A 144,179-nucleotide genomic window follows, 5' to 3' on the forward strand; every position below is an offset into this window, starting at 1 on the left:
TTGTATTCTGTTGGGTGCTAGTTTCCATGGGAACTTGAGTATTATCGTTATCAGGCATTTTGAAAATTGTATTTTGACTTACGTTACGGAGACTATAAGCAATGAATGACGATTCTCAGGGGTTGGGCGGGAGGGCGAAGTTTCCGTTGAAATTGATGTTCTGCGATGCAAGCTTCTACGATGCGAAGGTCTGCGATGAAAAGATCTACGGTGCCACGTTCAATGTTGCGAAGTTCTCCGGTGCTACGTTCTGCGATGCACAATTCTTCGACATCGTCTGGTAATATGTTGTTGATGACAGTTGTTGTAGATGTTTAATCAACAGTGTATGTTGATAACAGTTTGAAGAAGTTTAGTTCGATGATGATTTGGTCACAATCATTTATCAGTTATATCGTCGATGTGTATTCCCAATGTTGAAAAAAAAATTTTTCGAGTTTTCGAAGGTTTCAGTAGCGTTGATTGTTTGATGATTATTTAATTATTTCTAGTTGGCTCTCGCACACGCTGCCACCATTTTATTTATATTGTAGAGCTGTTACGTTCCGAGAGGAACGTTTCGAGTCGATTCTGATTCGTCGACAATTCTAAGAGTTGTTAGGTTAAAGGCTCGTGCCAACCATCACTATGCGTGATTGAAATAATTATTTATGACAACACTTGGGTTAATTACACATTTATTAACGGTCTCCTTCCAGTTCTCGATGGTAGGTTTACAATCGTGGTACAGATTGGTGTTAATCACTATCACAGTGACAGACTGTTACAAGTCTCGAAGGTTCTGAATGACTTATAATGATTTTATTCTAGGATTTTGGTAGAGATCTGATTTGTTCTTTATGATGTCTGAAGTTCTTCTGATCTATTCTATTTTCTGGAGAGGTTGAATTAGAGGAAAAGTAGGAGGAGTTCAAAAGGAGTCGCGGTTTCTCGCGGGTCTCGGATGATTGGTTAAGGATGATGAAATAATTGAGGGTAAGATTTCTGATTCGTGCATGAGATCTCGGTGGTGGATTAGCGCGAGGTAGTTGGTTTAGAGAAGCAAGCGGCGAATCGCTGATTGGTCTTGTTATCGTTAAAATAAGGGCGCTATACTGGATTCTGGGAATAGGGGTTTCTTTATTTGTGAATTATCCGTGATTTCTCTTCCCATGTTTCCGGTGTTTAGTCTACTCGATTATCTTAATTACTGCAGGTGTTTATTACTTTGGGTTATTACGGTTGAGATCGTAAATCAAAGGTTTTATGTGAAAGCTAATGTTGAAAGGTATAACGGTTAAATGGGAAAAAATATATACCATGTATGTTATGAATATGACTGATAAAATAACGGTTAATCTAGCGTATGAGGACTATCGATATAAGAATTTGGACGTTATGATGGTGACTATCTGTGTTAGTATTAATCTACGACTATCGGTAAGAGCACGTAAGGCTCTCTTATGGTAACTGCACGCTGGTCAGGTAGGGCGCAGGGAGGGCGCCGCCGTGGATACCGGCTGGCACGTAACAACGTCAAGCCACACGGTGGAAACGTGCTCAGCGTGGGCGGTGGATAGGGCGGCCCTGCGGGAGGCCGTTGGGAGGAACCTGACTCTGGCCGGGTTGGTACGGGCAATGACGAGCTCAAGAGAGGGATGGGCGGCGGTGGCCCGCTTCGCGGAACGGGTGATCGCCGCGAAAGAACTGGAGGAGAGAGCGCGGCAGCAAGCCCCGCAGCGCAAAGCAAATGGGACCCGGTAGCGCAGGCTACACGGGCCGAACGGATAGTTCGGACATGTGGGGACCCGAACGGGTTGGCGGGGTGGGGTGCCGGCCGAGCTCCGCTCCGTCCCTCGGGGCGGGCCGGGGGAGGCGCGGAGAGGCATAGGTGGTGCCAGAGTAGGGCAGAGTAGGACGCAGTAGGCTCTCGGTTAGGGCTAGGGCCTCTCCGCTCAATACCTCCTCTTCGTCATCGGCCCTAACCCCCTGGGACGGCGACTGGAGTGCGACGCCGCGCAGTCTTGCCCCGACCTCCGCGAGGGTAGCCCTGGTCCTAGAGGACGCAGAGTGGGAATCGCCCTCGGCACTGGGCGGCTTCGCCTCACGAAGCGCCAGCCACAGCGCGGTTAGGGGGAGGTTACCCACGAGGAAGAGAGCCATAATAGCTAGTGGGAGGGGGGAAGGGGAAGCGCAAGCCCCAACAGGCAGGGCTCGCAACCGCGTATTAGTACCGGGGGGCTCCCTGACGATATGCCTCGAGCGGTGCCGGGGAGTCCCCTACCCGCACCAGGGTGGCCGCTGGTTTTTTTGTTGGTGCGAGTCCCACACTACCCCGAGGGTCCTTGCGTGGAGCCTCGGGGTGTGCATAAGGCATTTTTCCAGCGACAACAAAAAAAAAAAAAAAAGGTTAGGTTAGGTCGGTAACACACTGACTACATGTCCCGTCATCTCGTCCGCCATCTTGCATGCTAGTCAGCCATCTTGCATGTCAGTCCACCATCTTTACGGTTGATCCGCAATCTTGCAGTCGGTAACACACCGACGCTCGGTCGGTAACAAACTGTCTACAGGCGAGGCGCGTCCTGCAGCACTCAATCCGATCGGTAACGCAGTTTTGAGCCAGAACCCCCCCTTATATAACTACTTACGGACAACTACGATCAGCGGTATTAGCGAAGAAAATAATGAAAAAGGTGTTATTCAATACCGCGCAGTACTCCAATGTCAAAAGAACGACGAGCGATGCTGCGCAGCGATATAAGATCGCGCACGCGGTCCACTTACTAAAATTAATTACTCAGAGAGAATTGGTAAAAAAGCTGTTATTAGTTAACCGGAAACCGTGTAAAGAAATAGTCATGCTCAGTAGCTGATGTGAGAATTAATAAATTAGCAGGTATCGGTTGTTTCAGAGAATAAGAAATAATTACATTCAAAATAAGGCAATTGACATCAAGCAGTCAAATGTCTTTTCTTCCAATCAAATATAAGCGAAACAATATTACAGTACTGTTATACAGCGATATTAGATTTTTAGGGTATTTGAAAAGATAGGGATAACTAAATAAAGCAATAATCACTACCAACGGCGTAAGTAAGAGCCAACCAGTCGCGAAGTTACTTGCGATAAGAACTAGGAAAGAATAAGATACGAGCCCAAGCGGCTCACGCAGAGCAACTGCGAGAGCGAAAGAGAGAAAAGATTGTTTGCAAGTAATTTCGTGGCTTCACAAAATAGAAAAGGAACCTCACTTACGTGAAAGGAAGATATAAACTGGTACAGAATACTGGAAGATGCGACAATGATAACCGAAACTTAGCTAGCGAAAGAACGTCCGTATATCGTGAAACCTGAACGTAGAGTGTCGAGACGAGCGGTGATCCTGGCGATTTTCGTCGTGCTGCTGTCACGTGATTCTTCCTTAAATTTGCGTTATTCTAATTGGCTAGCGGGTCGCGTAGGTCGGGTCTAGAGAAGGGCGGCGACAATCCCTCGTCGCTTGGTTTCTTCTCCTTCGCTGATAGGTATCGAGGTATAGGTAGATACGTCGAGCAGTCGTCGGAGGGGTTTCCATCAGCTGTGCTGTATTGTTGGCGAGAGGGGAAGTCGTACTCCACATGTGTTGCGCTACCGAGGTGTGCGAGAAAATTGGTTTACTGATGTTTTGGACTTATGGCAGGTTATCCTTTACTCCTTTCTTTTCTGGTACTCTCCGTTGTGACTATCTCGTTGGCGCTGCATCACGGCACTCGCTCATCGGAGCCCTCATGCCGGAACGGTCTGGTGGTGATGGTCCTCATCCCGGATCTCCACAATGCATCCACCAGATCAACGTGGTCCGCGTAGTCGAGCGTGACCCATGCCACAGCCCTTCGATAAGACGGTTCTTTAAGATACAACCGTCCTTGTTTCATAGACAACGGATAAGTAGGTGTCGTGGTCGGTTCAGCTCCGGGCTGATAAGAATCGTCGACGGGAGGCTTCTTTGTGTTGTCGACGCACAGCCCTGTACGCCGTCGGCGATGCATCCGAGCGGTAGTAGCGTTATTACATGGTTCGGGTCTTGGTCGATAAGTCTACGTAGTTGGAGGTCTGGTTGTGCATCACGCACGACCCTTTTCGGAAAATAGGTAGGCATCCATCTGGAGTTATTTCAGCGATATTCGGTAGTCCGTAGTTGGTGGTGGCCGGCTGTTGACCCCGTAAGTGACCCTGGTCATGCGGTGTCCAGGTATCTTGAAGCGAAAGTTTCGTAGTCGGTTCTTGTAGAGCGTTACAAAGTTAGAAAATACACCAGAATCAGCTTAGTAAGTAAATTTCACTTAAATCCAACTAGTCGTTCTTTTTGGAGTATTTCCCTCAGACGTGTTTTCCTTGTTTTTAGCAATATTCTATGAGCAATAATGTTATGATTTACACGCAATGTTACCTCACAATCAATCTCATCCTTGCAATATTGACAATCAGATGTTTGAAATGTGTTGGGTAGATATTCAAAAAATTTTCAACAAACACCTGCTGGACTATCCGTGGCATTATAGGAAATCACAAAATCAAAATTGCCACAACTGCTGATAGTGCATTGGCTCTCATATAAAGGTTTCAATAGATTTAACGTTCTTCGTATAACTCAAATGTTACTCCAATCTCCACGAATTTCATGATAAATTGACAAAGTTCATTTTCGGATTCCTTCATAAAATAATAATAATTGGAATCGTCCAAGGCAGCGGTTACCAGAATACTGGCGATGGAATCAAATGCACATGTATTCCTTATAAAATATACACTACCATCAGTTTTGTATGTCCCGCATGGAGTCCATTTTGCAACAAAAAATTTCGACGCTTGTTCAATGTCTTTGAACGTTGTTTGTGCTCAATCTCTTCTCCTTCTCACCTACCTGGTCATAAATATCACATAACAATATTGGTCATGATTCTCGAATATACGGTTGTAACTTATGGTATAACTGAAAAAGTTTGGAACGCTGTGTCTGCTAATTCGTATCAGCCTTGAGTTTATGTTTGTCCAATGATGTCGTCATAACCCTAACTTTGCAATTTTATAATTTTAATAAAGAAGGGAAGGGGAATCAGAAGAAGGGGGTTACTATCAATCATTTGCTATAATCAACTATTGCCCTACAAACGATTTTCTAATGATACGTAACGGAATTTATTGAAAATATTGAACTTTATACATGATTGTCGGCTAGATACGTGTAGAATTTTTTAATATTTTATTTGAAAAAATTGGTTCACTATTAAACAATTCTAAATGTACTAGAATCATGTAGCTGGGTCACTAATTACCGACAAAGTAGTGAAATACACCGGACAAGGGTTATTCTATCTCTCTAATCAAACAAACCGAAGGAAAGAGTAATTGTTAGATAAAAGATTTAAATTGGCTTACCTTTGGAAAGTAATCTGAATATGATAAATTGCAGCGCAGATTGGTGAGAGGGTTTAACGGAATGACTGATTTAGATATATTTGTATACTATGATCAATTTGGATTTATTTTGTAGTTTCAAATTTCAAGTAACAAACAACGGAGCTACTATAGTGCTGATTTTAAATTAATATAACAAAATGTAACGGGAAGATCGCTGGAGCTTAGACAGAGTAACTTCGCAGGAAAAATTTGAATGCAGAAGGCAAAAGGATTTTACCGCCAGATTGTAGCGAGGGCAAGACAACGAATCTTGTAGTAGAAACCAAAAGGACGATCCGATGATCGGTCGCCGTTTTTATGGAGATCAGTAGCTGCGCAAACCGATCCCCCTCTTCAATTCTTTGTCAAACTACTGCGCGCCTTCCCCCTTATTCTAGGAATTAACACTAGGGTACGATATGCTCGTCGCATGTTCGCCCATGATCTTTGCTCTTACCTATTACTATGTTGAGAGCTTTCTATGTTTGGTATAACACCGTGGTGGTGTGGTAGTGTCGAGTTGCGCGCCATTAGCTTCCTATCCATGCGAGCTTTGGTGCCGGGCGCAGCAAGCCCCCCTGGCTACCACGCTTCCACTCCCTTTTTTCAGGCGTTAGGACATGGTTCGGTTTTAGCTGCTACTCCCTAATATACCGATTATAGTGCAGGTGTGCTTCAGGTGACTCGTGTTTCGTGGTGGTATCATATATCGTGAAAGTTAGTACCGTGTGCACTCTCGAGGTCACGTTGCGCTGAGTTCTAGTCGTAATTCACTTCTTAAATGTTCTTACTATCCTGTTCGTTACAAAGTCAATATATTAAGATTACCATAGCGGTTACTTGTTACTTGGTTAGCTTTACAGCGTGTAAATATATAGAATTGCATATATGTTATAATCAATCACTGTCATTATCCATCTGGAGTGCAATAGTGATTATTTATGGGACATAGTTGTTATTTATTGAATAGCAAAGCTAATACTAGGATTGCAGCGCTGTGGATATTCTTAGGTGCTCGTATTGTAACTACCCACACAGCACAATATGTTTCAGAAATGTTTCAGAAATGTCTCATCAGAAACATGTTATATTCCATTGCAACATTTCAGAAATATGTCAGAAATATGTCCATGTCCGCATATATAACTAACGTTTTATAGCTGACATATGTCAGAAATATGTCAGGAACATTTCGGTAATATGTCAGAAATATTTCCGCGATATATTTCAGAAATGTTTCAGAAATGTCTCATCAGAAACATTTTATAGTCCATTGCAACATTTCAGAAATATGTCAGAAATATGTCCATGTCCGCATATATAACTAACGTTTCATAGCTGACATATGTCAAAAATATGTCAGAAACATTTCGGTCATATGTCAGAAATATTTCCGCGATATATTTCAGAAATTTTTCAGCGATATATCTGAAAATGGTGACTGATATATTGCTGAAACATTTCCGAAAGATGTAGTGAAAATATTTCTGATATATTCCACAATACGTTACAAAAATCTTTCAGGTAATAAAGAAAGTCCTGAATCTGCGTAAAATGATTAATTATATAGGTATCTTACAAAGTTATTTATTTTCAAATACATTATAAAATCGTACAGACTCATGTCCATATTAAGTCGTGAATCGAAGGCTTCTTTTAAAATATACATGAAAGTAAGTATAGTCTTTTTCTCAATATAAACTTATCGTTATATTATTATAATTATATTATTTTGGGAACAATAATGCATATGAAAATATAGGTTTCAATAATTAAGCTGATATAGGGCAGTTTTTTGCTTTACACAATATTTACAAAGAAATGTTACGTAACACACGTAGTAAATGTTACTACACATACTATACTAGTGCGTAGTACGAAATGTAAAGTCGTGAACCAAAGGCTTCTTTCGAAATATACGTGAAAGTAAGTATAGTCTTTTTCTCAATATAAACTTATTTTTATATTATTATGTTTATATTATTTTGGAAACAATAATGCATATGAAAATATAGGCTATAATAATTAAGCTGATATAGGACAGTCTTTTGCTCTGCACAATATTTACGAAGAAATGTTACGTAATACACGTAGTAAATGTTACTACGTATAGTTACTACTATACTAGTAAATATGGTGTATAGCAAAAGACTGCCCTGTATCAGCTTAATTATCATAACCTATATTTTCATATGCATTATTGATTTAAAAATAATTTATTTATTATAATATTATAATAATAAGTTTAAATCGAGAAAAAACTATACTTATTTTCATGTATATTTTAAAAAAAGCGTTTGGATCACGACTTTACATTTCGTACTATATGTGCTTAACGTGCTTCATTCTAATAATACTTAACTTAGTTTGTTGTTCAACGAGTCGACGTTTATGTCTATCTGAATAGCAGTCGTTACTTTTCCTTTTACGTGTCATTTTCTGAAATCAAATATCATAAATAATACAAGTATAATAAAGTATAATATTCAATGTTGCAAACATAAAACTTTGAATAACAAAAGGTCAGTCAATAATTTCTCATTTGATGTGCAGGAAAATAAAAGTTTATTCTGAAAACAGTCTGAGAACTAAAGTTTGTCAGGGTGTACTATACAGTTGACTGCAAAGTTAAGTTGTTTAACATAAAATATACACTGAAAATATGGACGTCATGCCACTATTGATATTAGATTAGTGTGATTGCCAATCGAATGGTAGCTGGTTACCCAATCATTTGATCAAACATAAACTAAATGATTGGTTAATAATAGTCTTACCTAAAACGTATGTTGTATATTTTGAATACACAGTTGACTGTCAGCTGCTCAACCTCTTCCTGCAATTATTACAGATGTTTCAAGATTTAGTTGTAAATACATGAGTGTGATTCAAAGTAAATAACATGTAATTACTGATCGGCGGTCTCCACCTAGTCTGATACCTTTCTAACTAAAGCTAGATTACACGAGGCTCAAGGTGGTATATGCCAGATTGAAATAACGTACAAGCAGAATGTTTTGTGAGAGTATATTCTGCTATTTTATAATCAACAATGATAGGAATGTGCATAAAACTGAAGCTGACATAGGACGTATATACAGAGCTCTGTACATGCCTTATACAGCTTTTTATGAATTAGCCTTGTTCTATTTGGGCCAGCGAGATACACTAAGTGTTTCATTAGGGCCCGTCTATATGTATAGCGTGAAAAATAATTATAATGCATAATAATATCCTATAATAATTATAGTTAAAATGTTAAAAACGTACAGTTTTGAATATACAGGCCTCAATCAGTAATTAACTAGTGAAAAGTGAACCGAAGTTTGATAACGTTCGGCGTATCTTCAAGTTTCAATTGATCAACAATTTAGTATAAATTAAAATTAGCCTTTATTAATAAATCGCGACACTATACGAATATCGGAATATGCATAATTTAATACTGCATAAGGCAATTATGCCGTATCGTGTGATTTTCCATCAAGGGGGAAAATCATTATGCAATTTGAAGGATAATTATTAGGACGAATTTTTCTTTGGTGAATCATTCTGATTTGGATAAACGAAGATCTGTTAACCAAAAAATATGAGAAAAAAACCAGAAATTTCCACACACAATTTCCACTATTTCTGACTTTTTCTAAATATTTGGTCAAACACTCTTAGTTCATCAAGATCACAATGATTCTCCAAAGGAAAAGTTATTCTGACAAAAAGTTATCCTTCAAATACGTAGCATGATTTTTTCAATTCTGTGGAAAAGCAAACGAGTACTCACTCGTGAGAGGTCAACTGCGGTTAGGAAATAACCTTGTTGAGTAAACTATAAAAAGATTTAATATTATAGATGTTTCATAGTTGGGAAGTCAACGATCGTAATTATTTTATTTAATTCACAGATTGCCAAAAAATTATAAGCAGTATAGTACTTTCTGTTCACACATAAGCCGGTATTTCAATTGCATACCATTCAACACGTGGTGGCCAAGGATAGCCGATTTAGCAAGCAAACTGCAGAACCGCGTACATAGCAAATATGCACGTAAATATGTAATTATGCCAAGTAGCTAAGGATATTTTTTGGTCTAATTCTCTACACATTTATTGGAAATTAAACATTTACTTACCAAATATCCACTTTTCTTGCCACGTGGGTTTCTGTAATTTTCTCAAGAGATCCGTGGTATCTAACGACCTGTAAAACGCGGTGCGAAAAAACAAGAAAGCTCGAGAATGAAGGATGGAAGAGTGCACGACGCTGCGCGACGGTGATGCGCGAAAAATTGGCGCGCGACGCTCGAGCACTCGCGCTCGAGTATGCGACGTGATGCCATATTTTTAGGGTTTTTCAGCGCTTCCTCGCGGATAAAACGCGAATAAATAAGGCGCGTTAATTTGAATTAATATAAGTACGACGGTAATTTTCATAAACATATACGTAGAATAAGAATGTGAATAAATATTATAATATTACAATTAGTGTAAACCGGTCACCCAGGAATCAAAAAGGAATGTTAATTGTTGATGAATTGTTTAGTTAAAATATAAACACTGCTTGTTTATTCTTATATAGTTCAGACGTAAATAACGAATATTTATATGTATCCGTTTAAGGCGTTCGAAACCACCACCTCCAATACTTGAATATTCTAAACATTGGAATTTGGAAGTATCTGGTCAATGTTATACTAGTTTTAAAGTAAACACGCATTCGGTGTGGACCACACTTTCGGACCCGTTGCCACGAGTCCCTTTGGCATCTCCCATATCTCCTATATCTCCCAAAATAATTATTTTTTCGACCTGGGACCAACGGCATTCTATTCTTAAATGTATTCTAGATTTTTCTAGATGGTTTTCAAAAAATCGATTTTTTGAAGCCGTCACAGTGGTGTTGTCCCTTAAGGTGCCGCTGACCTGGATCTAAAAGTTGTAATTGATCGAAGCGCCCTCTGCGTAAGTTTCCTCGGTTCTAAACCATTCGAAGGTGGTACTCTCCACCGGGGAGTAGCGCAACACAATATTAGACAAAACGCGGTCGGTAAGAGGCCTGAATCTGAGACGGTAACCATACCAACAGGATTGACCCGAATTTTGCATGCAAATAATGACGTCATGTGTGTAGCGATTGCATCACGACCGAACTGATTATTTTGATGGTTTTACGGTGAATATAGCAAATTCAATTTATTGTTCCGTGAAACACCCTTGAATATGGGACATTCTTTGACGAATCGGAGAGATTTAGATAAAAATCGACCAACACAATTTTGATGTAGCTTAAAATTTTTTCACGGGTTCTATATAGAAAAAATACGGATACGTATTCGAGGATTTTTTTATTTTACATATTTCGTAACATAGAGGGGATCGAAAATTTGATAATTTGGTGTTTTCTGGCACGGAGAACTCATTTTCAAAAATTCATAACGCCGGTTCTGTTTGAGCTGAAAAGTTCGTTTTTTCAACCCAAAGCTAATAAAATGAATTTTAATGCAACAATTGTTTCATTTACGATTAACCGAAATTTATATTGTTATAAATAATTAATATGTTTAAATCGATTTTTAGCAATTGCCTTCACCTCGTAGCGAGTTCTCAGCACGACCATCGTATTCTCCATCAATTCAAAATACGTTATGGATAAAAAATTTGACGTAGAATACGATGGTTGTGCTGAGAACTCGCTACGAGGTGAAGGCAATTGCTAAAAATCGATTTAAACATATTAATTATTTATAACAATATAAATTTCGGTTAATCGTAAATGAAACAATTGTTGCATTAAAATTCATTTTATTAGCTTTGGGTTGAAAAAACGAACTTTTCAGCTCAAACAGAACCGGCGTTATGAATTTTTGAAAATGAGTTCTCCGTGCCAGAAAACACCAAATTATCAAATTTTCGATCCCCTCTATGTTACGAAATATGTGAAATAAAAAATCCTCGAATACGTATCCCTATTTTCTCGGTATAGAACTCGTCAAAAAAAATTTCAGCTGAATCAAAAATGTGTCGGTCACAAAGGTGTTTGGTTGTAAAAGAATGTCCCATATACACTAAAACATATCGCGCAATATGAATTTTATACAGCACGAAGTATTGTCAAAATGATTTCTTAAATATCACCATTCACCATTTGTAAATATTTGGAAACATGTTCGAAAAATACGATTGAAACAAAACGGGTACGAATCGTTGTGGTCTCGTTTTATGAAGTTACGCCATCGGTCATCCCCCCCCCCCCCCCCCCCCGCTGTCCAACTCCGCTTCTCCTTGTCGCAAACTTGAATGGTCATGTTTATTTTCCGTCCGTGCATTACATTGTATTCGATTATTCGCTCAGTCTACGGATAGTGACTGTGCGCGAGAAAAAAAACTTTGTGTCGGCAGACGACTGTGCTCGAACATTTTATATTTCCGAAATAAAGAGTATTTCTCATTCTTCTTCAGAGGTTTTCTATGAGGTACATACATGATTATCTCTGGTTGGTATTTATACATATATATATATATATATATATATATATATGTACGTTATACAGTTGTATAAAACGTGCACCCCGACTTAAAATTTTTTCGACTTACGCCGTCAATGCCGGAACGACCCATAGCGTAACTTCGGGGTATTACTGTATCGGAATCATTCTGAAATTGTACATCGCTTGTTACACACAACTTTACTGACAATAATGAAATAATTTTATGTTCGAAGCTATTTTACTAGTGAAAAGGGTTTCAAAAAATGATTATATATAATATTGTAACACTTTATTCATGTTACTATGGATATATGAAACAATTGTTGACATCGACGTTGAGGATTATTTTTATACCCTCTGAAATATTAAATGCAAGGAATTAGTATCTGAGATTCGAGGTAACTATGAAGCTGCGGGTTGTGCGAAACAGTTTCCTTCTCCCGGTTGATGGGAGTTTCTAACATCCATTGCGAAGTAATGTCATTTGAACATAGTTCACCATTCCATGAAGATATCCTCGCGGCATGTGACATTGCGTCCGTCCAACGGTTACGACGGATTATCCTGTAAAATATAAGCGTGTTCATTTGGTTGTTTCGCTTTTTCAATGCAGAATCCATAACATGATTAGTACTTGTCGATAAAAATATACTTTGGCAGAGAATTCGTGCCCTCCCCTCCTTATCTTATAAGGACACATACAAATACATGGGTCCTCTTCTGTTCTCTTACAGCCATGTGTCGGCGCCATCTCACTATACCCAAAAATGTTAAAAGTGAATGGTCGAATCTGACGAAATGGAATAGTGTGATTAAAAATTTTGATCATCTTGAATAATCCGAAAAGTTGAGATAATTCTTTTGATATTAAGATATTTATTTTTTACGAATCACTCTAAATTTCACCGTATTCAATATTTTACTACCGATAGCAGATATCTAATGTATGGTCATTTGGAATGAATATGAATGGGAAATTCCTCGTCAAACCCGACGGATTATTTGTAATCGGAAAGATTTTTTACAGAATGTATAAAATGGTAGAAGCCTCGCCAAAAAATGGTACCATTAAACAATTCGTTCGTTAATAACAATTACAATGTTCAATGTTTCCGGATAAACCAAAGTTTTCTACGAAAGCTTATCCTCTCTGCTCGCGAATGTGCTGTGAATAATTTTTCTACGTCAAGTAGAACCGGAGATAAGATATTTATTTTTCAAGTTTGCTGCGCGCTCATTTTGCAACAAAATTGAATGACTCGGTGCTTTCGGAAAAAAAAATCGTAGATATAGGTTTTGACTTTTTATGCTCACATATCACTTCGAAAAAGCTTTCATTGTTTTGGAAAATACGCGGTCACATTTTGTCAGAATGATATTTCTGACTCAAGAACCTAAATTTCGTCCCAACTGACTTTTTATGGTTTACATGATGAAATAATAACAGTCGTAATATTTATTTTCCTTAAGATTTGAAATTTCTCGCATATTTGCATCGTACTTAGGGTATATGTCAACACGTGTAAATTTCTCCAATTATCGGAAAAGAAAATTACGGTACGATTATAATAATTGAACTCTCCGAGCATTCGAATCTAGGCTCCGATAAAATTGTGGTATTCACAACGAAGCATTCAGCAATTCTTATGTTCTGCACACTCCTAACGAAAAATCAAAATGATTATATATGAAGAGAACAGAGAAAAGAAAATTTGAAACACGTATACAATTTGGTTACTCAATATTTTGAAAAATGTATAACAGAACGATGATCGAAACAAATGTCAACAAAACGACGATCTTTCGAACGCCACGCTTTCGAAGACAAGACGATTTGTTTTCTACATTTTTTTTTCTCACCACTCCTCAACGGTATACATTTTCGTAGAAATACAATGAGCATCATGGGTACAGTGAGAACAATCTGGGGCGAGTGTTTCCATACTTATGAACGGTAGTGTATATTCATTTGAAAAAAAACCGGCAATTTCTCAAATAATGAATTGAAAAATCTGAAAAAATTCACGCAGAGTACCTTCTAGTAGTACTTTGATGTAACCAATTATGGGGCAGATCTGAGATGGTCGAAAAAAAAGTGGCCGAGTTGACGGAGAATCCTTCCTTTTCGGGTTGAATTCCTAAAATATCGATTTTTGGAAAAAAAGGTGGGAACCGAAGTTGTTCAGAATTTGATTCTCAACAAGTTTGTTGCTATTAATTTATGCCATTAAGTTGAAAATAAACGAGATAATGGAAATATATCGAATTTGTCGCCATTTTCAGGTTTAATTCCAAAAATCTTGATCCTAGCAGAAAAACTGTAGGAACTAAACTTGTAGGAAAACAAAATTTATACAACTTTTGTTTCCACGGTTTTTCTGTAAAATCAAAACCGGCCGAGTTATTCAAGAAAAGCCATTTTAACCTAAAAAACAATTTTTCGAATATACGCATAAGCATGATTTACATGCATGACGTACAAAATTATTTACAAATTAACCGGGGAATTTCGATATCAATTCTGACGATGACCCAAGAAATTAAAAGGTTGATCGAAACAGAAATCCGAAAAAATTAAATTTCCATTTCTTTGAATGAAAAAAGGCATTTTCCCGAAAAATTTCTTAGGAACTGTCGACTCCAATTTTGACAAGGATTCGCCCTGTCAAGTATTTGCTGTGAATTACGAATCACCCTGCATAGCAAGTGCAGATTTGGCAGGATTCTTGTAAATGATATGTATAATTGCATAACAGAAATTTGCAGTATAAAACACTTACCATTGCAACGAACGATTCGTTCGTCGGCGCGTCAAATTTAACCTTTTTTCGGTTCAGCCGTGCGACGTAACTCATCCATTGTTGCACTCACAAGATTATTGTTGTTTGTAACAAATATATGTATACACACTGGCCGCGTGAAAATTTGCACGTGATTAGAACTTGTGACACGGCAAATTACCAAAACACTTGCGTTTGCTTCGTTCGCCGCGAAAAGTGAATGTGGACGGTACGCGAGGAAACGCAGAAGTGACGGCCGCTCGGATAGTGGGGACAGTGGGGTGTGAGGGATAGTACTCGGAATCCGAAGAAGTTGATTCCTTCGAGAGTTCCAAATTTCTGTGAAATCTTATAGGATTGTGCCGGATTTGATGTACAACAGTAACACATACCCCGACTTTTCGTAGGTCGTATACGATGCAGAAACCAACCCAAAACTCGCTAGCGTATCCGTAGCGTATACCATCTACGAGAAGTCACGGTATGTAGTTTTATAACGATTTCCACCAAATGAGTAACATTCAGGTAGTTCGTCTAATGTAAAAAAAAATTTTTGTAGCATCATTCAGAACTAGGCGTAATTGACAAATGAAACGAAGCAAATAAAGTATGAAATCCTTATTTGTTGAGAATTAAAAACAGAAAAGGCAAGCAAATTCTTCATCAGAATTTTAACAAGGATCGGCCCTGTAAAATATTTGCCACGAATCTTGAACCGTTGTATGCAGTAATTGTATGTATGTACAATGACATAGATTTTTTGCGGGATATATTTCTAGTATTGTTAAACACATCCGGTTCAGAAACAATTTCGCGTATGTATTAGGGTAATCTTTAAAACAGGCTCGGACGATTATCAACCGGCTCCCCCCCCCAAATTTGCTATAAATAAATAAATAATGGTCTGTTCAAGAGTATAATTTTTTATCTCAACCCTAAACCCTCACGCCTATACTTGCGTGTTTCCTGCAATTTCGGTATTTATTTTACTGCCGCATCTAATCTTTCGGTCAATAATCAGTAAGTAAGACAATTTTGCGGACATTGATGCTACTATTAGATGAGGATATCCGGAGCGTATATGGGGCATTCTATGTCAATTATTCGCCATTTACATCTGCCTTTTCGACGAACAGGAATTAAAGGATAGGTATTTTCGTTTTTGTTAATGATTTTCTATCAAATCGATGAAAAAAGGTAGATTTAAGTGGTGCGTACTCGATGTAGAATGGCCCAAAACCCTTCAATAAAATAAAAAAGAATAATTTTCTTTGCGGAACTACGACTCAAAACGAGAAAAAAAACAGTATGTTATTTTAATATCGGGTTTTGGAAAAGCCATGAGCATTTAAAAAAAAATTGTGCGATATTTTGATAAATTTATGGTGTTTGGATGGGTTGAGACAAACATCTAAAATATTTCAGAAAGACTGCTTTTGGCAGGTACAAGAAAGTGTAAAATTTTCAGTAGAATCAAAATTGGTCGGGGTCACGGGTTGGTCGGTTTCGCATGGAATGCCTCGTTCACATACAGTCGGGTACGTGCGATTACGAATAGTTACCGCGATTGTGAACTGATGTTACAATTTCCAAACGATGCCTTATGATATGCACGAATTTCAAAATCTAGCGGTTATTCTGAGTGAGTTGTACATTTTTTCGTATCCACCTAAAAGCCTATGCTCTCGTCGGCACTGCAGATTGTTGCTTTAGCAGAAACATAGGACGTGTGCGTATTACCATGTCGTTTTACCATCTGGTACCGCTTCGGTCGACTACAACGCTTCTGGAGGTTCAACGTTGAACTAAATTACAGACTTCTCGTGCATCAGAACGGGCTCCTGTCACCTGAAAATCGCCCGCACAAATCGTGACATATTTACAGAAAACTGACTGGTGCTATAGGTTTTCCCGGATTACGTGTGTGTTTTTGTACGTCTGTATCTCCCTGGCAAAAGTGAAAGAAATTCTGATATCGTACAAACGGTGAATATTCAACAAGTCGCTAGCCCGATCGGCCATCTTTGACGCGACGTGATTTTATTGAGTTCATCATTATTTTTATTAGACGTTATCAGTGATCTGCGATAGTAGTGACTGAGATACAGACGTACAATTTTATTCAAGCTATCTTTTAAAAATTTTCCCAGTCAGATTCATACCCCCGTTTTATCAGGATTTGTGCGGGCGATTTCCCCGCTTCTGACGTCACGAAATATATATAGGACATGCCAGGTCAGCGGGACCTTAAGAGATATTGTTCGAGAAAATTGGTAGATTCAACAAGACAAATGAGAATTATGACGCCCAATTCGTATTCCGTCAAAAAATCTTCACTTCGGTCTTCTTGACTGGACGTAGCTCAGTATGCATAATCATTAAAGATCCATAACTTTATGAAAGGTATAAATATTGAAAAACTTTATGCACGTGTCCATTATGGAAAATTTGAAAAATGACAAATTTTATGAAAAATACTTATGTATACACACATAAACGGAAATATTACTGAAACGTTTCGAAAGTTCGGGTGATGTTACATTGCGCTTGAAATATTTCTGAAATATATTTATAATATCAAAAATGTTATATTGCATTTGAAATATTTCTGAAATATATTTGTAATATCGAAAATGTTATATTGCATTTAAAATATTTCTGAAACGTTTCAAAGGTACCAGTGATGTTATATTGCATTCGAAATATTTCTGAAATATATTTATAATATCGAAAATGTTATATTACATTTGAAATATTTCTGAAATATATTTATAATATCGAAAATGTTATATTGCATTTGAAATATTTCTGAAACGTTTCGAATGTACCAGTGATGTTATATTGCATTTGAAATATTTCTGAAAGGTTTCCGAAATATTGGGAATGTTATATTGCAATTGACATATTTCAGAAACATTTCAGAAATATTCCTGAAATGATGTAATGAATCTGAAATGTTGTAACATTTCGGAAATATTTCTGACATATTTCGTGCCGTGTGGGTATCTTAACAGAGTTAGGATATTTAAAGATTTGATAGTTCATAGTTTTGGAATAGGTTTACGTATGTGCTTTCGTATAATTCCCTTCGGTAATTGTTAACTCTTATATGGATATAGATCGGCTTGAGAGGTATTGGAGCGTTGTTCTTATGTTTGTTGGTTGCCTGTTACTGGGCTTTGCCACGTATACATCTTTGAGTTTATTCTTTGGTGGTCGTGCAATACTTGTAAAGAGCTAGGGATATGTTTTCTTACGTTTTACCTCAAAACTGGTATAAGCTTTGTTCATTTTAAAGGGTTGATTGTTATTGTATTCATACATTAATTGTAATTCTGTTTGGAATAATGTTTGTCAGGTTGTTTCGCCTTACAGAATCATCCCGTGAGTTGATTTACCTACAATCCTTTTGTCATTAAGCTTCCTAATATGTGCTCCAGGTGAGGTTTTGTATGGCTCCACATTGGAGATCTGCATTACCTCCAAAATATTTGTGCACGTTGCCTACCATACAGCGTTACGAAAAAAGTCTACAATTCATGCTAGATAATTAGTATTTACGGTTTTGAAGGTTCCGCAGTCACTGGTTTTATGGATCATTGCAGCAGTGCATCTAGCTTTAGATTATGTCGGTTATACATGCATCAGTGGTTTTACCACGGTCTTACATACAGGTCTGGAAACTCTGGTGGTGGGGGTGACTCACTTCTTTAGTCCACTTTCGATAATTCTTAGATTGGTCGCAAGGGTCGCTGTAACCTAGTAGGTGTCAATCCAAGAAATCATTATTCCCGTGGTATTCTAAGGTTAAATTCGACGGTCATGGGTTATGTTACGTTTATTGAGATTTAGTTTGTTTCGCGCTCGGCCGACTATGATGCTGTAGCACGGTCTTACATACAGGTCTTGCGACTCAATAGAATTCCAATGGTAGAGAGTGGCTCCTCTGTTGAAGAAAAATCCAGATGGAGCTGCAATCGAGGGATGCATCAACATAACCTACAATGTTTGAATAAGCCACGGTCTTAGGATTCCACGCCTATGTGACGCGCGAGCGCGACTATCGTCATCCTTGTCGCACCGGGCATCCCTCGATCGCAGTGACGCTAGCGGCTTGACACGTTAAGAGGCCCACGTCGAAACTCAGAGTCGCAAGACCTGCATGTAAGACGGTGTGCTGTAGGTTTCTCTGTGCTGCCAACATAACAAGTCTAGTGTAAAAAATTAGCCGTCTCAGATTCATTGTCCCCAAGTGTACGTTCCAGTCGGATGCCTAGAGCATATACATATATACAGTATGGAGGCAGCCTGGTGGCAGAAAAAGTTTCCCCGAGCCGGTGAAAGAGAGAGACATAGTAAGACGAGTATTCCTCTCTTTCTACGGCAAGAGCGTACCTACCGTAATTGAGTGTTCGAAGCACTGCGGCGATATTGTAATCCGAATGACATGTGATACATGCATATGCCTTAGTAGTGGATCAGGTTATTGAAACATGACAATAATATCAATTTAGCGTATTTTTAAACAAAGTGATCTAACTTATAAATGTGTAACGGATATATCCGTTGCAAAGATAAGTAAAATATTGAATCGTAAATATCGTAATACTTACAAGTAATTAAAATGTATATAAAAATACATATATGTAGCAGTATATATTTTAACATATACCGTAAAAACTAATATGACCTTCTTTGACATCTTACTCAAGCTTGCACATGGAAACACAACATTTCCCTGTAATGATTTCATTAATTAGGTATCGAAATCTGCTATAACGCGAAAATCTAGCCCAATACTTAAATAAGCTTAGAAGGTATGTTGATATGTTCAAGTGTTCGGAGCGCTGACGTCAGACTGTTACGTTCCGAGAGGAACGTTCCGAGTCGATTCTGATTCGCCGCGTGATTTAAATCGTTCTCTTGACTTACGTAGTTGGTGTATGTAGATCTCGGGAATCCGCTGATCAGCTCCTCAGATCTTCTCGTTCAACTCGCCTACAATTCTGAAAGTTCGTTAGGTAGGGCTCGTGCCAACCATCACTATGCGTGATTGAAATAATTAATTATGACAACACTTGGGTTAATTACACATTTATTAACGGTCTTCTTCCAGTTCTCGATGGTAGGTTTACAATCGTGGTACAGATTGGTGTTAATCACTATCACTGTGATTAACTGTTACAAGTCTCGAAGGTTCTGAATGACTTATATTGATTTTATTCTAGGATTTAGGTAGAGATCTGATCTGTTCTCTATGGTGTCTGAAGTTCTTCTGGTCTATTCTATTTTCTGGGGAGGTTGAATTAGAGGAAAAGTAGGAGGAGTTCAAAAGGAGTCGCGATTTCTCGCGGGTCTCGGATGATTGGTCAAAGATGATGAAATAATTGAGGGTAGGATTTCTGATTCGTGCATGAGATCTCGGTGGTGGATTAGTGCGAGGTAATTGGTTTAGAGAAGCAAGCGGCGGAGCGTTAATTGGTCTTATCGTTATTAAAATGAAGGCGCTATCCTGAATTCTGAGAATAAGGGTTTCTTTGTCCGTGAACTATCCGTGATTTCTCTTCCCATGTTTCCGGTGTTTAGTCTACTTGATTATCTTAATTACTGCAGGTGTTTATTACTTTGAGTTATTACGATTGAGATCGTAAATCAAAGGTTTTATGTGAAAGCGAATGTTGAAAGGTATAACGGTTAAATGGGAAAAAATGTGCATACCATGTATGTTATGAATATGACTGATAAAATAACGGTTAATCTAGCGTGTGAGAACTATCGATATAAGGATTTGGACGTTATGATGGTAGCTATGTGTGTTAGTATTAATCTACGACTATCGGTAAGAGCACGTGAGGCTCTCTTATGATAACTGCACGCTGGTCAGGTAGAGCGCAGAGAGGGCGCCGCCGTGGATACCGGCTGGCACGTAACAAGACAACCAATCGCGAGCGTGCGCAACAGAGAAAGGTACTTGTCTTGCTATTCCACTCTCTGTACCGTTTTCCACTTACACGAAGGGCCAGGCTGCCTCCATACTGTATATGCTCTGAGGTCGGATGTTACAGTTGCACTGCGCTAAGTGGCGGAAATGAGCACTACGCTTTGCCACACTATTTGAGTAACCCTCCGCCCGACCAGTTCCCAAACCTGAATGTAAAAACCGTGCCCTGATGAAATATCTAGAGATTTCCAGATATTCTTGATCTTCGGTTAACGTTCGCTCTGACGTTGACTGAAGAATATATTCAGTCAACGCCAGAGATTTAGCGGATTTGGCGCGAGCATATTATGTATAAGACATTAAATATCTACTAGTCTACTTGAATCATCCATTTAATTACCCTTCTTTTAGTAATAATTTTATAATTCGTGAAAAAGCATTCCCTACTCTAATTTCGAATTTCCCCGTACCAATTCCCCATTACCTCTTGGTACTGGTTGCAGCTACGGCAAGGTAAGTGGCGCTGACTGCAGGAAAACTTTTCCTCACCACGTAGGTGTAATATCCGACCGGAACGTCCGTATATTTTATCGACCATTATTACTGCATGTTACTTTTATCAACTAACCAAACTCGAAGTACGAGAATCTTGTAACCATAAGAAATTAAAACAACTGTCTAACTATTTGGAATATCCCTAGATGGAAATAACTATGAAATTTACTAACCAAGGCTTAAAAACCATGTTACGAGATCTTCGTACTACAGAGAGCTATAATATTATTATACGTTACTATATATCACTATCATATTAACACCATAATTAACTAACACGATTATATCCAATCATTGTATAGCACTCGACAATGCCATTTGTGCATTCGGAGCTGAGAGCTATACTATAAGCAACTTACGCTTTACCATATAGCCTGGAGTATAGAAGACTGTAAAACCATAGATAAATGTATAACCAATATAATGTAAAGATAGCACTGCTGCAATAACCCATAAAACCAGAGACTGCAAAACCATCAAAACCGTGAATACTAATTATCCCGCATGAACTATACTTTCCTCCGTAACGCCGTATTGTAGGCAACACGTGCAACGTTTTGAAGGCAATGCAGATCTCCAATGTGGAGCCATACAGAGCTTCACCTAGAGAATACATTAGGAAACTTACCGACGAAACGATCAAAGGTAAATCAAGTCGCACTAAACTCAAAGATGCATACGTGGCAACGCCCAATGACAGGCAACCAACAAGTATAAAGAAAACGTTCTAGAAGCTTCCAAGCCGATTTATATCAATATAAGAATTAATAATTGCAGAAGAGAATTATATACGAAAGCACACATGTAAACCTGCTCTAAAACTATGAATTATCAAATTGTTAAATACCCTAAATCTGTCAAGATAGTTATAACACAAACACCTAAGAATATTCGCAGCAGCGCGATTCTAATAATGTTAAGCAAATAGCAACCATGTCTCATAAACAATCGCTATTGTACTCCAGGTGAATAACGACAGTAATCAATTATAATACATACGCAATTTTATACAGTTACACGCTATAAAACTAACAAACGACGAGTAACCAATATGACAATCTTAATATATAGACTTTGTAACCAACAGGATAGTAGTAATATTTAAGAAGTAAACAGGAACTAGAATTCAGCGCATCGTGACCCCGAAAATGCACACGGCACTAACATACACCACGAAACATGGGTCACCACTAGCGCATACGCACTGCGATTACCATATTAGGAAATAGCTGCTGAAAGCACGCCACAGGGGGGAAGAAGCACGGTAGCCGAGGGGCCAAGAGGGGCTTGCGCCTCAACAAAGAAGCTCACGCAGGTTGGAAAATTACAGAACAAAGTCCCCGCACCTAGACCACCGCACCAGTGCAGCGTTATACCATACGTAAAAACTTACAATATAGTAATAGCTAATGAACTAAGATAACAGGCGTGCATGCAGTGAGGATGTCGTGTCCTAATTAGAATTCCTAGAAAAGGGGGAGGTGCGCAAAGGTGACCAAAAATCTAAAGAGGGGGATCGTTCTGCGCAACGATCGACCCCTATAAAAACGGCGACCGATCACCCGATCGTCCTCTTGGTTTCTACCTCCAGATTCGTCATCTTGTTCCGGTACAGTCTCGCGGTAAAATCCTTTGGCCTTTTGCATTTAAATTTTTCATACAACGTTACTCTGCCCAAAAGTCCAGCGAGCTTTCAGCTCCATTGTGTCATATTAAGTTTAAGATCTTACACTGTGTAACTCCGTTTTTGTGACTTTAAATATTGAACTTATAAAATAAATCAAAGTTAATCAAAGTATCCAAATATATTAGAGTCAGTTATTCCGCTAAATCCTCTCACCAATCTATGCTGCAAGTCATCACATCCAGAATATTCTCAAAAAGGTAAGCCAATTAATTAAATCTTTTATCCAACAATTACTCCTCCTTCGGTTCGCTCGATTAGAGCGACAGAATGCCCGTTGTCCGGTGTATTTCAATAATTAATCGGTAATTGGTGACCCAAACTACTGATGTGAGCTGTAGCTGTGTGTGAATGTTTCCGGTATCTAACATCTGGAGATTTCCACTAGGTACCGTTCCGACGTCACACCACCGCGATATCCTAGTCCTACTAAACCATACTGAACTCTAATATGTAATTGTGAACAACCAAGGATTTTATTTTATTGTTAAGTTTGAAAAATTATTATGTTAAAAACTGGTGCGAGGCTGCTGTGTGACTAAATGTAATCAATTCTTTATACCTGGTGGTAATGTTACATTCTTTGTGCAAGTATTTCGACTTCAGGAAGTCTGTAAGTATTTTGAAAGAAACCCTGCTTTAATTTTTTCTAATTTAATTATTACGAAATCTCTATCTAATATATCAATATCTTATGTAAAAAAAATTGGTAAACTTTTACCAAACATAAGATAATGCAAGAATTCGTAAAGAGATTCAAATAGAATGTGTATGTAGGGTGTGAAAATAAGAGGACAAGCTTTTTTTTGGAATACTGTACACGGAGCGAGTGAGAGAGTGGTCTAATTTGATACCTCTCACTCGGCTGAAAGCCAGTCCTATCCCTTACCATTGCAGCGAGCCTTCCAGTTATATTAGAGTTCAGTGGTCAATGACGCTTCTATTTGCATCTCTTCTAGGTCTGGAGGGTAGAAGTAAGGAGAACCGACTTATGTGGGAGACAAGTTGAAAAAGTGTCCAGCTGTAAGCTGCAAGTAACAGTTCAAGAACCCACCAAAATAGCGCTAGCGCAGCTAAAGGATATGATATGAATTTAGCAGTTGTAGTCGGAGTGAAGTGAGCTGAGTTGAACAATTCAATATTTTTGGTGACTAATGTAATTAATATAACCTATAAAACTGCTGTGAGATAACGTGGAGAGTGATTTAATTTTTGTGAATTGTTGATAATACTTTTTAGTGATTTTGTAGTGTGTACTGTTATAAAATTTTTTAAAGTTTGGTCAATAATAGGTAAAGTTTGCATAGTGAAAAGTTGTCCAAGTGCACGAAAAATGAAAAATAAAAAGAATGATGCGCCTCAGTCTCTGTCTTTTTTCCGACCAATAGTATGTAAAATTTGCACATGTAGTTCTCTCAAGTTTTGCACATGAACTTCTTTTATTTTTGGAAATTAGTTTATCAAAAAAAAAAATTTATGTCAACGTTTCTCCATTTCAATATCATCTTCCATTTAATATTTATCGAATCATTGAGCGCTTAAAAATGTTGCTTTCTTTATTAATGCTTATTTTGAAAAATGCGCCATAACAAAGCGAAAATCTTTCTTTCCTTGTTTACTTCTCTATCCAACTCAAATATCTTTTGTTGCTTTCTTCAAAATATACCCTTCTGCTACCGTAACGCCATCTTCAGTTGACATCTTTCGACGCAAGCTTTTTCGTACACAGAGACGGTTCTCCTTATCTCTACCCTCCATACACTTCTGGGGCCAGGCGGCCGGGTAATGAACGGTTGTCGTTAGTATGGCCAAAGCGTGGTCCTCAGTAGATTGTGTCGAATGTTCGGTTGCGCTTTGGTTTGCGATGTCTTTATATTAACACGTAAAATTATAACGATAGAACAGCGACAAAATGGGTGAAATGAAATCGAATGATTTCAACAGTCTCAAAAGAGCTGAAAAATTCAGAAAAGTAGCCAAACATATCGAGGTAAAGTACCATCTCAAATATTTGTAGGTTATAACTTGACTTGATGTAATCCTACCTCGCCTAATAATGCAAAACTACAAATGTACTACGACATACTGGGCGGGTATAAATAAAAGATTTTAATCGGGATATTTTCAAGATTTTATTACTCAACAATCTACGAATTCCAGGCAGAGGCAACTTACGGTCAAACACTGTTATCAATGACTCGATTATGTATATTTTGATCTGAAATTTCAACAAATTTACCATATTTCTAGAACTTTATATTAAACATTTTCAAATATGTGCCACCAAAATTGAAAGTTTTTATAAATCTTGAATATATCTGCTTGGGAAAATATGGGGTGAAATTCGCACTAGTCGCAAGAAATGAAAATCCTTAACCAAGAAATCAGTTATTCATCACTTAGAAGTCTAGTGCAATCCTTAAAAAGCCAGACTTTGCCTGTTACTTATTATGTCAATGTAACTTGTTTGATGTTGTAGGATAAGTGGAAGCTCGTCCCTGCATTCCTCAAAGGCAAAGGCCTCGTTAAGCAACACATTGATTCGTTCAATTATTTCATTAATGTTGAGATAAAAAAAATCGTCAAGGCAAATGAGAAAGTATTAAGTGATGCTGATTCCTTGTTCTACGTCAAGTAAGTAGTATGACTTATCAAAATCTTGTATAATACAGGATGTCTAGCGACACCGACTTCCTCGAAAACTGGGAATTTGAAAATGCCCTTGAAAATGTGGGAAATATATGGAAATTTCAATTAGCAATATGGAATTTTTTCATCAAATTGAACATGCATAAAATTTTGACTTAGGTCTAATAATGAAAGTGCTTACTCGAGTCATTTCACATGAAAATCATATATTCGAAATATTATACTAGGTGTATAAATTAATTCTCGGCCCCTAGATTAAATTGATTTTACACCTATTTGAATCGAAAAATTTTTCCATTATTTAGGGCGTTTTGAGGCGCCATCTGTGAGCTATCAAACCACTTAGTCCGATTGTGGTCCGATTAATCTAACCTCAAAAAACATAGTAAACAAAGATGTCGTTCGACAAGCAGCACTTGAGGCACTGCCTTCTTTTCATCTTCCAACTTAAAAAAAAGTGCCGCAGAAGCACAAGAAATGATTTGTTCGGCCTTGGGAGAGAGTGCTGTATCTTATAGCACATGTAAAACATGGTTTCAAAGTTTCGGGATGGAAATTTTAATCTCCAGGATGAAGATCATCCTGGAAAGCCAAAAAAGGTTGAAGACGAGGAGTTGGAGAACCTACTCAACGAAAATCCCTGCCAAACGCAAAAGGAGCTTGCTGATACTCTCGGAGTGACTCAACCAGCTATTTAGGTACGTTTAAAAAAACTCGGGAGGATACAAAAGGAAGGGCGTTGGGTGCCCCATGATCTTACCCCAGAAAAAAAGAGTCGACGCTGTGAAATTGCAATGAGCCTACTGATCAGATTCAAACAAAAAGACGTTTTACATAAAATTGTGACTGGGGATGAAAAGTGGGTATTGCATGATAATCCTAAGAGACGAAAGTCGTGGGTTTATTCGGGGAAGCCGAAAACGAGCACTGCAAAACCAAACATCCGCAGGCAGAAATTGTTGTTGTGTAATTGGTGGCATTTCAAAGGTGTAATTTATTATGAGACAATCAAACCGGGGGAAACCATTACTGCTAACCGTTATCAGGAGCAACTGATGAAATTGAGCGATGCTATCGAGGAAAAAAGACCCTTCAGCGGTAGTGGAACAAGGCAAGTGATTTTGCTGCAGGACATCGTGCGGCCATACACAGCAAAAGAAACCCTGAAAGTTACCTTCACGTTGGGCTGGGAAATTCTCCCTCATGCGGCGTATTCTCCAGACCTTGCACCTTCTGACTATCACCTTTTTCGGGCGCTGCAACATCACCTGGTGGATACCCAGTTTCAATCTCCTGAGGAAGTCCGTCAGAGCATTGACGACTTCATCCAGCCAAAACCACCATCTTTCTTACGAGCCGGGATCCAACAATTGCCCGATAAATGGAAGAAATGCGTGCAAAGTGACGGCGATTATTTTGAAGATTAGATCTGTATTCATTTTTTTATAAATAAATGTCAAAATTGTTGAAAAAAGGCCGAGAATTAATTTATACACCTAATATATTAACTCAATGGCAATCTACATGCAGTGTTCGGAATGAACATAAATATGAGAAAAAGTATTTATGCGAAGATATATTAGAATTTTATCAAGCGAATATTTTTGGTCAAGAAATATTATATCTTGGTACATTTCATACATTGTATGATTGTCAATCGACAACACTCGAGCGAGAATGAACATGCATAAACTCACTCGGCATACGGCACGGTGCGACATCGCAGTTTGCTTTGAGAGCATTACTTAATTTCAGTCTAGACCTATACAGTGAATCGAAGAGTATCAAACAACAGAGTGTCAACAAAAGAAATTGTATGACAAAAAAAAAAGCAAAGAAACAAATCGCAAATTACAAGGTAAGTGTTGATTAGCTTTAATCATAGAATTTTGTGACCGTACATTGGCATAACAATATTTAGCCAATTTTGATTGTTCCGTCCTTTCCGAGTCGCTTCTAGGTCGCATAGGCCTCAGATTTTACTCCTCAATGCTAATATCCAAGTGCCAGCAGTTAAAAATACTGATTTGTTTTTTTTTTTTGCTAATATAAAAAAAAAAACACCTTTTTTACGCCTAGATTTCTGGTTATATGTATTACATGTGCCATAAATTTATATGACTGTTTAATTTCAAATGCATTTCTCTCGTTGTAATTGTTATTTCATTATAATTGTTATTTTTTTAATGCCGATAAGATGGAAATCTTTATGTACTTATATAAAAACGTCAACATCAAAATTTAACAAATGCGGAATTCAAGGAGGATAGGATACACGTTCGGATTTTTCACAATAATAAAAACCAGTCGTGAATTAATTTACCATGTCTTTATTCAATTAATGAAAATGAGAATATGATACTCATTTTATATTTTGAATGTGCAATTAATTCCATATTGTTCACTTTTTGAATTTTAGTTATTTCCACGTGGAAATGTTATATTTTTAAACTTTCAGCTCATGATTAGAAATGTATAAACTTTAAACACATACAAAAATATGTTTAAACAGGGTGGCCACTCTTCTGGAAATCCTGGAATTGTCAGGGAATTCATTCCAGGTTAGGGACTTTATAGAAATACTTTTCTTAGGGGAGCACATATGCCCAGAATAGAAAAAATAAAAACTTGCCTGACATATTTCGATAACCCTATGATGGAAGTAATCAAATATTTTCACCCTCGATCTTCTTTACCGCGAACTCTGTTAATACTTCGCTGGGTCGTACAGAAGAACTCAATTCTTAAAATTGTAATGGATAGTTGTCATTTATGCTGTGCCTGATTTGGTAGTTGTACGAACATTTATGAAAAATATTGGCAGCGAAGTTCGGTGAGTGCCAAAAAATGAATGAAAATCAATATTTCTAGTATATTTGGCGAGAAAACTCGTCCGGGAAAAATTTGAAATTGGGTCAGGGAAACAGGTAAAAGTCAGGGATTTTTCAATTCAATATTGAGTGGACACCCTGTTATATAACTTTCCACGATATTGAATAATCTTTTGAACATTAAATTTTTTCATAGATCACTTTTCATTCGTTTAAAGCTTAAAGAAATGAATAATGCATTTGATTAAACCACATGTAACTCTGATTTTAGCAACAATATAATTGCACATTGATTAAAAAAATTAACTGTAGTTAAGTTGGAAAATTTAAAAAAAAATTTCTTTCGTTAAACTCCTATATCGGACTTTATTATATCATTCATCGTCATATGTGATTTATGCAACTCATATATTATATATTTATACTTAATCGGATTACCCATATGTAATGATATGACATTCTCATATTCTCATTAAAATTCTTGATAGAAATTTGATGCACGGCATTCAACATTCGCGCTGTGTAACAATAAATTAACGCTTGGTCGAGCAGCATAACAATGAATAGTGTTTTCATAACCAAATTTAATATTATTGTGTAAGGACATATTGTCCGATAACATTTGCAAAAAATAAAATTTAAAATCAACGTTATTTTGCAAATGAGTGAGAGTTGCCTACATCCGATGTATCTAACCCTACCACACCTTCCTGAGCATTTCTTTTTATACTCTAAATCTCCGGCGTTTCAGATCTGTCTCTAACTACGTGGTTTTGATTTAATTCTGAATTTGCGTTTTTCCATTAAATAGTCAGTAATCACAGTTTTTAATGCAATCTTACTTTCAATAATAATACTTCGTTTTTCTAGGGTATTGCAGTCATGCCAAAGAGACAAAGTTCCAGCCTGCATGGAATAGTGAACTTTCGTGGGTACACCCCGTAGATAAAAACCTGTAACAGGCACGCTGTGAATTGTGCAAGAACTGTTTTTCCATTGACAGTATGGGTAGACAAACTGTAGTTCGCCATTCTATATCCAAGAAGTACGAAGAGGCTTTATACAATACATCCGCTAAGGCGATACCTCTGGAGACTTTTTTCACACCGGTTTTATTTAAATACATGTTCTTCGAAATTGACGTCCAAAAATTAGAACTCAGTAAATCTAAAATTCCATATGTAATTACTAGACTGGGCCAAAAAAAAATGAAGAATTTTTTTTTTTAATGGTACTGTAAAAACATTGTTCATGACGACAAATAAAAATTATCCTGACTGTTTGAGCCCTTAATATTAATATTAAGGGGTGTATCGTTACAGCTATTGATTTTTTAACAGTTACCGCATTTTTTTACCCAAAATCCGTCAATTATCAATCTGAAAAATTTTATCAATCCATATTTTTAAAGGAAATTAAATTTCCTACAAAAAAGCTCTCTTACTAAATTGACGTAGATCGAGCCGTTTCCTTGTAATCGTGCCTTAAACATTGATTTGTTTTTTCAAATTTATGTTTGAATTTTTGATTTTTGTAATTACCAGAAAAATCAATATTTTCATAGATCAAACCATTATTTTTGTGGGAAATTTGATGCTCTACAAAAAAGGTCTCGTAACATTTTTCATGAAATTCACTCCTGTAAAAGTTATTCGACATTGAAATTGTATTCAAAAGTAATTAACCGTTGATTTTGCGTTTGATATAATTCTTTTCACTTGTTTGACAAATTTAAGACTTAAATATTAAAAATATATTTTTTTTTCATCAGATGGTTAAATTTTTTTCAAAAAATCGATATTTATTACGATATTATCCAGCTAAAACCTTTCTTTAGCTACATATTTTTATTTTTACCGTATTTTACTAACTTAAATAGTAAAAAAAAAATCACAAGAAGTTGGAATTGGTTCATGTGGTATTCATACGTTACATTGTGCATTCAAAGCTGAGATGCGCTGTACTGGTTGAGAAATCTTCGATTTTTTGAGAGCCTTGTATAACGTTTTTAAAGATGTTTCTTCTCGACGAGGTGATTTTATAGAAATTATTAATAGCGCTCAATTTCCATTGAAATTCTGTGCAGTTGGATGGTTGGAAAATAACAAAGTAGCTGCACGTGCTCAAGTGATCTTGCCTCACATGAAAATATACTTTGAAGGTATCAAGAACAAGAAGAAAGCACCAAAATGCAAAAGCTTTGGAATCATTGACAGAATTGTAAACGATAAACTTCTACCAGCAAAATTAGTCTTCTTCCGTTCCATTGCTTAAGAAATTGAACCGTTCCTTCGCAAGTATCAAACCGATTCTCCGATGGCGCCGTTCCTCTTTAATTCCTTGACTCTCGTGGTCAATGGTAATTATTGAAAGGTTAGTAAAAAGTGAAATTTTCAAAACTAATCCCGTTACGAAAATTGACTTATCTAAAAAAGAAAATCTGCTAAAAATCGCAGGACTTCCACTTAGGGTATGCTGCGAGAGATGCTCTTCGACAGTGCAAGAATGTTGGAGACATAGATATTTTAAAATTTCGCAAAGAATGCATGACCTGCCTGCACCTCTTTACTGAGAAAATTTTGGAACAATCGCCCTTGAATTACCGACTTACGTAGGCACTGTCATGGCTCGATCCTACAGTTATTTCATCTGCTAGTAGTGCTATAACACCTCTAAAATCGGCTTTCGAACTTCTCTTCTGAAGTAATCGTCTCTCTGGATACGTGGCAAATAAAGTAGAAAAAGAGTTTAGAACATTAACCGAGACCGAAGTATTGAAAGATATAGTGAAGAATTATAACTAGGACCGATGAAAGACTTGATCATTTTTGGATGAGAACATTAAGAAACACTGACGGTAAAGATCATTTCAAAAGCTTCATTAAAACACTGCTCATTATATCATATGGTACTGCCAACCTAGAAAGAGGCTTATCGATCAACAAGGAGTGTCTTGTAGAAAATCTTCATAAACAATCTCTGGTAGCACAACGGCAGGTTTATGATGCTGTTATCACGGCTGGTGGAATGCGCAATGCCCCAATCACTAAAGCACTTATCTAAGCTGCAAAAAATGCTCACTCGAGGTATAAGGAAACTTTGGTGCAAATAGCAGCAGAGGACAAGGCCCAAAAACATAAGAATCAAAAAAAGAAGAGGATCGCTCGGGAGCAAGGAGAACTATCAGCAAAAAAGTTGAAAGTGCTCAAAGAAATAGACGAGAAACGAGCTAAATTGGAAGAAATTAACAACCAGGCAGTCACTTTGTCAAGCACAACGACGAGGAGAAGCAGCTACGGAAATATTTCCGTCCTTAAAAATGTACAATCTCTACCCACCATGTTTTACTATTCTATAATTATATCGAGAAAATGATGCCTTTGTACTAGTCACTAAATTATATTTGTTTTTCATACACCCACCTACACGCTCACAATGTGTGTTTTTGTGTTAATATTTAATTATATTATTAATAAATATAAGCTATATAAGAGGTTTTCCATTTTTCACCTCAATTTCCTCACCACATCTCATATACTTACATATCTTAAGCAGGGCATATGGATCATCAACCCTTCTTTTGGAAAATTCAACTGATTCGGAGATTTATGTTCATCGACGAGCATATTATTTACTATTAGTATCATGCGTATTTACAGATTACCATTTGAAACAACTAATATTTAGTAGTTATGCAGCTCAAAATAATGTTATGAATGTCCGGGAATTTTTATACAATGACTGGGAAAATACGGGAATTTTGAAGTCCCATGTCGCTGGACACCCTGTAATAGTATCGAAGCATGTGGAAATTACAATTTTTTGGTTTACAGGTACCTGAATGTTTACATTGGCACACCAGATGTTGAGGAAAGTTTCAATGTTAATCGCATAACAACGCCACATGAATGTCGACTCAGGGATCTAAACTATTCTGCACCTATATCAGTGGACATTGAATATACCAGAGGCAATCAACGCATCATTAGAAATAACTTATTGATTGGAAGGTAATTGCTGTGATTCAAAGTCAAATTATACAATCTATATTTTGCTTTATGAAGCTGAAGCTAGCGGCTTCTTCTAATTAGAGTAAATTCTCATTAAAATAATGCAGTCCAGTTGAGTGTTTACGATTTTTTGAAAGTGTTCGATTTTTGTGCACTGTAACGTTTTTCGTTTTCGACCTTTACTGCTCATTTTCACCAATCTTAAGGGTTCTGGCCATCCAGACTACTTGGTTTACATCACCGTTGCATTTTTTATACTTTACAACTTCACTAATTGCCAAAAAAATTGTTATGAAGTTTAGAATCCAATACCTAAATTTCGTACTAACCGGTACATCGATGATGTGGACAGTATTCAGTTTCTTTGCTATATGATTAGTACTCGCTTTCTGCTCCATTTCAAATTGATTGAGCGGGAAATTTCATTTTTTTCCCATTTACGCGAAATTATAATGTATAACTAGTGATACATCCTTGTACGGTGCTTGCCGAATACTAACTGATGCTCTCAAAAGTCGAAATAACGTTGTCTGTCTTGAGGATAATCACATCACGTAGCTCAAAGTATAGAATGGATGCATACAAAAGTAAACAATGGGATAGCTGCATGTTCTAACCTGTGCAGGTCGAGGACAGTGGTTGAACTGTGTGATTCACTGCTTGCAGCGGCTTGACCCTTCTACCGAAAAATAGCTGTAATTTTGGCAATTTTGCGAATTTCAATATAAGTAATGGTTCAAATTATTTGTCATCCTTCGAGGTTAATTATAATTAAAAAAAAAAATAGTAAAGAAGTTTAAAATTTTTGGGTGGCCAGACTCTTTAATGCTTGTGGCTGAGCGTTGCTAGCCTTAATAATATTTTTTTTCAAATTTGGAATAACTGGAGTCTCATAGAAGTTCCTCAAAGTTTTCAAAAAGTTGGAATATTGATATTTATATTATAGTACTGTGACGTGCATATTGATAGGCATGGAATAGTATATTATGCCTCTAGGGAAGGAAGCAGGTTTCTTGTCGAGCGTGGATGTTTGCAAAACTTATCTTCAATCTAAATGTGCGTCACGACATACTGCTTCCATCTCCAGAGTTTCTTTGATTTCTATCATCATATCTTGACCTTTCACATAATATAATTTTCGATATTTAGAATTAATGTTCAGTTTTGATTCTGACCTTGTATTTAAGTATATCATACACATAAATTTTAGTAAAAACATTTATTCAACTGACAGGGTTACCTTATGATTTATTACTCACCGATTTCAATGAAACTTATGTCGCGTGTAGGTCATGACTCGAATTTCAATTGCCCAAAGCTGAAACTTCAAATGGACACACATTTCCGAGAAAATCAAGTTCAAGTCTCGTTGGGGCAACTATTTTTTTTTTTTCCAAATTTTCAGTCCATTTTTAACTCCAACATTACTTACATTATAGATTTACGAGAATTATATGATTAATTAAGCATTTAATTAGAATTTTCTTCCCAAAAGCACGCCGTTCATAATTTTTTTCCGACTTTTTGTGTGAAATTAAACAATAATTATCTTCGATATCTTTCATTTAATTTGTAATGGAGCATAGAGTAAAACTTAATCATCCAAAGCATCACTGTCAGAAGCAATCGAATAAGAGTCAAGGTGATACGTGACGTAAAAACACGAGAAACAGTGACGAAAATTAAATAGGGGTCATTCCGTGTCAAATCGACCAATGGTTCTCCTCGACCACTTTTGTTTTGGATGAAATTTGGTCAGAAGTTCTCATTCATCGTATAAAGAAGAATGCGTATTTTTTTTTTTTTGGAAGGTTATGCTAATTAATTGCTTACTCATTCATATAATTTTCATAAATCTATAACGTAAGTAATGTAGGTGTTTTGGCGAATGTCTCATATATAATAGCGATATCCGTACCTGTAATGTGTGTCTCACATGTTCGAAAATTTAACGTATCTTTATGACTCTTGTTGCTATACTGTCTTTCTCTATGCATTCTCTGTTTATATCGTTTCTATGTTTACTTTTCTTATGTTCTTGTAACGCGGAATAAAGGGAACCAGTTGAAGGAAATCTTTCTCTTTATTTCGATCTCCATACATCTTCAAACCCTTTCCCTTTCACGAATGTTCTAGGATTAAAATTAATCAACTTTCTCTATCTCTAAACAGTAGGAATCGAAAATGGACTGATAAATTGAAAAATATATACATAAAAATAATAGCCCCAGCGAGACTTGAACTTTATTTTCTCGGAAACGGCTGTCCATTGGGAGTTTTTGTTTTGGGTGATAGAAGATCGAGTCATGGTCTACACACAACATAAGGTTCATTGAAATCGATGAGTGACAAATCGTAAGATCTCCTTGTGAGCATAGTCAAAATTTAATACTCAAGCAAGAAAAATGCCTCTATTTATTGTTTCTATAAAGCAACTAAAAATTATGTTCTTCCACTTCGATGGTTCAGAACGAAACTCTGGTGTAACAAAGTATAGAAATGTACAGAAAATTTACAATTACTCACCCCAGAGCCATTTGTCAGTCTAACGTACATGCAGTTAATATAAAGTAAAAAATAGAAACTCGTAAATGAAAAACTGAAGTTACTTTTTCTTTTAGAATGCCCATAATGTTGCGGAGTTCCAATTGTGTTCTGAATAACAAGTCTCACTTCGAGTTGGCAAAAATGAATGAGTGCCCTCATGATCCGGGTGGTTATTTTGTCATAAATGGGCAGGAAAAGGTGATTCTGATCCAAGAACAGAAATTGAGAAACAGAATTATTCTGGAGGAAGATAACAAAGGTTGTATTGTCAGTTCATGCAACAGTTCCACCCATGAACGAAAGACTAAAACAAACGTTGTTGGGAAAGGCGGAAAATATTACATGAGACATAATATTTTTCAAGATGTACGTATTCTTTGTTCTGACGCCTGCAGGTTCTAGTATTGCTACTCTTATAGCTTGTATTGTACCCACGTCCGTTGACTGAAGATTGCTAATGATAGATATGCTTGCTTCAGAATAATATGCTTCGTTGGCTGTGTTTAGTGATCTTCAGTTAATGTCATGTCTTACCACACATAATGTTTCAAACATTCCAATAGATACGCTGGAGCTATCTGCATTCTGAATAATGCTTAAACAACTTTTCCAGGATATTCCTATTGTAGCAGTATTTAAGGCTATGGGCATTGTATCTGATCAAGAAATAATGCAACTAATAGGAACTGAAGAAGAATACATGAGAAGGTTTTCGGCTTCGTTAGAAGAATGTCACACAGCAAATGTTTTCACTCAAGACCAAGCAATCAGGTACTGTGTAAAAGATCTTTCCTCTTTAGTGTTTCCCTTCGTTCTCAAGTTTCATGCATTGTGTAAGCAGTAATGTTATTATTTGTATATTTGAAATGACAGTACTAGTTTTTTTATGCAAAAATCAATTTTAAGCGAGTTACCTGACAAACGTAAGTTCAAATTGTCTTCTATCTTTTTGCTTTACCCTTAATTTACAAATACTCAAATTCATTGTGACCCTTTCGAAATCCCTGGTAAATTTAAGACCCACAGTCTTGAATGAGCCCCGTTGGCGCTGCCGGCAGCATGCCTCAGGCGTTTTTCTGCTCATTGCTCAGCCTGAGGCGCATAGCTGGCATTCTCCTTCGGAACTGTGGGTTGCAAAATTAATAGGGATATCGAAGGAATCAGAATCAATCTAAGAGTTTGTACCTGTATTAACGAATAAGGTGAAAAATAGTACATCACGTAACGAGAGGATAAAGTCGACTTTTATTCCTGTGTTACATATAGGACTTTATTTCCCACTCAACTTTGGCCGCATTATTGACGTGAAAATAGGGACTCAATGTATCTTTTGCCATATTGGGTGTAAATTTGAGATAGAAATGGGTACTTTGTGTACGAAAAATACTCATGGAAAAACGCGTAAATCATGCTCATGTTATATGAATTAAATGAAAATTATATACATAAAAAATAATTGTCTCGAACTTACAGAAAGAATGGTTGACAGCTGTGTCTGCTTTCTCTGTTTCCCTTTTTCTCGCTCTTACTCTTTTCAAACGCTATGAAAATATTTGTTTGTCGTGCTTGTAATATGCTGCAGCACAAGTGTCAACTGTAGGCCGCACCGAAGAACCATATTACAGTAAATTGAATAGCATGCGCTTTCCTCTACTTCCTGTTACACATTTTGAAAAAATGTTTTGGAAAAAAGTTGAGAGTCAAAAATATGCCACATTTGTTCAGCTTTTCAAGTCAAAAAATTTAACATAAGGTTGAGTCAGTATTAAATATAATTGATTTTACAGATATTTAAGTAATAGAAGAAAACAGAAGCGATTTCCCACTAGTAAAATGGGCGTTGTTGATGAAATAAAGGATATCTTGGCAATAAACATCCTATCACATGTTCCGGTGAGTATAAACTGCAATAGAGATAAGAGGTGCCCTTTGTTGCGAAATATGAACTATTTTTCTGTAAGGTTGTGCATTCTGATGGTACTGGTAGTCACAGGCAGCGTCTAGAGTTTACCGTAGAGCACTATACCTAGTACCAGGAGGAAGTCTACTATGTCTTCACATAAGTGGGAAGTGTCTGATAAGATGATATCATAGTAAGATGTCGTTTAGTCTCTTTCATGGATGATCTGATTGGACGAAATCACTTTAGTTAAGTAACCAGTTGGATACGTGACATGTTAGACTGAAGGAGAGAGATATCATCCTACTGTTTTTTACTGGTTTTCACTGTAGTGTCTAAATTCTCAGCAGCTACACTTACTGCGTAAGCAATATCAGGGCGAGTTGAAGTTACAAGATACATTAAACCCTCTCATTCCAAACTTTTCCAAGACCCTTTTAGTATAAGTATTTTGATTAAAAAAAAGAGACTCATGATCTAAACGTGTTATCTGCACTCAAAGATGATAGTCTAAAGCTCCAATTTTAATTTGAAAAATCTTTTTACGTTTTTCAACAACAGGAGTTGGTTCATCTAAACTTGTTCCTCCCAGTAACCCATCATCAGCGTAGATTGCGATTAATAGCTTTTTACCAACTTTCTTCTTTATGAATAAACAAGAATCAGCAGTGCTACAGACCATATCTTCTTTCTTCATGAAGTCTATAAAAAAATTATTCTAGGATTGTGGAGCTTTTTCTAACTAACATAAACTTATATACAGTCTGCATACTCTTCCGGTTCCATCATCAAAACCCTCTGATTGTCTTATGTACATTTTTGCTTGAAGTTTCTTGTATAAGAAAGCAGTTTTGACTTCAAATTGTTGGAATTCCAGATTTTCAAATGCAGCAACACTAAGAACTGTACGAATTGTGTCAAATCTTGCCACTGGACTAAAAATTTCTATGTAGTCAATTCATGTCTCTGAGAATAACCTGCCTATAGTTTTATTGATATATCTAGTATGAATCATAGAGCGTGCAGTTTCTACTATTGTGCGATATTCTCATTCTTCAGCTCCGTTTGGTTCAGGTGTGTACGGCATAGACTTTCTGAAACATATACCCTTTGCTTCAAAAACTTTATATGCTTCTTGATTATGAAATTCCTCACCACCATCGCATAGGAATTCCTTTATTGTATGTTCTGCAGTATGAAATTCATTCAAAAACGTGTTCAAATACGTTACGACCTCAAACTTTGCTTTCAAGAAGAAAACTCGATAAAATTTAGAAAAATCATCCTTGAAAAATATGCAGCCCTCAGAGATTCTTCTTGCATTGGTCCACAAATCAGCATCAGCATGTATGAACTCACCAGCATTGTCCGGTCTCTTTGTCCTAGTTTAAAAAGTTCTTCGGTGCTGCATTCCAAAAATACAGTCCTCATAGAATTCTTCACCGCTGCTTACAACTTTAATTCCTTGCTGCTTGAGAACCTGCATTCAAAGCTTTGCTAGTTAATTCTTTCAGGCATTTACTCGCATAATGACCTAATTTATAACAATTAAAGTTTGCTCTAAACAACCAACAGGAGTAGCTAATTGTAAGTCTTCAGTCACTCTCTTTTCAAGTGTAAAGAATTATTCTAACAGTCTATCTACTCTCTGCTCTGAATTCTGTTAGTAGATTGAATTCAATTTCTCGCACGTTTCTTTTGCCGTATCACACGTTGCAGTTTCTTCTATGTGTACATCATTGACGCTACTAATTAGAATTAGTTGAGCAAGAGTATTCATCTTTTTGAGAATCCACGTCATATTTCGACCTCACAATTTCTGTAGAATCAGCTGCTTAAGGTTCAGGTTTGCAACTAGTACCTAATGCTATCTCCTGGACTTTATGGTGTTGCAAGAACAGCATAATCACATAATATACTATGAGCATCCTTGAGCATAAGCGCACGTATACCATGCCTTGTTATCTATGTCCTCTCATTAACAATATCGTTAGTCATTTCGTTAATATTTTATGTTTTTGAAGTCACAAAATGTCTGTGTAACGTCGATGTATAATGAAAAAGTACAATTGAAACAGATTTTGGGAACAAAAAAATCATTAGGAACTCATCTCTGGTCACAATTTTGAAGATTAGAAGTTTCCGTTTCTTCACATGTTCAGAAGACGATTTCAAACAATCAATCGTTTTGGGTTGCCAATGTCTTCATTTCTTCAAAAACAAACATCTCGCAAACAGTCTAAAAATTATTAAAATAATTTCCTGTTCCAGCTGGTTATTGTTATCAAGAAACGTAGGCGGAAAATAAATCAATAGCTCTCTATGTCAGTTATTAAGTAGGGTCAACTTTAGAGTGCAGCCCCCCCCCCCCCCCCCCCCACAGCCTTAAATAAGAAAGCACTCCAAGGAATATTTAAAATTAAGCTTTGAATTGGCAGCGTCCATTCTTATGCATGTTGCAAATAATCAACATAAATTTTATGCAAAGTATTTTTTGAAACACTTCAGAAAGTTTGGTAGATGTTCAGAACTTTGTTGGTTGGGAGTCGAAATGTTAGAAGCTCAAAATGTAGAAGTGTCACAATATCAAGTTTTCAAAGACTTAAAAGTCTGTTATATAGAATTTTGAAAATGCTGAAAGTTGATGTATAAAAAAGTTTAAATCTAGATAAGAGTATAGAAAACAAAAAAAAAATCATGAAAATTATGCTATATTCTTGTTCATTCTGATGAATTGATAGTCTCGCTTTTTATATTTATTTTGGCTTTCTAAACTTCAACAATCCTCTAAAACAAATTCTCGCATCTGTGAAAATTTAATATTGTGATCCTTCTATTATCGAATCTTTCTACATTTTCACTCTTACTCACAGCCACTTTTAACTTGTTTTTTTTTTTCCACCCATTTCAATAATTTTTAGTACAAGGTTTTGACTTTTGGAGCGGATCAGTTATTCAGAAATTGTTCAAACTTCAATGATTAGTTTAAAAAAAATTTCCCCAGAACTGCATCAACATATTTTTACATAGGTAGTAGACTTCAACTTCAAAGTCAAAGCAACTTACATTGCATTGATGATACGTAAGGTTATGCAAGGCCAGATTGATAAAACGCTAATCGACGACAGAGATTATTACGGTAACAAGAGGCTGGAATTAGCTGGTTCCCTACTGTCTCTCATGTTTGAAGATTTATTCAAAAGATTTAACTGGGAGGTAAGTGAAAATAATGTTGAAACAATATATTACAACAATGAAAAACTTTTGTTGTTCATGCTTTTCTTAATGCAAATCAACTGTGTACAAAGTTTTTTTGTTTAAATACAGCTCAAACAAATTGCAGACAAAAATATTCCCAAGATCAAAGCAGCCCAGTTTGACATCGTTAAACACATGAGGCAAGACCAAATTACAAATGGTTTAGCATTTGCTATTTCTTCGGTGAGTTAGATATTTTGTAATTTTGTGAAATTGTCTTCAAGCTGCAACTTTCATTCATGGATATCTGATAACATTTGTTCTAAAGGGTAATTGGACCATAAAACGGTTCAAAATGGAACGTCAAGGTGTAACGCAAGTCCTTTCAAGATTGTCGTATATATCTGCCCTAGGAATGATGACCAGAGTAAATTCACAATTTGAAAAAACAAGGAAAGTTTCTGGCCCCCGCTCCCTACAGCCTTCCCAATGGGGAATGATGTGTCCTAGCGATACGCCAGAAGGAGAGGTAGACTAATACACTAAATATTATTTGTTACTCGCAATTATCCAATCAAAAAATGTAAAAAATATAACGTGTTATAAGTGCGGAAGGTGGGTGATTTCCGGGTACTGTGAAGTTTGCAGCAGGAACCAAAAAAGTCAGTACTGCGTGAACACAAATACGAGTGCTGCAATTGTACTAGTATCAGTGCGAACGTAGCACAAGCTAAGGTGAGCGCTGTAATCACACGAGTCAGGTGTCGCCCGTTCGCTCGTGTGACGCCCGCTTTTTTTTCTAACACCTGTGAAGGAAAGTTTGATTTTAAAACCATCGGAAGTGCCACTGACAGCGTTTAAAATTAGAGTGAGGTAACTTACACTCAATGATGCAGTTCGTAAAATTGAGTTATTAGCAAGTGGACTTATTCCAAAGAAAGCTTTAGTGTATGAAATCGAGTACTACAGTTCTACGTATGCGGCAACGTTATTTTACCGTACTACTTGGAAATAGGGCATTCAACGCAATTTTCTTTATGTAACTTTCACTCCACAGACTTTAAAAATGGGATTTTTTAAGCAAGTGTTAGAAAAAGCTTTTTTCACGTTATTGCAGTCAAGTAAATTCAGAACCGTAACTGAAGTTTCGATAAAGAAGTTTGTGAAACTAACGTGTTGTATATCGAAATTGCGTGTTGCATATTTCAGGGCTGCGGTCTAGTCAAAAATCTAGCATTAATGACTCACATCACAACAGAGGTGGAAGAGGAGCCAATTATCAGACTAGCCTACAATCTTGGAGTAGAAAACGTCAATATTTTGGGAGGTGAAGAAATAAACAACAAAAATGTGTACATGGTTTTCTTGAACGGCAATATTCTAGGAATTACTAAAAATTACATCCGACTTGTCAATGTATTCAGATTGTTACGCAGAAAGGCCATGATCAATGGCTTCATTTCAATATATCCTCAGCATCATCATAGGTAGGTCTCTAACGAATATATCCATGCAAAACTTTCTGTTTAATGAATTGACACTGTTTGTCACAAAAAAAGCAAATGTCTTTGCATGACAAATATTGTTTAAATTGAAAAGTTTTGTGTCATCATTTATTTGTAGATGAACAGGGTGTTTTACAATTGGTGCTTGGACTTGAACAATTTTCCAAAATACACATGTTTCAAACGATATCCAATTTAAGATGGTGAAACCCCCCAAAAGTGTTTTTTTTTTTTTCTATCATTAATTGTATTGAAATCCTTAGAAGTCTTAATACTGCAATAATTTTCTCCAGATGTGTGCAGATATGTTCGGATGGTGGCAGACTGTGCAGACCTTATATTATAGTCAAAGATGGAGAATCTCTTGTTCAGCAAAAACACATCGAAGCACTAAAACATGGCTTCAAAACGTTTGACGACTTCTTGCACGAAGGTTTCTAAAACTAGAAAATTATACAGAGCTCATTACAAACGAAATGCTATACTATACACGTTTTAGTGGCATACAGCGCAATGGTAAAATGAGCGTTGACACACAAATATTTGGTGCAGAGAAAATATGACACCCAAATAAAAACCTAAACTTGCGGCTTAATGGAGTTTTAGTGCACGGGTCTATGGCACACAGTAGTTTGGCAAGCAATAAATATAACATATGGGTTTATGGTATACGAGCAATGCCCACAGCCTTTTGGTGCACAAGATTTATGGCTCACTAGCGTAATCATGACTACAATTTCTAGGCTGATGAAAGAAACGTCTGACATAAGATAGTTTTGCTAATTTAATTCATTGTACAATTGAAAAAGATTGCAATCAAAGCATTTACGCGCACTTATATATACTAAACATATTATGGAGTGAATCCTGAATGGTTGAATGTTTCGTTTCCACTAGTCAATTTCTAAGTAACTTTGAGGAACTTTGATGCCAACCCACCAACGTTTGACCGTCACCATTTTGTGAAATTCCTTGCGATAAGTTGGTGCATCATAATTCCTGTGTGCCGTGTGAAGAATTTTGTATTCCATTATGCCACAAGGATAAATTTTTATGTTGTGTGACATATTTCCCATGTGCCACTGCTCTGTGTGTGACCAGAACGTGTACTCTTGGTTTTACCTCATTACAAACAAGGACATTTAACTGTTGACTTATTTATACTATATTACCCAAATTCACAATTTTCTGTTTCCCAGGTCTCATAGAATTCTTAGATGTGAACGAGGAAAATGATAGCTCAATTGCTTTCAATGAGTCCCAAATTGAAGCAGGAACGACTCACTTGGAAGTAGAGCCATTTACTTTGCTCGGCGTTTGTGCTGGCTTAGTGCCGTATCCTCATCACAATCAGAGTCCTAGAAATACATATCAGTGTGCTATGGGTAAACAAGCTATGGGAACTATAGGATATAACCAGCGTAATCGCATAGATACACTAATGTACAATCTGGTTTACCCGCAAGCTCCAATGGTCAAATCTAGGACCATAGAACTGATCAATTTCGATAAACTCCCCGCTGGACAAAATGCAACAGTTGCGGTGATGTCCTACAGTGGATACGACATAGAGGATGCGCTAATTTTAAATAAAGCAGCGATTGACAGAGGTTATGGAAGATGTTTAGTCTACAGAAATGCTAAATGTACTTTAAAAAGATATGCAAATCAAACTTACGATAGAATAATGGGCCCTATGATAGATTCAAATTCTAAAAAACCCATTTGGAAACATGAGATAATAGACAATGATGGTATAGCTGCCCCTGGAGAAATGGTAGAAAATAAAAAAGTAAGAATAGCTTTCTACAGTTTCTCAACCATGCTATTTTATAACAGGTTTCAACAATTGAGCCTTTGGTTTCATTTATTCTGTGTCTAGGTCATGGTGAACAAATCTATGCCTGCGGCAACAATGAACCCTGTAAATCCTGCTAATGTTCAGACTCAACCTGATTATTGTGACGTACCAGTTCTCTTCAAAGGATCAGTTCCAGCCTACATTGAAAAAGTTATGGTATCCAGTAATGCGGATGATGCATTTTTAATAAAGTTGTTGCTACGACAAACTAGACGGCCTGAAATTGGTGATAAATTTAGTAGTCGACATGGACAGAAAGGTGTAACAGGTAATGGTCATAATAAAGTAATAAATACTTAGTTTGAATAATTGACAAATTTGGAAAATCAATTTCCTAGTCGATTTTGTTATGACCATCTGCATTTGCAGGTCTGATTGTGGAACAAGAAGACATGCCATTCAATGACCTAGGTATCACACCAGACATGATCATGAATCCACATGGATTTCCCTCAAGAATGACAGTAGGTAAACTCATCGAATTACTTGCTGGCAAGGCTGGTGTAGCTGAAGGGAAATTCCACTATGGAACAGGTATTTGCTTCACTCATCTTGTCGCAATTCAATAAGTCATATAATAGAAAGTAATACCTTGGTTTATTTTATTCGTTTCAGCGTTTGGTGGTTCAAAAGTAGAAGATGTTTGCGAGGAATTGGTAAAACATGGCTATAATTATATGGGTAAAGATTTTTTCTACTCTGGTATTACCGGGGAACCACTCCAGGCATATATATACTCTGGTCCGGTAAGTTTCGATTACCATAAAATCAGTATTGCTCCATTCCTTCTCTGGCTGATCATTCATACCTGTTCTTTCCAGTTTAAGATTGAAATATTTTCATCTAAACATTTAACTGCCCAAGGCAAAGAACATGAACCAATATAAAATAAAACCTCGCCATTGTTTTGGAGAATTCCATGGGATGATCAATATTTAAGGATATTACGCAACCCCTAAAAATTATATTGTATTCCTAAAATTATATTATATATATATATATATATATTAGGGTGCTTTTTTTTGGACTATATTTTTTTTTTTTTCGGTCCCATCGTGAAATTTTGTTGGAAATGCAACAAAAAAAATTCCCTGAAAGTTTGAGCCCTTAATATTAATATTAAGTGCTCGCCCAAGGCATGTAAAGATTTCCCGCTTAAAATACACGTAAACTTCAATTTTTTTCTTTAAAACATCTACAGTTCAGAGGCATTCTATGGTGTAGTCTAGGACGTCAGTAGGTTTTCTTCGGAATGAAATGCTCTACAAAAGTGCTCATTGCGGTGAAGTCGTAACTCACACCGGCGAAGTCGTACGGGCCACCCAAACCCAATTTTTTCATGAAATTCTTGTCTTTTTGCCCGTATCTCGTAAATAACAAGAGCTACAAAAAAAAAATGAACAAATTTGTAGGAAATTTAATTTCCTACAAAAAAGTCTCAGAAAACCAAATCGCTAACATCGATATTTATTGAGATATTGGGCTTTTAAGGTGAGGAAGTATGGAATTTTCATGAATTATTTAGTATTGTCGAATTATTGATTGTCGAATATTTTTTTGTTTTGTAGCTCTTGTAATTGTAATGACAAGAATTGTAATTGTAATGACAAGAATTGTAATTGTTAAAGCTCCAAAACAAAAAATATTCGACAATCAATAATTCGACAATTTAACTCAATAATTCATGAAAATTTCATACTTCCTCACCTTAAAAGCCCAATATCTCAATAAATATCGATGTTAGCAATTTGGTTTTCTGGAACTTTTTTGTAGGAAATTAAATTTCCTACAAATTTGTTCAAAATTTTTTTTTTGTAGCTCTTGTTATTTACGAGATACGGGCAAAAAGACAAGAATTTCATGAAAAAATTGGGTTTGGGTGGCCCGTACGACTTCGCCGGTGTGAGTTACGACTTCACCGCAATGAGCACTTTTGTAGAGCATTTCATTCCGAAGAAAACCTACTGACGTCTTTGACTACACCATAGAATGCCTCTGAACTGTAGATGTTTTAAAGAAAAAAATTGAAGTTTACGTGTATTTTAAGCGGGAAATCTTTACATGCCTTGGGCGAGCACTTAATATTAATATTAAGGGCTCAAACTTTCAGGGAATTTTTTTTGTTGTATTTCCAACAAAATTTCACGATGGGACCGAAAAAAAAAAAATATAGTCCAAAAAAAAAGCACCCTAATATATATATATATGACTACTATATATATATATATTATATTGTATATAATGATCACTATATTTAACACGAATACAATATAATTTTGAGGGGTTGCGTAATATCCTTAAATATTGATCATCCCAAGGAATCCTCCAAAACAATGGCGATGTTTTATTTTATATTTATATATATATATATATATATAGTCAAATCTTATAGGTGTTGCGATGTATATGTAGGGTAAAGGGTTAAATATTCAGAACTTTAAGGGCATATTCGTAGGATACAGGGTTGAATCTTCATAGCTACAAGGGCATACAGGTAGAGTGAAGGGTTCAGTCTTCACAGGTATAATGGTATATGCGTAGGGTAAAGGCTTAAATCGTCATAGCCATAAGGGCATTAACGTTGCAAAGGTCGGAGGTCGATCAAAGATAGAAAATCAAAGGTCGAAGATCGAAGATCAAAGGGTGAAGGGTTAAATAGGGGAAGGGTGAGTGGCGGATGGAATGGTTGGGGTGCGGCAGGGAAGGAGGGCGGGACGTTGAAGGGAAGTGGAAGGGGGTTCTTGACATGGCGGTGGCGGTGATATTTTTTTATAATATAGGACGACGATACGATATATACAGTTATTTAACTCTATAGGTATAGAGGTATATACTTAGAGTAAATGGTTCAATCTGCGTAGGTATAAGGGTACATTTTGGGTGAAGGGTTCAATCCCTGATCCTCAGATGGATGTATATTGTATATATGTGGGGTAAGAGGTTATATCTGCTTAGGTACAAGGGTATATTTAACGTGAAGGGTTCAATCCCTGATCCTAAGATGGATGTATATTGTATATATGTGGGGTAAAGGGTTAAATCTGTAAGGGTGTGAGAGCATATATGTGGGTTCGAGGTCAAGTCTGTCAACATCTGAGGGCACATACGTGTGTTCTAGGTTAAATTTGTCAAGGTATAAGGGCATATATGCAGGTTCGAGGTTGTTTGTCAAGATCTAAGGGCATATACGTGAGTTCGAGGTTAAATTTGTCAAGATATAAGGGCATATATGTGGGTTCGAGGTTAACTTTGTCAAGGTATAGAAGGAAGGGCGGCCTTTCTGGTGAAGGGCCGTGACGGGAAAGGGAGGAGCTGAGGTAGTGACGGGTAGGGCGGGTGATGGAAGGAAGATCTGTATTCCTGACACGGCAGCGGCGAAATATCTTTATAACAGAGAGATGTGTATATATATATGTGTATATATATACATAATGATATTTATGCATAATTTATATAAGTATACATATCATCATGTACATGTATAATTCAGCACAAATTAATTTCGAGAGGCTTATAGTATGCTTAAGGAGGTTGTCTAGTGTCAAGGCTATTTTTTTTTTTATTTTAAGGTTTTTCACTTATTTTTTTTACGACAAACCATGGAAATAAAATTTATCATAATTCTTGCTTCATATTTATTGGCATTTAAACAAACGTTGTGATTTTTTCGGATACAAAATATTGAATATAACCTAACGTATACTGCCCGATGGGAACGTAAATTAAAAAAAGTGTAGACATGATATCTGATAAAGCACTAGACCAATCCTATTCAAATTTTTACAGTATCTTTATTATACCTATACCCATCGTGTGAACTAGGATAATCATGATTGCTTTGGTAAATTTCGTTTTATGAAAAGATAATTTGAAATTGTTGTTCTTTTCCATCTGATTAGCTTGTAGAACAAAAACTACGAAGGCAATCATGATAATTCTAGATCACGTGCTGTTAAAATTTGAGCAGGATGTGTCTAGTGCTTTTTGAGATATCATTTCTACACTTTTTTTTTCAGATATGTTTCTATTGGGCAGTATACATTAGATTATATTCACTATTTCGTCTCGAAAAAAAATGTCATAGTTCGTTTAAATATGAATAAATATAATGTGAAAATTATGAGAATTTATATTTCAATGATTTGTCATAAAAAAAATACCCAAAAAGCCTTATAAAAAACAGCATTTACACTAGACGACCCCTTTAAGGGGGTATTCTGGTCTAGAAATTTCGAGAAATCGATTCATTTTTTTTGTACATTATTATAGCTTCATCTTTCAAGAATATTTTAGACTAAAGCCGGTGTCAAATTTCCAAAAATTTATAAAGTTGTGAGTACTTGAGTGAAACAACGTACGACCGCTCGGTATGCACCTCAATAGATTGACTGGGTTCAACAGTACAAAGATCAGCCTATAAGGAAGCTGTGAATGCGGCAAAAGGCCTATATGCCCCAGGAATCTCCGATCAACTTTAAAAAAAAAATTCCTCTTCCAGCAGATACAAAAAGAAGCGTCAAAACCGAGGTCAAAATTTGAAACGCGTTATCTTTAAATGCCTTTACTTCAAAACCACATTCTTCAACCTGGTTGACATAAAATCTCGACTTCTATACAACCGATTGACTTGAAATTTGGTATAAATCTTCAGTATACATCCCTGTTTCGCCACTACTATGGGCAATACAAAATTATTATAGCAACTACGTAAAAAAAATTGAAAAAAAATTGGAAAAAAATAGGGGAAAAAAATTAATTTTTCCTTGAAATAGTCGCCATTTTCCTAATTTTGTCTCCTCTGGTACGGGTTATAGGGACATTTTTACTAATCAATAAAGCTCATTGTTTATCTTTTACGGATGAACGGGAGCATTGGAATCGTGTCAACCACCTCAACCAGTTCTTTTATTTGTGTGAGCCGTATTTAGATGCCTATAACTTCTTTAACTTCCATTTTTATTTCACAAAAATTTAACTGCAAATTCTTCAAACACCAATAAAAAGTCTGCGAAAAAAATAGATGGTGAAAATATACATATATTTTTTTTTTTTTTATATCAAGCGCGAAACAACGCCCGAAATGCAAACCTCTAGACCAGAATACCCCCTCAAGTGTGGAGCACCATATTTTCGCTCCATATTTTCTACCCGTGGTTATCTGTTTTTCTATTTCTTCACAGTAAATTTTCCAAAATTTCGAAAGTAATTTTTTCTGTGTGTTATATTATTGAAATAAATCTAAAAAAAATAGATTTATTCATATTATATTTTATTTGTAAATTTTTTCATTACTGCTCCTGAAGCCGTCAGATACGAATACCATAAGTAGAACTAAAAAGTAGAGTTGAAAATTGAAAAGAAATTGCTTCTGTTTGAAGTAAATAATGAAATACGTTTCTGAAGCTGACAAAATCCTTTATTCATTTTGTAAAATACCCTATTATAGGTGGTATTCGTTACTTCTTTATCCTCAAAAATGTCGATCACACGCATGATTTAAAAAATTTCTCTTTCGCGCAATCTCTGAGGATCACGCATAACTTACAAATTTAAATACGGCAATGAATACCTAAGATTCTGAAGAATATGATTGTTCCCTAGGTGTACTATCAGAAATTGAAGCATATGGTTCAAGACAAGATGCATGCTCGTGCTAGAGGACCAAGAGCAGTTTTAACACGCCAGCCAACAGAGGGAAGAGCTAAGGAAGGAGGTTTGCGCTTGGGCGAGATGGAGAGAGATTGCTTAATTGGTTATGGTGCTAGCATGATGTTAATTGAGCGTTTGATGATTTCAAGTGATATGTTCGATGTTGATGTATGCAATACGTGTGGACTAATGGCGTACAGAGGCTGGTGTCATAGTTGCCAGACAAGTGCTTCCATTTCTACAATATCCATACCTTATTCATGTAAACTTTTATTCCAAGAGTTACAATCTATGAATATTGTACCAAGGTTAACGCTGAAGAACAGTGGTGACTGAAACGAATGGAAAATTTAATAAGAACATTAAAAGTGTGGGTGTCAGTAATAAGTATTTTTTTTTTTTTCATTTACAACAGTTAAGTACAGCCCCCTGCAACTAGATCGAGCGAAAAAGTAAAAAGAGTAACCTAGTATGTCACATAATTTTAGTTCTTATTGAAGGCGCTAGTAGTGCAGTTGCACGGGTTGCACTCTGTAAAGGCCGTAAAGGTAATCGCGCAAACCGTGCAACTGTACTACTAGCGCTCTCTGCCGAGTGTGACAAGATAGACTCGATTTCTGAAACACGGAGTGACAGGGGGCTGGTTAAGTAGTACTAAGGAGTATAGTCCTATTCTTTACAATCTTCTGGCGATCTCAGTACATGTACACTTGAGAAAATGAATCTGAGACTGGTAATTTTTTTACACTAGACAGTTATGTTGGCAACACAGAGAAACGTACAGCGCCACAGTCGGCCGAGCGCGAAACTAACTCAATCTCAATAAACAAAACATAACCCATGACCGTCGAATCTAACCTTAGAATACGTGTCGATCACAGTCTTACATACGGGACTTGCAACGAACTGAAATTTGAGTGGTGGGGGTAGCCGCGTGATTGTCTACATTTTTTTTTGCCACTACTGGCCACTACGCAGCGCTGTCAGTTATTCATAAACAAATGAGTGACATTACACGTAAGGTTACCTGTGTATGAGTATCAAAAAGATTGGTAGGGTTCCGCCAAATAATAATAATAAGCTTATGAATAACTCGTAGCGCCGCTCTTGTGGCCATAAGTTGTACTTTTGTTTCGGACGTGAACTGACCATCCCCCACCACGTTCGTTGCAAAACCTGTATGTAAGACCATGGTGTCAATACAACAAATCATTATCCCCGCGGTATTTTAAGCATGGACACTAGAGGTAAGGAGCCCGTACGCTATACTATGAATGTGGATCCTGAAAGCGATGAAAAAGATATGTAGGCTGTGGTGGCGTTGTGTCCTTAGTATAGGGTCAATGCCACACTTCACATCCTATACTGACAACACAAGCGCGCTCGTGACTAGTTTAGAACTACAACCAACGTATATCTTTTTCGTCGATTTCACGGTCCAAATTTATCATGATTCTCCTATGCCGTTCGGGCTCCTGACCTCTAGTCTCCATGATTTTAAGGTTAGTTTCGACGGTCATGGGTTATATTATGTTTATAGTATTTCGGTGATGAGGCAGCCGGACCACCTCGTAAGGTGGAAATTCCAGAAGCCACAAGCAGAATGCAGTAAGTTATTGCGCATGCGCTATGGCTTTTATCGTACTTTCTGCATTCTGTTTATAGCTTCTGGAGTTTTGTGTGTTTCGGCCTTAATTCTTACACCGTGGTTCAAATAGATTATAACACAAGAAAATCATGTGACGTTGCAAAATTTATTTTCTGATTATTTGAGGAATTCAATGCTCACAATTATTCGTTGGATGGCGTTACTGTCGCTACCCAACTACCTAGGGGTATGTTCCGATATACACTGCGAGCACTGTTCAGTGCTCTTACTGGGGAGAAATTCGTTCCGTTATAGACGGACAGTATACAGTCGCAGTATCCTAGGGAAATATATGACGTCATAAATCGTCGCCATTTTTCTACTGTGAACACTGGTGCTTTCGAGGTAAGGTGCTCTCAGTGCTTTGATCACGTGATCAACAGCGTTCAGAAATTTAACAGCTTCCACTATTGATAATTATTATTATTGAATATTGTCATTTAAAAATATCGGCCGTTAAAAACAAAAATGGAAAATTTGAATAAATTGTGTTTATTGCAATGTGAAACAAATATTATGTATGAAATGAAAGTAACGCCAAAAAATGTCGATCACAGTATACTGTACTGCGTTCCGTTTTAAGCAGTAACCAGTATAGCTAACTATACAGGAACGGCTTCGCAGTATACTAAATTGACGTCACACCTTACAGTGCTCGCAGTGTATATCGGAACATACCCTAAGGCGTTACGCAATACACTGTACAGTATCATGTAACCCATGCATATCTATATTAAATTTTTCCCTCAACGTCCGTATACCTGCATTTAATTTAATTTAATTGCTCATAACTTTTGCAATTATCATTCTTAAGGTTATTAAGAAATACCTCCCAATTATGTTTAAAATCTTAGGTGAAATTTTTTGCCTGAATTTTAACGCTGAAATTTAGTCGTTCAAAAAACACTGTCACTGAGGCGCTGGCAACCATGACGCCTGTAACCCGGCAACTCAACTTACAGGCATCAACGTGCAAAAAATACTTAACCTCAAACATGAAGAAATCGTAACAAATCCACCTGGTACGTTTTGCGTAAATGGCGTCAAATCGGTTATACATATCATCATCGCGCTCTGAAAAGGATACAGCTAGATTTATCTGAGAAGTTCAATTGCGGAAATGAGTCGACGGAGCACGTGATCGTTGCGGACTATTTGAACCGTCTAATACAATGTTAATATATGATCTGTAAAGTATGCTGCCTGTACTGTTATAAGTTGTCTGGGACGTACTTCAGAAACTGTTGATCCTCCCGGTACAGAATTTGCTTTGTAATACTGCGGTAAAACATGCGTAGCTTACAATCAACCTTAAGTTTTGAAGCACAAAAATGTTGGCAAAATTTGTTCTGTTCGTAACTTGCAGACAGTCGCTCTAGTTTCTTTTTCCTCCAGAATGACTGATTGGTTTCATAATCCTGATTTTTTACGGATATATCACTCCGCGGACAAGGAATGGCCCGGCTTTGAAGTTCCTGGTAAGAATTTACTTTGGATAACACAAGTACGTAGGTTTATGCGTTTTTTTGCCTGCGTTCTGTACGCAAAGTAGTGGTTACTGCAACAGTACAAACAGAAAGCATCGCAGTAGTAAAAATTTGTACACTGTTCCATCCTAGTATGATCAATTCCTTTTTTTGTGCTCTACTGTGGAAACAAAACTTGTGAACCATAGTATTGTTACATAGTATGGAGTGTCCCAAAAGTTCCGAGATGACTGAATAACTTCAAAACTTCGAGTCGTAGAAAAATTGTTGGGTACTAAGGTTGTAGGATTTTTTTCGCGGCTATCCAGTTGAGACTGAATTTCACCATCAATGTCATTTCAAGGTTGAGTCGATTTTTGTTTTTTTTATATGGTACTCATGTCTCTAACTTCAGAAATGAAAAATGTGGGAAATTATGCAATCAGATAAGACATTAGGGATTGAAAATTTTGAACCTTGAATGTCATCTCAAGATCGAATGTTTGATTTGAACTAATAAGGACACTAAAGTTCGTACGCACCATAGAGGCAGTCTTTTTGCCCCCAGCATACTTGCAATATTTATATCGTAACCTTATGCTTGGCGTAAAGACTTGTTTTTCCTCCTTCATTCGCAATCTATTGTTGCTTCTGAAAAAGTATGACATACAATGCTCAACAAGTATAACTTGAAAAGCCGGTACTATAAATTCTTCAAACAGTGAAACTGTAGGATTGAAACTGAGCCCACCAAGAATCAGAGAGCATGAGCATTTATTTTTTCTACATTTTCTTTTCCACAATTAACTGCAAATCGCACGTAATTGTGTCATATGTTTATTCTAAAATTGAAATAATTTCTGTACTTTTTACGGTCACTTTTACTGTACAAATGCAATTCAGTTGATAATTATTTTTCTCAGACAGAACTGACGTTTTTCACAGTAAACCGATCACAGTGCAGTTTTTATCTACATTTTCAGTACAGTATTCAAACGATTGAATATCTCAGTTGCATCGCCATCGCATCACGAAACATATATACAGTTTTCGAACATGACTACTTTGGACTCCTCTAGCGTCGATCTTATTGGTATATTCGTGTATAACACTGTTACGATTGGTTAATCCTTTCCCGAAATCTAGATGTAACTGTGCGATTGAAACGCAATTATTCTTTAGGATATTGTGGAATTACGCGTAATGCTCGAACTGCAATAGCATGAAATTAGTTATTATTTTATCTTTCATTATATAAAGAAAATATATAAGGGTGTCTAATAGGAAGTTGCTAAAACTAAATAATTGTGTCTTCCCTCCATGCATTCAATATGGGTCCCTTTTTCTAAGACGCATTCCTGAGGCCCCGCAGTTTTATTCCAGCCGTGGTTGAAGCAAATACGCGCGCGTCAAAATGAGTGAGCTCACCATGGAAGAAAAAGTATATCTTATTGAGTGCTTCTTCTCGAGAGGAAAAATATATAGTAATGCGTATAGAGGGTTTCGTACTAAGTTTGAAACTCATAGAGTTGCCAGTGAAAACACTCTGAAAAGGTAAGAATTTAATATTTATTCATATTCATCTATCACACAACTTATGTTTCAATTCAATTAAATTACATTGAAGTAATTGTATGTTAATTTTTGTAGGATAATCGATAACTTTGTGGAGTATGGTACACTCCAGGACCGTAGACACGAGTTGCCAGGTCCATCTGTTACAGTGACTACACCAGAGAAGATCAACGAAATTGAGAATTATTTCAAATAAAATCCAAATGATTAGATTCGGAAAGCTGTTCAACCATTAAAAATAACCAAATCATCATTACACAACATTTTAAAATATTTTTTAAAGTTACATCTATATAAAATAAGCACTCATCAATTGTTAACTGAACATGCCATGACGAAACGCATTGAATTTTATAACACTATTACAGGAATGTTTGAAGCCGAAGAACTTAATGAGAAATTGATTATTTATTGCGATGAAGCACATTTTTGGATGAATGGGTACGTAAACAAGCAAAGGTACCGGTTTTGGGGAACGCAAAATCCCAACATATCGCTAGCGAAGTCCTTTCATCCACGGAAAGTAACGGCATGGGCAGCAATTTTGGTAAAAGGAATTTATTTGCAATTCTTGGAATCTACGGTAACAGCAGAAAGTTACAAACAGCTTTTGGAAACGAAATTCTTTCCTTATGCAAAAAAGAGGGGACTGGTTAAAAATTTTTACTTCATGCAAGATGGAGTGACCCCGTACCAGACTCATGAGGTGTTTGAAGCTATTCATCGCGTATATGGGACTCGAGTAATCGGTCTGGGGTACCGTAAATTTGCTAAAGGCAGACTAGAATGGCCTCCGTACTCACCAGACCTGGACCCTTGTGATTTTTTCTTGTGGGGTTAGATCTTTGTTACGCTAAAAACCCCAGCACAGTAGAAGAACTGATCACGGCCATCCAGGAAGTGGTATGCAGCATTACGAACGATATGTTAGAAAAAGTTTTTCACAGTTTTCAAAAGAGAATTGACTTTTATGCACAATCTAATGGTTCGCACTTCGAAAATATCTATCCTTAATCACCGTACTTTTTCGTTATTTTTATAAGATGTAATAAATTGACATAAAAAATATTTGACTGAGTTTTATTTATGTGCGTTTAAAACTGCAGTTTCCTCTATTTGAAGCAATTTGGCTTTTCTGATTCTGTGCACGTGTTTTGAAATGACAGTCGATTAGTTTAAGCAACTTCCTATTAGACACCCTTTACACAGTACTGTTTACGCATCGAACAGAAGGCTACACATTTGAAAGAAAAGCTGACACCATGAAAGAAAATTTCTTCCAAATTCACAATTCTTATATTGTATTTTTTTAAAAAGTTCACTTTTAATTTTATTTCAGGTAATGAAAATGCATCTTTACCTCTACTAATTTCAGAAGTATACCGCCTGATACCATACATTGGGTCGGAATATGTACATTTTCACCCAAAAAATATGCCTGATGTTAAGATAGATAAAATTGAAATTATTGGCATTGTCACAGACAAGATAGAACTGCAAAAATACATCTCATATACTGGTAAATCCATTAACTTATGCAACACTGATTACACGATTTAGCCTGTAACAGTGCAGAGTGTCCACAGAGCCAAACTACACTGAAATAAACTCAATTTTCTTCAGAGAAATAACATTTTGTGATAAGAATCTGCATCTTGATGATCAGCTATCTATGTTATTGCAATTACCTGATTATAATACTGTTATTACATGAACAAGATAGGGCAAAAGTATGGAAACTCCTAGAAATCTCACGGGGTTTGGTGAAAAAAAAATACAAAGGTTAAATCTTAGATCATTATTAACAAGGGATTCAATGGTGTCTTTTGATTTCATTTTGACCCGCATCTTCAAGGTCAAGTTTGATTTTTCAAAAGGCAACCCCCATTTTTGATGCCAGCATCGGAAAGAGCGGAAAATCTTACGTTCAACTGGACGTAGAAGAATTCTATTCCCTTTGGGGTGTTTTTTGGAGTGAGTTTCCCATGCCTCTCACTTTTGGGTGCTTATGGGTGTATTTTACAACATGAATCAATTCATAATAGATGCTCGAATTGTTGTCCATGAACTTCTTGACAATAACCAATTCTATTGTGAAATGCACCCAAAAGCACCCAAAAGTGAGAGGCAAGAGGAACATCGTTGTTGCTGCCTCGTGCCAGAAGAAGAATGCTGGCAATGATAATGATAACTTCAATAAAAAATAGTGAACCTTGAAGTTTGACTTCAAGATCAATTTTCAAAAGCTAATCAGATCATCCTGATCAAAGCTGAAAACTTTTTTGTGAAACATCTTGTGTGAGACGCAGATCTTCAAAAATTACCTGCATTATTGTTACCAAGCATACTTTTGACCTTTATTTGACCTGCAGAGGTCACGTTGACCCTAGACCTTAACACATATTTGAACATAACACTTCCTGTTCTTTCTGATGTTGGTATCAAAACTGATAGTTTCTTTTTGAAAAATCAAAGTTAACCACAAAATGACCTTGAAGATGAGATTCAAGATCAAATCGATGGTCACCATAGAATCCCTTGTTAAAAATTACCTAAGATTTAACTTTAATCATTTTTTTTTAATCCAACCCAGCGAGATTTCTAGGGATTTCTTAGGGATTTAGGGATTAGGGATTAAAAATAATAACCCTAATAAAACAACCATAATTTAGTAAAGATATTTGTTTTCTTCCATTTTTATGACACACACTTCACTTTTTACACATTAATTAATGTGCATGTATTGCAGTGGATGACAGCACTGGCATAGTTCCGGTATTATGTCCAAAGAAACCAGTAAATGAAGATGAGTCAACAGATTCTCAAGAGTCAAGTGATGATGAGTCTTTTGCCCATAAGGAGAAAAAACTTGAGCTGAAACCTCCATTTGGACTTGCGCCTAGCGCACCATATTCTTATCAGACTGTAGGTTGCATTATTATGAAATTCATGATCTGATACAATGTTCAACAAATATTTTTTCGAATAAGGGTATTATTCTTTGATAAATGTCTAATCTATCAGAAGCAATAACTTCCCCACTGAAAATGTTCATGTGTTGAATCATATAATGTTTGAAAGAATTTGACGTGTAATTTATTATATGATTTATTTTGTTAATTCGATAAAATATATAAGAAATCACATAATAAATTAAGAGAGCACAAATCATTAGGTATACCAGATCAAAAAACATTTAATCAACTATATCGTAAACTATATGAATTTTGATCTAATATATCTGATGATTCGACCTTTGGTGATTTATTATATAATTTCTAATATGTATGTAATATTTATTATTCCCCTTGGGGTTATGACTCCCGTTTCTCCCACCTTTTACAATCCTTTTACATATTTTCTTACACTATTCTTACTTTCTACCTTATTACTACTTATTTTCTACCTGCCTTAGCCCTGTGCCTTGTCTCTCCTATGTGATTTCATGTATATTTTATCAAATTTACAAGATAATTCATGGAATAAATTACATGCTGAATTCTTTCAAAACATTTTATGATTTCACATATGAACATTTTCAGTAGGGTTATTCTCGTTATTTCGAAGCTTGCAGAGGAAAACTACATACTATTTGAAATGGTTTTGGGAAGCTCTAGAATATGTGCTACTAAAATTAAGCTGAAAATGTAACAACTATGTTTGAATACCAGAATGAAGAGAAGGCACTATGCATGAAATTGATTGAAAGTGGAGTGAAATTAATTTAAATTGAATTTCTCAGTAAACTATTTTTTCTTTCAGCATATTCAAAGCTTATGGTTTCAAGCAAGAGGTAAAGAATTCTGTTACGATGAAGTTCTGTTATACGACTACGTGCATGTCATTGGGTTTTGTGCCATGGATATCCGACATCAAAAGAATGTTAGCAAGCTTACTAATGATGATATAGAACTTGGTAGGGTATTTATGTTTGGAATGAATCTGAGAAAAATAAGTGAAGCAGATCACAATGCTATGACAAAAAGCTTGATAACTCGTGTCGCCAGACAACGATACGTCAAGCCCAAAGTTGAGTAAAATGTGATGATCGTCTGTGATACGTGTGAAATTTGGAAGCCCTGAAATTGTTTGGTCGAAGAAATCTTTTTTTTTTACGTTTATTATTAAAGAATAAAATTTATACAATGACTTGACTATTTACAACGCTATTTATAATATTGTATTTTGAATCGATTACCTGAGTTAAGTCAAGTAGTTTGAAATTATGGTATTGTGTTACAGTTTGGGTGCCATAAGGGATTTATAAAATATTACTTTTCTCGTCAGCTAGACCTTCTATTTGCTGTTATTGTTGAATCTAGGGCCCCAATTTCTCGTGAATAAACCTGTAAGAAACTTGTGTACATTTGAAAAACATATGATACAATGTGCTAATTTTATAATATGCAAATATATTTTCAATCAAGATTTATAGTGCAGTAGATCAAAGGCTAAAGAAAACAGCATTCTGCAATGATTCGCTCGGTTCACATTACACTTACATTCAACGAGTGAATCAGTGCCAAAAACTAGAATTACTTGCAAGCCTACATGTGTGATTAAAATTTTGTTAAGCAGATCTGCATAGGGTTAGCGGTGTGCATAAATTTTTAGGTAAGCAGCTTGGGATTGGTCTCAAAGAATGTGTGTGGAATACTCGATTACAGATAAAGGGGGTGTACCGTTTGGTTAAAAAATTGGAAAAAAGAACACATCACAAAAAGTCCCTAGCGGGACAGTTAAGTTAACAGCACAGGAAACGTGCAGCGCCATAGTTGGCCGAGCGCGAAACAAACTCAACCTCAATCACGGACTTGATCTCTATAAATGTAACATAACCCATAACGTGGAAATTAACCTTAGAATATGTGTCAATCCAATAAGTCATGGGCACGGTCTTATAGACAGGTCCGGGCACTCCAAGCCCCTTCCTATCATAGAGATATAAGAATAGAGTACGTGAGTCAGTCGATACGACCAGCACGCATTAGAAAAAGAGGACAACTAGGGAGTCTGGTTGTCTTTGTCTAATCACGCATGCGCAGCAGGCGAGTCTCAGCCGCACTCAATACGAAAACATATATAAAAAAATATTGTAACAGTAGTAAGACTATGTATAGTAGTATTAGTATAATTTAAATAAACTAACATACAATATAAGGAAAATCAATTTATGTCTGTGGTCACACAAGGGATCTTGTTACAAAGAATGTTTACCATCACCTAATATCGTGTTTGGTAATATTTTCAGAGTTTCCGAGATAACTCTATCCATAATATTTGAAAAAAATGTAAAATGTCGATTTTGACATAACATTTTTTCAGCATTAATACAAATAAAGTTTACGTCGTAAGATGCAAAGTGCAAGCCTCCACGATTTTTTAGTTCAGTTAATTTGGAATTGCTGCTGTTATCAGTATTCCCTTCTATCATAGCAACGCACTGTTTACAATGAATTTTATTCTTTAATGAAAATACTATAAAACCGCTAATATCTTTGACTACTTCATCGATATATTCTGTGGAACACCAACCTCCTTTTTTAGTATAATCATATCCAAATAGAGTACGAAGCAGGTTATGTTTGTGTCAAGACCTTCGGCACGCCAGCGCATCCGTGATTAGACAAAGACAACCAGACTGTTGCTCTCTCTCTCTTTCTATCGCGTGCTGGTTTTCACTTATGTGCGCTCCTGTGGCTCACGTACTCTATTCTTATATCTCTATGCTTCCTATATGATGCAGCGTGAGTCTTAAAACCTGTGTTTCTCAATTTGTGCAACGAAGACCGGAGCGCTGCAATCTCCGAGGCCGGTGTATGCGTACTAACTAGGCCTCTCGCTCACTAGCGCTAGCGGCGAACATTCACAACATCGGCTTCATTTTCGAGCACGGTTTTACAACCGGAGTACCCAGACCTGTCTACAAGACCGTGGTCATGGGTTACGTTATGTTTATTGAATGGACTTATGGACGGAGCCTCGCCACCTCCGTAAAGTTGGCCCCCCGAAGTTGTTATTTTTAAATCTAATTCATGCAATTCGTTTGAGAATCGTTTCAGAGGGTTTGAGAGTAAAGAAAAATCGTTTGAGAGTTAGTAGTTTTTCCGGAAAATTGATTTTAATTTTGGGTGTGAAGTTGGCCCCCATATTTTCTATCTCCTCAAAAAAAGGACTTGGACGTTTAATTTTTTTTTTTAATCATTTGAGAATCGTTTGAGACGATTTGAGAGTAGAAAAAAACTGTTAGAGAGTTAATATTTTAATTGATATTAAATAATTATTCAATGTGCGATTTCCCCTAGGATTAGAGCACTTCCGGTGTGCGCATTGTGTGTGCGCACTGTATATGCGCAACATGTCTGCGCAGTGCGTCTGAAATCAGCTGTAGCGACCGAGATTGACGAAGAAATACGAGTTTCGAGGATGCGGATTATCGTAAATCGAACGGGTACGAGATGGACATGGAGACGAAGCTGAGCAATTTTCTCTCAATGACACCAATGGTAAGAGAAGAATTGGATGAAACTATTGGAAAAAGACACGAGCGTCGAAAACGGGAAACTTGACGAAATCTATTTAACGCAGTGCAACAGAAAGTGAAATCTTTTATAGAACGCCAAAATTGATATTTACTTGCAGGTAAGGAATAATGCACTCATAATTGGAAGAAACGTAGAATGTCGATGGGCTTGTAATATATGTCAGCGATGTTCCTGTTCGTCTATCCCAAGATTTCTGTGTTCTCAGATCTTGTAAATCTTGGACCGTGCTCGAAACGTCATTTTTTTTAGTTCTCACCATATCACGTATCGTTTCCCTGTGTTTATAACCCCTGAATTCCCACAAGCTTCAATATTTGTTCACAACTTGACGATGTTTGGCAAGATTATTGAAAAAACGTCGGACAAATTTATTATACGACTTTATTCCAAAAGTTCTTTCGCTCTTTGAACATTATTGCTCTCGTTGGAATGTTGCTCAATTTTTTTGGAGGATTAATTGATTTTGTTACTGGAGAACATACGATGAAACAGGAACGCCAGTTTCTTCGGCGCAGAACACTCACGACCAGCCTCCAGCTGATTTTAGATACCCTGCGCATATCCATTGCGCAGGCCGGAAGCACTCGGAAACTAGGGGAAATCATGGGGAAATCAATCACTCAATAATTATGGGATATCAATTAAAATATTAACTCTCTAACAGTTTTTTTCTACTCTCAAATCGTCTCAAACGATTCTCAAATGATTAAAAAAAAAATTAAACGTCCAAGTCCATTTTTTGAGGAGATAGAAAATATGGGGGCCAACTTCACACCCAAAATTAAAATCAATTTTCCGGAAAAACTACTAACTCTCAAACGATTTTTCTTTACTCTCAAACCCTCTGAAACGATTCTCAAACGAATTGCATTAATTAGATTTAAAAATAATAACTTCGAGAGGCCAACTTCACGGAGGTAGCCTCGCCTAGCAGGGCTGCAGCGAAAGACGGAAGGGGAATCAACGCCGTCAGCCATATTGATGAGCTAAATAAATATTGTGACGGGTGGCCCGGCTGGCGTACCGACACCTAAGGTTCGGCGCGTGCCCCCTAATATTGTGCTTGGTAAACCCTAGCCCCAATCTCACTGTCCACTCGATAACCCCACCACATACCGGGAACCTAATCAAATCGCACGATTTACCGTACCCCTTCTTCAGGGGACGCGACCAATCTCTATTCCCGAAAACGGCGTAACTAGACAGTAAGAGTGTAAAAGACGAGCGCAAATGTGGATCTAGCTATCTATCACCTATTGAGCAACCGCCCGGATAGATGTACGTACTCTTCTACGCGAAGACCCATCCGTGATTATACTCACGGAACTTCCCATATCTACGAGGAGCCGGATACCAAGGACCCACGATCAGGAGACGTGGAGTATCCGTTCAAGGAATCCTCAACACCACTTCCCATCAAAGGAGGGCATTCAGCGTACTAATATTTTTATTTGTTTTCAATAAAAAAACTCCTTAGGTACTAGGGAGCCGTGCCTGAGTGAAGAACAGCATTGCGTCTGACCTTATAGCTCAGATACGGTGATCGTCTCACAATCCCCTGACCCATAGGTAGGACACCTGAACCCGTAGAGAGTCACGGTCATTGCGACTGAATGTCTTAATACAGGTGAAGGTACGTTTGCGTAGAATTCCCTTTCCTTTGACTACCACGCTAGTAATATTCAGTCTAGCCATAGGTAAACCGAACTATCATCTAAGTCCTTCCGACTACTATGCTAGCACACAAATAATATTCTGTATTAGTTCCCACTAAACAAATCATTATCAATCACAAAACCGACTAGTCAGCGATCCAGAATAATCAAATACCGTCCTTCTGACCAACATGCTATCACGCAATTAATAGTCAGTCTTGCCGTAGACAAACCTAATTAATATCAGAGTAAATAAGGAAGAACTATCCCTTCCTAAATTATCAGAAATCTCTTAAAGATCACCAGAAGAATAAATTCAAAACCTTTCATCCTGTCTCTTATCCCGCCTCACGGGAACAAAACATTCACGTATCATTGCAATATTTCCTTTCCGGAAATAAATATTTCGCATCACGAGTCAACCTCTCAGAGCGATTGATCTGTGCGGGCTTCACACACGCAGACTAAGTTTGACCCTCAACCGTTTACACGGCCTATGGTGATGGGTATATTCCACTCGTGCCTTTGCACATGAGAGTGAGGAAACAATTTCTGAGGCTATCTCGAAAACCAAGTTGAAGCGGTCAAACAATTCAAGCTTTTCCAGGAGTTGATCACACGATCGACAAGTAATCATTCTCCACCTTCCTTCCGGGTCCAGAGACCGAATCCTGCAGCTCTATCCCAGAGACAGGAGACTCTTAAAATTAATGTATCATTCGAGTTTGCGCTAAATATCACACATCACGTATGAAGTTCTGACGAAATGAAGCCCACTATTGAAGCCTCAATATATATATATGCAATTATACATATACAGCTAAATATATAAATACATATGAATACCACGGGTATATGTAGGTATAAGCGTTTACGGCTTGCACCATGGCTTGCACTTTGACGGATCATTGTTATTATTGTATAGGTTAGGTCAGAAGGTAGCCAATAATTTTCCACGGCGATATTTTTAATTGAATAGTGAGTGAGAATAATATACAACATGCCTTATTGTGTATCTCCTACCTGCAAAAACAGATATTTTTCAAAACCCAAAAATCAATGTGAGATCGAAATAGAGAATAAGACTACATTTCACCTGTAAGTATACGTAACGCTTCTGGAATTGTAAATAATGTCAATGCTGTGATACCAGGTAATGTATTTGTATCTATATTCATTCCTGTCTGGTTCTTTCTTTTTATACATTCATACTGAGTATATATTTTGATTCTATGTCAGCTGCATACCTATACAGTTCGAGGAAATAGTTTATGGCAACGATCTGTCCGAGAAACTAATACTACCTAAAGTGAATCGTTTAAACATGGCGCCCGAAATCTTGGTTCATCAATATGGCCACCATGCTACCATATATACTCTCCCCAAGATTCATGCCCCTCGCCGCGAAGTATAGATACAAGGAGTCTGAACGTAATATTGAATACTCGTTTCAATTCTTACGCGGGAAGTCTTGTTGCTATTGACACCTCTCTGGAAAAAAATATTCTGAGAAATGTGGAATTAAATACAAAGTTTTAGGACTTACATTTAACTTTTCTCTCCGTAGCACTTTTATTAAAACATTTGACTAGAAAATGCCCCTGCATTATTATGAAATTGTTAATTATTTTTTTTTGTTAATTCTTTTTTATGCTCGTCACAGCCAACGAAAATTGATATATTTCTTGTCGTATCGTCATTTATATCAGAGATTGTTGAAGAATCATTATTTAATAGCAAGCTACAATTGTTTTCATTGTCGTCATTAGTATGTGATTTTGGCTCAGCTTTTTTCCTCAAATGAACTTTCTGGTATTCATACACATATACACTACCATCTTTTAAAATCTCTCGATCAGTTTTAATCACATTCTCTGGATTAAAGTGTAATTCGCAAATAAAACTGCTAGCTTTTAATTCTTGTCCCAAAGCTGAGCTCCATTTACTACGCAATTCAACATCCTTAAAAATAATATATATTTTTATATTTAAGCAGATAAATAAAAATATTTTTCAAATATTAGAAAACTACATAAATTTTAGAATTATTTGTTAATAACACAAATTTTCAATATTATTGTGAGGTTACTCACTTTTGGTGCTTTGAATAAAGCCACTTTCTCGACATTCTCACTTGCCTTTCGGCCACTAAGACAACCATGAACAGCACAACACCTACCCATTGTTTTCTTAAAATTAATTTTAAATAGTTAAATTTTTATTTTATATTTAATTTAATTAATTTTAACATTCGCGAGCTAGTATATGGTGTATGCTTACGTGTAATAATAATAATAACAACGGTACGTCCTGAGTACTTGCGCAGCTAGTGGCAGAAAAGAGAACTATGATCTAGGTTTATTATTGCGTACATGAATACTATGAAAACCCCGATACCGTTCAGACTCCTTGTATCTATACTCCGTGCCCCTCGCCAACAAGCCTAGCTTGCGCTCCGTCCATAAGTCCATGGTTTATTAAGATTGAGTTTGTTTCACGCTCAGCCGACTATGGCGCTGTAGGTTTTTCTGTGTTGCCAAAATAACTGTCTAGTGGAAAAAATTAGCCGTCTCAGATTCATTGTCCCCAAGTGTAATATATATACATACATGCTCTAAGCTCTAATCATAGACTTATAAAAATAGACTGAGCGCTCCTATAAGAGGCACTGAAGCTTACATAGGTATAAACGACAGAGATATGACGGGAGTACTGCTCTTTTCAATCGGTTTCATAGCGGGAGACAAGGGCGCAATGGAAGCGGAACAGCTATAGATATAGGCGCATAATTTTGCCTCATTCTCCTCTGCCGCCCCGATCCCCGCCACATATATCGTCAGAGAGAAAAAGGAGTACTCCCGGCATATTTCTGTCCTTTAAATGTTTGCTTCAAGCGGCTCATAAGAGCGCTCAGTCTATCTCATAAGTCTATGGCTCCATGCTACGAGGTGGGGAAAAGTCAGCGCCACTTATCTTGCCGTGGCTACAAACAGTACTAAAGAGTAATGAGGAATTGGTAGCGGGAAATTCGAATGTACAGTAGGGAATACTTTTCCACATATTATTAAATTATTACTAAAAGAAGGCTAACTAAATAGATGATTCAATTAGGCTGGTATACAATAGTATACATATATTTGATGTCTCATAGATAATATGTTCGTCGCCAATTTCGCTAAATCTCGGTCGTGGAGCTCGATGTTTCCATATAAGAAATGCATTTTTTTAATTTTTTGGAAACCTATGCCGCACATATCTTACATCAAAACAATTTTAAACACAGCACTTTGCTTTTCTAGGTATATTTGCTTACAACACTTTTTATATCAGGAGAATCAAAACGAACGCCTTCAATCCACAGGTAGTTGTGAAATGTAACACAATTTTAGGTATTTATACGGTTGAAGTACAAAAAAGTCTTAATAATACGTGTATTAATAATAAAAAATATGCAAATCACATGAAAAAATGGAAAACCAGTACTTTGAGGAAATATTAATACTTACGCTAATAACACTCTTTGCAGTAATTACAGTATTAATTTTTTTTTTTTTTTTAATAATTCCAATTTATCCTTAATTTTGTGTTTTGTTTCAAATTTTCAAATTCTTTTATTTATTTGCTGAGCCTGAGCTGCACTTTGTAGTTTGCCTTCTTCTTTCAATTTTCACCACAATATAAATCCTTAGTCAACGGTGTCTGTATGCTTTGAGTTGTTAGTAACATCTAGTAAGTTACTAAACTGCTGTTGTTTTCTGCTGTACATGAAAGCTCACCTTTATTCGGGGCCTGGCGACACTGATAAGTAGAATTCACGCCATCCACGGATGTGTCAAGAAGTAAACATGGCCAATGGTGAGTACTCACGAAAGGTTCGTATCAATAAATAATTGGTGAAACTGCGATCCCAAGACGTTTAGAACATATTAAGCCACATCATTTCATTAAATATATTTTTACAAATCCATATACGCGTTTTCACGATTACAACTCACCTATCAATTCCCTAACCTACAAATATTGTTTTGTTTGCCTGTATTGTAATATTGAACGTCAATCGTACATTCAGCAGTAGTCTTAATTTTTGCGATGATTCAGATAAGTACATACTGAAGACTACTGACTTACTGACTATTCAAATTATTTACATGCAAATTATATGTTTAAGCTAATCTGACGATTTGAAGTATATGCACATTCGTGAAGAGTATATCCTACTGGTATTGCAATTCAGTATAATATTTTAAACTTATTTAAGTAAAAAACCTGTTGCTGAATTATTTGACCCTCCTCTGAGGGACTTACATTTATCTCCTTTACTTTTCTGCAGGGGTGGAGAAAAGCTTGCTGGTTATAGTGTTAGACACAAATCCAGTTCAGAAATTCGTGCGTCAAGATACAAGGATATTGACGCAATGCCTGGACTCTGTTATTGTATTTGCCAATGCCCACCTCATGCAAAAGTCAAACAACCAGCTGGCTGTCATGGCGTGCCATTCTCATTCATCGACCTTCTTGTACCCTGACGAAAAGCCAATGGAAGTCCGGCAGATAGATGGACAATACGAAGGTTTTATGATGGTTGAAAGAACAGTCAGACAAAATCTGCAGAAATTAATTCATGAAATTGTTACAAATAAACCTTTGAATACTGAGAGCCTGATCGGCGGAGCTTTAGCCATGGCACTGTGCTATATCGTCAGACTGGAGCGGGAAAAAGCTGCTGGTGAAAAAATACATTCAAGAATTTTGGTTGTAACTGGAAGCAATGATTCTGCATCTCAATATATGAACTATATGAACGTCTTCTTCACTGCCCAGAAATTGGTAAACTTTCGTAGAAATATATTTTTTATTTGTCACGAGTCTTCTACTTGAAAGTAATTTAAAAATGAGCCAAGCAAATTACTTCACCAGAAATAAAACAGAATAAGGTATTTTTCACAACCAATTTCTCATGGTTTTAGGGTGTTGTAGTCGATGTTTGCAGTTTGGATCAAGAACTGGGATTACTTCAACAAGGCTGTGACATAACAGGTGGAAATTATTTAAAAATACCACAACTGGCTGGTCTCCTGCAGTATTTGCTGGTAATAATACGATAATATTCTTACGATATATGTCTACATATTTTCTTTATTCAGTTTAGTCAAAGCCAGCAAGGCAACTTTTGAAATGCAGTTAGAATGATGGGGATTTCATAATATCAAACTGGAAACATTGGTGTTTCTACTTTTGATATTAAGCTATTATTTTGTCCATTAAAGCTTTCAACTTTGCATCCATACTTCTGCAGATATGATGATACTTTTTGTAACGTTACCTTGCAGCCGAAAAACTGAATAAACGAATTCTACCACAAAGTATGGTGACCCATAGTTAAAAATGCATACACCTCATGTCTATTTGTTTACGCTGATTATTAGAGCGAAAACTTATTTGCATACTAGTCTTAGGTGGATGGGCTTACTCTCTTATGTATTAAATTACTTCAATTTTCCAGTGGGTGTTCCTTCCTGATCCTAAGGTTCGCAGTAAGCTAGTCTTACCTCCCCCAGTCAAGGTGGATTACAGGGCGGCTTGTTTCTGCCATCGAGAACTTGTAGATATTGGATACGTTTGTTCTGTGTGTTTGTCGAGTAAGTATTATTCAATGGTTTCTAATGATGAATTTACATCTTTTACTTTTGAACCAAAGTTTTTTGATTTATAGTAGTATAAAATCATTTTCGACCTCAGTATCAAACTGTCAGCTACATTTTTGTATTTGTATAACGGATTGAGGGTTACAGTGAGAATTTGAGTTCTAGTGCAAAAGACTATGCGAGCAATTCTTAAAATAATGATGGAGTGAGTCATCATAACATGATGACACGAAGATTGGCGAAGATTCCTTGTCCAAATTTGTGTTAAAAATTAATTACGTTCTTTTAAGATGAGTCGATGGTACAAAATACTAAACACCTATTCTTTATAGTAAAAATATTACCTATGTACCGCTTTCGATGTTAACTTTAACTTCAGAAGCGAATTTGGTATAAACGGAGTATTTATTTTCACAGTATTCTGCAAGTTCAGCCCCATCTGCACGACATGTCAGTAAGTATGTTTGTTTATCAGGGGTGGATGTGTCATGAACTTAATTTGCCAGGAAATAGAGGTAGATAATTTAAATAATTCGTACGGTGGTTTTTGTTTCCTTCTTTCTCTTTGATTTTTATAAAAATGTGAGAAATTAATTACCGCGAAACTGGTGGCTAATCGCTGATTTTGCTTGCTTCCTCAGCACTGTATTCAAGATGCCTGGTCCTATGCCCACGAAGATAAAGAAGAAAAAGAAAAATCCAGACATAGTACACTGACTGTTTGTACTATCAACTATATTGTATAATTACCTGTGTCCGATATTCTTATCTCTTTCCAATAAAAATTTGTAAAATATGTGCTTTACTGAATTTTCTACTAATTATACCGTTAGGGTGACACTATTTTCTTTCCCTGACATTTTTGATATTTCTGTGCAATCTGAAGAAAAATGGGTTGTAGACCATGTCATTCTAACGTAAAATGTACGTGATATTGAAGCAATTGTTTGAGTACGTATAGTTATACCTAAATGTTCTCTAACCCAACAAGAATGCAAACTTTACGAGGGTAATTTTCCATGGAAAGTGATACTTCGAAGTATTAACCTCTAAGCCGCCGCTTGGCCAGTACACTGTACACTGTTCAATACTCAAGGATACATGCATGGGGCTATTCGTTCAGGGATATCACAAATCTCTAATTCACAGTAATTATGGAAGTATAATTCACTTTCATCCTTCATAAAGAATACTTCCATCCCAATATTTATTAATCCAATTTAAAATTCATTTCTCGTGAAACCAACTTCTATTCCAATTATTACAAATCAAGTACAATTCCATCTTTTAAATAGACACGTAGATTACAAATCCTAATCTGTTTTCGATGAAGTGAAATAAAATAAAAATTAGCATTAAATTTCGCGCCGGGTACGGGAGAAGTGGGCAAAATGGGCCCCTTAAGAGAGAAATATAACGTCAAATCAATTCCGCTAACGCAATTTTTTTGTCGTTGGCCTAAAAATGTATCTCAAGCATTATCGACATTTTTTGATATCCCATTTGATTGTACAGGGGGTCCATTTTATCCGCTTCTCTTCTATACGTGGTAATCGGATTAGGTTGATTTCTCATGAAGTTATATAATCATCAAATCAGTTATAAAATCCGTGTCACCTCCATATTATGCAACACTTTATGCCCAATGTACCAATTTTGATCCTTGCCATTTTTAATTTCACTGAAACTTTATTAGGCTATGATATGCCCCGAAAAATTTTTTTGATAAGCCTGTATATGTATAGTCTGATAGGTCCATATATGGTCATACCAGAAAATGATATACAAATATATATGGCCATATCTGGCCATATATCGGAAAATAGTTTGCCAGAATATACATAATCATATGCAGACATATCTGATCGTATTTGGCGGCACGTATTAAAACTTGATTTTTTTTATTGACGTCTTGATCTATATATTCATATAAGGTTGTATAAAACGATGTCAGGTAACAACATATAATTATATTTGGCCATATCTGGCCATAGTGGACTAATCAAAAAATACTTTCAGTCCTTTTTTGTAGAGCGTTCAATTCTCTACAAAGATTAGAATAGCGCTTTTTTAGTCGATTGGTCGTTTAAAAGGTATAAAAATCAGAAGAAGCGAAAATAATTTTTCCCATGTTATTCTTATGGGAATTAAAAAAATGCGATGAGGACTATTTTAATATTAATATTAAGGGCTCATTTTTTCACAGTAATTTTTTTACTTCCAAACGAAACTTTTGAGCCTGTTTGGGAGAAAAAAAAAATTTTTGTTTTTTGCAACACCCTAATTTTTACCCTATTATTCTTATATATTTCTATGTTAGAAAATGGTCTACCGGAATTGCATTTTGATATCGGTATATTAGACCATATACGGTCATATCAGGTTACATACGTAAGGCCATATCAGGTAATGAAATGTATATCCGGCCACATATGGCAATAACAGCTTTTTTACTTCGTCAATAGATCTTGTGATATAATCACATATGACCTGATATGTCAATATAGGTCCACATCAGAAAATATCAGTAAAAGATCAAGTTTTCATACATACAGCTGGATATGTCCGCATATGATTTTGTATATTCCGGTGAAATATTGTCAAATATAAAAATGTATGACAATATCATACATATATATAAAAAAAATTCAACCCAAAGAAAATGTTCTATTCTCTATAATTTCAGCTTTCAAAAATCCAGTCCATTTTACAAATGCAGTTTTACAGAAAAATTGTCTTTTAATGAGTTATTCAGAGTCTTAACCTTCTGATATCCTCATGATATCCTTTTTCGTAGGAGGTGTAATATTTCTAGTTTAATATATACAGAAGTTTCCAAATGATTCTATTACGTATTTCTACGTTTGAGTTATAAGTGTACAGCAGATCTGTATAATGTATTGTACTAAGTTGAAGTTTCAAGTGCATTGTACAGCGTGACATTGTTGTGGAAGGTGTACGTCTGTGTTCCATAAGTATGGGAGTTATTTGGATACAGCCATATAGGTATAGTCTAAACGATCCATATAAGACCAGATCTGGCCATTTTTTGCATCAAGCCTGATATGGACGATTCATATCTGGTCATATCAGGGCTTATCAGAAACTTTTTTTACGGGATACTATTTTGGGTCTGTGCTTTCGCTTGACCCATATGAGATTACCTGTCACTGTCAGCGCTTTTGCGTCATAAATGGTGCGCACACTGCCCGCGTGCCGTGCGGCAGACAGCTAGTGAGATTCAAATTGTTTATCGGTATTCTTTTTGTTTTCAACGTAGGCTGCCATGTGCATTGTGAGATTGAATAATTATTTTTCAAAGAACAATTGTCACGAAATTTACGATATGTGGACCTAGAATAATTTTTTTTTTTTTTTTTCATGAAGATACAGTCTGTACAAAGTCGAAAGTGAATAAATAAAACGTGATATGTAAGTTTAACACGTTCGTTCTTGGACTGATTGTGAGTTAGTATCGGATCACGCCTGTTTTACTGTGTATTTTAATAGCTCATTTAAAGCTTAGGTAAGTACTTGGACCAAATTGAATATCTTCATCAATTGTTCATGGCGAGCAGCTAAAAATTTGATCGGACGTCCGGATCGACAAGCCATCGATTCAATAATGAGCCGATACCGGCTCGATTTTGAGTCGTAAGATTAGTGGTCTTAAAAGTGTACGACCTGCTCTGTTCCCTTTGGGGACCCAATTCGGATTTGAGGGTGAAAAAACAGATCGAACGTCTCAAAGGCTTCGATCGCTCAAGCCACCCCAACCACTCCTACTCGTGTAATCGCATTACCTTTTCAGATGACGAGCTTTCCAGAGGTGGTCTCTGTTACCACTCTAACGTAGGAAATACCTCGAGACAACACAAAGAATTATTAAAGTCCAAACAATGTTCGCCTTGAAACCCCTTCTTGTTTGATGAACTGAAGCTGTGGTACATAAAAATAAGAAGACTTGTGAAGATAGAAACAGAAAGATAAAAGGAATCTTACGGGCGTTCCAACTACACATGGAGACAAGAAATCAAGGCTAGACAATCTAGAACATCGTCAAACAAGAATCGAAACCTTGCTGGAAAAACTGGTTGAAAATTCAACAGGAAAATCGGACTCTGAAGTGCAAGACGATTTGGAAACTGAAGAAAGCTGCGAATCCTCGATGGAAATTGAGGACCGGTGATCGCCTCGTCCTCATTAACAAAAGAACAAAAACTTTCTCTGCTACATCCCCTACCAGAAGATTGTAAAGATTGTGATAAATGTTATATCAGCCAATCATCGCAACCTCTACAAATACGGATTGCCAATCATAAATATGATGTAAAAATACGGGATTTGGACAGATCGGCGTTGGCTTATCCCTCATTGGTGGAAGGGCATAGTTTTAATTTTGTAAATGTAAAGATTATAGATAAGGAAACTAACTGGCATAAGAGGATCATAAAAAAAATGATACATATCTCGAAAAACAAAACAAATTGAAAATTAAAGTCACCTCTATTCAGACATTATGTAAATTGTCAAGAGGAAATATATTGATTGTTATGTAAACAATTTGCCAACACAGCAACAAACACATAAATTGATGTATGACTTTCAAAGATAGTTGTTAGGCTTGTCAGTATAGGTGTGTGGGTAGTCACTTCCTTCTTGAACACCATGTAACAAACATCATAAATGCTAAGGAATGTCGATATATTTAAGTTTGGAATATTTTAATTCTACACAGTAGTTCAATAATAAGATTAAATAGTGGAATTTTTGTACATTAGTTAAATTGTAAACTCTATATAGTTCTCATGTAAAATCTGTTATTTATTTTACATTAAAAAAACGTGATGATGGTAGGCGGGATCCTGCCGAAATGTCGCATAAAAGCATAATCTAATACGTTCACCCAATTTGTTTTCACATTAAGACAATCACTTCCGCGAAGCTTTTTACGGTCATATTAGAAAACCTTTTGCACCTACAGATGGCGAAAATAAATATCGCACTACGGCTATAAATAAACAGGTTATAACTTACTATTATAAAGAATGAGATTATCTCTCATGCTCTCCTTTCTGATCTAGCAGTTATCATAGATAAACGACACACAACGTAGTCATCAAATGTTTATCAAATAAATTAGGTTGCTGCGTAGACCCAGATTATTGTAAAGGAAATCTTGTGTTTGACTTCCAGCAAGAAACACGTATTGCGAATGAATAAAATTTTTTTTTAATTTTCGCCAGTTTGGTTACTTTCTTCTTTTTTACTTTATTTTTGTTTTGGAACGCTATTTTCCTTGCGTTGGAACACGGTTTTGCAACAGTATCTATAGCATCTGAAAGACCTCCAATTTATGTTTCAAATTTTATGTGGAAACTTTGACATTACGAGTATTCAAATCTTTTCAAAGATCCATCTGTTTCCGAATTCTCGAAAGATTTTCAAATTTTTCTTTCTCGTTGCACTCATTTCAGCCCACACGTAACTAGATATCAACGATTTGGCGAAGCCGCAGTTCCATCATGGTCAGATCATGAGCGGGGCATGAGGGTGTAGCACCCTTCGATCGTTGACGTAAGCAGGCACAGGGGGTCGATTATGTAATTTCACTTTTCACATCTCCTACCATCCAAGCATTCTGATTAGTTAGCAAGGTTTAATCAACCAATCAGAATGTTTGGAGGGTAGGAAATATGAAAAGTGAAATTACATAATCGACCCCTAAATTCAAGAATTTACCAGAAGCGCGCGTGTGGGGCGAAATACTTCTTTTTCTCAAAATTATGAAATATATAATAGAAAATACATTTTCGATAAACAAACTTTGTTGGAGAATCTCATCTTTCAAATTGATGAACTTTCTGTTTGAAGCACTTTATTTCCGTAGCATTATTTTTTAAACTATCACGGTGGATTTAATCGTTCGATCGGAGAAACTTAGCTCGTTACTTTCACGACGCAACTTACAACTTGCACACGGAAGTCCTTGGCTGAGAACAGGAGATGACGTACAAGGGTCTGTATTCCTGTGACAAATGTGTGGAGGTTAGTAAAAGAAAAAATCGGAGGTGTCATTAATTAATCTCTTGGAGTAGGGGATGAAAATGTCTTCTGGTTCTTATCCTGCTGAAAGATCGTATAAATCCCGAGCATATGCTTGCCGTTACCTTTGTGTATAACGAAACATGTGAGAACAAGGGTTATGTGTGAAATGAGTGCACAGAAAAAGGTATATCTACTTTTTTATCAAGCCCAGAAAGCGCGAAAATCCCCAATCAGCAGTTACTGCAGCATGATGAAGTCTTTTCATCTCTAATGGATAGAGTCTTTGTGTTTCTGTTATTCGTTAAAGTTTTAAGTGATTTGCGTTTTTTAAATTATTTGATCTCGAATTCACCATAATCTGCTATAGTACATGCTTATTTCGTTAAGTGGTAATTGCCAATTGAATCTTGCAAGATCTCTGTGGACTACTGGCTGAAACTCCTAATTATTTGATACTTTTGTACCTTGATAAATTTTAAGCAACTTTATTCTACGCAAACTTGTTTGATATTTTACCATCTTCATGACCAAAGAAGTCGCAGTCATCAACGTGAACGGACATAGTCTGGATTACATCATTTTCAAACCACCCTCTGATTTGGCGAGCTTACCACTTGAATGTAGAGCTACTAATGTCTGGTTGACACACAATCACCATGCTTGGGTACAAACTTCATGTTATGGCCTATAAAACATTGCACGTCGAGGATCATCGCCATGTTGAGGAGTGTGAATGTTGAGCTCGATTTTACTGGCTATTCGATCTCCAGCACACCTGCTTTTATCCCCTCGCGGATGAATTTTTGTAGAGGCGGCGGCGGGGATCGCATAGTTTATTTAGGGCGCATAACTGCATGAAAATTCAAACTTGTTGAATTCCCCACCAAGGTATTTCATTTGCAGACGATTTTGCCCAGCCATGTTGCACATTTCAGTCAGCTGATTGGAATCTTCTTGTAGAAACCTTGCGATTCTCGGTGGTAAGAAGACGTTGTATTCTCCATCGATCGTCGCCAGAACACGTACCCCAAATTTCGTTTTGACCAGCCGTAATCCGGTGACGTTGTACACCTCTCCAATTTCAAGTTCCGACATCTTCTTGGTTGGTGGATTCTCTGGACGGCCGACGTGGTTAACTTTTGTTAGATCCATCGCGTTTCAATCGGTTTCTTGTTTTTTCACGAGTAAGAGCAGTTCACGACGCGAAGAGACGATGAGAACAGTGTGATCATCGGAATAGGCTCACGTCTTATATACCACTCACCCCATCGAATGGGAAATAAGCCTGGAGGTAAACTATTAGCGTGAAAGTTAACGGATCATCGTCAACATTCGCAGCCTATCTAATTGCGGTGTCGCCATCCGGTCGATTAACGCAAAAGAATGTATTCGAAGTATGCCGAAAACATTATTTCTGCCCTGGAGGTAAACTATTAGCGTGAAAGTTTACGGATCATCATCAACATTCTTAGCCTATCTAATTTTGGTGCCGCCATCCAGTCAATTAGCACAAAAAAATGTATTCAAAGAATGTCGAAAATATTATTTTCGCAACGGTATATTCGGTCGACCATTTCGCAATACCGCCTCGTCATCCTGCATCGTCATCCTGCTTTGCAATCCTGTCCGCCATGTTGTTGTTTACATGCGTTAGGCTGAGCTGGGCTAGGTTAGGTTATGTGAGGTCGGTAACACACCAACTACATGCTCCGTCATCTCGTCAGCCAACTGCCATCTTGCGGCGAGCATTGGAAACATCGCGCATAGTCGCTCGATGGAATATCGATCGATCGATGATGCGGTGGAGGGGGCGCCACATACGACAAACCTGCGGCAGCACACCCGGTAACCCCAAACTGCCGGTAAGATCAGGGATAACAATTTCGTCGGTAAAATGTTCACCATCTAACAATAAAAAAAATTTGAAATGCCTGCTCATCAGACGGTGAAACAATCAAAATGGCTGCTAATCCGACCAAGCAAAAAAACTCATTATCAAACTGTCTGACGATGAAAAAATCAGAATGGCTGCTTCTCGACGGCAAAATCGAGCGAAAGAACTGGTGGCGCCATGCATGTTAACAGCCGGTAACAATATCATGGGTAAGGGCGAAAATATAGGTGGCGCTATGTATGTTACCAGCCGGTAACAATATCACGAGTAAGGCTTACTATCGTGGTGGTAACATACCAACTGTCGGTAAGAAAGGAAGGAGTCAGTACGCCGCCATTTTTTGGGTTAGAACTGTTATATCTAACTACTCCCGTTTTCGAAGAATTTTCTGCGCAAAGTTCAAGAATTTTGTACACATGTATGTGCCTAGTATTTCCCTAGTATAACAAAAAATCTAAATGCTTTGTCTCTGTTGAGTATAGAGACTGAAATCGCTCGGGATTTGGTTTTTATAACAGTAGAAGATAATTTTGCCAGCGTTAAGATGCTAAAAAAAATATGAAATATAATAATTCAATATCGTAATACAAACTTAATTACTCAAGAGAAATATTATAATAAAAATGTTTTTCTTAACCTTAGTCAATTTAATCTTCTGTCCCGATTTTTAAAATTTAACCTATTTGAACCATCTTGCAGGACCGACATTCGGCCTTTTTTGTAGAGCAGCCTTAGGTATCGTGGCCCCTTAATCCAGGCCTATTAAATAAATAAATAACAGTCTGTACGTATGTATAGTGTACATCTACCTCCACGTATTACACATAGGTATAAGAAGGAGGCATGTTTACAATTAACGTAAAATATCCGCTGATGCATGGGATTGCGGGCGAGTGATAAAGATTTGCCGTTACCATAGCACTTCCATTCCTGGTAGCATAATGTAAATACATTGATAATAATTGTTTTCCAGGAGTTGAAATTCATTTCGCCCATTTGAAATCCGGAGTATCTGTGAGATGAAGTGGCTATGTAATTATTATCTGCCAACTGATACCATTTACGCGATCAATGATCACAGCTGTGTTCCTGTTCCAGGACCTATTTTCATCTATACTTTCGGCTAGCGAGTACCCGCAGAGAGTAAACCCTTGCCGAAAATTGGTAATATCGAAGTAACAATAAAACGACTAGTACGATGGAAAATAAAACTAGAGGTTTGGTACTTTGTCAGTCCTTGAAGAACTAAAAAACCAGTATTACTTTTCACCTTATATTACGCATCGATTTTCATGTGAATAATCTGGGCCATGACTATTAAATCATAACTATAGTAGATCAGGATATATCGATTTGAAACGACCTGTACCAAAGTATATATAACAGGAGGCAATATTGCGATGCACCCATAGATAACAACTGTTCGACATTATAGGAAAGATGGATGATTCTCCGAGGAGATATAAATCCAATATATCTAGTGTCGATATTGGACTCAATTTTCGGGACGAAGAGAAAATCGCGTTGCTTGCATTTCATCCCCAATTCGTTTTTTTTTCTTTTCTACTACTCTCTGTATCTAACCTATAAGGTTGGTATAGCCGTTAGCCGACGGCAGGCACCTCAAGCCCGGCTATACGATCACAGCTATACTTCGAGTTGGAATCAAATAAAGAAACGATCAGGGGGAGATACGCAGACATGGGCGACACCCATGGTGTTAACGGTACGCCTGAATCAGTCCAACACTCTGAAGATACGGAGATATATCGCGTCACTGGCTCCTACGTGCGGTATTTCCCTGTGTCGATATACGTATGTTCCACGGTATAAGGTATGGGTATACAGGGTATTTCCGAGTAAACGCCACAGTACGTTGAGTTGCCTACCACTGAGGGGAACAAATATCGGTACAAGTTATCGGTAGGTAGCGCGTTTAAAGTCCTTGCGAGTGAGTTGAAACTTCCCGCGTTGCCAAGTTGTGCGGGTTTCGCCAAGAAGTTGTTTGGTCGTTTATAACCTATGCCGAGGCTACTGGAGTCACGTTAAAATGATTATATAACTTGACTTCACTAAAGTGATTATGACTTGCTCGGTCTGTTTTACCGATATTTGTTCCCCTCCGTGGTAGGCAACCCAATATACTGAGGCGTTTACTCGGAAACGCTCTGTATAGGTATGCAACCTACATATAACACTCCTCTGGAATCCAAACATAAAATGTTTTCCAATGCAACTCGAGTCGATGGAATCCGAATAAATGTGGATACACGCTGGCAGGAAAAGAGCGCGGGTTCAATCGGTTCTATGTGGACCAGCGTATATCCCAGTTTACATAGTGACGGCAAATCTAGCAATTGGATTATAAGTATGTAGTTATGTTTATTGCGACATTAACTAGCCTGGTCACAATGCAAATGTAAAATACTTTGAGGGCTTATAACTAAAAGAGGGTAACCCACATCACGAAAAAGATCTATTTCAATACGAAACTATTACTTTGTTGCTTGCTTGCTCGCAAAAAAAAATGTATTTAGTTGAAAGAAATACTTGATCCAGTGGAATAAAATTTTACCGCTCACGCCAAACAAATTATTTACTAGAATCGTATTCACATGAAATTCTTTCGTTTCAAAGGAATCTAGAAGAAACATTTTCTGAACGTACTATTCTTTGGTCTTCGATGATCTTACTTCCACAAGGACGTATTTGCACAAATTCAAAAAATGGGACTTATACCACAAGAAATTAAAAAGCGCGTATTTGGCTCTTCTGGTTGTAAGACGGCGATAGAAAACTGGAAATATTGTATATAATTTCTACCAGAAAGGTGTATGAATTTATATATGAATTTAAAAAACAGAGGTTTACGCTTTCTGGCTGTAAGGAGGCGATAATAATCCGGGAGAAGAACGTAACCCTTCTTTTTGTTTTTTCGGGTATCCCCGTCTGTCAGTGTAATTGTGGTGAAAATAAGTATCGCTTCCGGTTCTTTGACGGAAGATTGCTCCATTTTTCTGTTTTGAAACATTTATTAAAGTTGGAGATACACCCTTAACGCAGTATCCCCCGTCTTCTGTGGATTACGTCATTCTTATCCTCGGCTCGCGAATTATGTAAAAATAAATCAAGAAATTGCACCCGGGAATGTGTTCTGACATGCCATTGTAGTACTCAAAAGTTCAATTCAGTGACATCGAAAGTTTTTACCGGTTCAAATTATGCATTGTCACTGCATCTAGCGAGGGTCGCTTGTAAGCGTGGACTTTAAAGGAATAGAAACCGAAAAGGGTAGTGAAGAGTGAGGACGCCGTGAGTAGGGATATAAGAGGTGTCCGAGGAGCTTTCGACCTGCTTTTGCCATCACTATGGGGAGCATGTGGTGCTCCGCGTAAGACGACCCTAAAGAATTTCAATATTTTATAATATTAGGGAAATGTGTGCCTGCAGAGAACGTGTCTCAGGTTAGAAAACGGTTGTGAATTCCTTATGAACTGGATTGTGAACCGGAGCAGCGATAGCTCCATGGACTGAGACAACTTTCATTTGTTGGTGTTATTCAAAAATTCTAGTAAAATGGTTGTCGAAAATTTTCCATTGGTTTTGGTCATGGTCGTTGTATTATTTTAAGATAAGTTTGACGTTTCGACCAGGCATCGCACTAATTTAATTTAATTTCTAATTATCATAAGAATCAATGTTACATAATAAATGAGGTTCCCAGTCTAGAAAGTAGAATAAATTTGTTTTTTCGTATAGCTTGAAAATGGTCAGCCGGGCATCTGGCCGAAATCTCAAACTTGCTCTGAAATAATAAAGTAGATATAACCAAAATCAACGGAGAAATTTTTATAACAGATCTGGTCACGCAAAAGGAGACAAAATGGCTATGGTTGAAATAACGGCTTCATTATTGCTGGCTTTATAAGAAAATATGGTAAAAGTGACGATTTAGTTTGATGTAATCTGCCAATGTAAAATTTTGTTGTTATTGCATAAATAAATTTCGTTCTTTAGATTAAAACATTTTTTTCGTTTAAATAAAGACTCAACATTGGTTTATTCTTCCATAAATATCAAATCATCCCAGCCGTTACAAGAACTTACAGTAGAAATGACCAGCATTAAAAATAAGAGGAACAGATACTAGTTTTTTCGGTTAAAGAACTTACAGTACTACTAAAGTCATTTTCATTTTGGACCCAAAACTATATATTTCGATTATTATAGTAAAGAATAAAAATGGCTAAGGACTGTATCATATGGTATCCGTAATTGGAAATTATAGTAAGGCGAAAAATTTGTTTAGTAGTATTTTAGGCACGAAATAGCTATGTGAATTTTTCTCGAGGCCCCTGCTAGAAGACCTGGATTGAGCCTTTGCGCTATCTAACTTTGCGTTCGGAGCCCATAAGGCCAATATCGCTAAAATATAGACCAATACTAGACAATTTTTCGATAAAAAGTTTAGATTTTGCATCGAACTTCGGGTCATTTCTTTCCGTCGAATATGTATTTTAATTATAACAGTAACTATATATTTTCGGCAAGTGTACATATGCGGATGCGCGCGTGTGAAACGTGAATCAAAAATATGTAATCTTTAATATATATATTAGGGGTGTGCGAATAATTCGAACTTACGAATTATTCGTTCCGAATCGAATATTAATATTCGATTCGAAACTCGAATCGAATAATTCGAAAATTCGAATTATTCGGAAGTTCCCGAATAATTCGAAAAGTTTCGAATAATTCGAAAAGTTTCGAATAATTCGAAAAATTTCGAATAATTCGAATTTTTTCCGAATTATTCGCGAATTATTATATAATTAGCAAATTTTCGAATATTTTGAATTCGGAGTTTGTTATGTTCAATATTCAAATAAGAAATTAACAATTAATATACATTTTATTTAAACTATTAAATATAATTACGCAAATAGAACAATTAGTATGAAAATTTACTACAAATTTTTGTTCAAAAATAATAAATACGATACTGAATCTGGTGATAATGAAGTTCGTTTATCAGATACAATATCACCAGCAGTGGAAAATAATCTTTCACTTTCAGCAGAAGTACAAGGTACTCCTAAACATCTTCTCGCCATAAGTGATAATCGGGGATATTTATTTTTTTCTTGTCGCCACTAGGGGTGTGCGAATAATTTGAACTTACGAATTATTCGTTCCGAATCGAATATTAATATTCGATTCGAAACTCGAATCGAATAATTCGAAAATTCGAATTATTCGAAAGTTCCCGAATAATTCGAAAAATTTCGAATAATTCGAAAAGTTTCGAATAATTCGAAAAATTCGAGTTATTCGATTCGAATTTCGAATCGAATAGTAATATTCGATTCGATTCGATTCGAACGATATTCGCACACCCCTAATACATATATATATATATATATACGTTAGGGTGGTCCTTATTTTGGGTAAGTCGGAATTTCAAACCTCTCACCCCTTGCATATCTCCCATTTGCCAAAAAAAAAAATGTGTGCAAAGTTTAAGCCCAATCGGACAACGTTTACCCGTGGCCCAAGAGGGTCAAAGTTTAATATTGGAGCCAAATGGTAAAAACGAGCTTGAAGGCCTTTATTTAAGTAGACCAGCGAAAAAAAATCGTAGCAGGCTATAATCTACAAGATTTCTAACTAAATTCACAAGTAATTGAATGTACTGATACCGAGTTCCGCCAAAAATTTCTATGTCGAGTTGTAGATGTACGTATTTGTAGATGTACGTATGTTGTAGAATCTACGTATTTACATCTACAACTCGACATAGAAATTTTTGGCGGAACTCGGTATCAGTACATTCAATTAGTTGTGAATTTAGTTAGAAATCTTGTGGATTATAGCCTGCTACGATTTTTTTTCGCTGGTCTACTTAAATAAAGGCCTTGAAGCTCGTTTTTACCATTTGGCTCCAATATTAAACTTTGACCCTCTTGGGCCACGGGTAAACGTTGTCCGATTGGGCTTAAACTTTGCACACATTTTTTTTTTGGCAAATGGGAGATATGCAAGGGGTGAGAGGTTTGAAATTCCGACTTGCCCAAAATAAGGACCACCCTAATATACATGCATTTATTAATACATTTCATACTTATTCCTTAAGCAGAATATGTTGAGCTCATCAATTATAATTCATTTACTTCGAATAAATTATTTTTGTTCGTTTGTCATTCGTTTTACCGGCCATTTTTTTCCTCTTCAATGAAATTCCCGAATTTCATCTTTCACTGTACTTACATATATTTTCATTGCTTCGAGTGAATTTTTTTTACCAATTTCCGAGCAATTCTTCCCGCTTTGATTTTTATCCAGATATCAGTGCACGGGCCTTTATTGAAGTCCAGTTGAATTTTAACAACCCGCGTCAGAATTGTTTTGTGACGAATCTTTTGGCGGTTTCATCCAATATTACATTCATTCACAGTCTAGTTCTACCGTCTTCAGAAAACTGCAGTCTAGGAGAAAAAGATAAACTGACGAGTATTACAGCTATTCAACTCATTTAAGTTCCTGTCACTCTCCCTTTAACACCTTGAGCAAATTACGAGTTAGCCCCCCCCCTCTCCCCCCTCCACTCCACCCTTTCTCCCGCTTTCCCACCTTTCCCCCTCTCCATCCCTTTTACTTCCAACTCCCATCTCTTCCAACGTGCCTGAAATTGCATGGAATTAATTAAATCCACTCAAAACCGGGGAATATGTTTGTTTTGGGATGCAATCGGTCTCATTATTATTAATTAACCGCTGAATCGTGCTACGCGGTCAGTTTTGCTATTGCATACCGACCGACTGTTCGGATTTATATTAGAGCTCTCTTGGTTTTTATCAGTTGTTTTTTAAATTTTCAACGCGATTAATTTAATTACATAAATCGGCTGAGTGCACATATTCCAACATCCTCTACGTCGGGTAAGAATATCCGCTAATCATGCAAACATGTGCAACGTCAAACCATTGATGGAGTCCGCGAAAATGATGGTATGCTTCATAATGCCGTTGTCTGCACGAGTACCGCTGGAAGCTCGCTTATAGAGTGAAACTAATTTGTTTCGTACATCAAGAGCTTTCCAGTAGCTCAGAGTCTGTTTGTCTTATTCAGCTAGTCTTGCAGTATCGTCTCAAGCAGGATCTTTCAACGTAGAGATGATGGTGCTTCTACTTGTTGTTAAATATATCTAACCGTTCTGTTTCACTCGGGCAATAAGTTTTCGTATACATGATATAACGTGCAGTACGCACTAGACCTACGCAATGTATTACTGCCATTGCAATTCTATCTTTACGACATAGAAATATCCTCATACCTTACTCGTAAAGGATAACGAGAAATTGTTTGAGCTACTATTTTGAATCGTATTAACGAGAGTGTGAACGTATATTTGAGTTATTAGGTCCTACGGGGTTTCAAGTGGCTTTGATATACATAACTTACAAAAACTTGAAAGCACAAAAACATTGGCAGGAGAATTATTTTATAGAATAATCTTTGAATACATTGAAAACTATAATCTTGATTAGAGAACTTGAGAGAAAGAAAGAATTTCTTTTGCGGTAGAAAAGTTCATTCAACTGTATTGTGTTTCTATTGTTAATAATATCGGTATAGTACACGATTTTCACTATGGAATTGTATAAAACAAACGTGAAGGCGTAATCCGATTTTGTACGGTAATTAGTTTTACACTGAGTGTATATACAACCCGCGGCATTTACATTATTATACGATTTCAGTCCAAGCGACTATTCAACTGCTACAATAAAACTGCGTTATCAAAAAGTTCCCTCAACGCACCCGGGGTGTACAAAGATAAGCATCCACTTTCAACTGTAGGTATATATATTTCCTCCTATCTACGCGTATTTTAGGTAGTAGAGTAGCTAAACATATTTTGTGCAGATGCGGGTCTCGAAAATTTTCAAGACAAACCGTACAGACTCTTAGGATTCATATAGAAAAGTTGAACAATAAATCAATTCTCACCTTGTACAATCTTGAAGAAGAAATTCTTCGTATAATTTCTGAGAATTCTTTCAAAAGCAAATAATTTTTTGAGAAACTTATTACGTCGAAAAACGTCGATATTTTTTTTTCCGTTTTCCGAGATAGACAAGAATTGCAAATATTTCAGAACAAGTTACAAAATTAAAACAATTTATAGTAATACATAATTACGGAGAATAATTGAAAGGTATACGTTGGATTTTTGGATTGCCAGATGGAGTACAAAAATTCTAACCGTAGATGAATTAACTAAATTGAATATCCAACTCATGTAAACCTGAATTTTATTTTGTGTTCTTCTGGATGTCGGTCGTTGAATCAAAAATTCCATTAGGTCCGTCAGATAAGACGTCGAAAAATAATTAACACATATTTTTTCTTTTTTTCGATTCGATGTTTATTAACAAAGATACAACAGTTTGAAATTGACGCGTGACGTCACAATGTGCATAAATATAGTTATACTACAATCGAACATTATACGGCCGTCACGCAAATTCGACTGGCTACATCTTTTTTTATAAACATTGATTTGAAAAAAGAAAAAATATCGTCAATTATTTTTCATCGTTTTATTCGACGGACTAAATGGAATATTTCAAAGTTACTCATTCAACGCCCTAATTCAGGAACGAGTCAAGCGAGAGTAAAAACTTGTAACAATTCTTCGCAAGTTCCTAAATTGAAAAGCGCGCTGCACGAGCGAACAGCATTTACCGCAATAAAATCAGTTCAGCGGACTTGGAGCGAGTGCACCAAATATTAAGCTAATTTCACAAGTTTCTCCGCGAGCAAAGATAAACCTTCGTTATTCTTCTTTTACCCGAGCAAATGCAATCGTTAATTAGAACTTGGAATTTTCCGGTTTATCCTGAAGCGAAACTACTTCCGGACCGTTCGCTCGCGCTCGTTCTCTAGGTTCCTCTTCCGGTTGGCTAAACTCCGACGAAGAGTGCGCTGCAGAATCAAGCCCATCATGCGGGAGCGAATCTCTCCATGGCGTGTAGGAATTAAGGTGAATTTAGCAAAGAACACGGACGTGTCTACAGAGGACCAATTAGATTCTGCAGCTGCACGTTTGCACCGCATACATGCGGATGTAGGCGGGTAGGAAAATTGCATTCGCGATTCCCCGATAGGTGCAGGACCTAAAATGCGACGGTCTACTTTATAAATAATTCATCACGCCTAACCGGCCAAGAATTTAATATTCCATTTGCCCGAGCAACCGGGGCTCAGCATAAATTAGAAAAACACAGAAAGCTCTGGGATAGATTAGCCGAGTGGCGCGTAGTGGACGAACGGATCTCGGTAGGTACCTGCGTCTTTCTTTTGCGGGCTAAGCGTAAGCTTTTGCGGGGAAGATCCTGCGGTCCAGCACTTCTCTCCGGCCATAACACGGACGTGGCTCGCATTTCGGTTGTCCGGTTGTCCGTATAAATAACTAATATCTGCTGGCGTCGAGCGTTCATATTTTCTCCCGGTTGTATCCCGGAACGCAAAGTAGTTCTGCGGTTGGAATGATAATTCACCTTGTTTTAGGATATTACGATGTGCGATTTGCAAAGCAGCTTACCATCTTTGTCGCAATGCTTTGCCGAAATTGGCGAGTTACACGAACGAGACTGCGCGAAATTCTAAATAAACCTAAAAAAAAATGTAACCAAACCTCGTCAAGTTAAACATATTACAACAATGACCCTGTGATCTAGGAAAAAATGTTTACGCGCTAAATTTCAACCGTAACTATCATGTTATTGACCAAATTAGCACGATCGTATTATTATATAAATATTTTTACAACCAAACAAACCATGTATTATTGGTAATCCATGTACGGCTGGTAAAAAATCTGATACGTACAATCACTGTAATTTACAGATGATAATGCAATTTAGCAACAAATACAACACAGTTACCCAGAATCTAACTTATGACAGTTATTCAGTACGCGACGTCCCGGCAGCGATTCTTGGGTTCTCTGTACCCGCTGAATAGTTGCTGAGGAATTAACCGTGTCATAATAGCGTTGTTCCATGCTGCCCGATTTCCCATAAATAGCCACCACCCTTCTCTTCCTTAATATAATACGGTTTAATTTATCAATAGTAATCAATTGGCGCAAGAAGGCATTTTTTGTTCCAATAGGATTTGAATAATCGAACTTTCACTATCCGCAATTTTGTAGTTTTATCAGAATTTGCGTTGAAAGTTTTTGCAATTTGAACGACCATAGTTCTATAATATCTCTTGGCTCAAACCATTTTTCAATACATTGAAACACCCAATTTCTGTATTTTTATTGATCTGACAAGAGCGCGTAGGTGTTGCGTCCGGCATATTGAATATTGTACAAATACTTCGCGAGCAGGAATTGTAGGAATTTGTTAAATAACCCAAATTACAGCTGAAAGTTCGAACTGTAATCTTATAGTTTGATCATGTTCTCTGGGGTGCCCCAGTCGATGATTACCGGCCGTATTATGTTTTCAAATTATTGAAATGGTGTAACGGAACAGATTGTCCTTTCGGCAGTCGATTATTTTGGAGCAATGAGATACTGGTTGGTTCACGAAAGTTATTGAAATCGAGAACTTTTCCAAATTATTACTGTAATAGTCGGCGTGAAACATATATCGGTCTTTTTCTCAGGCTTGACGGGGAAAAAGAGATGCATAGCGGAATTCGAAATGCAATTCTAAACACATCCAGCCCAAAACAGCTTTGATTGACGTAGAAATGAAGAAGTGGTATTGCAGATACGAAATTGTAATAGTTGGCGATTGTCAACTGCTTGAAAACTTGCTTGAAACCATTGACTAGGGCACCTCCTCAATATTATTTGCTACGAAGATATTTCCATTTCAAGATGCTAAAAATCGCACATTTTTCTAGTGATTTCAAATAAAAAAGATATTTATTTCTATGACGTAACAACCATTACGTTATCAGTCAAATAGTTCAAAATCAAATTCATTCATATCTTGAAATCGTTCTATGAGACTCGTCGTTTCGATCGTTTGATGGCTTCTTTTTAATAATGATGATTCCACTTGTTCCGGTAATTTACGTATTGGTTTCTTCTTCCGATAAAGCTCAAAGATTTGTGATCAAAGCCTCAAAGAAGATAGGAAATCTGTTGAGTGTGAATACCTGTCGAGTTTAAAATTCGAGAATTTCTTCTTGCGCATTGAATTCGAAATCTCCGTAAATCACTATGAAATCACGAATTTTCGTTGGATTCCTCGTCACTTTCGGACCTATAATAACAATGATTCATAAATAGTCGGGTATCATTTAAAAAAAGAACTACAATACGTGGGTTACCAGAAGAAGTGGCATTAATGTTAACAAAACGAGAAAACGATCCAAACGAAGAGTCTGATAATGAGTCTGGAGAGGATGGAACAATCACTTTGAATTGTGGTCATGAAAATTTTTTCATTCCGCTATTTAATTTGAACTATTATTCGTGCATTGTAATGATTGATACATCAATTTAACCTACAAATTTGAAAAGGAGTATTAAGTATGGTCGTTATGTAAACTACAAGGAAACGTCCGATTTTTGCCTGATCTTCAAACACGAATATGTTTATAACTAATAATTATCTTGGAACTAATAATAATTATGAATAATATTTTACTAATGATAATCTTGGAAACCAAATCGAAGGCTCAAATTACAGTTTGGTGTTCAGGCTTTAATTTGGTTTTTTGAACAAGTTTCTATCACCTCTGGAATATATTAATTATGCGCGCGTTTTATACAGTTTAGTACCAATGCGCGGTTTTAAGAGATCGCTGTCCAAATCAGTAGTCAAGAGATAGAGTAGCTTTGGCGTCTGAAAAACGAGTCGGTCTGGGAAATTGCAACTTTGGCAAGTCAGTCATGTCCGACTCGGTAAAACTAACAGCTAGATAACGTAGGTAAAAAGATTAACCAATTTCTATCTCTTTTCCGTAACAAGAGGAGTTATTCATTCTTCTGAGCTTTTATCATCAACATATGGTACAAAACACTCATACACAATAACGACGGACCAGACAAGCCGGAGGCTCACGTGACCTGGACACGTTACAGTCCCTAGACTTGAAATTTAGCGTTTAAAATTTCTTTCCAATCGTACAAATTTGGCTTCTGAACTGTGTCGCATTCAAAAGTACCTCAATTATATTTTATCATGGAATTTAACAAAACAATAGAGAAATGAAATTCACTCAGTGCTTTAATACCAGGAAGCGTTGAGCAGACAACTTTTCAACGAATCCGTTAAACCGTGCGATAACTGTACTTGTGGGAAAAATTAATGGAGATTACTATGCATGCGTGTAGAAAAGCGGTTATCTACGTGTTGGAATAAACTCGTCGTGTTTTAACGCGCGCACCGGTGCATCCTACGTATAATACTCATTTCACACAGCGAGTAATCGTGTTTGCATTGTTTTCCGGTAGATTTGACGTTTTTACGTACTTGTCTACACGTTTTAATAAGCGGATTCGAAACGACGTTTCCATAACATGTGTTTCAACGCCGCTGCCAGGATTTACCAGGAAAACATAATTTATGTGCAATTTATTCCGGTTTTGTTTGACCCACGTTTTTTTTTTTTTATTCAACAAGGAGCGTGCAATAAATTTTTGCATCCTCGACGTGAAATGTTGTAATACTGACCGACGCGACGCTCTTGCGGACGACACTCGGGGCACAGCAGCAGTGAGACAAGTTAAATGTGTTTTGTTTCCAAGAGTTTTAGACGTATCCTGTCCCTGTGCTCACGTCGCGATAAGTTTCAAGATTTGAATCTAAGTATTCTATAGTTTGTAGCGTATACACGTTACGCATATAAATAGAATATACATATATACGTTACAAGCGAATAATCCAATCCTCATTCTCTCTTCGACAGAAAGTTTTGCTTTGAATAAAAGAAGAAGAGATTGAATCGCGGATTCGGAAACTCACACACCCGGGAAAGGCCGGCAGCGTTACTCTGCAAACTCGAATCTGCGAACGTGCACGCGCTCTTGCGGAGATTCGTAATATATATATATATAAGGTAGGAGAGGTATAATCTCGGCATGATCTTTTAAGCCTTCGAAATCTGGAATTGAAATTTATAATTCAAGGCTTATACCAGGGAGGATTCGGAAAATGTTTGCTAATACGTGATATATTCCTCCTGGCGCGTGGCTGGATGGTTTATATGCTCAATGTACGTACGTAATAAGGTTATCAATCGTGTGTATACACTGCAACTTGTAACGAGAGAGGATTTATTGACAGGACCTGTTCGACACTCGTAGCCGTCTAGTTTATACGCGCAGCCAACTTCGTAAAAATGTTACCAGAATGGTGGGCAGAGTTGGTGATCCTCTAGAGAGCGACCGGACCACTGAACCATAATAACACATGATTTCATTGACATACATCGCACTCGTACTCGTTAGGCAGAGTGGCATGCACGCATGCTGCTTGGAAGGTATGGATGGCCAACACGAAGCATGGTTTGCACACTGCAGTCTGCGGTCTATTCAACGAATTTTTAACAACGATTAGGTTTGACGAGTTATTGACAACGTGAAATTGAAGAGAACGTATTTTTCGGTAAGAAAAATTAACGGACGACAGCGGGACTAGAACACGGGGCCACGAAACGTCCCCACCATAGTCTCGTCTACTCGTAATCAGTTCGACAGTCTTCGACTCTGTTATTGTGCCGAAGCTATTGTGGATACATGATTTTATTGACGTACAATTAATATGTTCTTATCTCGTATGACAAAATCAAATAGAAGAAATAGCAGAAATACTAATTCTACGTGAGAAATTTAGTGAAAAACAAATCAATTTACTCCGTAGCAACGGTAGCAATACGCTAACTTACAAGATTCATAGACTCACTGTGAGTTTATGACAAGATCTTATTGTCATACCATTACCAGCATGCTCTATCATTGGATAGTGAACTGATTGTAACTTGAAATTTTCAAGTCATGATATTATTGAAAAGTGTAAGCACTAGATCAGCGAGTTCTCAAAAGAGCATTTTTAGTCACTGTGTCCGCAGATTCGAATGAAACAGTTATACACATGTGAGATTTTAAAAAGCTGAAGGAGGGAGATCAAATTACTGTTTACATTTCGACACAGACAAATACGATGGGGCAAATACGACGAACTTGGAAAAAGTTCGAATGACATTTCATTTTTGGTATAAACACATTAAAGGATGAGAGAATTTTACGACTTTCGGTAGCAGGTATTCTGAATGCCTGATACAGTAAGCGAAATATGTGCATTTACAATTTTTCCATAACAAATACCAAATTTAAATCATACATAGCCCTAAAACTATTGTCTGCATGGCTAATAGTGTATTTAAAACAAATTCCAACTTATTTTTCGACGATGAATGTGAATTTAATATCGAAAATTCAATAAAACTAAAAACAACCCTAAAATGGGGTGTAAAAGGGGCGAATTATTAACACTGTTTTAGACAGTGTGCTTCAACGAAATTTATATGAATATTTATTTTGAGACAGTACGATTTCACGCCAAGAATATGTACAATCCCCAATACTATATATATGCACTCCTAAGAAGGGTAATTTGGAGATCTCTGTTCGTCAATCAATGAATTCCAAGCGTTTGTAGCATACGTATAAGATCAAATTTTACCGTCAACGAATCACATTCCCCAAAACACGTTTTTTTCCCATACGTGTACTTGTAAACATTATAATCAGTTACGGATTCATAAAAAATCATAATCATTCCAAACTTTGAGTATTTTTTACTTGAACATGCAAAAAATTCAGCATTTTGCATGGATTATAAAAAAAATCACAAAAAAAGATGCCATTGTAGTGGCTTGGACTGAAAGGGTTTAAGTCCTAGCGAGTGAGTTGGAACTGCCAGTGTTGCCAAATTCTGTGGATTTGGCCACGCAGTTCCTTTGTTATTTATAAGTGTTGAAAAATATTTAATGAAGAAAAAGGGAGTTTAGATAGACAATTCAGTAATTCTTGATCCTTAACGCTCCGTACCTTGTACGTCTTAGAGGAAGTGAAAATCGAAGTCAGGTACGCGGCAGACACCTACATGGGGATTACCAAATAAAAGCATACACTCGTGTGTACACCTCTCTCACTCTCAAACAATATAACATGTACACTCCATATTCTAACAATAACCTGTGCCGAAGAGTTCAGTGATTGCGTTCCAGACACGGGTCCCAGAGCTACGTTAAAGTGATTACATGACTTGACCCGACTAAAGTGATAATGACTCGGTACGTCTGTTTTACCGATATTTGTTTCCCTCAGTGGTAGGCAACCCAACGTACTGCAGCATTTACTTGGAAACACCCGGTATAAACGTACCCACACGTATTTGAATAATTGAATTTCACAAATTCAAAGTTCTTTAGCCTAACGTTGCCCAGAGTCGAGCAATTTGCATCGGCGAGCAGCAGTCGGCTCTAGCTTGCTTTCGTCTATTAGATCAACCGCCATACACGCAGTGGCGCAAGGGAATCCTCGATGAAACTTCGAGACATCCTCGCGTCGCGTCGCTACCGCGGCTTGGCGGCATAAACACGTCCTCGGAAGCTCGGAACGTGTCTTTCACTTACACAAGTGCACATGACGTGAAGGCAGGGAAATTTTGAGCTATTTCAAATTCAGCTATGAGGTGTCTCGTCGGTATGCATGCTGTGGTGAACAGGCAATAACAGACGAGGGACGTTGAACTCGGGTAGCATAAGGTCCGCCATCAGTTTGAAACAGTTTCTCGATTAACCCTGAAAGTAGACGACCAAAAAGCATGTTAGACACTCGGGATTGAGAAATCGATCAGCACGAAAAGTTCCTTTCTCAGCAAAAGAAAGTCTGAGGAATTTTCTCGCAAACTTGTATTTATGGGTATACCTGCTATGAAAACGTGTCTTCGTTTTTACTACATCCTTCTAACGAAGTTGCAGACAATAGAAGAAGTTCATGTTCTGGTTATGGTTGCTGGACTTCAGTGCAGTGTACGGCTGTACGAGGTATGAGATGTTCTTCAACGTAATTGAGTTTTGAAGAGAAAATTCTTACGGCATACGTTCAGGAACAAGTTGAGTAACAATGAGCTTTATGCTGGGTGTCTCGTAGCTCTTGGATAGTACCTACTTAAGTTCGTAGTGGTGTTTCACTGTGTGCAAAATTTCGGTGTAGATTTCTATGAATAATAATTTGGTGACGATTAAACACCGTCTGATGTCAATTATTAACACTATTTGACATAAGTATCAAAGTATCTGATGTGAACTTTCCGATTTGACCGTAAAAACTGTTCCGTAGTAGCCCACTTCAGCGAATGTGCTTGGAAAGGTCTTTTGCAAGTAACTTAAATTCAGAATTTGGTACTTCAAATATTCTGTAACTTTCTTTACTTCTCTTGAAATACTATCACAGTTTCCAATCCGGCAATGAAGTATACAAATACCATTACTAACCACAAAACTCGCAGCCCTTGTTGCATATCCCTGATAGTTTTGCTGCGGAATGGGCCTCAATCATTACGACGTGCGACGCGTTAATCGGATTATCTTTCTACAGCAATATTAAAAGTATCTCCCAGCCATGCAAACATCATTCTAAATGAGTAATTTAATTTTAAAAATACATGCCGCGCACGCCTACGAAGAGAGAATTTGAGAGTCATTGAACTAGTGAAAAACTTTGGGGTTTTGAACACAGCGGTAGATTTGTTATCGCTAACAGAAGTCAATTTGGTCATTTCAGGCTAACAATAAGATTGAGTTTCTATAAATAATAGTCACTTTCGATGAATTATGTGCGAGTATGTTACGTTTTGTTTCATGAAAAATCTCATACGTACACACAATCAAAAGCATGGTGCTGAAGCATCTCGAAAGATACATTTCGTTCCAGAAATTAGAGTTTTGATAAGACTGTGTACATAAATTCGTAGTGCCTGAAGTCGAGACAAATTCCGGGACCTTATCCTCGAGCCTTAGTAAAAAGATATAGACTAGTCCTAAAGAATTGGAAAGAGTTTGAATATGAGGTAGTCTGGACCAGCTTTTTGCCTATTCCACGATCCCTCGGCGAAGAAGTCTCCGAAAGCCTTACTCGAGGTCAGGCAAACTTTGCCTGTTGAACTGCTTAAGTTGAAGTGCTATGTGAATTGTCACCATCTTGGGTGTAATTACGGTGACTGAAGCTGACTCGAGATCGTTGGATAGTTGAAGCGAAAATGAAAGCAGTCCTTTCGCGGTAATAAAAGGCCAGAGAAAAGATGCATCCTGAAGGTAGTTGAAACGAAAATTACTATCGTCACGCTGACTGACTAATTAACCGTTGCAAGGTACAATTCGCGTTTCAAGCTACTCACCAAGATCAGAAAACGGAAGTTGGTGAACGAGTCAAACGGCGAAAAGTTTCCGCCAACGGGTCGAGGGTTCGAGGTTGTGTTTATAAACGTAAATTTCTGACGGTATAGACGGCATCGAAATCTTAGGGAAGAATTTGCACAGAGTTATCAGTAAGTTCGGTTCAACCGTAGCATAAAATATTAAAACACTGTATTTTCAAAGGACAATTTGCCGCAGGTTCAATTCCTACGCGTATAGCTGTACAGTTTGAAGGAGGCTCGAATCGATCCCCGGGATCTTGGAAGCTTTTATCGTCGAAGAGGTGTTTTGTGGGCACAATGTTTCGGCGAAGTAACATATTTATGCTTCGTCTCGTAGCCGAGGGATGAAGAATTTTGATACCGTCATCTCGGGTGGAGGGAGATATTTTTTTTTCTTCAAATTGAAGGTACCTAAAAGGCATGAAATTTCTGAGCATGAATTTTTGTTGCCCTAAAATATTACTCCGGTCCTTCGTAATTTCGTCGTTCGGTAGCAAGTGTCGCTCCGGAAACTTTTCAATAATACATTTTTAGGGAATGATTTATTGCTCCACTGGGAACCGTCCGTTATAAATACCCTATGATATACATGCCGGGCACACCATACTTTATCCACGTCCTATTGTGTAACGAGAAGTGCGCCGGCCGGCGGGATATGTCTTCTGCAAGATACGTAGTAGGTATAATATCCTAGGGGACCATGCCGTACGGTGCTTTTTGAGACCACTGAGGCGTCCGTGAGCCGGTAATATACGTCAACAGAAATGAATGGCCACTGACTTTTAATCCTTATATTCAGCCAAAGTGCTCGAGCCTTGGCTTTACGGGATATTTACATCGATGGGAGTTCCAGGCTCAACCTTGTTTGAAAAACGAACTGAGCCGAGTAATTATATTATATCTATACAACGTATGTGGATCGATCCACAAACTTTCCACCAGCTTTTAAGAGTTAAAATTTCAACACTTGACTATAACTTCGATCATATACGCGGTGAACACTGAGATGTGTAAATTCCTCAAATTTTCAATTTTATCAATTTCATCACGCTTGCGAACCGAATCTTTGTCTTCGATCGTTCTTTTCGTTTGTGAAAAAGAAGACACTTCTAAGTATATCCTGAAGTTTTTCGAGCGAATGAGAGTGGGATCACAATGAGTGATCAATCGGTATTCCAGAAGTGTCAAATTTTCTGAATATATTCAGAATATCCTTTCGATACATCATTCACAAAACTCGAGATTCCTGAAACACAAATTGATCGTCTCAATGTGAAAAATGTATCCTGTTTTTTGTCTGTTTCTGAGAATCTACCTCAAAATAGATTTCATATACGGAAAGGTTAGACTGTTATACGCAAAAATTATACGTCATATCTTTTTTCGACGACAGAACTCCTACACATTCAAAGGCAATGTTTCGATTTGAAAATGCGGTAAAATTTATCGATGTATTTCCCGTAAACGGTAAGGTTTAAAAACCTAAATATTGGAAGACTTTCATATCTCATGTCAGTGCATGCTGCAACACATCAAAATTGCGGCAGACCGAAATTTTTACATTGAAAAGCTAGTTGAAACTTAGTGGATTCGCTCACATACTCACATAAGTCAGGTTCCGATCACTTCAGATTGGCTTTATAATTTTTTGTATTAAAGTACATGACGAAAAACGCAACAGCAATTTTATTAGAATTTTTCGAACCAGCATATCTGAAGTATGATTTAAAAACTCGAATCAAAAAACCTCCACTTTCTAACATCTAAAAAAGATCAGTAACATCTTATGACATATAACAAAATTTTTGATATCTATTAGAAGATGGAGATTTGATAACTTTAATTGAAATAAGGAATAAAGAAAAAAAAAATTTATTGCTAAAATTATATTATTATTATCCGATTGCATTTTTGACATAAGAATAAACACAAAAAAGTTCACTCTTAATAATAATAATATAATTGTAATAATAAGAACTTTTTTTTCATTCTTCTTATTTATCTTTTTAAGTTGTGACATTTCCATCTTGTAATAGTTTAAAAAAATTTTGTTAGATTTGATAAAATTTTTCTGAATTTTTTCAGATTTTAGAAAGTGGGGTTATTTGTTTCAAGTGTTTAAATCATATTTCAGTTACACTGAGTCGAAGAATTCTAAAAAAATTGCGATTGCGTTTTTCGTCATTTACTTTCACACAAAAAATTGTAATCCAATCTGAGACATCGACGTAGAATCTTGATCGAGATGTCATGGAATGCCGCATGTACATACACACACACATATATATATATATACAGCCGGTTAGAATTTCATTCACATGGGAAAATGATTCTTCATCCTCTTTGCCAAGCGTAGAATTTTCCTCTTCAGATCACGTCAAGCAGCTCACTGCATCAACTTTACTACTTTGTCCCCGATCAAAACACATTACACATCGTACCATATACACACAGGTGTTCCAGAGGTCCTCGCACATTTCGAGGGTGGAATATATAGCCGTTCGTCAGTTCAGCCGTTCCTGCAGGTTATGGATCTGATTTGGAACGAGGGGGTACATTCACTAAATAATTGAGCAGGAACGACTTCGCGTCGAATAATTGACGACCACTCTCACAAGCCGAAGCTTTAAGAGGACAAGCGCTCCCCCGAAGGCGTATAACGCTTTGATCTCTGCGCCCGAAAACAGTTAGCGGAAGCGGAATTTTGGCAATTTTTAAAAGTCGGCCGCCATCTGTATGCAAGCTCGCAGAAGATCGGCTGAGCTGAGAAGGAGGGATCAAATCCTGCGGGAATGTTTATACATCGGGGGAAATGAAGTAAAAGATTAAATTCGGCAGCCTCGTTAGACTTTAGCATAATATAGGTATATATATATATATATATATATATATATATATATATATATATATATATATGTAGTATATATATATGTATGTGTGTGTGTATATATATATTAGGGTGATTCAAAAAAAAAAAATTAATTTTTTTTTTCTTCCAAACAGGCTCAAAAGTTTCTTTTGGATGTAAAAAAATTATTGTGAAAATACGAGCCCTTAATAATTATATTTAGATAGTCCTCATCGCATTTTTGTAATTCCCATAAGAATAACATGGGAAAAATTATTTTTGCTTCTTCTGATTTTTATACCGTTCATACAACTGATTGACTCATAAATCGCTGTTATAATCTTCATAGAGAATTGAACGCTCTACAAAAAAGGTCTGATAACATTTTTTTATTAGTCCACGCGTTCAAAAGTTATTGAAGATCGAAGTTCAATTTTTTAAAAATTTGATCGAATTTAGTGAATTACACCGAAACTGTTGGTTTTGGTGACAAATTAAGGATCAAATATTTCGTCAAACATTAAGGGGGATAGCCACTGTGAAATTTCAAAAAAATAAATTTTTTTTTTTTTGCTTTAAATGAAAGTTTATACTTTTAAAAATATATGTTTAAAATTTTATATTGAAATTCCAAAAAGTTTTCGAGTTATAGCCATTTTAGTAACAACGCGTAAGCCTACCGTAGCTATAGCGCGCTCCGACGAAACTCCTTTTTTCTCGAAACTACTTTTTTCAAACTGGTCGCAACTATAATTTGCACAAATATGAACTGATTCGCAATTTCTTTTTTTTTTCTTAATCGTCTATTCAGTGGCTAAGGTTGCACGTAGGGGATTTTGAAAATTTTGATTTTCAAGATTTTTTAAGGCTGTTTAAATGCAGAAAAAAGAGATAAAAAAACAAAAAAATTCTTTGAAAGCATCATATCTATTGAATTGAACAAAAAAAAATCAATGGTCAACATTTATTAGAACTTCAATTTATGTTTGACGAAATATTTGATCCTTAACTTGTCACCAAAACCAACAGTTTCGGTGTAATTCACTAAATTCGATCAAATTTTTAAAAAATTATTCGATCTTCAATAACTTTTGAACGCGTGGACTAATAAAAAAATGTTATCAGACCTTTTTTGTAGAGCGTTCAATTCTCTATAAAGATAATAACAGCGATTTATGAGTCAATCAGTTGTATGAACGGTATAAAAATCAGAAGAAGCAAAAATAATTTTTCCCATGTTATTCTTATGGGAATTACAAAAATGCGATGAGGACTATCTTAATATTAAGGGATCGTCTCAGTGTGAAATTTTCAAAAAAATTTTTTTTTTTTTTTTGCATTATCGTATAGTATACACTGTTCTAAACATTCTCTCAAATTTTTAAATCGAAATTCAAATTATTACGGTCGCTACAGCGTTTCTTGTAGAAAGGGAACGGGTTTTCTACCTGCGCGTGTACTAAGGTGCTTAGATTCTATAACCTTGCAGAATAAAATGTCCAAGCATTTCAGTTCGTTTTTGACATCCACCACGGATAGACGTACGAGAGAAACCCCCAAGAAAAAAATCAAGACCTGGCATCGCCGATTGATCGTAAGTAAACGATTTATATAAACTTTCCCAACTTCAATCTTTAAACGCGTTTTTCTCAGAATGGTGTTTTTCAAAACGGTTTCCACTCTCAAAGGAAGAGTTTTAATGATATCTAGTTCCAATTTCGGGAGAACATTTTAAACGTCATTCTTTATCGCGCTATGGAAGCTTTTTTTTTTTTTTTGAAAACTTCCTATTTTTTTTACGAAAAACTGTCGAAAAAAAGGGCCACATTCGACACTTTTTGTTCAAACCGCCGCCATTTTGTCAAATTTGAAAAAAAAAAAAAACCCTCCATAGCGCGATAGCGACTTTCCTACAGATCAATAATCTTTTTGAAATTTTTTTTTCAGATCAAAATTGCGGCCGTCATTGTGGAAACCGTGCAGCACCTTTTTTTTTCACGTGAAATTACAACAATTAATACAACAATGATGCACTCAATAAATAAACTTTAAAAAAATCATTTTATATTCTTCATAAACGTATTTATTTATGAAAAAAAAACCGGACCGATTAGTTTATGTGAACATTCAAAAAAAAATTCGCGAAAATCAGTGATTTTTCGGAGTGTCACACTGAGACGATCCCTTAATATTAAGGGCTCATATTTTCACAATAATTTTTTTACATCCAAAAGAAACTTTTGAGCCTGTTTGGAAGAAAAAAAAAATTAATTTTTTTTTTTTGAATCACCCTAATATATATATTATATATACAAATGTCTATACGGCAGCTGCACTGACACCGTTATCACAAAACTTACTCCGCAATGGTTGAACCAATTTTCTTACCGCCAAACTTTGCTCTGAATGACCTTGTAACTCTACCGCATATCTTGAGTTAGGACTGTTTAAAACCTAGCGAAAGTTTTGCGCGTTAAAGTCAAAACACTTGGACCCCGTATGTTCAATGTTCAAGACGTTTCACATGTTGAGATACCACATCGAACGGTACAATTTGTTGATAGGAAAACTTGCATTAGTGTTATTGAAGGCTGTTAATTTGCACTGGTTTTCTGTGTAAAAGATCGATAGAAGTTATTGTTTAAACAAGTTTATCACTATATGTCTTCCAATGCGGTTATCTATAGTAAAAAATATTCCTCAAATATACCTAGATAAAATCCGTAAGGATCATTATCGAAGAATACTTTATTTTCGTTAAGGAACTTATGGTCAAAGTGAGCGGTTCATTGAAGGTGAGTGTTTGTTGTTGTAAAATACAATGACATTCTGTTCAGATGGTAAAACGACGTAGCGAAATAATGTAGAATTCAAATTTATGGACACACACCTCTAAAAATAGTGTATTAGAATTGGCTTAGTTACTAACACGATAATCGACGATGAAAATATGTCTATAAAAATGCTACCGTCTATATAAAAATAACACAGTGTACATTTTACATCATGTTATTTTCACAATGTACACTTGGGGACAATGAATCTGAGACAGCTAATTTTTTACACTAGACAATTATGTTGGCAACACAGAGAAACCTACAGCGCCACAGTCGGCCGAGCCCGAAACAAACTTAATCTCAATAAACATAACGTAACCCACGACCGTCGAATCTAACCTTAGAATAAGTGTCAATCCAACAAGTCATTATCCTCGCGGTATTCTAAGGTTAGATTCGATGGTCACGGGTTATGTTACGTTTATTGAGATTGATTGTGAGTTTGTTTCGCGTTCGGCCGAGTATGGCGCTGTAGGTTTCTCTGCGTTGCCAACATAACTGTCTAGTGTAAAAAATTAGTCATCTCAGATTCATTGTCCCCAAGTGTACATGCATTGATTAGTACAGTCACGAACTGTGAATGGAATAATTGACACTGAAAAATTTAATGTTAAAAATTTGAAGAAATTAGGACATCTTGATTTCATTTTTACTTCAGTACATACATTGATCATACATCGATGACCCCCCTTCCCTCCCCGGACACATGTTTCCGTTAGATTGCATTGATTGTTCGGTAATTTTCTAAGTTTATTTGATAACAAATACAGTTAGCACTTTTTAAAACATAATTAAATCACTTCATTACGTCTCTTTTGAATCTACAAACGAATCTAACAAGGAACACCGGTTTGGTTTCCCTCTGCGAATGCGTTGCAAATCATGTATGTTGTAGAATACTGAAAACTAAGACACGTATTTGTTTTATGGACGGAAAAATGGTTCAAAGGGGTGAAAACCAATCCGAAAGGGGACACTCAATGAGGGGTTTTTCAGTTTCGGATAGAAGCGCTTGATGTATTTGAATGAAACCAAATCTAAAATGTTTCATTCATCAATAGATTCATAGTTCATATGTATTATTCATAGATCAATAATTTTTATTGACAAATGAAACATTTTAGCTTTGTTTTCATTCAAATACATCAAGCGCTTCTATCAGAAATTGAGAAACCATCTAGATCAATCATTCGTAGATCAATAGTTCATTCAAATACATCAAACGTTTCTATCCGAAATTAAGAAACCATCCCTTTGGTTGGGAGTGGTTTTCAGTCCTTTAAACCGTTTTTCTTTTTTCGTTTCCACTAAGAAAAAAATTGTTTTTTTTTTTGATTTTCAATATTCTACAACACACAGGAATTTCCCTACGAAATCTGAGTAGGGTACCAAACCGATGTTCTTTGTAAGACTACAATTAGCTTCCCAATCAATCAAGTATCTTCTCTGAGTCGTTTGTAACCACTTTTGAATTTTGTTTCTTTGACTCTTTTGAAAATTGCTTCTGCAATATGCAGAAGTTCGTTCGTGGCTTTGACCCTGAAGCTGCACACCGGGCTAAAAATGACCTCACAGCATGTTCACTGTAAATTCTCTATGAAAAACGTTCAAAGTAATCTGATTTGAACCAAGATAGATCATGAAATATTGTAAAAATCATTCCCGAAAATTCAACTCCACTCACTGAAATAATAAATATCTTTTTTCCTCATGAAGTATCTCTATATTTTTTTTTCATAAATATCCGTGTCTTGAGAGTTATTCAGCCAATTTTTAGTTTAATATATTGAAAATTCAGTGAATTACGATTTTTTCAGTAGAATGATCCACTTGCCGGTATTTTATTACTTTACGAACTTGCTTTTCATACTCAAAAATTCATTTTTCTAAAAATAGCTAATTTGCCATGATTTATTTTGATTTTGCCTAAATGATTTTTGATGTGGGGTCTCCAGCGACTCTGGTGTGACACCACTGTTATACAGGAGGTGTTGCAGCCCAAGGATCAATGTATTGAGAATTGGGGATCTTTTAATGCACAGGTACGAATCCGTGATCTAGGATCAGCACCTACCATTTCATTTCTACCGACGAATCATAAATCCTTTACAACGAGTAAGCCACCTTTTTCCACTTTCGATCTTATCGGCTCATATTAGAATGCTTCAACAGATGAATCCAGCTAATTTCTCTGGCACGATGTGCACCCTACACCCCGGCATTCACGGTGGGGGCGTGTTTTCGGCGTCGAGCGTATTCATCTTCCATTTTCTAGCACCGTCCCGGAAGCAATCCTAGCCAGTATTAAGGTTGGATAGTGGCTGGCAGCCAGTAGCTAGTGGCTAATAGCTCCTAGGTGGCAGAGCCGGTTAGTCGACGTCGCGCCGATCGAATGCTGGGGTTCAGAGCGAACCCCAGCGGCCTAATTTAAATTAATTACTCGGATCTTGGTTGGCTTGTTTGCGCTACAGTCACACGTATAGTTACTTTGTATATTAACCGTCTAGAATCTATCCTCACACACTCATTTCCTCTGACCCCAGACCGAATTAATATGCCAACCGTAATATTATCGCTACTGGATCTCGCCATATGCGTCGGACTATCAGCTTGTATGGTGTTTTTCACGTTATTCCCATCGAAAATTCAATATGTAATTAAATTGTTCGATCTCGAATAAATTACAACCTAGCCACGTGTTTATGGGGCATTCAATGTCAATTAGGTCGTTGGATCAAAAATTCCGTTAGGTCCGTCAGTTGGAATACCGAAAAATAATTGACACAAAAATTTTTTTCTTTTTTCAATTCAATGTTTATTAACAAAGGTACAGCACTTTGAAATTGACGCTTAACTATATCTATGCATATTGTGACGTCACGCGTCAAATTCAAACTCTTATACCTTTATTAATAAACATTGAATTGAAAGAAGAAAAAAATACAGGTCAATTATTTTTCGTCATTCTAATTGACGGACCTGATGGAATTTTTCGGAATTTTTCATTCAACGACCTAATTGAGTAAACGTTTGACCTTACCATTGTTTATTATATACAAAGGCTCTTTTTTATGACAAATTTTTTTTCTATTTCGTATAACCTATCTCAGTAACTAGCAAATTAATTTTCACAACCAAAAAACCAATAAATCTATTCGGTTTTCAATTGTAAAACGCTTGCCTAAATTTCGAAGTGAAAGCATCATATTCTACTTCTTTCATCGTATTTTCAGGGGTTATGCCATCATTGGCAGAAAAATAAAAAAAAAAATTGAAATTTATAGGTTAATCATTTACTGACAATGAGTTAAAATGGAATACCACACCTCATTGTACTAGCTGTTGTACCATTTGCTGTTCCGACCCTTTGCTCAGTACAGCCTGTAGTATATCCAATCGGTATGTTTAATCCTGATACTAATAACACATTTAGATGAACGGTATTTACGCGGTCGAAATTGTTGTAATATTATTTTTCACTTATTGTCAGTACTTTCTGTTGCAGTAATTCTTCTTCCATTGGATCTGAAAGTGGGTCCTATTCAAAAAGTTTTATAGCTGTGCAGGATGAAGAGCGAAACGCGTGACGTGTTTTTGAGGTAAATATATGCAGATATATTCGGCAAATGAATAGGACGAAAATTGCTCGACGTTTGAAATTCGAGTGTGTTTTTGGCTGCATCCATTAGTGAAGCTCGTAGTGACTATGGTTTAAGCTTCCTCTATGGAAGAGCAATTCAATGTTGGGTTTTGATGCAAAATGTGTCAACAGAGCCTTGGGAACGAAGCGGTACTTCGGAACCAAGCCACGTTTTCACAATCCGCAGAAGGAAGGAGCCAACTTCTCGGCAACGAAAATTAATTTTCTTATACCGTAATTATTTTATAAAGTAATAAAACGCTACGTGATCGCCATTTCGCCTCCGCTTAAACCAATCGGCTCTTTCGGTTCGACAGTTTGCTCTTCCTCCTCCTGTTTCGCTTTCCGAGTGACTCGCTCTTCCTCCGGTCCTTTGTATGTTCTCGCAACTAGAGTGTCAGATCTCCGGATCACGGATTCTGCTAAAACTCCGAGGGGTCTTTCGTTTCCTTAAAATATGGATGGAACTAGCGAGGTGACAGTCAATGCTTTAGTATAGAACCCTTGTTCGAGACAACCTATTGCAAAACATTACCACGTAAATCGAGCCGGGTGATGAAGTAACCAAAGGTTTGTAAGATTATTTGCAAATTAAAAATGAGGGTAAATCAATATTAAAAATCTTTTATCAACTATGAATAGTAGAGATCAAAATTCATTGATTCATCCATTCATTCATTCCAAGTGTATATAGTTAAAACAGTGTATATTGTTAAAATGGGTGGATATCGTTGAAATTATAAAGTATTGTCAATAACGGTTTTTCGTCGAGGCACTATATTTGTTTATTGCACTTTTAATGTTCTTCGTTTTATCGTCTCTTTTTAAATTTGGGCTTGGGTTTGGAGTGTTTAATTTTTGATTTTAATAGGTATGTCCTCGTAGTTTAGATTTCCTTTATTCTCAGTTAGTCGACTATTTCAGAGAGGAACACCTCCGCACCTCCTTCCTCCTGGAGAGACGTAGACCAAGCCTATTTCTTCTCAAATTTGACCAGGTTCCCCACCCCCTGGGTCTAACCTAATCCGATCGTGCCGTGTACATTGCGCGGTTATATTTGAATCATTACAGGTTGGTAGAACTTTCGAGTTTTTTCCCGAGATAGAAAAGCAAACAAATTTCCATTGTCAGTTATTATTGTACTTACCAGTCAATTTCCTTGACAACGTTTATTTATTTATTGCTGAGGTAATGGAATGTCATAAGTTCTCGAATAAGAAAGTGGAAGGGAAAATTTGTGTCACGCCGCTGGATGGAACTACAAATTGGAAGCTCCGTATTTTGGGCCAAAGAAACATCCATAGAAATTGCAGCAGAATCTGTGAACACTCTCCTTGGCAGTATGCTTTGTTCTTGTAAAGCCGTTGGCCACTGGCACACATTGAAAACGCAGATTTGATGGAACTCGCATTGTTGCAGTTTTTCCTAGCAGTCTGCAACTGATGCGACTACTGGCAATCAGAAGCTTCGTTCCCCGAGCTTGGGTAGCGGTCTCTGTATTGAGAACCTTAACTTCGATGACTTAGTTTCCACTGCGTAGAGTTTAAATTGGGTTAAGTAATTAGGTTCGAAGCTTTGGCGAGGAACTAAAAGATTTCATTTTACATCTTGGACCGGATTGCTAAGCTTCGTTCGTACTCGGCACGCTGAACAAACTGATCTAGCCTATGTTCCGATTATAAGAATGAAAGTTTTTTCTACGAGCAGTCTTAGGAGAAATAATTTAACCAAATTTGAACTAGGCGCGGAAATGAACTGGTTCACTAAATTTTTAAGTTTTGCTCGTGTAATTTGAGTTTGATATTCAGTATTTTCGAATTACAAAAAAACCATCTACTTTTGAATCGTATTAAGGGAATTTGGGAATATCTGAATTGAATTCATACGAATACCAAGAGTGACATGTATAAGTGGGGCATTCCATGTCAACTCGAGCAATAATTTTCCCTCGCCATTTTTAATTATTTTCACAGTTTTTTATACGATTCCCTTGTTTCAAAAAAGCATTCCTTTTAGATCTTTATCTCTAATCGCGAATTTTCTATGATTATTCAAACTCATCTAAAACGGCATCTTTTTAAATCTCAATTTTGACACCTGCCCACATACGCTTTGGATCGAACTCCAGCTACGCCACGACTACAAGTGCAAGTAAATCGGTAAGCTTCTGTACATAATCTTGATCAACTGTTGGAGTAAATGGACGCTTAAGTTCTCCACTGGGGAACACGAGACAGTCTTTGTGCAGTGCGGAGATTAGGGAAGGGGTGATGTGTTAATTATAAATTAATTGCCCCGTGGTAAACATCGCGCTAACTTGACACAACCAAAACGGTCGATCTCCCTGCGTTATTGCGGATTAGCTTTTCTATATCACTAACGATAAAAAATGTTAACGTCAGTATTTCCTGTTTGGTGGTATGAAAAGCAGCAGAGATCCAGGTGCGCGAAAGTAATTCATTTCAGAATTTGTGTATGCGAGTGTATGTGTATGTGTAACAATTGCCAGCATTCGAGTGTGTAGATATAAAGTGATTCGAAATCTGTTGTAATCAATTCAACCCAACATCCAACTTTTACAAATCCCCTGACGTTCTGCGAAGAAAATGTTTTCCTTCCACGTGATTTTTTTTTATACATTCACATATGTATAATCAACAACCTCGTCAACCACTAATCCTTTCCCTATTCAATCAATTGCATTATTTAATACGAGTATGTATAAAATACGTACATTTGTGGAAACTTCAATCAAATGTACACATGACTTCGTGATACTTCTTTGACGGAGAATGTTTTAAACTAACCGATACTGCGAATAAAATGAATATTTACACTTTATTCTGAATCAGAGGCCAAAATTTTCGCTCACCTGCACACCTGTCAAAATTTTTTCTGAATATTGGACGAAAAATGTTTTCATGTTTTGTGAGTTGGCATCAGGGTTGGATATTTTAAATTCCGTACTTTTATCATTTTTTTTCTGTTGAATTTGCTATTTTTCGACACTTTCCGATCGGATTTAAGCCACACTGTAATTTCCGTCGACGCCGATCAGCCATTTAATCTCTTGATTGAAAATTCTTTTCAATGCATGTTCCTGAAGTTTTTTTTGAAAGTGAAGGTTTAACAAAATATCAGCAATATCGAGCGTTCTACGATGAAAACTTTTGAAATAATATAATCTACCGGAGAAAATATATATGCAGACATATGCTATAACATTTCACATACAGTTACATAGCATCAATGTTGCTGTAAAACCAGATGTATGCTTCTAGAGCACTACTATCCGAATTCTGTAAAACAATATGTAGCTTCGATTTCGCTGTAACTATTTGTTAAGAAACGTAATTTTTCAGCCGAATGGAAGTGGAAAATTATTGAATATTAATACAATTATTGTACCGTATACCAATCCAAACTTCTGATTGATTACTGATCGTAATAAAGTTGGCTCATTAATCATTATTATTCCCAAATTTATCAGAGTATATATATAAGTTCCCTTCAATTTTGTCTGACTGCTGGTTTGCCAGGCATAGAATTCGAAGACGGTTGCTCTTGATTAAAATTTCAGAATTGTGTTAAACAATCAGTGTCCCTGGGTTAGCATGGTTGACCGTCTTTAACAGCCTCGTGTCAACGTTTGAACAGAAGTTGTTTTCGCCTATTTCTACTAATCCACGCATTACAAAAAAAAGTAAGCTTTTTTCTTACAAATGTAAGTTCAATTGAATCCAGACCCGCACTATTTTTGTAGGCGGTTTAGTCTACCGGCAAATCACTCTGGGACATGAACGACAGTTCTACGATAATAATTATAAATCACCTTAGGCGTTCTCACCTACGCCAATGATCATCGATAAAAAGGAAAGCCTCGCGGAATTCTAACCCGCTTCGTTTTACTCGATATTTAAGAATTGCCGATGGTGAATCGGTGTCGAAATGCTTCCTATATGTATGGATCTCTAGTCCCTTGACATATAGATGTAATAGTAATTTCGGAGGGCTGTACGATGTCGGGAGTGAGGGAATGCGGATCTATTGACCGACGAGGGGTGCGTGCCGAGAGTGTAGCGAGACATCGTTATCTCGGCAAACGCTGATATCGTGGAGCGTTGTTCGCTCGAGGCGAGTCTGATTGCCGGATCAAGTTCAAAATCCGGATTACCAATCACTCCCTGAATTTCCGTAGGTATTATACGCATATCTGGATACCCAACGCCACCGCGTCAAACAGAAGCTTTTAATCTGCTGCAGCGTTGTGTGTCATGCAAAGCTGGCTGGTCGTGTGTGTGAATAAGTTATCAAGCAAGTTACAACATCAAATATTATAAGATTTTTCTCGCAGAAGAAACCACAAATACTACTGTAGTCATCCCCTGGTGGAAATAATTTCTACGATTAAGTAGAGCGATTCGGGACATGTGTGTAGTTTTGGCACAGAAATTTTTCGTAGATTATTGTACATTTTCATAGATTTTCGTGGATTTTTGTAACCTGCTCTAACCCGTTGGCGTTCATTCTTCGTAGAAATACATATTTTTTGTCGATTATCATACATTTTCGTGAATAATTCTACTTTTTTGTAGATTATTGTAGATCGCTGTAATTTCCTTAATTTTTTGGACTTGACATTCGTACAAAACTATAGCTGTCCGTAGATTCGTGTAATTTTCCTTTACTTTTAGCACTTGATATTCGTAAAAAATCGTAATTTTTAATAGATAATCGTATTTTTAGCCAAGTTTTTTCTTTTTACAAGACTCACCTAATCGGGATAAGATGAGTTAAAAATTATAAAAGAGATTCTCTAAATCTGTCTAATTGTAAGTCGTACTCAGAAGGCGAGAAGATCAGTCTGCGGATATAGAGCCGAATTATGCTCGGTACTTAACTTGTTTGCAATAAGTTTTCCTTGTGGGAGAGATGCGACATCTAAGGGGTAGTTTAGGTCCGGAATTGTAATTAGTTTTCATAGAAAATTGTAAATTTTCATAATTCTTCGTAGAAAATCGTAATTTGCCAATGAAATTTGCACTTTTCTACAAAGTTCAACGTGGTTCTGAGCAGAAAAAATTTGTACAGGTTGGATCCAAAATTGAAATTTCATTTCATAAAAAGTCGTGGATATTCATAATTTTTCGTTGATCCACGTAGTTTTCTACGAAATTCTGTGAAAAAAAAAAAATTAAATATACCTCAAATATGCAATTTTTATAATTTTTCACAGGAAGTCGCGGGTCTTCATAATTTTTTGTAGAAATTTACACTTTTCTACGATAAATACTACGATTTTTCACGATTATCTACAATATTTTGCATTTTTTACGATTTGATACCATTCTCTACGATTTTCTTCAACCGATAATTTTTCGTAATTTGATATAGAAATTGTTTACTATGGCCGAATAGTCCGTCATCTGCTACAATACAATGCGCATGCGCTGAATTCGAAAGTAGTTGTTTGTCAGGGTGCACCAACCGTCATAAATTTAGACTACAATTCGCCGCGATGTATGTAAATTGAAAAATTTTGACAGCTGTCGGTGTTGAGCACAACTGCCAGCAACAACTGTCAAAATGTTTGAGGTTACGTTCATGACGGTTGGTCGGCCTGGCAAACAACTGGGTGGGGGTCAAAACCAAAGCACAGAATGTGGAGGTACACAATAATGAAAGTTCCGAAAATAAAAATTGATATCCGCTGATAGTTCGAACAGCCGCAAATCCGAAAAAATTAGCTGTCGGCAATCAAAGTTCAGAAGGAGCAAAATTACGATCAGCAAAGTACAGAAGAGCCAGAAAGCCGCAGAGCCGCAATATGCTTGTCATAGTTGTGTAGACTTACGGTAGATGGCACTAGACACCGCTCTTCGGATACGTCTGACGTTGCAGAGAATATATGCGTTCTTGATGTCATTCAACCTTTCGGGATTTCGGCCTTCGAGTCTTTGGGTCAGTCGTTATTGATGAATACGGATTCGTAAATTTTCGCCAAAGGCACGAGTCTGAAATTTGAAAAGTCGACCTTTTGATTGTCCGGTATTTTCGCAATTCAAAGTTTTACCATTCGTGATCTTAGCCATTATCAAAAAAAAAAAAAAAGTCGGCATAAATTTATTTCTACATTTTTGCATTCTCAATTCTTATTTTTCTATAGATCATCTTTTCGTATTTGTGGTTTTTCTAGATTTTTAATTGCCGGTAGTGTGACTTCCGGGATTTCGTTCCGTCGACTTTTTAGTTTATCGAATTTTTGTGCCCCACCTAAACAACTGCTCTTCGGATTTTAGCAAATGCGCGTTATGATAGGAGATGACGGACCATTTGGCCGTCATATAATCACTCTGTACAATGTGTTCACTCCAAATACTATAAAATTATAGTAGCATAATTGTAGAATAGCTAATAATTTAAATTGTATGAATTTGATGATTGTATTAGATGATATTTCAAACAAAGTGTCGGTGAATTATCTTTTTTTGATCCACGTGTTATTCAAATTCTTCCAGCATTCTTTTATTCGTTCCTAAGGACAAAGCTGAAAGGAAATACTCCGGCGGCGGTTGATCCTGGTTAAGGTGTGGCGGATGGGACGGGTTCACTGGTTAACGTAACGTTCCTCGGGGATGCTGCAATGTTCACAAAGTTATAGCCTTGAGGGACGAACGCCGACGTTGCCGCAAGACTAACAAGTAAACCTCCACAAGTGTCATCCCCGTGGGTAATCTTGCAAATTTTCCACCAGCGTCTTCCTCGGTTATGCGACAATGCTATTATATCAGCGTATAAGAAAAAGGAGGAAACAATTCGTTCACAAGAAAAAGATTAACCGGAATTAATAGCACGCCTATACATCCGTATATTCAGCTTCTGGAAAAACGATGAAAACTTAATTTTTACCGGGATCCTATACGATATTCCCTGGCAGATTCGATTCCACTTTATTATTAGAGTGTTTTTTCAGTTGATTCTAAAATCAGTGATATTAGAGTGATATGCGAGGTAATCACTCACATTTCACTCAAATCTTCGGTGTAACTGTGAAATTTTTCCACTGCGGTTTTACCAAAATTACACTCGGCAAATCCACTCTGGTATCATCAAAACATTACGATTTTAATCCAGTGGCGATCTCCAAATTGTAAGTCCGCAATACTTACAAATTAAACCAAGTCCCATCAAATGATTTTTCACGAAATAAAATTTTATTTAAAAATTGTATCAAATTTTCAGATGCAAATCTTTAAAATAGAATTCATACGTTATCGTCGAAATTATTTGTTTCTTTAATTTTTACGAGTTAAAAAATTTTTGAATCGAAGCTTGTTTTTTTTTTTTTTTTAATTTTTGAAGTTCATCACTTTCTAATTATACATTAAATAAGATGCTTCTACTTTTATAAAATACAGTTGGTTAACAAATTACGTACATTTTAGATATTTCGTAAAAATAATTTCTTTTCCTTTAAAATATAGAAATGAAATTTCATGATTGATGGTGATTGATTTTTATATTTACTAAATTAAGGATTAATCATCGAACATTTTTATTTCAGGGATTTTTCGGTGGAACTGTGGTATGTTTTTAATGCAATTACAGTAAAAATATCGTGTAATAAATTCTCAACTACACGTAAAATCTGAGTGTAATCGAAGTAAAATCTTAGTGTAACTTTCAGTTTCAATTTGGGACAGAATTTGACTGGGTTCACGCTTCGTGTCATTCTTATACGGGCTATTCCGCGTCAACCGGATCAGTCATCTCTCAGATATTTTTTTAATTTGGCATGTAGATTGTGTGGGAGGAGTTAGATTTTTGTGCCAAAGCGCGAATCTCATAATGCAAAATTCGATTTTTTATTAACAATAACAAATTAGACTCCCATTTTTTTCAAAAATTCATAACTTTGGCAAAAAATTAGATACAATATATGTTTTTTTTCAAATTACGCGGAAAGCTCCATAGAATTTAAAAAAAAATACGAAATGGTAAAAAAAAGTTGTTATCAATTGTTTATTTAACAATTAATTTTTCAAAGATTTTTAAAACAGTGATTGACACGATCAAAAATTTTTTTTTAAATTCTGACATGTTCCTTGAACTGTACTACAACCTGTGAATTATTTCCAGAAAGGTGTTTTTCTTCGTTTTCGAGTTAAAAATCATTAAAGGTGTCGATGCGCATGAAATTGCGGCGCGCCGAGTCTCTACGTAATGGCGGGCGGCCGGTTGCCGTCCACCGCTACCCCGCGGTGGCGTCGCAGCGTTATTTTAGAGTCATTTTCACGATGTAGGACATGATTGAAGAATCTGAAAAAAATACTGTACCTTCACAAGACCTGCTCAAAGCGATAAGTGAAGTTTCAAGAATGTGTTTTCATTTTAAAATAAGTAGCAAGTTATGTAATTATTATCATTTATGTGCACACTCATGGTGTGTAACCGTTATTTTGAATCTCTGTAATAAAAAAAACGGTGAAAAACACATTCTTGAAACTTCACTTATCGCTTTGAGCAGGTCTTGTGAAGGTACAGTATTTTTTTCAGATTCTTCAATCATGTCCTACATCGTGAAAATGACTCTAAAATAACGCTGCGACGCCACCGCGGGGTAGCGGTGGACGGCAACCGGCGGCCCGCCATTACGTAGAGACTCGGCGCGCCGCAATTTCATGCGCATCGACACCTTTAATGATTTTTAACTCAAAAACGAAGAAAAACACCCCTCTGGAATTAATTCACAGGTTGTAGTACAGTTCAAGGAACATGTCAGAATTTTAAAAAAATTTTTTGATCGTGTCAGTCACTGTTTTAAAAATCTTTGAAAAATTAATTGTTAAATAAACAATTGATAACAACTTTTTTTTACCATTTCGTATTTTTTTTTAAATTCTATGAAGCTTTCCGCGTAATTTGAAAAAAAACATATATTGTATCTAATTTTTTGCCAAAGTTATGAATTTTTGAAAAAAATGGGAGTCTAATTTGTTATTGTTAATAAAAAATCGAATTTTGCATTATGAGATTCGCGCTTTGGCACAAAAATCTAACTCCTCCCACACAATCCACATGCCAAATTAAAAAAATATCTGAGAGATGACTGATCCGGTTGACGCGGAATAGCCCATACGCGAATAATGTGCATTATTCTTCCATTTCTGCTTCCGAAATGAAGTGCAGCCAGGAGATCATCGAAAAGCTGGATCCGAGCCAGAGAAGTGTATGCACAAAGTAATTTCTACTCAACAGTATACCGTCTACTATTTATAATTCTTGACTCCAAAGGCGTGTCGGTGGTGGCCACTTACAGTAATTCACACTTGTCATTAAAATTTGAAGGCCAGCTGTAACCGAATTCTCTTTGTTTGGATTAATAAAAATTTGTACAATTAGCGAAATGCTTGCTGTTTGTGATAATACTGTAAATTTTGTTTTAGAGGGTTGGGCTCAACATCGTACTTCTAATAAAATTTCCGTGAACTAATATTTGAGAAAGTGGCAAGTGACCTTGCTTATTTCGGACACCATACCGAGTACCGGATGGACATTCAGAATGACCTTTGTCAAAACCTTCAAAAATTAAGTGTACGTGAGTGCATAGTTGATAGAGGCAATTCAGTTTGATTTTTTCAACGTCATATTAGATGTGCAAGTTTAAGTATTACATTTTCTATCTTAAGTTGGGATTAAAACCGCTACAATAGCGATTCTTGGTGGAAAATTATCGAACAAACTGATTGAAATGTAATAAAAATTAAAAAAGTAGTCTTGAGGTTGAGAGCTGCACTTCCTTAAAAAAATAATAAAGAGCATGGCCTTTGTATATGTCGATTGATTAGTCGAGAATTCAAACAAATACATGTCGTATGGTTTTTTAAAAGCTCTTAAATTACTTTATGCATAGTATGTTCAAGTGCAACTGTATTCGTCGCGGCTCATACAAGCACGTCTCGTGAAAATTTCGCGGTCTTCTGACAAACGCATTGGACTTCTTTAAGATGTCTTTTCACAGAGTGTGGCTGGACTCGCATATTGTATACCTGTATAGTTGTATGTAAAGCTATAGCTATCACTCAAGGGAATCTGCATACAACTTCTTGAAAACTGCAACGTTGACCGAGTATAGTAACGTTCCAACTGTGATCCAAAACTTTTCCAACGTCATCCGAAGAACAGAGAATTTCGTTTTCATACCTTTACGCTTCAGACATTGAATCGCCCTCTGAAGTCCTCTTCCATCAAGTTCAACACGCTCCGCCGTTTTCCATAGTGCGAATAGTGCGGTGTGACTATGACTGAGTTGAGTGATGAATTGATCAATTGATCTTGTTCCCACTATAATAATTGTATAATGGATAGTACTGTTCATGCCTAACGATGCTATTACAATTAATACGCGACCAGCTATTATCTCACTTACGAATTCCATTATTTTCATAGTACGTTCAGAGGTATCTTCTCATTGGCAAATTATCAGAGCTACGTTTGGAATTGTGTTATGAAAATATGTAACAAAGGTCTGGATAAATTATTCGATCAACGCAAAGATATCTATAGCTGCATTAGTGTGCTTAGCATTGTGCTTGATTAAGGAATGCTGGAAGATAGATCATACTGGGTTGGATCTTAGACCTAAATCTGGAATTTTCCACATCTGGTAAAGGTCTCATATATTTTAAACATTATTTTTTATACTCATTCTGCACCTACGTCATTATTATGTACTAGTACTATTGTTTTCTTTTTTTTTTCTTACCAATGTCACCTGTATTTTAGAATAACTACATATATTCCTGTGAAGGAGATTTCAACTGGAGACTTGGTACACTTGGATACACGGAGGACAGTATAATACAGGGCCCCTCCCTCAATGGAGAACGGCTCTCACTTGATATCACACACATTCAAAGTGGCAAAACTGTGCTAGAATTCTTCGCATCAAACGGTTTTACCCTTCTTAACGGCCGCACACCTAGTGACACTCCAGGGCACTTCACGTTCTCCAATAAAAATGGTCAAAGTGTCGTCGACCTAACCTGGGTTAACAACGATGGTCTTCATTTAGTTAAAGACATGTGGGTTGACGAACTAGTTTTCAAGTCTGATCACTTCCCTATTACCATTGAAATCTATCCCAATTATAACGCAATCACAGCGGAGTCAGAGTTCGACCAAAGAGCTGCCAGACCTATTCAATACAAACTATGCTGGAAGAAGGACAAGAAGAATACTTACAAGCACTTAATGGCTTGGTCTCCACGGGTCACTGGTGATTTTACTCATTCGTATACTGACGTACTTTGCAACAACCTATATTCCGCCATCTTAGATGCTGCCAATGAAGGTCTCCCAATTCAACCGATATTTAACCCTTCTAAGAGAGTCTTCCGCAAGCCCTGGTACAACACTGAGTGTGCTGCCGCCAAGGATGCCGTCAAAGCCTCTCTAGCCCAGTGTAAGGCATCACAACAACGTTGGTCAATATACCACGACATAAAAGCTGAGTACTACACGTTACTAAGAAACCGTCGCTCTGAGTTTGAGCTACAGATTCGCAAAAAGTTCAGAAATGTACGCAACGCAGTGGAGTTCTGGTCTGTGGTGAACTCAGCTCGTAAAACTGTCTTACAGCCTTCTCAAATATTACTCGAACAATGGGAATCTTTTTACCGTGGCATATACCTCCAATTTCCAGCACCTGACTACTTATATTTGGGTCCATCAGACCCTCTGCTAGACGAAGACATCACACTGGAAGAATTAATCCACAGTTTGACTAAATCCAGGTTGGGTAAAGCTCCTGGTGCCGACGGTATACCTAATGAATTTTACAAAGCACTACCAAATAACTGGAAGCTCTACCCGGTGGTTCTGTTTAATAAAATTCTGCGCACTGGCTCAACCCCCATAGAATGGTCTCACATCATAATGTGTATGCTCCATAAGAAGGGCGACCCGTTGAATCCCAATAACTATCGGAGCATTGCTCTGGTAAACAGTCTCGAAAAAATCTTCACGCAGATCATCCACGAAAGAATCCGCACTTGGGCCAACTCTTGCAACATCATTTGTGAGGAACAAGCCGGCTTCCAATCTGGCCGTGGTTGTGAGGACAATTTTTTCTCACTTCTAGCACTGTTACAAATGCAACTTCGCTTCAAAGACACTACTACCTACGCACTCTGCATAGACTTCAAACGTGCATTTGACTCAGTACCACGCCTAAAACTCTGGGAAAATCTTATTGACCTTGGTCTCAGCCCTAAGTGTGTGAACTTGTTGATGAAATTATACGAGCAATTGAAAATGCGGGTAAGAAACAACGGTAACCTTTCAGACTTCATCAACATTACTGAGAGCGTATTACAGGGCGAGGTATTTAGTCCTCTGCTGTTTTGTCTTTACATTAGTGATATAGTACGGTTCTTCAAGAAAAAAGGTGCCGAGGGCTTGTTTGCTGGCTTAACAGAGGTGCTATTACTGCTATATGCCGACGATATTGTTCTAGTGGTCTCCACTGAAGTCAGACTTCGCAAAAGCCTGGCAATACTCGAGGAATACTGTCGGGTAAAAAGTTTAACGGTAAATACCGATGAGACGCAAATACTAGCGTGTAAAGCTACCGGGAGAACCCCAAGAATCCGCAGTAAATTCATGTTCAACGGTAAAGAATTATCAGTAGTTTCTAATTACGAATACCTAGGTACAAAAATCTGCACGTCTCTCAAGGGCAACCTCGCAGCCACATATGCCACAAAAAAAGGAAAGTCGGCAATCGGAACTGTGCTAAACATCACTAAAAACTTCAAAGGAGACTCCTGGCTAGACGCAGTGAAGCTTCACAACAGCATTGCACGTGCAACTGTCACCTACCTCGCACATCTCAGTTGCCTGAGTCTTGACTGCATGGAACAGCCAGAAACATCACAACTATACTTTTATAAGCGCCTACTATCACTGCCCATGTGTACCCCCGGATATGCCATCAGACTTGAACTCAATCTCGACCAAACAGCCGTCTGCATCCTGAAGGCCGCTATCAACTGGATTATCAAAGTGCTCAGAACACATTCCCGAACACAGGCTTCCTTTAATCTGCCTGCGCAAACTCGTAGCCTTGAACGCCACACCTTACTTCCAAGCTGAACTGGGCCCAACAGCTAAGGGACTTATTAAGTCCTATTCAAGAGGACAACATGCTCGACAGACTTGAAACCGATTATTGGAAGTCCAGGAAAGATTCATTTTAGCCAAATTTCAGGCCTACATGTGCAGCTTGGACATGAGGCGATACCATTCGTCAACGGCTTGCCAGTTCAACTTCACTGCCCATGTAGCACCCGAGCGTCTAGCAGCGCAACCGTTACACTTTATGAGAACCTTGCTCCAACTCAGATTAGCCAGCAAATACGCCTGTCACATAACAATCGATGGACACACTCCCAGGCTTTTTCGACCAAAACGTGCTCATTCTGTGACCTCTTGGACGCTGAATCTGCCGACCATTTCATCTCTGAGTGCTCTGCTCTGTCTGACATAAGGCTCAAATACTTAAAAGAGTGGCTCACACAAGAGTACCCGCAAGTTACCCAATTAACGCTCCTCGAATCCTTGAACCTCGTCACCTAGAAGAAAATCCATGGTTATTGCCGGGAATGTCTTAAACTCAAATTCAATCCTGCTAAATTTTAACTAACACTGTATTTTATATTCTTATATTTGTATCACATTGTACTCGCAGCCAATTGCTACGAGAATTGTAAATTTGAACGCAATAAATTTATTATTATCTTCCTGTGAAGGTGAATAAAAATTCTTATGCATAAATTATTCTATCAAATGATTTCTTGTAATTTATTCCGGGAACAATAACCATCATACGATTCGACCGTTGAGTCTCGGTATTCTTGAAAAGAAAATATGATTTTTGCCTGATGTGTGAATAGCTTATTCTTATTTAAAAGATTCTCAAACTTAAACGGAAATAAAATTATAACTACATCCATTTATGAATCTGAGTTTCAGGCATAAACGTAACCCTGTTTCAGCAATACTTTTATTTTGCGTATCTTGCAATTCTTCTACAGTTTTTAATGAACTCATTTACTGAATAGAACGGGCATATACTATAACCCGAGTGTTATTGGTATAATAGTTTTGATGAAATCCAGTAAAAATTACGTGTCGAAAAAAATTGTTCGTGCGGAAAAGTAATCAAAGTTTTGCTGTTCTCTGTAATAAAGTTCAGAAAAAAAGAATGAGTGAGTTTCGAGGTGCACATGAGACCATATAAGGCGATTTCGTAAGCTGTAAAAACGTCGAGGATACGTATCCCTGTAGAAGGCGATCAATATAGACAAGGGGTAAAAAGTCTTTCGAAGCCGCAATCTTGCAATGGACTTTACTGCTACTACTTTTTATGCAAATAATGAAAGGTAGAAAATAGCGGCGAAAGGCGATCCACAATTCGGATCCAGGATTGTGTAGAGGCGTGATTTCAATCGTATCCCTCGCACGACGTAAATCACCTTGTACGCGTATATGTACGTATATATATATGTGTATTGGAATCCAGCACGTGCACGCGTGTTGGATATAGCGTGTGCTAGACTCTCGAGGTGTTTCCGAACTTGTAACGTTCGCCGTTAACCACATGTCAATGCCTCGAGATAAATCGTCCAGACTTCGGAGTCTCGGACCTTGGCTAAGGCTATAAGACTGTAAGAACGCTTCCAAGGTTTTGCTTTCGAACAAGTTTACTCTACGTTATTTTATTTTAGATATAAGCGAGTATGGTCCGGTTCAAGTTGAAGCCACCTCTTTTTCCACCGTGGTTACCACGCTGGAGTACGTCTACGGGATAAAAGTTAGTAATTCTGTTTGTGTCTAGTTGTTTTTTTTTTTTTTTCACTTGCAAAAGGTGACAAATACCCTTGCTTGAGACTTTTTATTACTTCCTAACTAATAATGACGAAGTGTAAGACGAATAAGAGGACGTTGAATTAGACTGTAAATGGAAGGTTTCCATCTTGGACAGTAAAGTCGTTGATTTTCAGAGGTTATAAAACGTAAAGATCAGCAAAAGTATCGATTTGACCGAAACCAATAATCTCGTTCTTACGAAAAGTAACATGAATGGTGCTTTCACAAATGTGTTTGTAGCATCAGTGAAAAAGAAAAACTATTGCTATTGGAAAGAATTTGTACAGGAATTGAAATTAGATCAAAGCAGTACTGAAATTAACTTTTTTTTTCACAAAATTTTCGCTTTTGGGATATCTATGAAAACTATAACCTTTACACAGTAGGCATCAGATCCCTTTGCGAAAAACTGCCAAAAAATATAAATTATATTCTAACAAAAATGAATGAATAAATAAACTATCAAGGATCAGAACTCTTCAACTACAATAAGTTGAGGTTCAACCAAACTATTCTCAGAGTTATTTCCCCTTACAGTATAGAAAAACAATGTTCTCCTCTCTCAGCTCATAACATATACCTAATGAAATTTTGTAAAAAATTGTCATACTCGTTGAGACGTTGTGTTTTTGTAGGGGAACTGGTCTAGCCGATTCGTCAACCCGGTGGATTGAGAAATAATTCCAATAAGCTCGTTCCCGGACAATATTTGGAGAGAAAATATTTTCGAGCCGCGGCGCAAAGAATTGGGGAGGAAATTGTTCACCGCGGCTCGAAACAAAAATAGGTAGAAAAAAAAAAATGAAATAAAACAAGAATAACACAGCCAAAATGAAACGACAAAGCAGAAGAAAATTGTAATAAAATCAAACAAAACGCTCTTGCTTTATGAGGAATGAAATAGAGAGACCAATTTAACATATAACATAACATATAACCCACCACCAGCAAATCGACCGATAGTTATCTGGGTCCTCGGGTTAGGGATATGCAGCGCACCCTGGGGGACCATAAGGACCCTATGAAAATCTAAGAAGGGTAGACATAGGGCGTGTTTAAAAGTTGAAACGGAAACGCTTTGTCCAGTAGCGATGCGGTATATTTGGGGAAAGTATCCGAAGAAGGAAGACGAAAAACGCCTGCGGTTGGTTTTTGGCGACACTCGAGTGCCTTTAAGTTGATGGGTAGTAAGTGGGTGGTTTGCATAGAAATACGGAGAATGAAAAGAAGAAGAGAAAAAAAAATAATACGAAGTAAAACGACGTTGAATGTGTGTATGTATGGGGCATTCCAGACTAGACCTTGATCTGGCTACGATACTCGTAATTTTTTATTTTATTCACCCCGTTCGGTATGTTGTAGGACGATTAAAAAAACAACATAAAAAATTTTGGATTTGAAAGAACTCCTTTTTTCGTAATCACTTGGCTATCGAAACCACGGTTCATAGCCGTGATTTTCTCTCTTTCTTTCTTACAAACTTCGTTTTGTTGTAATTTGTTATTTCAAATGGATTTGCTTATATCTTCCGAAATATATGCACGCCCATCTTTGCTCTAGGTTCAAAACATTTGTTTTCTTTTCACGAAGAATCGACTACGTTAATCGCATGGAAACCGATGATCGGCCAACACTGATTTTGCTAAAAGAATGATTGTCCAAGGGCTTAATCACTGTTGTAATTTGATGTATGCAAATCTTATCATTTCGTGTAATACCTGTAATCTCTTGCGATCTTCGCGATCTCTCGTCATCTCTTTGTGATCCTTGTAATCTTCTTTTCGTCATCCATGTAATATTTGTAATCACGTGTACCCCATTACATTATAGCCGGAGTACGTTTTTTCAAATCTGAAACTTAGCAAATCGTGTGTTTCGTCACGCCTAACAACACGTTAAAAGAGGAATGTTAAATTAAAAATTCTGAGGCTTCCGACCAGGTCGAGACGGTCTGGAACGCCCTATACGAACCGAAAAGAAGAAGAAAGAAAAGAAAGTTTTTGTACAAGCCGAGGGTAAAATCGTTGACCGTTTTCTTGTGAATAAAATAATAACAACGGTCAGAGGGTATAAACGTTACAAGTGAGTAGCCCGGAGCCGTGGGATACTTCCTTCGTCGCGTGTAACCGCGGCACTCTCGCCTTAGGATCATCCGGAAGTCCGTGTCTCTCTTGAGAGTTTTGAGTAAGAGAAGACAAAGATAGATGTAGAGAGAAGGTCAACATTTCTCTAATACCGTGATAAGCAGGGTGACGGCGCTCGATGCTTTGGTACAGAACCCTTGTTCGAGACAACCTATTGCAAAAAATTACCACGTGAATCGAGCCGGGTGATGAAGTAACCAAAGGTTGGTAGAACTTTCGAGTTTTCTCCCGAGATAGAAAAGCAATTAAATTTCCACTGTCAGTTATTATTATAATCAATGCTACCACTCTTACCAGTCAATTTCCTTGTCAACGTTTGTTTATTTGTTTCTGTGCCAATGGAATGTCACAAGTTCTCGAATAAGAAAGTGGAAGGGAGAAGTCGCGACGTCCCGCTGCCCGTGATCTTGATCCCTCGAAAGGATCCCCAGGGATTCTCGAGTCCGGTGCACACGGCCATACGTCGCGTCATCGCCGAGGTGCAGCATTGAAGGTCTGGAAGTAAACGAGACGCCTTTTGTCGCGCATTGCCGAACTCGCGTCTTTCTAAGGTTTCTTAGCGTTCAATGCGCCAGCAGGGTACTTGCCGCAACGAGAGGTCTTGAATGGCTCGTCATTGTCGTTCCTGAGCTTTTCGTTAACTGCACTCCCGACTGCAACCACCGTCTGTACGTATAAGGTATCCGTGCGCTCCGATAGAGAAGACATTGCGTCTTTTTTCCTATTTTATGTCAAGATCGAAAAACGTACTCTACGTTTAGCGATAATAAATTATAGCAGGTCATATCCCACCAAAAATCGCTGAGCTATTTTTTCTATCGACGAAATTACTGCTCATGTATGAAAGATATAGGAATTCTTTTTCAAGTTTTTTATTTTTTGTGATGGTTGCTTCGTTAGCAAAATTGGAATGAATAGAAAAAGAAAGTGAGAACAACAAGAAAATCAGTATTTTTTGTAAATTTTTTGTGCGGGTGTTTGAAAGAATGTCTCAAAGAAATCGTCGAGAAAATCGATGAGGGAGGTAAAATTTCTGATTTTTATTTCTTACTAATAAAATACCCCCTTGATCGAGTTACACAGAGAAAAAATGTGTGATATATTTAGGTAATTCTTATTTTGACTGGGAAAACATAACACGTGAAACTTATATATTTGAGAAATTCGATAATTTTTTGCTCTTCGCGACGTGGGGTAAATTGATGACATGAATGTTTTTCACAGGGGTATATAAAGTATGAGATGTCTATAACATAATGTACGTTGGTGCAGTTCGATCAATCAAGCTCTTGTCGAGAAAAAGCATCATTTTTAATTTTTTTTTTCACCGTTCTCAACTCCGGAGCTTCCAAATATAACGGGCGAAAATGTTGTTAAGACCTGCTTTTGACATCGATTGTATCTCGTCTGGATTTGCCATGCAGTAGGTATTACAGGTATGTGAGTATTCAAAATGTCTGTCATTAAATAAACACGCGAATAAAATGCCAGTATCGACAAATATATACACACGTATCGAACGTCTTCGCCATTTTTTACTAATACTTAATCAATAATTGCGATTCTATACATTGTAAATTTACAGGTGACTGCAGTTCGTACGTCTAGATGTTCTGGGATACGGTTATAGCCATGTGATTGTTCCTTGATTATGATATAATCATAGTTTTTAGTATCATTAATAATTATCTGAATAACAAAGGTCAGCCAAAAAAAAAAAGTTTTTTAAGTTTACATTTAAATAAACAAAGTTTGATTCTATACATCGAATTGTAACCAAGATCTTCATTTATTACTTATGAAGTTTACTTTTGTCGTTTTGAAGTTGATAATCAAGCCTTGGGATCTTTGGTTGGTAGCTAATATTGGTAGCCTATTCAGAAGAACAAGAAAAGATCGAGTCCATTTCAAGTCGGATAGACAAGAAATCGTATTCTCACGGAATAATTCCTAATTGAAATATGTTGTTTTTGAACGAAAAAAGTGACTCGTATTTTCTTATTTTTTAAAAAAAATCTCCTACGAACTTACCGCCATTCGAACGTCCGATTGCGTGCCACTAAAATTCTTGAAAAACGAACACTTTCTTTCTTATAAAACGCCATATCTTTGGAACGAATCGTCTGAACTACTTGATCTTGGTCTCATTTTGTAGGTTTTATTGGATTATTTTGAAATATAGAGAAAATTTTAAGATTTTCAAAAATTGACAAACTGATGTTCATTTTTCGAAAATTGGAGATACTCAATTTTCTCGAAAAGTGATTTTCTTTCTTCTTCTAAAATTATACACAGCATGTATGTGGGGTGATATGACGGATATATCCTGTAAGTTTCATCAAAGCTAAAACACTGCTTCACATGGAAAAAAAATATTTCGCGCTTGACTGTAATACGTCAATTTTTGTGCTGGCGTCGACTTTGTGGGCATTATTGAAGTTTATTCAGATTTTTTAGGCCAAATAAAATTACACAAGCTCAATACATACGAACCTGAGGAGTACATGACTAAGCATCGTATGATGTATGGCATTGAAGACCATAAATCAATTTGCTGGTAAAGACTTAGAAAAAAAAGCAAAAAAAAAAAATACCAGTCAACTTTGCAATCAGGGATTTATTGTCAAAATAGCAATATCGTGTAAATCCTAATTTCTAATTAAACAGCAATTCAAGTTCAATCGTCTTTTTTTACACCCTTACTCCTGGGTGGTTTGCCGTTCTGAATACATAAGCCTAGTTCTCCGAAAGTTCACTCATTTCCACGTTTCACATGTGATATTTTTGTATTCGATTAACAGGTTTTATTTTCACCCATTCCTTTGGCTTCGCTACTTGAAATGCGCCTAAATCTTCGTTTGAAAGTAGCAATAAGTTTACACAAGCTTACATAAACTTATTGACGGATTTCAGTCAAGCGAGAAATATTTTTTCTCGATATGAAGCAATGTTTTAGCACCGATAAAGCTTATGGGATATATCCGTCATATCACCCCACGTACTGTGTCAAATTTTCAAGCGAAAAAAGATATCTTTTTGAGAAAAATCGGTTTCCTTAATTTTCGAAAAAAGAACGTCATTTCGTCAATTTTCCAAAATCTTATAATTTTTCTCCACATTTCACAATAATGCACAAAACTGTACGAAATGAGGCCAAGATGAAGTAGTTGAGACGATTCGTTCCAAAGATATGGCGTCTTTGAGACAAAAAGTGTTTGTTTTTCAAAAACTTCGGTAGCTTGCGATTAGGCGTTCAAATGGCCGTAACTTCGTCGCAGATTTTTGTTTCGGAAACAAAAAAGTATGGATAATATTTTTTTCTTTCAAAAACAACATATTTCAATTTGGAAAAATATTTACTGCCTGCCCGATTTGAAATGGATTCGATCGAAAACGTTTTCACCAAGATGCAATGAACTTTGAACGACGTTATAGAACGACATAGAAGAAGTACGAACAATACTAATTTTTTAACTTTATTTATAAATTCTTCTACATTTTTAGTTTATTATTAATTATTATTTTTGAATAAAGGTGATTCAAATGCGAAACTGAAACTTGATTAATTTGGAATAAATGCTTGAGAAAATAGGTAATTTTTCTTAAAATCCGAAATATCGTTCCAGTTTCTACAAAAGCAAGCTTCATCTAATAAAACTATTTTTTCTTTTATAATTATAGTTACCAGTTGGCACTGGGTGAAGTACTTCATGTGGAAAGTTACTCTCTTGTTGCAGATAAAAGTATGGGACGTACCATTCGGAAAAGTTTCTGATGCTGGCGACTGTCGCGGGGACTCTTAATACCCCCGAGGGTGTAACGACTCGGCGTCACGATGACGGCGCCGGACTGACCCTGCGGTTATTTTTCAGGTACGTACCTGGGACTCGCAATGAAAGGTTCTCACCTTCTCGACCCAAATTAGAATCAGACGAGAGGTTAAGAAACCCGAAAGAACGGTTCAAAAAATTTCCATCAATGCTATTTGCGTCAATTACGGTGAATATGAATAAAAATACATTTTTATTGACAAGCTGGTGAAAGATGTTATAATTAGAACATTTAAAATAACGAATCGTTTCGATTCTGATGTTTTTGGGCTTATATTTTTCATCGTAAAGATTTCTAGATAACTTCTGAACACATTTTAGTAATAGCTAATTTGAAAATTTGAAAGTTAAATAAAAGCAGTTGATATTGTCTGAAACAAAGAATTTACTCAAACTTAAAGATAGGTAGAATCGAAATAAATTAGAGAATGTTTTATGTCGTGTTTAAATATTAGAATGGTAAATAGTTCCTTTTATTATATTTCCCCAATTTTTTTTATCAATATCCGTTACGCAAATTGCGCATTCATTCGTTCATGCATTTAATCATTTACTCGTTCAATACATAAATTATCTATCAAAAAAGTATATAACTTATTGTTAGAAACTGTGAATGTAAATTGTCGTTCTTTCGTTAAAATTGTCTCTCCGATCGTTCTTTTTATATTTTAAAATACTCTTTACTTTTTACATGTTTCGCTGAAGTTTTTACTCCGTAGTGTGCTAAATTGTTTCCTTGTAAACATCTTACCTGTTGGTGATAATTAGTGAAGATCTTTTGTCGTGAATGTTAATAAAGATTAGAGATTCGTCAAAAGCGTATATCAATGTTGTTTCGTTTCCGAAGATACAATAAGTCAACGCAATTAATATTCACCTTACACTTACTTTGTTATTATGTAATAGTAGAATCTTCGTCAAGATTTTTTATATCAGAAAGTCGTTATAATTATTTTCAAAGTCTACATTTTATAAAAGATACTACGTAATTCACGCTTATCGTTAGATTCAAATCCTACTTGAATATTGTTTTGATTTCGGGAGGGCACATTTGAATCTTTGCATTACGAACAAATTTGTGCAAGTACGTTCATAAGCGATTTCATTTGCGCGTTATAATTAGACTTTGGTTTTGCGACGAAAATGAGCCTATAAACATTAGAATCGGTTCATAAAATTTTTAAACAATTTCTTTTATTGTTTATACCTCAGCTTTTGTTATTCCAATCTGCTCAGAATCATTTTTCACACGTATCAGAGATGTTTTTTCACTCGTGTTTACTATCATTAGCGGAAATAAAAATATGTCTCAAGATTTTCTGAACGATTGTTTCTCAATTCCTAATTTTTTATTCAGTCGTTTGGACTGATTCACTCCAATTCTCTTCCCATGATTTCAATCCCTCAAGCAACAATCAGTTTCACGTCAATAACGGTAAGTAATTCCTGAACATTTTTAACAAACTAAAACTACCGATACTTTCATAGTCGTGCTGCTCAAGTGTAGTGTAACGAATTGTAGAGTGATTGAGGTTGATAGATATTTATAAAGGACAAAAGATTATTATTTACAACGGTCTCTAATAGTATTATACGTTATAATACAAGGGACTATTTTATGCACAGAGAGCTGATATAGATAATTGTAGCTATAAACAACAATCTCGGATCATGCACGCCTGGCGCGGAGCGATACCTGAAGTGAATAACAATGCATATGTGTGGCGAAAAAGGTATATATGGGGCATTTCACAAAGAATCATTTTTTTTCTAAAAGGTTTGGAATTTGGAAATATACTCCTAAAGGGATTTTTTAATTGCCGCCTTCGTTTGGACAGAATCACTGTCGTTCAATTTGAAAAATTTCATATTCAATTTTTTATTTCTACAATATTGTGTGAAAAATTGAAAAATGGTTATTGCACAGTGAACGAGGGCTTGAAACGTTCGTAATTTGACAAAGATTAATTTAAGATTTGATTTTTCCAAATAGAAAATGGCGTATTTTCAGGAGGCGAAAAAATATTTATTATTTTCGTTTCTGCTGGCTTTTATGATACCACATATTTTTTCCTTGAAACTGCGTTCAAAAACAATAATTTTTTGTTCCTGATGTTTTTTTGAAATATCCATTTCTTCTACTAGAAACTTAGCTTTGAATATGAAATTTTTTAAATTGACCGAGAGTGATTCTGTCCAAACAAAGGCGGCAATTAAAAAATCCCTTTAACAGTATATTTCCAAACTCAAAACCTATTGGAAAAAAATATATGACTTAAATTCCCGACCCCACCGGTTTGGCTTGGTCGTTTTTTTGTGAAATGCCCCATATATGTATAGCAGCGATACGCGGCAACTTGAGGTGATATCGTTGCAATCACTTGATGGAGCAGATCAGTTTGTACTTCGGTTATTCAGACTGTTTCTATAAATTTAAAGAGCAGATCTGTCGTACTTCGGTTATTAATACATTATTTTCAGTTATCGTAGAAATATTCAATAGTTCTGGTACATTTAAAAATAGCGCCAAAAAAAAAGGTTGGAATAGTTTTAAAGCAGTAGTCTCTGGATTTTCAGGGAATAATAAAGATGAAAATTACCAAGATCCAGTTGAAAATATGTTTAAAAAACTTTATAACCATGGGTTGCAGAATGTCTCTAAAAGTACGTATGCTGCATGCTCATTTAGATAAAAAAAACAACATGGAGGCGTGCTCAGAAGAACAAGGAGAACGTTTTTATCAAGATATTGTGAACTTCGAACAACGTTATCAGGGCCAATGCAACGAAAATATGATGACTACATTTGGGGTTTAGTGAAAAAAAGTACTTATGAACGTGAAAGAAAAAGTAATAGGGTTCACTTTCAAACTTTTTTCCACTATTTTGTAATTTGATATGATAGTAAAAGTTGATAAAAATTACATATAAATATATTCGTTTCGAGTTATGAATAAATAAAAATTTTAACTATGGATTTTCTAAAATACCCTTCAACCGTTATCCTGGATAGAAAAGCAAACTTTTTCAGGGCATACATAATTTTTTCATCCAACTATCGATAAATCTATCGAAATTTCATACCCTCTTATCAAAGTCAAAATTCGTGTTGACCCGTGTAATACTTAAGCCTGTTTTATTCTGTAAAAAGTATTTATTGCCGAGCAGTTTATGGTGTACTTAGGTCTCCTATCCGTCTTCTTCGAGCCTCCCCTTTAATCTAGTGTACACGTAGCGATATTTCCGAATAGATTAGATTCGTGAATGAATAGATAATTAATAGACCAGAAAGAAATAGGATTCAGGTCTCATAAATCGCAGGCAGATAAATAATAAATATCAAATTACATTCAATCCAAAGGGAAATTGAGAATTTAATTATATTATCTTTTAATTTATAAGAGCCCTGAATTTTACAATATTAAATATCCCATAATTCTGTAATTTTACCCGTGTTTCTTTGATTAAATAAACGGAGATTATATAGAAGCTCGAAAGGTTGTTACCTCTAACCCAGTTATATGATTGAAAGTCTTTCTTGCATTCCGTGTTGATGAATAAGAAATTTGAATTAGGCCCGAGGAAGTAATTCCAAACCCTCTGAGATTCTTCTTTGCTCTCCGATTAAAATATCTATTGCGTTTTGCAATTCGCGCCCAATCATAAAAGAAAAACAGAAACAAGCCGAAGCGTTTCGGAATAAGTAAAGATGCATATTAATCAGATTCGTTTCGAGCCCGATCATTTTCCGGATCGGTAGTTCCAGTTGTTGGCAGCAGGTACGACTAAATCGAGGATGAATTTCAACGTTACCGCGTAGCAACGAGATGAATTCAAGGGCGGTTCTCCCGGGCGCTTACCCCTTTAAAACTTGGCCAATTTCAGCCTCATCAACGCTTCATGATACATTGTTCAAGTAATTCCACTGCTGACCCACGGACAGGACTGACGCGGAACATCGCCATGACGCTTTATACATGCGTATGCGAAACCACGGTTTGCTGCGCAAAGCAAAGCTTCGAACCATCGAATCGTGCTCTTCGTAAAAGCGGTGCGCGTTCACGGATCGTGACATTACAGAACACCAGCGCAACCGTAATAGGCCCAACAGTCAGCCATTTTAAATCCAATTATACACTCGAGGTTGCGTTAACTCTGCATCTGACCGAACAAATTGCGGCTCTGACCACAAAAGCGGTGTTTCGGGAAATGCGGCTCGTTATCAACAGCTCCGCCATCACTTTATTGGTATCTACTATGTGGTGGTTTTTAATTTTCCAATTTTTCAACCGCCTAACTTTGCGTACCTCTGTTCTTGGTTAAGGGAGTCCCAACCATGCGAGAATTAACAATAAATTTTCGATAAAATTTGGCAATTCAATAGATTTGCGTAGTTCAATGACCAGATTAAAATTTTGTATCGATTCACGGGATTGTTTATGAGATATAAGCAAACATGTCCAAATTTTTTTGGCAGTAGGAGCAAGTCTAATAACGATTGAAAAAGATATTAAAACAGTTATTACATCTATATGACCTTAATGCATTGCTGAATACTTATGCAGCTAAATGTAACAGTTTTATGAAATGTAACGTCATTTTTATTTTCATTTCCACTTTGAAAACAAGATTACGAGAAAAACGTGATGAGCCAAAGAGACAAAAACTTAATAACAAGTATCACCTAAGTGTGGAGAAAACTTCAAGTAAACGTCTCAATCTGGATACGAATCGTCATGCTGAAGATACAGACCAAGCAAGCGGTCTTTCTAGTGGCATCGGGTATACCTTGGCGGTTCCACTGTGAGGATTTACCCTCCTGCAGTGTTGAAAAGTTTTTACTATCCTGAGACGCGCGATTGTGATCACATAAGTGAGACGTTTTACTGGTTGACTAAGCTCCGACAACCTGAGATGCTGCGTCGTGAGTCTGGAACCTCAGCTTAACCAACTTCACCGAGCTGCAACGATTGGCTAGCGATAAGGAATGCTATGGACCGAACTTCAACACGACGGATAATCTGTTCTTATCTTTTTCCACACTTTCTCATTCTTCGATCTCATACTGATTCACAACTTAAAGCGATATCCGATTCACTCAGGCGAATTTTTTCACAGCGTCGCAAGTAATTCGGTCTAATTTTTAAGAGAATCACAACGGTATAAAGTTTGAAGGTAATTAATTATTTACCGTCGGTTCATATAAACAGATCCTAATTCAATGGGCGAACTGACGTTGAATACTTCATTTGTGAATCAGATTTGTATCCACAGATGAGCAAAGCTTTGACTTCGCACGGTAAGATTTTCACACAACAGAGTGATTGCGATACATTTCATTGGATTTCCCGGCAGAGCTTCGGAATACTGAAAACATTTATATTTACATTTAGCATTTTCGGTCCTCTTGGATGAAATGATCCGTTTATGATGATTCGTCGTAAAAGTGCAGCGTTGTCCATCACAGATATCGGAGTATAAGTGAAAAGCAGATTTTCTAGGGCACGCTGATGTTGAACGAGCAATCCCTATTGCTAGCTGGCCGAGATTCTTCCTTTGATAAAGTAAACCTATACCCCGCATCAAAGAGGTATTCGTTACCATGCATTGCGATGTTGTTTTACCCCCAATAGCTTGTACCAGTTTCATGATATCAGTGTTCGGATAGTCGGGGGATTCATGCCCGCAGCGTATCTTCCTGCCCCCTACCCCGAACCTCTGTACTTCTCAACCCTGCCCGTGTGTTGTACAATGTCCGTCCACACAATGGAACACATTATGGATCGACATACGCGCGTGTGTGAGGTATCGATAAATGCACCGCAAGCCCTCCACGTTCTCCGTGCAGCTCTGATCCACGTTGTTACATCATGCCTCCAGCCCTTTTCGATAATACGTGCTACTGTGCTCAACTTCGCGCAAAGCAATGCACAAAGATAAAAGCGCCCGCTTTGCCCACATGAGTAGGTAACTGACTAGATGCGGAGCGTTCGATTAAATCGTGTTAGAGACCAAATTCAGCGCTAAATCTGGGCTTTGAGAGGTCGACGAATCGTCAAGCTACATTGGAATGGACCACTTTCTCACTTCGATAATTCAGTCCCTGGAGAAGGGATCTCATCTCCTTTTAATCTCTGTCAGGATGATATATTTTTGGTTCGCAGGAATTCTTACAAGTGGATCTGATGCAGGTTTCATGCAATGTACAGACGTGTGAGAGTAGCCGACTCCACGTTTACGGTGGCACTCGTGTACCTATGGAGTAAAATCCGCAGACACGGTGGTTGCTATTCATGACCCGGTGAGGTTAATTCAATGCAGCTCTCCATATCTCGCCTTACCCAGAGATTTCTCAAGATAAGCTCTCCGCCCTTGCGTAGTCTGATGTATGCCAAATCTGCACGTGCCGAGGAGAGAGGGAGACGAAGTACTACGTGCATGGAATTACGTGTTACGTATTAGGGCTTCCGGCCGTTTAGGAAACCTATCGATCAGGTGAAACTCATTCGTCAAATCGCATTCAAGTCTATTGATGTAAAATGGAAGGTAAATCCTGATCAGCGATTTGCCTGCTGCTGTGATTTTTTTTCAAACAGCTCGTATTAGAATGAAGATGATACATTCGTCAAAATCGTTAAAACTACGCTCTGAAAAGAATAAGGATATGGTAAAAAAAAACCTCTTATGAAAAAAATACTGCAATATTTGAAAACAACCAGTTGAAGCCGAAAGTATAGACTTTAAAAGAAAAAAAAAACGTTAGACAATTACACGGAGATGATACGATTATAGTCACGGTAGATCTTAGTGCGTTTTAAATAGCCACTTTATTAAATGAAAATATGCCATTTAGAAAAATTTCAAATCTTGAATACCCCTGGCGAAAGTCCTATTATCACGCTATTGTGCATTTGTGTGATACAATATCGTGTTTTAATTTGATACGTCGTATGAAAAATGTCAATCAGCAAGGCGTGTTTGATGGCATTCCTGAATAATGTACCTGCTCCCAGTCGAGACCGAAACGAATTGAAAGATATCAGCTACTTTAGACATTGGTTACATACTGGATTCAATAGTAGATATCGATGACTAAAAATTGCATCTAGCGAAAAGAGTCATTAATTAATACAAAGGGTGGACAGGCCAATTTTGATCACTTTAGTATCATTTACGGTGATATTCATCACTTGGCTGAATCCACCTCAAATCGTACAAGCCAATGGGGGTGATATTGCATAATTGCTCGTAACTTAAGTATGTTATTCCTTGCCCAAAATAAGCGGACATGTATATTTTATTATTACCCAAATAAATTTCTCACGTCCGACAACGATTTTTTAAGGTCATAAAGTAAATATGGTTTTTTTTCTGATATTTGACGTACGCCTTCAAAAAAATAACCGCTAATTTCGCGATTTTCGAGCTTTTCCTAAAAATTCTCGTTCGTGAATATGTTGGTACAAAGGTGTTTTAACTAACGTAGGCACAAATTTTTTAACGTCAAATTGTATCAAGTATCCAAAGCTTCTGTTTGAAACTTGCGCATCGTTTGATTTTAATACAGAATTGAGCAATTAAATAGATCTCACAATGAATAGAAAATCACATCATTAAATACAAGATTTTGTAACAGTGACCACAAATGAATCATCTACTTTATGAAGCTACAATATTCGGATTCCGATAAATCGTACAATTTCATCATTAATATTTATTATTTGTTGGAAAATTCTGACTATCTTCAAAAGTTGGTATCAAGAACTACTATTGGCAGAAGTGACTGTTCGCAATAGTTTTTTTAACCTCTTAAATTCCAAATTTGGATCATGTATGTTCAAATTCCACATTGATGCGAATTAGGATCTCGAATTTTTCAACTACTTTATAACAATAGTGTCATAGACGATAGGCAAATCGAATAGTCAAGCTGAAATTCAAAAATGACAACGGCTAATTACGAAAAACGCATTTATAAAACGTTGAACGTCGCCAAACTTATATAACAGTTTTGGCTGCAATGCAGATGCGAATTCGCATTATGGAATGGATTAACCGTTACGATTAGCAAAGCCCCAGCGGTCAATAAAAATAACTGCTTGGACATTATACAACAATTTTTGTTGTTTTGCAAAAGTTAATTTTAAAATAGTTTGTAATAGTTCGAATTGTAGCATTTTTCCGTACGAACTTGGCTTGTAGGAAGACGCAAGGGGTGGTAATAGCACAAGAAGAAAAATATACGGGGAAAGTAAAAAGTGGGTTAAGTGCAGCGACGAATTGGCGGTTTGTCGAAACACAAACAGACGTTCTGACATCACATGTTACAGACATGGCTTGAGTAGGTGTCAAAATTTTATCGAAAAGGGCAACTTACGGGCTGCAAGTATACAATTTTTTGTCTGAAAGTCTTTCAAGCTAGTTGGATGTTGAAATGGCTCCAAACCTGCTCCTATTTTCCTTATTTCAAATGTACGGGACATACAATAGGCTTAAAAATTTGCCGACTCAATAACGTGACTCAGCTAAGGTTTGTAACCTTATGCAATTAAATATGATATCAAAAAGTTCCTGTGATTTGTATAAACGATGTTTGGACGCTGAATTTCAACTGTAAATGCCATGTTACTAACAACGAGAGGAATCATATTATTTTACTATTTGCGCACTTATGAATCCACATCGCGTGGCTAAAGGTAAAAAAGTGCTAACGGAGCATATAATTTATTCCGCAACATTCACTACAAAAGCACTCAAAACGCATATATATCTGTACTAAAATTAGCCGAAAAAATAAATAATGGTAAAAGGCCTCATGTCTGGTGTATTCGCCCTTTCAGCAACAAAATATATTTTTATTTATCACATTTATGAATGGTATAAGGTTGTATCCGCCATATTTGTATTATTTTCGCAAGCAACGCAAACATCTTTGAACGTAAGGATTCGTCAATTTCGGGAAGGATGTTTAAAATTTTTTATTTTCTCACAAACTAGTATGAAACGTAAGTGTCGTCGTATCAGTGTCATATTTAGCTAATGTGGTTATTTTGCATAAAGCTCGCGATGAAAGGGCATAACAAACAATACTTACAACCTTTCACCCTTAATTAATCCAATCTTCGTTTGTGGTAAAAACTCGCATAATAGCGCATATCTAAGTCTTTATACCTACCATTAGACTTAGACACGCGATATGATATTTCTAATTATCTTAAACAATCGCTTATTTTATTCTCCAGTAAATACACTACAAGTTGTCTGCGACAAATTGCTTCTTGTGCTTTGCTGGTTGGTAAAAAAGCATCTGATTTGTACAATCATTATAATCTACGTATATATCATAAAATTGTGATTTAACAATATCTTAATACATTATTCTTTCGAATATTCTTACTCTTCTCATTGCAATTAGTTCGGAATGAGAAGTAGGTACGTAGGTAAAAAATACAAAGTTCATATTATAGACAATACGTTAAGAATATCCTTCTCTGGTGAGAAGGAAGAGGTTTGGAAAATAAGATTGAAGAAAAATCAACCGAAATAAAAGAAAAAGTCGCGGTTAAAAATTTGAAAAAGTCAGCAGGCTTATTGAAAAATTTATCTGGTATCGTCTGGAATGAATGTGGGATTCTCGTGAATAGGCACCGCTGCACGAGGAATGTGTAAGTAAAGTAATACACCAAGAGGCGATAGCATGCCGTTAAGAATAATTCTGTTCACCCATAAAATTTCATGGAACATGGCTTCCAGGATATTCCTAAAAGCTACGGAAATTGGATTCTTCTACCAACTGAAATTTTGCTTCTCATCTTAATGCTCCGTGCACCCAGTGCCCTTTTCTATCACGTAGTCTTTTCCGCTGAAAAAATTAAGCGGAAGTACGGGGAAGAAATCCGTGAAAGATTTTTTTCACCTTTTTCACGAGGCTGCTATAGCTATAATAATATACCCAAGACTGCAATTAACACCGGGAGAAGCTCAGTCCTCGGAAACTATGAGCCATAAAATCTTGTCACACCCGCCTGTAAATATTTTACGTTCCTGTAGCAGGGCTGCATTGGCTCTTGTGGAGTTTGATTACTCTAGGAACGCCGTAAGAAAGTGGTCTTAAAGTAGTCGGGAGCTGCACCATTTAATTAGGAGTAAATCTTGAGCCATAACATGGGCATAATAAAAATAGTTGCTGGTTCGATGGCAGTGAGATTAACCGAGAGCAGCCACTTTTGGATTAGTTGGAAAAATATTGTGATGAAAGCCGTTACGAAATTGGTTAGAAACAATGGAAAGAACATCGAGGTTTAAGACAGATACCCGTACTTAATCGTTGAGAGGATTTGTGAACCTTTGCTAAGCCACAAATTAACTTGCCTGCTTAACCGTTCGTCGGTCTATTTGGCGCAACGATCCTGCCAAACTTTGTGTGCCTTACTTTGTTCGGAAAGAGTAAGTACTAATTTAACAAACGTAGTGGCGCATTATCGATCGTACATGTGCAACCGAGACTAACTCTCTCGATTCTCTGTTTGCGAATCTGTACTTTAACTTTGATATGTAAAGGATTAACCCCGGTGAATGCCAAACAATACTGGAAGTTAACCCAAAAAGTACCTCTGGTGCAGAAACCTTTGACAGAGTACATTTAAAACGTGATCCCTTCTTTTATCAAAAATACATGCATATAATCACTATACAACAAAGAAACAAAAAATATTTTACAAAAATACAGCATACATGAATATTCGCATCCTTTATCAAAAAAGATATTACGTATTAGGGCTTCCTAGTAGTAACTATGAATAAAAAACCAGATAACTCGTACGTTGACATACTGCCAAATTAGAGATATGATAGAGCGGTGCCAATCGGAAGCCGGTGTGGTAGTCAAGAGTTAATAAAACTTCCCGATCGATATATATTTGACGCCCAACTATAAGTGTGCTACCGAACCCTGCTGCCAGTGCGTAATTGCAAGCGAATGATCGGCAACTGCTACACGATGGTATTGAAAATTCAGAAACAAATTAAATTAGTTGGTGAAACTTGGCGCGCCTCTTTCGATGCATGATGTATACATGAAAGGATAATGATAGAATTTGGTTCGTTCATAGAGATATTTTTCTAAAAAAGCCCGCAAAGTACCGCTTACTAATTTCATTTTTTTCGTTTATAAATAAGCAAGGCTGCTCCCATGTAACGACAGTGAATAAAAATTAAAAAATCAAACGGCCTATCTTTTGATAATGGAACGATTTCGTCGAAGTTAGGTCGTTGTTTGAAGAAAAAGTTTTATTGTAGCGACGTTTCGGTAAGACTGCAGCCACCATCATCAGGCTGTAAAAACAATATTCCACAGAGAAATTGCTTTTTTACAATTTTTAAAACACTATTCGTTTATATTATAACTAATATTATTTTAAATGCGAATGCAATTATTATGTTACATTCCAACGTACCTCATTCGAGGTTAAGTTAATATGGTGCTTGATTAAAGACTGTACTAATAAAAATATCAAGGGAATAACATATGCGAAGTTGTACAAAAGAAGCTAAATTAACATTACAGGCATTTTTTATAAAAATAATGACAGATTCAATCAGATAACTTATTTAAAATATGACATCCTTCGGGATATGAGTATCTTTCGATAAGCCGGTATGTGGGTTCGTTTTGCTATAGTTCTATACAGGACTGTCAGAGTCCTTCAAATGGTTGAGGTGAAATTATAATGATAGTTCAGAAATGAATAATAAATATGGGTTAATCAGATAAAAAATAAAATATATTCTTTAAACGATTAGTTAATGAGACTGAATTTGTTTGGTTATTGATAAAATGATTAAATGAAACTAGATTACAATATAAAAATGAACACGTATAAAATGAATGTAAAATTGTATCGTGGACGCGTGAAATATGTAGTTCAAACCAGACTAGCTGCAAAAAGATAGTTCAAGGGTTTACGTTAATTGGTAAACGTAATAATGCATGTTCTAAATTGTTTGGTCGAGTTATAACGTATTTATCTCTCTTTCTGGATGGTTAACATTTTATAATGCGTATATATGTACATGCATATATGGGGAATTCCACGTCAAGCCAAGCCTTCATCTTACTACCTTAACTCGCTACAATTTTTGATACATCCACATGTATGTATCCACATGTATGAGATTCGGGAATTTTGCGACATAATGATTGAAATTTTTTATACGGCCGAGCTAAGAGTAGGGTACCTTTAAAAGGATACCTTTATCTGTATCAGGAAATGAACTTCTCAACTGGACTGCACCAATTCTTGATTTAAATGTGGATCAATTCTTTAATTAAACCGTGGAGAACAATTCTTTGCAAAATGATGACAAGTGAAGCTTGTCAACTCTTAATTTAAATGTGAAAATTATTACAATTAATAACGATTTGCAGCGAACAATTCGTGAGACAAGCAAGTCGAATTAACTTATTATGGCTGTGGCAAGATTAAGGCCGTCGGATGTAAGTCGTCCTTGGTTGATTGAAAGGGCTTCACCTCGATACCAAATGGGTTGATGAAATTCAAGACGACGATACCCGTCACTTAGTCTTTTGAAATTTCGAGTTTGTGTTGTGTTGCCGAAAGTTATTGTTAGAAAGTTTATTAAAATTCACTTCCCGATGATTGATTAGGATAAATTAGCGCTACTGATTGAGGATTATTATTATGAATAAAAGGTAACGTTATTTCTTATAAAACTTAACACTACTGGGTTCTGTTGAATCGGGGCAGAACTTGAATTTGATTACAGAAATTGGAAAAATCACACAGTATTTATTCACGAAACGATGAGAATTAGTAAAATTGAAACGAAGGCAATTGCGAATCTCTTTTCAATTAACAGTATAAATCGAAATGCGCGATGATAACAAGTTTGCACGAGAATTCACCCATTTCAGTACATACTTCCAATCATTTTTCTACCTTTTAAACTAGTGCTATGCTTATTCTACGCTAGAAATGATTTTCCATAACATTTTTTGTTCTAAATTTAGTAGGTATTTTTATCTTAAATTGCATTTTGATCCTGGTTACTTTCAATTCTCGTTTCGTTGAATCTCTAAAATAAACGCGCTGGACAATTCGGCGGTCTGGCATTACAATCACTTCTAGAATTTTGTTCACGGTTTATTTCATGAGAGGGTTATCGGTACAAATTGGATGTCTCGACTGGAAATTTCATCTGCACGACAAGGAAATCCATCCGTAAAATTGGTAAACCGCATAGACGGAGCTGACTATCAGAAAACTTATTCCAGACCTTTCCTCCTTGTATATACATACATATATATATACAAGTTACTTTGCAAAGTTTCTACTCGTTTAAAAGTTGTTTGTCAACGTACCGAGAAGAAGAAAACTTTTCTTCTTCAAACAGCGTAGGCACCTTGTGCGTGCCGCTACGTTCTCTATTCAAGGCATGCGGTTGGTATGAGAAATGCAAAAGAGCGCAAAAGTAAGTGAAAAACTTACGTAGTCGTGTTTCCTCGCAAAGCCCAAGTTACTGCGTGTGCAGACTTACATGGATATAATAGTGCCGATAATTGAATTACTTTAAATCATGATAATAGCGTTTTTCTAAGCTAGAGCAATCAGGAACTAAAAATCAACAAAATCAAGATTTTTTATACCTCTTGTTAAAAATGGTGGGTTGATGCCACCCTTCCAAGGCTTACAAAGACAGGGTTGCTGTTATCTTCTCTTCTCTGCATACATGATACTCTAAATTTTTCTCACGCATGCTGGCTTGTAACTCCAGAACTACTGAAGCGAGTTTGAACCCATTTTTTTTATGCTAGCTAGAACGTCTGGCTATGTTTTGCTACATTTCGTTACAACCAGATCAATAATTTTGGAAATATAACGATATTTGTAAGCCAAGACGAAACGGGACCACACACTTATGTGAATCCTGACAAAACAATTACAGACCGAGGGTAGGTGAGGTTAGGTTAGGTTAGGTTTTCGGTCAAGTCTGTGGAGGATAGAGGTAAGGGGGACCATCTCCATGTGTAGAAAGTGTCTATGAAATAGAGAAAAATTAAGGTGGCGTTGCTGTAGCAAAAGTTCTACAAAGCGCCAATCAGATCGAATCCTGATTCACATTTAAAAGAAAGTGCCACTCAGATTGAAGCCTTATTGCTTATCAGCGCCATTCTGATAACTTGTTGAACCACTGTATGTCGCTTTTTGGTGGAAACTTTTTCACTTGAAATCCCGTATGAGATACTTTTCCTTACTTCTAACCTCCACAGTGAAATCAGATATTATCAATCTAAAGTCAAATCCTCTTAACTATAAGCAAGATTATCTGTGCCGAGTTTTCATTTTATTACATCAAATTCGGATCCGGGTGAAATCACGACGGACTGTTAGTTTAGGTATAGTAAATTGAAGTTAGTCTGATCACCAAATCGTACTCACGGTTATTTTAGAAAACTCTACGTAGAAACTGAAATGAATGTTGTTTTTTTTTTTTTTTTTTTTTGCTACATGTTGTTAAAATGGGAAAGACTCACTTACGTGGAAAAAATCTGTCGTATTTGCATAGGTAACTGTAATTATATGGATAACGTTTTTTTAAAGAGAATTTCACCGAGGTTGAAATATTCACCAAGTTAAAAGAACATTCCTGAAGGTGAATTCAACTTAGGTAGTCATGAGTAATTCTTAGCGCAATCCCTGTCATAATCTGATTAAAAAAAGAATCCAATTTTCATAAAAAAAAAATGCTCACAGCATAATTGTCGTCGTACATATAAATCCAACAGTTTTTTTTTTGTCGTGTGCAGAAATCTGCCATCTCTGAGACCTGAGATAAAAATATGCTTCAGTTCGCTGAAAATTAACATTTAGATCTTGTGGCGGTAAAAAAAAAATAAAAATAAAAGACGACCAAATACTTTTATCATCTGAAACAGTCCACTAGTTACGTATTGTACATTCAACCCTTTCCCTCAAAGCTGTAATCCATTTCTTCCCGTTCTCGAAGGTTCGGTGAAAACCAAAGCTACTGCTACGATATACAGGGTGATCATTTTCAATCGTTCCAGGCGAATATTTCAGAAACGAAGAAAGATTCAAGAAAAAGTCTCAACGTGGGAAGATGCTGTTTAAGTGGGTGGGCTTGTTGTCGTTATATTTTTCAGATCTTGCAAGTGACGTTTGATCTGAACGAAGGAATACGTTTTTCGCCCATCAGTAGCTTATATTATAGAAAGATCAAAGACAAATCCAAAAGCAAGTAGAAAAAAAAAAATTATTCTCTCTCACCGCAGATTTTGCAGGTACGCATGTCCCCCACTCTCGCTGAAAAGTTTTCTAGTAAATACAAACTTGGCGCGATTGAATTCATTAGATATTTTCATACCTTTAATGAGGAGAATTCGTTGAGTGATGGTCAAAATATATATTTTACAAAAACGTAAAACAACGGTTGTAGCAAAACGACGAATTCTTCTCATTACTCACTATTTGACCTACCTGCTCACGAATATCATATAATTTCGTACCGTTAGTTCAGATCATAAATCATGATATAGGGTAAAGGGTAATGAATGAGTTCGGTAGCTGAGGTGAGAGAAAAAAAAAATTCAAAGAAAAAATTCGTTTGAAATTGGCGTCTTTGAATTTGTCTTCAATCTCGATATCAACTGCTCTTACCGAAAATACGTATTTCTTATCTAAGATAATACGTTGCGTACAAAATTTCAAAAACAGCAGACTCCACAAGTCGACCAACATCAGCATCTGATGTAGTCTTTCGCCCTTGAAACTTTCCAAGTCGGATACGAAATGTTTTATTTTTTTTTTTTTGTGTATCTTCTCGTTTCCCAGATATTTGCTTGGGGCGATTAAAACTGACCATCCCGTACAACGCACCCTACATATGTGTTTGTGATACGTAGACTAGAGGCGCCGTAATCATTATACGAAAACAGGCGAGGGAAAATAAGGGTGGTATTACGGCGCACGTATTCATCTGGCAGTATGCACAGTGGAGAACCCGAGTATCCATGAGAAAGCTGGAAGAGTTTGCGGATCTGGAGGCTCGGGAGGAGTTCGCGGTGTCGGAACTGCGTAATCCTGTGTACAGAGTAAACCAGACTAAGCGAAGCCTCAGACCCGGCAGTAAACCTTGAAATGCATGTATTTTAGCACACCTAGGTGATTCGTGTTTTACTCCGTCGGTTATGCTGCGGCACACGATACCGCCGCCGCGTTCACCCCGCATAGCATTATAATAAATTACAATAGAATATCAACACCTTTCACCTGGACAGAGTAGCCCACGTGGTGGATTTAGTCTTCATCCACTTTTCGAATTATTCGAGCTTCTTTCTCCCTTGTTCCGTTGAATTGTTACGATAGGGGGGAACATAGGGGCTAAACGGATTCTTACCTGACTAAAAAATAAGAAAGAGGCTGAATGGACCCTTTTAGAGATAATGGCAAATTGATAATTGACTGTGTGAATAAAGTACATCGAGGATCATAACGTAGGTAACGATATTTCAATTGACGTAGATATGATCTGAGAATTCGACAACCTATTGTAACGATTTTATTTTCTCTGCACTCTTTCTTAGCTAGGTTCTTCTAGGGTTACAGTAAAAAAAAGCACACGACTCGTCGTAGGTTTACCAACGTAGCCTAATAGTTTAAGAATAACAAAACACATAATAAATAACAAATAACATAAATATGTATAAATAAAAAGATAAGAACGAGGCGTGAGGAGACAATTATCCGTAAAATAAAATTAAGACGAGAGTGGGGTTTTTCCGGCGGACGTATAAAAATGTATAGAAGACGGTGACGATATTAAAACTGAATAAAATAAATAGCGATTGAACTCTTTTTACGCTCGGTTGTATATTTGCTTAAAATTTATACCTGGCCAGGGTTTCGCTTCAAATCACTATTGTCACACGTCTTATCCTATCGAGCTAAGTAGATCTACTAACTCTGTCGACCCCAAACTCGTCTTTCTCTCTCCCTCTCTGTCTCTTCCCCGATTTCAAATATAATTCGTCACACTATACACTGAGAGAAAAACGTCGTTGAATCAAGTAAATGTGCGGTCATGGACGGCTAAGTAAATATTTATTTGTATCAGTTCAATATCTGTTGGTAAAACAAAGAACACGTTCCGAAATTGACTGGTAGCGCTAAAAGCTCCCTAGGAGAGAGGCAGAGCTACTCACGAACTCGGCAGTGCCAAAAGATAAAAGATAGTTGACAGCACTGTTAGCTAATATCGGAACGCACCCAAAATGTTTAATTAATTTCACTTGCATAAGCTGTGTCTTACCCTCGCTGAGTTACCGATTAGAGTGGGAGGTCCGGCGCCGGCGGTAGCTCTCTCTTTCTAATTACAGTTGCAACTCGATGCAGAGACCGCGCATTTTGTGCCTGAAAGTCTACGGTGTTGGAGCTACTCTCACAGTTAGTACAGAAAATCGAGATATGGGTAGAGTCCTATAATGTCCTGTCGATAACGTAGACTGCGATTAGACGAGATTGCCTTGTTTCAACATCTGCGATACGAAATATTTTCGTCTGATTGCCACGAATGGCATTCCATTGTAGTTGAGTTATTATAATAATTGAACGTAGCAGGCTGAGGTGGAGGAGGTCGTAGATATGGTCACTGGCATGTAGTCGGCAGCAACCACAAAAAAGGGATCACGAAGCTTACTCAGCTCGCCACCACTTAGCCGGGGCCCATGTCGAGTTGATTGTCGGTGTGGAGTGCATGCTGAGATAAAATTATCAACCGGTTACATGACGGCCAGAAACCTACGCCACGTACAATTGCCATTTCAAATTCTTACCTGGCACCTAATGCAAGTTAACGATATTTTATGACTGCTAGCCAGGAATTAATTCATTCCGCGCATGAGTTTCGGTATTCTTGAAAAGTGTATAAACCGAAATATTGAATTTCACTGATGCACGTGTGTTGATCTAATTTCTGGAATAAATTATCCAACAATTAATTGAATTCGTTTTATGATATCATGTTTATTAAACGTTATATTTGAAGCTATTAAAAGATACCGTACTTACAGATTATCAGCTTGGATGTCGTAAACTGCTTGAAGTAGAAAATTTTGAAAGAACTTCCCAAGGTTTTTTTTAATCTATCTAGTTGATATTTATTATTGACAATTTTCGTATCTGCAGTGCTGCTTGAATGTAGAGCTACTAATGTCTGGTTGATATACAATCATTACGGAATATCATGGAATGCTGGCGACAAATCTCACGAGGATGTGCCGAAGATTGTGAGAAAAATGGTAAGAAATGTATGCTACGTGTACGTCAAAGGAGTCGAGAAGAAAACATGGTTGACAGAGATTCTCAACGGTACGCCGCTTTATTATTTATGGCGCATAACTGCATGAAAATTCAAACTTGTTGAATTCCCCACCAAGGTATTTCATTTGCAGACGATTTTGCCCAGCCATGTTGCACATTTCAGTCAGCTGATTGGAATCTTCTTTTAGAAACCTTGCGATTCTCGGTGGTAAGAAGACGTTGTATTCTCCATCGATCGTCGCCAGAACACGTACCCCAAATTTCGTTTTGATCAGCCGTAACCCGGTGACGTTGTACACCTCTCCAATTTCAAGTTCCGACATCTTCTTGGTTGGTGGATTCTCCAGACGGCCGACGTGCTTAACTTTTGTTAGATCCATCGCGTTTCAATCAGCTTCTTGTTTTTTCACGAGTAAGAGCAGTTCACGACGCGAAGAGACGATGAGGACAGTGTGACCATCGGAATAGGCTCGCGTTTTATATACGACTCACCCCATCGAATGGAAAATAAGCCTGGGGGTAAGCTATTAGCGTGAAAGTTTACGGATCATCATCAACATTCCCAGCCTATCTAATTGCGGTGTCGCCATCCAGTCAATTAGCCCGAAAGAATGTATTTGAAGTATGTCGAAAATATTATTTTCGCCCTGGCGGTAAACTATTAGCGTGAATCTATTCAAAGCGTCCAACCGTTATTATTTGAAACGTTCACCCACCCGCCGCCATGATAAATAAAAAAGTTGCCATCTTGCGGCGAGCATTGGAAACATCGCGCAGAGTCGCTCGATGGAATATCGATTGATCGATGATGCGGCGGAGGGGAGCGCCACATACGACAAACCTGCGGCAACACACCCCGGTAACACCAAACTTTCGGTAAGATCAGGGATAACAATTTCGTCGGTAAGATGTTTACCATCTAACAATAAAAAAATTTGAAATATCTGCTCATCAAACGGTGAAAAAATCAAAATGGCTGGTCATCCGGTCAAGCAAGAAATCTCACTAACAAACTGTCTGACGATAAAAAATCAAAATGGCTGCTCATCCGACTAAGCAAAAATCAAAATGGCTGCTATCGAAATGGCTGTTTGTCTGACGGCAAAATCGAGCGAAAATACTGGTGGCGCCATGTATGTTAATAGCTGGTTACAATATTATGGATAAGGCTTACCATCGTGGTGGTAACATACCGACTGTCGGTAAGGTAGGAAGAAGTCGGTGCGCCGCCATTTTTTTTTTATTCACAAATGTCGTATCTATACTACTAATGTTGTGTCATTTTCGCAACAAGTTAGGGTACACGAGTGTCCCTCTTGGGTCTCAAAGAATTTAGCATATATTTCATACATTGTCAGTCAAACAATTTAGCATATAGTTCACATATTTATTTTGCTGTGCTGCGCGCTTTATGCTTATTCATTTGATCGAGCTAATTGAGATGCTATCTTGACTGATATTTTTGGGCTTTTGATAATAATCACGTGTTCGAGTCAAAAACTAACGTTAAAAACACGTAAGTAATACGTGTGTATAAGAAGTCTTTTCAAGATCGACGTGTACTTTGAAAAACCTTGTCGAACTTCGTCATTCCATTACCTGCATTATTCTAACACTCATTCAAAGTGTATTTTTATTGGTTGAAATTCGGGAGTTAATGAGTTTTCAGCTCGTAATCGTAGAACTGTTGGGAGATCTAAGTACAAGCGATTGTCGCTCATTGGTTGTCGTTCAATGGCTCGAAACTAGAGTTTAAGAATTAAGAGTATAGAGAGTGAAAACTCCTTCTTTGTTATAACTACTTTCTTCCATAATCGTTAAATCCAACATTTCAGAGTTTGAAAACAGTAATGAGGCTTCCCATCCCGAATCAGCCCAGAATCTCTATTAAGTAATGGATCATTATAACTTCGTGAGAGTAAAACAGCGCATACAGGTACCTACCGACAAATGCGAATCAGTCTTTTACTTGTAATTCCAATAATTAAAAACGGAATCCAAAAATGAACCCGGTCCAACTGTTAACCAGTACTACACCTATATTTTGAAAAATTCTATGTAGATTTTGAAATCATTATACTTATTGGCACGTGATGTACGGGAAAAAAGTCACGCCGTGTAAGGCACTTCTAGCCTTGAGCTGAAAATCTTTGGGAGCTATACTTTGGAAGGATTTTAGTTTGACAAAAAGTAACGTTCAGACCTTGCTCTAGCAAAAATGTTGGGAATAATACAAATATTTTTATATTCTGGAACACTCCAATGGTGAAGCGCCCATTTCCATTCGATAAAGTTATGTCAAAGTTGTCGAACGAATAAAACTGGAATTATAGTTCATACATGCAGGCGTTACGATCACAAACCTATTTCATGAATTTAGAGTTGAAGATAACTTTTTTTGGATGATGACAAGAAATCGTGAAGGATCGTAAAACAATAATTTTCTAAAGTCCGACCACCACGACGGGGCTTCACTATTGCAATTATACTCGAGTGATGGATAGTCCGTTACGTTTGGGATAAATTGCCGTGCCTACAGCGAAAAAATAAATAAATAAATGCAGTCGAGTGGTTCTGAAAAGAAAAAAAAATGAATTATTTAGGACATATTTTCATCGCTGCGTGACGAAATACCGTC

The 144,179-nt window shown here is 36.8% G+C and overlaps 3 protein-coding genes and 1 long non-coding RNA gene across 8 annotated transcripts; all 4 read left to right on the top strand.

Moving 5' to 3' along the window:
* Positions 1–24,683: 24,683 nt before the first annotated feature.
* On the top strand, positions 24,684–56,567 carry LOC124297338 (DNA-directed RNA polymerase III subunit RPC2). 3 transcript variants are annotated; one of them, XM_046748262.1, is made up of 21 exons: positions 24,684–24,857; positions 25,347–25,501; positions 32,181–32,357; positions 34,979–35,270; positions 35,518–35,675; positions 36,692–36,797; positions 39,835–40,020; positions 40,132–40,245; positions 40,331–40,531; positions 41,212–41,489; positions 41,801–41,940; positions 42,707–43,299; positions 43,390–43,636; positions 43,738–43,902; positions 43,984–44,114; positions 48,970–49,431; positions 49,661–51,687; positions 53,515–53,685; positions 53,782–54,542; positions 55,046–55,225; positions 56,456–56,567. In XM_046748262.1, exons 1-16 carry the CDS (start codon positions 24,780–24,782, stop codon positions 49,351–49,353), a joined length of 3,405 nt encoding a protein of 1,134 aa, XP_046604218.1. In that variant the 5' UTR covers positions 24,684–24,779; the 3' UTR covers positions 49,354–49,431; positions 49,661–51,687; positions 53,515–53,685; positions 53,782–54,542; positions 55,046–55,225; positions 56,456–56,567. The 3 variants fall into 3 exon arrangements, with proteins under 3 accessions (XP_046604218.1, XP_046604226.1, XP_046604233.1); XM_046748270.1 differs by lacking the exons at positions 24,684–24,857; positions 25,347–25,501; positions 53,515–53,685; ... (1 more) ...; positions 55,046–55,225; positions 56,456–56,567 and adding an exon at positions 30,456–30,720 and having other exon boundaries at positions 49,661–51,419; XM_046748277.1 differs by lacking the exons at positions 24,684–24,857; positions 25,347–25,501; positions 53,515–53,685; ... (1 more) ...; positions 55,046–55,225; positions 56,456–56,567 and adding an exon at positions 31,431–31,668 and having other exon boundaries at positions 49,661–51,419.
* A 3,444-nt stretch (positions 56,568–60,011) lies between these two features.
* Positions 60,012–60,492, top strand: LOC124297357 (uncharacterized). The gene is made up of 2 exons (XR_006906580.1): positions 60,012–60,212; positions 60,349–60,492. It is a non-coding gene; the product is annotated as an uncharacterized LOC124297357 (long non-coding RNA).
* A 5,203-nt stretch (positions 60,493–65,695) lies between these two features.
* LOC124304510 (general transcription factor IIH subunit 3) lies at positions 65,696–68,347 on the top strand. Of its 3 annotated transcripts, none has more exons than XM_046762834.1 (6): positions 65,696–65,761; positions 66,237–66,733; positions 66,874–66,996; positions 67,410–67,545; positions 67,969–68,005; positions 68,193–68,347. In XM_046762834.1, exons 1-6 carry the CDS (start codon positions 65,734–65,736, stop codon positions 68,266–68,268), a joined length of 897 nt encoding a protein of 298 aa, XP_046618790.1. In that variant the 5' UTR covers positions 65,696–65,733; the 3' UTR covers positions 68,269–68,347. The 3 variants fall into 3 exon arrangements, with proteins under 3 accessions (XP_046618790.1, XP_046618800.1, XP_046618809.1); XM_046762844.1 differs by having other exon boundaries at positions 65,719–65,778; XM_046762853.1 differs by lacking the exon at positions 65,696–65,761 and adding an exon at positions 65,824–66,126.
* Positions 68,348–111,455: 43,108 nt separating this feature from the next.
* Positions 111,456–115,432, top strand: LOC124310242 (uncharacterized). Its single transcript, XM_046774055.1, has 2 exons — positions 111,456–111,506; positions 113,063–115,432. The coding sequence occupies exons 1-2, from the start codon at positions 111,456–111,458 to the stop codon at positions 115,430–115,432; spliced, it is 2,421 nt and encodes an 806-aa protein (XP_046630011.1).
* The last annotated feature ends 28,747 nt before the right edge of the window (positions 115,433–144,179 follow it).

This window comes from Neodiprion virginianus, chromosome 1 (genome assembly GCF_021901495.1).
Source record: "Neodiprion virginianus isolate iyNeoVirg1 chromosome 1, iyNeoVirg1.1, whole genome shotgun sequence".
NCBI lineage: Eukaryota > Metazoa > Arthropoda > Insecta > Hymenoptera > Diprionidae > Neodiprion > Neodiprion virginianus.

What these genes read in the sequence shown, in the direction of transcription:
- LOC124297338 (XM_046748262.1), top strand. Translation starts at nt 24,780, where the DNA reads ATGGGTGAAATGAAATCGAATGATTTCAACAGTCTCAAAAGAGCTGAA. An exon ending in TAGCATTTGCTATTTCTTCG is followed by an intron (nt 40,246 to 40,330) that starts GTGAGTTAGATA and finishes TTTGTTCTAAAG; the next exon opens with GGTAATTGGACCATAAAACG. An exon ending in GCGATACGCCAGAAGGAGAG is followed by an intron (nt 40,532 to 41,211) that starts GTAGACTAATAC and finishes TGCATATTTCAG; the next exon opens with GGCTGCGGTCTAGTCAAAAA.
- LOC124304510 (XM_046762834.1), top strand. Translation starts at nt 65,734, where the DNA reads ATGTGTCAAGAAGTAAACATGGCCAATG. An exon ending in TCTTCACTGCCCAGAAATTG is followed by an intron (nt 66,734 to 66,873) that starts GTAAACTTTCGT and finishes TCATGGTTTTAG; the next exon opens with GGTGTTGTAGTCGATGTTTG. An exon ending in TTGTTCTGTGTGTTTGTCGA is followed by an intron (nt 67,546 to 67,968) that starts GTAAGTATTATT and finishes TTATTTTCACAG; the next exon opens with TATTCTGCAAGTTCAGCCCC.
- LOC124310242 (XM_046774055.1), top strand. Translation starts at nt 111,456, where the DNA reads ATGAAGTGCAGCCAGGAGATCATCGAAAAGCTGGATCCGAGCCAGAGA. An exon ending in TGGATCCGAGCCAGAGAAGT is followed by an intron (nt 111,507 to 113,062) that starts GTATGCACAAAG and finishes CCTGTATTTTAG; the next exon opens with AATAACTACATATATTCCTG.